The 144,179-nt window shown below is 43.3% G+C and overlaps 2 protein-coding genes across 2 annotated transcripts; one reads left to right on the top strand and one right to left on the bottom strand.

The window, feature by feature from the left end:
• Nucleotides 1-37,952: 37,952 nt before the first annotated feature.
• On the bottom strand, nt 37,953-72,489 carry LOC311223755 (uncharacterized protein; the record flags this gene model as incomplete). Its single annotated transcript, XM_084308524.1, has 5 exons — nt 72,240-72,489; nt 65,779-66,000; nt 61,460-61,681; nt 45,484-45,922; nt 37,953-38,004 (listed from the first exon to the last, which is right to left on the bottom strand). The coding sequence occupies exons 1-5, from the start codon at nt 72,349-72,351 to the stop codon at nt 37,953-37,955; spliced, it is 1,047 nt and encodes a 348-aa protein (XP_084164650.1). The 5' UTR covers nt 72,352-72,489.
• A 370-nt stretch (nt 72,490-72,859) lies between these two features.
• On the top strand, nt 72,860-95,121 carry LOC311223131 (uncharacterized protein). The gene is made up of 3 exons (XM_084307881.1): nt 72,860-73,101; nt 89,083-89,304; nt 94,702-95,121. Exons 1-3 carry the CDS (start codon nt 72,990-72,992, stop codon nt 94,968-94,970), a joined length of 603 nt encoding a protein of 200 aa, XP_084164007.1. The 5' UTR covers nt 72,860-72,989; the 3' UTR covers nt 94,971-95,121.
• Nucleotides 95,122-144,179: the final 49,058 nt, after the last annotated feature.

Here is a 144,179-nt window from a genome sequence, read left to right as displayed (position 1 = left end):
GAGTGTGGTTCATTCAGGCCGATAAGTGTTCTCAACCAAGATTATAAGCTCTTTACGCATATACTGGCAAAGCGAATAGAGGGACTTTTACCACAAATCATCAGCCTAGATCAGACAGGTTTTGTCCGCGAAAGACAAACGCAAGACAACATCAGACGGACCTTACATGTAATTAATCATATAAAAGAGCATAATCTAGAGGCAGTGTTGGTGGGGCTGGACGCCGAAAAAGCCTTTGACTGTGTGAATTGGTCATTTTTATACAGGGTTTTGGATACATTTGGCTTCCATAGCAGTTTTATTAAAACAATACAGGCTCTTTATGATAAACCAAGAGCAAGAATTAAGATAAATGGGACAGTGTCTAGTTCCTTCGGACTAGAACGCGGGACTAGGCAGGGTTGCCCAATTAGTCCTTTATTGTTCGCAATTTTTATTGAACCCCTGAGTCAGTGGATTATACAGAATACAAATATTAAAGGGATAGATATGAAGGGGGGAGAACAAAAAATTTCCTTATTTGCGGACGATGTATTAGTGTATTTATCAAGCCCAGAACATTCACTTAAACAGTTATTTTTGCTTTTAGAACAATATGGGTCATTCTCAGGGTATAAATTGAATGTAACGAAAACGCAAATTCTTAGTTTTAAATATAGCCCTTCAAGAAATATAAAGACGAAATTTAAATTACAATGGGAAGCAGAATCCATGAGATATTTGGGAGTAAATATACCAAAAGATTTGTCAAATTTGTTCACCATTAACTTCCTCCCCCTGAATCAAAAGATTAAAGAAGACATAAGGAGATGGGATGCAATACCTCTTCTGAATTTTGGATCGCGAATTGAATCGGTAAAAATGAATATTTTGCCGAGATTACTCTATCTGTTCCAGGCCCTCCCTCTAGACCTACCTGACCAAAAATTTCAGGAATGGGATAAACTTATTTCAAGGTACATCTGGCAAGGGCGGAGACCTAGAATTAGATACAAGAGTCTACAACTAGCAAAGAGCAGGGGAGGGGTTGCACTTCCATGTTTGAAGGACTATTATATTGCAGCTCAATTAAGACCAATGATGTGTTGGTGTAGTCCAGAATATTTTGCCAGGTGGAAGGAGATTGAGATGGCGGTAACAGCAGAGTATCCAATTCAAGCAGCAATTGGGGATAAGGCTTTGATGAATGATTTAAGGGAGATGGGAAATCCATGGATTAGTTTACCACTTAAGTTGTGGAGTAAGGTAACAGCCCCAAAAAATTTAAAAGAAGCCATAAAAGTTTTGAGATGGTGTGCGTATGACCCAGAGTTCGTACCCAAAAGAATGGACGTACGGTTTAAAGGGTGGGAGACTCTAGGCCTAACAGCATATTGTACCTTTTTACATCAGGGGTCAATGAAGAGCTTTCAAGATCTGAAGTTGCAGCATGGTTTGAAAAATGAAGATTTTTACAGATATCTTCAGGTTCGGCACCATATTGAGCAACTACTGAAGCAAAGTAAACAAACACTTTCTGAAAATATTTTATTAAAAGTCTTCAGAGGGGCTTATGTCTCGAACTCGAACCAAAAAACCATCTCAAGACTCTATAAGGGATTACAACAGACGAAAGGTAATTCATTGTATGTAAAACAGAAGTGGGAAAGGGAGGGAAACCTAAATATAACAGAAGAGGAATGGGAGGATTTATGTGAAATACAATGGAAAACATCAAGTTCACCAGTATGGAGAGAATTTTGTTGGAAATCCCTGATTAGGTTCTTTAGTACTCCAGCTCAAGGGAGCCACCATACCAAATCTTCCAACTGCTGGAGACAGTGTGGCCTCTCAGAGGCAAATCATTACCACATATTCTGGTCATGTCCCTTGGGGATGCCTTTCTGGAGGGAGGTCCATACAATCTTTGAAAAAGTATTCCAGGGGGACATCCCATTTAAATTGGAAAGCCTATACTTCGGCGCCAGGCCATTAGAAAATGGGGATAGATATATATTTCAGATATTAAGTGCGGCCAGCAGGAAAGCCATCACTAGAAAGTGGTTAAGAACAGAAATTCCTACAGTGGATGATTGGATTGATATTATTTATGATATTTTTAAGATGGAAAGAATTACTTTTTCTCTTAGGTTGCAACAGGATAAGTTTAGGAAGAAATGGGAAAGATGGATAATGTACATTACACCGTTACGACCTTCATTTGTTTAAGGTGTATAGAAATGATCATTCGGGATAATTGTTAAGTGAAACTTGTGTAAATGGAGGAGAGTATCAGGAAGATGCACCCCAACATATTATTTGGTTATTTGTTTACTTTATGGTAAATGCAGATATATTGGAGAGGTACCATAACATATAATTTTGTCTTGTTGCGTTTTGTTATTTATTATTTTTTGTTATCGTTTTTGTTTGTCTAGAAAAAAAAAGTATAGGATGTTATTGACTGTATGGGTCCTCACGCACGTAATGATACTTCTGCACTGCAACTTTTAAGATAAGTAATAATTATTAACAATTGATGCAATTTGTACAGCAGAAGGCGAAATCAAGATATTGTTTGTATGGACCATGGTGAAAATCAATAAAAAGATAATTAAAAAAAAAAATAACTGCCCCTTCAGTTATCAGGATGGGTTATACCCATGTTACTCCGACTAACACTTTAGCCCCGTCTGCTAGCGTAGCACGGACAGCTAGCAGGTCTCGGAGGGCTAGCAAGGCTAAGGAGACTAGCATGGTCTCAGCCGCTAGAGTAGCCCCATCAGCTAGTTCAGCCCAGGCTACTTGCACAGCCCCCACTGCTAGCTCAGCCCCTGCTAGCTTACTCCGGAATGCTAATGTAGCCTCTGCTGCTAGCTCCTCAGCCTCGTTTGCTAGAGCCCCTGCTGTTAGCATCTCTGTCTCGTCTGCTAGAGCCCCTGCTGCTAGCATCTCTGTCTCGTCTGCTAGAGCCCCTGCTGCTAGCACCCCAGTCTCGTTTGCTAGAGCCCCTGCTGCTAGCATCTCTGTCTCGTCTGCTAGAGCCCCTGCTGCTAGCTTTTCTGTCGCGTCCGCTAGAGCCCCTGCTGCTGGCACCTTAGCCTCGCCGGCTAGTGTAGCACCTACAGCTAGCACCCGAACCCTCTCGGCTAGTGCACCCTCCGCAGCTTGTACAGGCCCTGCAGCTAGCACTGCCAGGGCAGCTAACCCAACCGCTACTGCCAGCCTAGCCCCCGCTAGTGTAGCCCTAGCAGCTAGCTTTACCCAGGTAGCTAACCCAGTCTCTACTGCCAGTTTAGCCCCTGCTAGAGCAGCTCTAGCTGCCCCTGTTCCTCCGGCTCCCGGGAAGACCCTGACGTCTAGTCCGGGTCGTGCTCCTGTCCCCGGGGAGTCTCCTGGTCCCGGCTCCTCGTCTGGTCCAGCCCTGCCCCGTGGTCCACGCCGTGGTCTACGCCGTGGTCTGCACCGAGGTCGATCTGCACCTGGAGAGTCGTCTGGTCCAGCCCTGCACCGTGATCAACGCCGAGGTCTGCACCGAGGTCGATCTGCACCTGGAGACTCATCTGGTCCCGTCTCCTTGTCTGGTCCCGTCTCCTCGTCTGCTCCCGTCTCCTCATCTGGTCCCGTTTCCTCATCTGGTCCCGTTTCCTCGTCTGGTCCCGTCTCCTCGTCTGGTCCCGTCTCCTCGTCTGGTCCCGTCTCCTCGTCTGGTCCCGTCTCCTCGTCTGGTCCCGTCTCCTCGTTTGGTCCCGGCTCCTCGTCTGGTCCCGGCTCGTCGTCTGGTCCCGGCTCGTCATCTGGTCCCGGCTCGTCGTCTGGTCCCGGCTCTTCATCTGGTCCCGACTCCTCTTCTGGTCCAGTCCGACTCCGTGGTCTACGCCGTGGTTGTCGTCTGCAGAGACCCCCATCCGGGGTTCTGCGCCCGGTCCCGAGGTCTGCGCCTCGGGTGGTCCCTGTCCGGGGTCCTACTCCGGGTCTGTCACCCTCGCCCCTTTGCTCCATTAGGTATCAGGGCCACTACCACAACAGCGATAGTGGGTCGGCCCCTGTCGAACACGACCACCGATACCGATCTGTCAAAATTAGACTGCAAACCAAAATCAACCTGAGAACTGCGCTCAACAGAACAGAACACAGCACAACAAAAACCATAGATCACTGATACCACCACCGCACCCATATCCATCCCACCTGGCACTGGCAGTTCAGGATACTGCAAACCGTGAACATCCAGAGTAGGATGTACCGCCTCAGGTACAGCCCCAGTGTACCGGGAACATGGCAGTACGACAGTCACAATAACGTCTGGAACACCATCTAAAATGGCGTCACCCAAAATAACATTGTCCTGATCAAAATCAAAATGGCTGCCACTCAACAGACCAGGTTGCGAAGGCGGCTCCTGCTCCACAGGACACAGGTAACTAGGTTGACCATCACACCTAGTGCATGGCAGAGAATCAGTGTGGACATGTGGATCAATGTCAGAATCATCAACTGACATACTGGGACCATCCCTGCCCACAAGTTAAACATTAGGGACAATAGAGCTACTGTGGGAAGGCTGGCAGCCTAAGTCAGGCTTAGTAGCCTCTCCAACTAGAACGGTGTCACATGAAACAACAGCACCTCTCATAGCATCCTTCCCACACTCATCCTCCAATTCGTTCGTGGCCTCAGCCACCGTACAGGCTGGGAAGACCTTGAGACACTGCGCTGCCATATCATCTCCCGTCACATGCTTCTCCGGCACGCATGTCAACTCTGGTTTCACCACCGGGCCTAACACAAAGCCACAATCAAGAGAATCATTATGCAGAGGTACATCCACAGTGTGCTTTCCAAAATTCTCAACAGGTACACATTTGAATTCAACAAAGAATGTGTCACTAAGTGTAATGTCCCAAGTCGAAGTATCAACAACATCATTTTTGTCCTTTGACATTTCTCGTGCCACAGCACACACAGGAAACACTCCTGGATGTTTCTGTGCCAGCTCATTAGAGACCTCAGAAACCACAGGAATGGGAGTTACAACCGGAGTAGCCAACACTTTGTCACCAGCCAAATCATTCCCTAGAATGAAGGACACCCCCTTTATGGGAATGTGAGAACATACCCCCACAACAACATTGCCTGATACTAAGGGAGAATTGAGCGTGACCTCATGCAAAGGTGCATCCACAAATCCACCCCCAAAGCCCCGAACAACGACACCGGAATGCAAAGAAGAGTTTTCTGAAAACGGCAAAACCCCCTCCAGAATGAGGGACTGAAAAGCACCGGTATCTCTCCAAATTGTTATAGCCTGTTTGGACTCTAGTGCATTAGTCAGGGAAACAAATCCATTCATCATAAACCTTGAGGAACCCTCGAGCTCTTTGTCCACACGTTTGATACTTCCCCCATCCCCATCTAACGTTGGCATAGGCGTTCTGCATATGGTTTCTACCAGAGCCACGGTTCTGACATTTTTCTGCTCAAGCACCGGGCACCCAGCAACGATATGACCAGGTTCTTTACAGTAGAAACAGATAATCCCTTCTGGGAATGCACCAGCAGAACCACTCCGCCTAGGAGGTGAAGTTAACTGACCAGCAGACACAGGTTTTGGGAAACGCCCCCCCTGAACAGGACGCCTATCCCCGGACTCAACACGGTAGTCCTCCAAAAACACGGACTTGTGTGTCAACACAAACTCATCAGCGAAGACAGCGGCGTCGCCTATCTTCGATACCTTACGCTCATTTAGATGTGTGGAAACGGTATCAGGAACACATCTTTTAAATTCCTCTAGGATAATCAACTGCCTAAGCTGCTCTCTTGACTCTGCCTTCTGAGAAGTGCACCACCTGTCAAACAGGTTCTCCTTCTCCCTTCCAAATTCAACATAAGACTGCCCCTCCGACCTGCGATAACCTCTAAAACGCTGACGATAGGCCTCGGGGACCAACTCATAAGCCCTCAAAATGGAAGCTTTAACCAGCTCATAATCAGCGCTTTGTTCAAGGGACAGAGCAGTGTAGGCTTCTTGTGCCCTACCAACTAAAACACATTGCAGCAGCAGTGTCCAGGCGGTATCAGGCCACTTCAATGTGGTTGCCACCCGTTCAAAAAGGGGAAAATATCTTTCCACGTCTTTCTCAAAAAATGGTGGCACCATCCTAATATTCCTGCCTACATCAAACCCGGAACGTGACTCTGGATGCAGAGCACCCGCCTGCAAGGCAGCATGCTTATATTCAAGCTCCTTCTGTGCACGCTCGTGCTCCAGCAACATTTGTTTCTCCTTAAACTCACGCTCCTCACGCTTAAACTCACGCTCCTCACGCTCACGCTCACGCACCTCTTTCCTCTCTCTCTCCTTAAGCTCACGCTCCTCTCTCCTCTCCTCACGCTCTCGCTCTAGCTGCCTTTCCTTAAACTCCAACTCCCTTATCCTCCAGTCACCCTCTACACCAGGTAATAGCGGAGATGCGCCAGACGAAGGAGGCTCCTCCACCCTCTCCTCAAGCACCTGCTCCCTAACGAGTAACACCCTTAATGCACTCAAGGCAGACGGCTTCAAACGTTTTTCCCCTGCAGAAAGCTCTACCCTGTAGTGTACAGCAAGTTCTAGCAGTTGTTCCTTGGAAAACTTCTCTAACAAGTCATGAGACGGGCGATCAACAAAGTCCCTGATGGAAGCCATTGTCACTGAACCAGCCACCCCAAGCTACACACCCTACCTCACAGTCACGAAGAACCACTAACGAACCACGAAGACCCCCCCAACGAACCACTGAAGAACCACGAAGAACCACTGAAGAACCATGAATAATGCTAAATGCCAATAATAACAACCAGAAGGGAACGCGGTGGAAATGTGAGCTCTACGGAGCGCACCTTTCTAGGTTGCAAAAAAAACAAAAATAATAATAAAAAAAAACACACCCACCCTAAATAGTCGTGTCATACACGCAGGGTGTTAGGTGCTACCAGGTATGCTCACCAAACACTCAAACAAACAAAATAAATCCAACAAACAATTCCAAACAGGTGCGCCTTCTAACCTGATATGACTACATATGCTTCTACGTCTAAACTGCAGTCAAAACCGGCCCACCACATGTCTACCCTAAGAAACTCTAAATCAAGCCCTACCACACTACCTGTGTTTTCTGGCCGCCCTAATCTACCTACCCTTAAACTAATGCCCTGTAGACCTAACTTTCTTCAACCACACCTGCTACCAGTCAAAGATCATATACCAATCATTTCATTGACCGCCCCAGGAGTACGTGGTGCACAGGACGCTAACCAACAACCAGAAAATAATGTCCCTATCTACATGTGGTGCCCACTAAACTATATATTTTAACAGCATAAGTAGTCACATCAAATTACAAACAAATACGGCCTACTCACCTGTTTGACGAAATGGCTCGAACCCCCACGTTACACCATATGTAACGAACACCACCCAAACCATAACACCATGACACCCCGTGTAACACAAAAAAAACCACCAAACAAAGTTCTAGGGGTAAAAGATCCCGGACGAGCGCCCAACTGTTACGACCCTGGCTCATGGGTACGCAACCTATGTGCAAACCAACACCAAAACCCTGTGCTCTAACTCAAAGTGCTACTATCTCAAGGAACTATTAAGGTAAATGTAAACTAAGGTACTAATGGAAACCCAACGGACAAGGACTGGAAGAACCTGACAGCTCTTCCTCTCAGCACAGACCCTGCATGTGTGTTACTAGGTCTGCCTTTAAAGCTCCCAGCAGGTAACCAATCAGCACTAATTGGCTAATTGGCAGCCCTCACCTGCATGCACAGTGACACAGAAGTGATCAGCTCCTGGTACATAACAATCCCGTGCCCCGTTCTCCCCTCTCCAGCCCCCTCTCCGGCCCCGTTCCTCTGCCCCGTTTCTCCTGTGCCCCTCCTGGGTTTCTGTCGCTCGTCCCGGCCTTGTCCGTCCTGACTTTTTTCCCCGGACTCTCCCTGTGTTCTCCCGGCCCCCTGTCCTGCCCGTTCCCAGACGGTCCCTTTTGACGTCTGGGAGCCGTCCCTGGAGGGGGGGGGTACTGTGAGGGTTCGCCTGTCCCTGGACCTTTTTTCCCTGTCTCCTCTCCTCAACAGCCCCCACCCTTGCGAGGACTTTTCTCCTCTACTCTTCACCAGCCCCCACCTTTGGACATTCTTGTACTCTTGGCGTTTGTATTGTCTCCTGTGTGTTTTAACTGTGTTCTGTCTTTAGTCTCGTTCCCTTTGTAATTGTTTTATTTGTCCCTTGTATGGTGTTCTCTCTGTAATTCTAATTTTGATTCTAGTCTAGTTTATTCCCCAGTGTGTTTGGCCTTTTGTTTTCCTTACCCCTGTGTGTTAGTTCAGCTTTCCCCATCAGGTGTGTCTCATTCCCAATTACCCTCTTGTGTCAATCAGTGTGTGTATATCTGCCTCGTTTGCCATTCTCTCTTTGTCGGTTCATTGTTTGGATTCCCTACTAGTGTTTGCTGTCTAGTTCCTCTGTTCCTGTGATCCTGTTACTCCTTCCAGTATTTTTGTAGTAAGTGTTCCTAGTGTTTATTTTGTTTGTTCCTCCCTTCGTTGTTTTTCGTGGAGTGTTCATTTTGTTTGTTAGGGTTTTAATTTGTAGTCAGTTGTTCATGTTTTTCCTAGCCTGCCTTGCAGTGTTTTGTTTGTGCCTTTTGGACTTGCTCTCTTTATGAGATTATTATTTGTTATTCGTATTTAGCCCTCTGCCAGTTCTTCAGCTGTGCTATTCTTTGTTTTTGTATTTTTGCTTCTGCCTTTGGATGTATTTTTGTAAATATCTTTGTTGCTGCCCTCTGTTTAAATTGGATTATTTTGTTACACTTCACCCCTGGCTCGAAGTGTTCAAGATTAAAGGAGCAGTGCTCACTTTTGACAATCCATATCTACCTCTCCCTCGTATCTGTTTGCGCCTGGGCCCTCTGCTAACACATCCGTAACAGAATGCATTTAGTGATTATTATCACGACGACGATTGCGATAGCTGCTTTGCATTTCCTTGATAACGGACATAGGACCCGTGATGTCACATGAATGCGACTGCTCTGGAAATGCGTTGGAAAATCTGTTGGTAAAAGTAATGACGCCTGCCGCGGACGTTAAGTTGGTGAAGTTTCTATAATAACTTTACGAAACGTGTGATCGATTTCTTTTTTAGTTCATGTTATTAGATTAGGCAATTATTGTATACACATGAAGCACTAGATAGACTATTTGTTTAGTTAAATAGTTGCAGGGCTGTACGTTAACCTTTTTTGCACATAGCACTGGTGCTACAGAGGTTGATAGTTTTGTAGCACAGGCCAAAATCTTGTAGCACAAGTATAAAACGTGTTATATTTGTAACAGTCACAAATATGCCTATTGTATTTGTGTTATTTACTTTTAGTTGCAATTGTTTTATGTTTCATGATGATCATACATACATTTATTATGTATTGTATTTTTTATGTTTAAATATCAACATCATCTGTCTGTCCACCCTTAGTACATTGACTATCAATATAATATACTCGTCTGACTTCATATCTTTTCAAACGCACACACACAGAGGGAGAATGCCTGCCCCCCCCCCCCTCCTTCCCAGTCCTCCTTCCCAGTCCTCACTCTGCTGTTCTGTTGCTCTGAACAGGGCTTTAGCTTGTTGTTAGCGTATGCTAACGGGACGTTAGTTCCGGTCTTAAACACGACGTGGTCATAAAGGAATGGCAAGGATTGCAAAGCATGTTATATGCATTTGACCCGTTGCGTAATAAAACAGCAGGGATTTGTTTTGGGTCGCGAAAACACTATCCTTGCTCTGAGTCTGTTGCAATGTCCGCGTTCCAGACGCTACTGCTACTACTGAGAGTGAGACGCTACTGCTGTGTGGAGATGCATCGTATTGGCTGTGTGCTGTAGAGCGGATATGAGTCACGACACCACGGATTTTCAAAATAAGAGTATCATAATGAACTGAATGTTGCTAGCTGTCGGAGCCTAGTTATTATAGTTGGAGCTGCGCTTGGGCAGAAATGAGACCCGCTACAGGATTTTCAAAATAAGACTGTTGTCATTCTATATTTTTAAAGAAACATTCCCAGGCATCTCGCGGCACCCCTGGCAGCTGAACCGCTGTTCTAGACACCCCAGTAGCGAAGACATTATCGCTGTATTTCCTCGAAAATAGTGAGAGAGAAAACAAAGATATTGTCGTATCCTCTAATGGACTTGTCTCATGAAGTATAGTATTATCTTAACAGTACAGTACTCTGCTGTTGTTCTGTATCTAAGTTGCTTGTTGCGTTACCCATAAGAGAATAGTGAGGTGATGGAAGAATCATCAGGCAGAATGCAGAGCTCTCATCTAAAGTTGTTGCATTTATTGCATATAAAACACAATGTATTTCTATATTAAAAGGTTTGAAATGTCCCACAAAGTTGAGTCTTTGTTGAAAAGAGTCTATATCCAAATAAATGTTGTTCAAAACAGCGTTAAATCTATCTAGCTAACTCGAGTTCTTTGTTGTCTGGAGAATCCAGGAAGTTCTTTGTCCGATCTCTTTTGTTGTTGTTTGATTCGTTGCTATGGTGATGAGTTCCTCCGTCTGTTCTCGTTTGCCGTCTAGCCGCTGGGGTGGTGTGTTTCTGTTCTTCCTGTGTTCCCAGCGCTCCCTTTTATCAATGAGAAAGACACGTCTGTGTGACGTCATCAAAGGCCGTCCCCTAGACGTTTTCCACCAATCACAAGTGTTCACAGTTTGAATCTCAAAGGGGGTTGTACTTTGTCCAACTGCTCCGTTTTTCATTGTTTCAAATCAGAGTAATAGAATTAGTCAAAAATAGGCTTATTACTTCTGGTATTAAGCCTCAAGATAGTTATAGTTGAATTCTGATTGATTCCCTAAACACAGACATATTATTCTTGACTCAAAAGCTTTTAGGTTTCAGATAAGAGTCAGTCTTTTACCATCAAGCCCAGTTTTATAGTGTTCTAATTATTTCTTTTAACTTATTCAATCTTCTATGCTAACAGTTCTTCTTAGTTATCATTTTAAGTATGTCCAACTTGGTTCAAACAAGGCTTGATTATAAAACTCAATGACTCCTTCTCCTAACCACAGCATTTTTCATATCCTCACGTTCAAGATTACAAGTACAATATACCAGGAAATATCTACAACTTGTTTGGAGCTTAAATTAAGGACTTAAACATACATTTAGTTACTGCAATAGTGAAACTTAAACTCCTCCTCACAAAGAGACTCCACAGCATTCTAACAGCGGTATGTGATGTGCCCAGCTCTATTGTTCTAGCTGTTGCCAACACTTGTATGTAAATTTACTCAGTGGTCACATTCCAAACCCCCTAACCCACACACTATTCTGAGAACAAAGTCTTTAATCACATCATGTTTCTAGTATTCTTGCTGTGTCAATTATTAATCATTAACTTTTATAGACTAAAAGTGTATTGCATTCATTTTGCCCATAGTAAAGCTTACTTTAATTAAATGACTATCTATTGCAAAGTACCTTTATCAGCCATCTGTTTTGTTCTAGCACGGTAGAAACCACCCTCCAGGCTTTTTCGACACCCTGTGGTGTATGACTGAAGAGACATCTGTTCTGACCAAATCCTATTTAAAACCTTCTTTAAGGAAATTTTTCCAACACATGTGTACATGTTTTATGAGCTATAATTAGCATAATTTACGACAATATAATGTCAACGTAGCACCTTCATCGTAGCTCCTATTCCTTTCTCCAATATTTCAGCAATCTCAAAGTGGTGTATACAGGCACTTGCCGTGGTGAAAACTAGGAAGGAGCTGATAGTATGGCCACACCCCTGCTTATGTAGAGGAGCGGATGGGGGTGTGGCCAGGCAGATGAGGTATGTAAAGGTGCAGGTGAAAATGTATTCAGTGCTTAGGCTGATATGGAAGTATATTCCAGTATGACGCAGAGCAGAGCTATGCGATGTATAACTATGTCAAACTCTCCAAACAAACATTGATTTAATTGCCATATAAATCACATAAAAAGATCTAACTATTACTCCTCTCAGAACATGAATATAAACCAAGAAGGTGATCTATTAACTGTGTAAACCTTATGCAATATTCATCATTGATATTTGAATACTTGAAATCTGTATGAACTGAGTAGTTAGTATCAAATGAAATAAGATGGAACAGCTCCATGCATTCATTGAATAAATAACTATTTGCTCATTACCAGTATGGTATTGTTTAAATTGTACAGCTTTTTGCACATCTTTGTCAGGGAATTCCAACAATTCTGGACCTGAATGTACCAGTTAATTGTAATCATCTCTCTCCTTATGCCTAGTCAAGCCAGGTTGTGGAGGAGAGAGACAGGGATGAACAGGCTATAGACTACTTTGCCCATCCTGAGCCTGCTATGATGCAGGACTTTTTACATCACCACCCAAAACAAGATTCAGCCAGTGAGTACACTGGTCCACTTGTCCATGGCACTTACTACCCAGCTTTGTAGTGGGTTGGGGGAATAGTACATTAGGTACGCATATTTAAGAGGACCGCAAGAATGGTGTACTGGTGGGCGGTGTCCGACCGATTATAGTGGGCCGGTCTGGGCCAAAAAAATAAATGGACCTCCCTAATTTCTAAACCCTGGCTACGGCCCTGCCTCCAATCACAGTTGATTGTGGGCGGGCGGTGGCAGATCAAATTTCGTACACGTCACAGATCGAGTTTATTGTCTCAGCTGAACTGCAGAAACTGCACTTTGTACAGATTTAACATTTTGTCAGTGTTGGTACAACCCCACATTGCTTGAAAACAATGTGGGGTTGTACCAACACTGACAAAATGTTAAATCTGTACCAAGTGCTGTATAGGGGACCTTTAAAGTGAGTGTGTGAATGTTGTGTTCAACTACAATTCAGTCCAATTGCAGCCAACTTGAGTGCCCATGAAAACTAGGGATTGATACCGACCCTGATACCGGTCTGATACCAGGCAAAAGAAGGCCATCGGTATTGGAGAATGTCCGATACCAAGAACAGTGTGTCACCTGCCAGAAGTCAAAGCAAAGTGACGGGATTGGCTGCCTTATTCCGACACATAGAAGCATGTTGGATCTCTCTGATGGAGAAGACGTTTATTATATCTAAATACAACTTTGTCCATTGACCCCAAACTGATGGTCTACATCTGCATTGATCAGTAAAGGAAATGCATCTGTACTCTATCTGCCAATAGGGCCAGAGGGCATCATGTGACAGTGTACAGTACTCAAAGCCATGCCCCTTGTTTCCATTTTACATTTACATTTAGTCATTTAACGCTTTTATCCAAAGCGACTTACAAGTTCTGTACAACAGGTCAGCAGGAAGGGCACAACTCTTTTCAGCTGAGTAACGATGTTCATCAAACGGTGTTGAAACTTGGGTGCTTCAGTGTTGAGTGCGTAGTAGTAGAGACATATTAGTATAGTAGGTAGTAATATAGGCAAGGAAGATTACCAAAGAGTGCATGATAGTAGAAGACGGTAGTCGACGGTGAAAGATTGGTCGTGTTGCGGCTGTCCTAACTGTGGTGGGAAGTTCGGAGGGGTCTTGAGGGTGTGTAGTTGGAGACCATTGACTGGAGGGAGCCGTTCCCTTCGCTGCACGATATGCCAGGTCTAGGACGTTGGAGCTGATCCGTGCAGCGATGAGGAGCCAGTGCAGGTCCCTAAGAAGTGGGGTAACATGGGCTGACTTTGGTAGGTTGGAGATCAGGTGGGCAGCTGTGTTCTGAATGAGTTGAAGTGGCTTGGTGGTGGTAGTTCATACTTCTTATTGATTGATTGATTTATTGATTGGTGTCTTTATTTATGCAATAAAACAAGGACTGCGCAATACATTACAAATAATATTGATCAAAAGGGTAAATACACAATAAAGCCCTAGAGCTTGTTTCCATTATGATCCTTTAAAAGTGAAGTGAATGTAAGTGTGCATATGTGAGCGTGTGTGTGCGCAGGGAACATAAAACAAGATACAATATGAATGACTTCATACAAAAAACAATACTTCACACAGTGTTTCCCATTAATTACCTAGACTGTGGCGGCCCGGTCTAATTAGTCCCGCCACAGTTTTATAATGAACCAAAAAAGAAATAGTATTTAATAAAAATAAAAGATTTTTTGAATTTTTTTTTATATATTTTTAAATATAATGTTTGCCAATAGGGATTTATCAGTAGTATTGGCAGTGGTAGTAGTCGTAATAGTAATCCAGTATATTTTCTAAAAAATAAACCAGTTCAACACAGGTAACCACTTTTGCTTCATTTCTTTGATGGCTCAAATGTATGCTCTAGTCCAGTGGTTCCCAAACCTCTCCTCGAGACACCCCAGCCGTTCCATGTATTTGTTAAATTCCACCACCAGCACACCTAATTCAACTAATAAAGGGCTAGTTAAGTTGAATCAGGTGTGCTGCTGGTAGAATTTAACAAATACATTGAATGGCTGGGGTGCTTCGAGGAGAGGATTGGGAAGCACTAGTCTAGTAAATTTTGTGTTTTGAGCACAAAGTTCATCATAGATCTAGCCTCTTTATTTTGCTCTCAAATTGCACCAGATTGATGCATTTAACTTTAAAATGTACAGACAAATAATAGTTCCGGGGGGGGCAAGCCCCCGGACCCCCCTAGAGGGCCTGAGGTTCACACCACAGTCTCACAAAATCCTGTGGGAAACACTGCTTCACATCAATAGAGACCTCAACAAATAACAATGGGTCTCATTCACCAACATTGCCATAAGATTTCTCTTGCGACAACCACCTTGGAACCACCTAAGACAAACTCACAGACAATTAGACCCGGATTCACCAACGCGTGGAGAGCCTGTCTTAAGTGGCCAAAACGATCCCAGCTGCGATGCCCACAATGAGAAACGTCACTCAGTGACAAACCTGACCGCGCGTTCCCGTTTACCTAATTTGCATACAGACACGCCTCCAGCAGCTCCTTATAAAGCCAGCCAACAGAGCCGTGTGCAAATGAAATCCCAAAAGTTATGAGTTCGAAGAGAAGAGTTAGAGGCGCACCTGCAGGAAAATGTAGAGCTAATTACAGCAATGCGGAGATGGAAGTATTCCTGCTGGGAGAGGAAAGGAGGACATTAATATTATTTAGTAGCGTCAGCACACACACACGCACGTACTCAAGGCCAGATTAAGACTTCAGAGGCCCCTGGGCCAGATTCTTGTGGAGGCCCCCCCACACACACGTGCACGCACGCACAGTGGCGTTTTTATATGTCACTTTAAAAAATATATAGAATACCGTAATTCCTCTAATAGTAACCCCGGCTTGTATTTGTTTCAACTGTAGTGGATACCAGGCTTGTATTAGGAGGAGGCATGTATAAGAGAGAGGCCTATATTTCTAATTTTCGTATCTCTTTTAATTTTTTTTACTGAATGAATGAATGAATGAATGAAAACTTTATTTAACAGATTGCAGAATGGGTACAATACAGTACGGCTCAATACACACAATTGTTAAGGCAGGGGATGCAGACCTGAGAAAGACGTTTGTCTTGTTTACATCAGGGTCCCCCATTTTCAATTCATATAGACATTTATGACATACACAACATACATGACATTTATGGCATAGGGACATATAGGTATTTAGTACTAGTACTAGTGTGTAGTGTGGAGGCCCCTAGTCGCGTTATTTCTAAACCTAGCCGCATTTCTGGCAAGACGCTCTCTGATTGGCCGATGCCTGTTTCTACACTGGTTAAGCTTAGGCACTCTTTCGAAGTTGGTTAAGGTTAGAGTTTGTCTTAGAGCGTGATGGGCTGACGGCAAGTTCTTTCGACGGTTAAGCTTAGGCACTCTTTCGAAGTTGGTTAAGGTTAGAGTTTGTCTTAGAGCATGGCGATAGAACGCCAGGTAGTTTGCAGGCTGTTTGACGAGGAAATGGGCAAAGACACAGCTCGTCACGCGATTGGGCAAACATGTCAGTGGCCAATCAGAGAGCGTCAGTCAGTGCCAATCATTCAGTGTCACAGTATGACATCGATCTCCAAAATAAGAAGAAAAAAAATTAAATAAAATGTGGGGCCTCTAGTGACGAGGGGCCTCCAAAAATGTTTAAAATAAAAGTAAAAAAAAAATAAACAAATATTTGGGGCCTCTAGTGACGAGGGGCCTCCAAAAGAAAATAAAATAAAAGTAAAAAAAATAATAATAATAATTTGGGGCCTCTAGTGACGAGGGGCCTCCAAAAGGCCTCGAGTGACGAGCGGCCTCCAAAAAAATAAAAAATAAAAGTTAAAAAAAAATTAAAATAAATTTGGGGCCTCTTGTGACAAGGGGCCTCCAAAAGGCCTCTAGTGATGAGTGGCCTCAAAAAAAAAAAATTAAAGTTAAAAAAAAAAAAAATAAAAAAAAAATTGGGGCCTCTAGTGACGAGGGGCCTCCAAAAAAAATATATATTATATTATATTAATATTCTAATGACATCTCCAGAGTCGGGCCTGAGCGGACCAGACTCCACAGTGTTGCACCGGTGTCCCACAAAAGGGTGCTTGTTGGTTGACATCGACCTGCATTAGTCCAGTCTTAGCTGCTTTACACTGGCTTCCTGTAACATTTAGAATTGATTTTAAGGTCCTTCTCCTTACATACAAAGCTCTAAATGGACAGGGACCTAGCTACATCACCAACACTCTAATAAATTACACACCAGCAAGAACACTGCGATCATCAGCTGCTGGACTACTAGAGGCTCCCAGAAACAGTCAAAAGAGGATCGGTAATGCAGCCGTTATCAACTATGCCCCAAAACTGTGGAACAAACTACCCCAAAACATCAGAGAAGCCAACTTGCTAGACATCTTTAAAAGACAGCTTAAATCTCTTTGCTCAGGCATTTCACTGTGGGGTAATGCAGGCAAATATTTGATGCTCTGTTGTGAGGAGAAGATGACTTTTTACCTAAATCTTATCAAAGTTGTTTAACATTCCAGTTAGGTACATCGTGAACATCACCGCCTAGCCAAGGTTGATTCTCCTAACTGGGCCATTTTCATCTGATTGAACAATCTTATCACACTGTAACCTTGCTATTTAAATTTTAATTTTTTATGCTCGCTTATGCCTGTATTTTTTACTGTTGTTGTATGTCCGTTCTATTTTATAATTTTTAGAAACTTAATCATTTTAAACTATTTTATTATTTGTATTACTGAATGAAACTGTAAACAGCCTATTGGGATGCTAGATCCTAATATGAAACACTGTGATTTACCATACCTTGCTATGCTCGCTCATGCCTGTATTTTTTACTGTTGTGAAGCACTTTGAACTGCAACCTCTGTATGAAAAGTGCTATACAAATAAAGTTATTATATTATTATTATTATTAAATGTAGTAAACTGCCATGAGAAATGTAAGACATTTGTACGCGGTGGTAAGCTTGACTGAAACCTCAAACGATTGCGGACATGCCGTGCAGAGTCTGGTCCGCTCACGCCCGACTCTGTGGAGATGTTACGCTAAGATGTGTACTGTACGTACTGTACTACTAAGATAAGATGATCCTTTATTGATCCGGGTGTCAAAGCAGCATGGGGGAGGGGGAGGGGATACAGTACAGTCCTATATACACTATACTATAGGTACACTTAAAGTATAGATACAAATACAATATAATATAAAAAAAGTACAAACACAAGATAGTCCAGTGATGAGAGTCCAGTGATATCCAGAGATAGATTAGATATTAGTGCAAAATACAAGATGGTCAGTACGGTGATGTGAGTCTCTAGTTCTCAAGTCCCGAGTTGTGACAGTTCTGGCAGCAGATCCGGCCGCCCAAGCTACTGTACTATAGGGCAGCGCAGTATCTGTGATCTCCTAATAAAACAAGTCATTCGAATAATATAAGCCTACTGTTCATTCATTCCGCAGGTAGACTATACAGTACGTGCGCGCGTGTGTGTGCGTGCGCTGAACAGGTGGCCAGGCAGGAGCGAACAAGAAGGTATAAATATGGAATGTTAATAGTCTATTCCACTATAGATATATCCATGCGATTAGCTTTAGTTCTTATTTATCCACTGTCATTTCAATGCCATAGAATGCCGTCTTCACCCGGACATACCGGTAAGATGAGCAGTGGAATGTTTATCCACTGGCTCTTACAATGTATACAATAAGCAATGTCCAAAAATATAAATAAGAACAACAATAAATAATAACATTTATCTGATTTATTTATTTATTCAAAGTAATTTGCAGTGTTTGTGTAGTGCTATTATTTATTTTTCCGACATCAAATGCATAATTTATCGTACAAATATTGTCATATTTATTTAAATTGTGATTAATTAATTCCAAGGATGCCTGTAGAGTTGACATGAAGGAATCACTATGATTCCTCCCAAATAAAGCCCTTAACCCTTTGGAGGCCAAACCCGAGATAAGTCGGGTTAACTCGCCATGCTCTGGGCGCCAAACCCGAGAAATGCCGTGCATCAATCTAAGAAGTCCGGTCCAGGTTTTCCTTCTCGGGCATGCAGTATCGTTATAACACATTGATTGGGGACACTCGGAGCAGCGTGGATTATGTGTTTTGGACATATAACGTTGGATCAATAAACACAATCAATATTTGGATTGGCGATCAGGAATTGGATTAATCTTTTTGCAGGACATCAGATGTGAGGTAAGGACTTTATTTTACGAATCTTGGGTTAATCCGATGTTCCTTTCACCGCCATCGGAGCGTGTGTGTGTGTGTGTGTGAGGTTCGCGCCGACCAAAGTACGGAGAAGCGATTTTTCAGAACATGTTTCTGTTCGCCCATGATGACACATATAATATCGATAATCTAGCGTTAGAAATAACACTCTAGAAATATATTCATATTCATCACGGTATAAAACGGAAATGTATGTATGTATCTGTTTCGTGTATGTTGACTGGAACCAACTCACTGACGATCACCGTGTTATTTAGTTCTATTGCTATTATATTTGATATATTTTAAGCACTCGCAAATAAGTCGTATCCTACATTGGATAAAGCACTGGCGCTGAAGGGCCATCAGCGCCCTCTGCTGTTGGCGCCGGAAGTGTTAAGAATACGGCACACACCAGTCTGTCAACTTACGACTGCTATTCAGCGATCCTAAATCCTGCTCTTAGTTAGGGCCGAAGCCAAGACAAGGGACTGTTGGTGAATCCCAAAATCCGCCCCGAAAATGTCTTAATGTCTTAAGCGTTAATGTTAATGTTAACACATTCAGCGCCAGAGCTATATGGCGAATATAGGTCTAGATGGTTGCCGCTTTAATCAATGGGAGGACGGGGAAATTTGCGAGTGCCTAAAATACATCTTAAATTATGGCTATGGGTCTAATACACCCCTCGCTTATCAATGAGTTGCTTGCAGTCAACATGTACAAAACGGATTGTTTTTTCATCTGTACATTTCCGTTTTATACCGTTTTGATTACGAGTATAGTTTTGGTGATTTCTAGTAATCCCAGAGAAAGATGCAATAATAGCCCTTTAGTGGAATACACAAAACACGTTTTCAAATAAACGCTAGATTATCGATAGTATATGTGTCCTCATGCACGATACAGAAGCTGGCTGAAAAATCGCTTATCCGTGTCTTGGGTCGGTGCCAACGGCACGCACACACACACACACACACACACAGACACATTGTGATCGCTGTGAATGAAACATCTGATTAACCCAAGATTGGTAACATAGAGTCCTTACCTCACATCTGATGTCCTGCAAAAAGATTAATCCAATTCCTGATCGCCATTCCAAATATCGATCGCATTTATTGATCCAACGCTGGGTACTGGAAACACACATTCTCCGCTGTTCTTGTGGTGGGCAATGACTTCGATTGTCTCCGGTTACTTGTCTGACAAGTAAAATGTGGAAGCAGGACTTTTTTTCTCCATGCGTTTCATTCAATCCAATCCAAAGGGGTGCAGTACCATCCGGAGAGACGATAGGGGGCGGTATTTTACCTGTTAGAGTTCAGACAGATCCCCACTGGTAACGTGAGGCTAGATTGATGAAAAATGAATGGAAATCGATTAAAAAAAAATAACAATTAAAAACGAGATCTCTCGTCGGCTGGCACTCAACGACGAGAAATCTCGTCGTTGGCACTGAAAGTGTTAAGAACCGTTTTGCAGCCATTTTTAAGGAGGTTTTGAAGGTAAACCTGGAAGTAAGTAGCTTTATATTTTCAGGTAGTCTGTTCCATAAAATTGCTGCAGAATATAAAAAGGTACATTTGCGCATTAAAGATTTAAATTTGAAGGGTACAATGTTGGTGGAGCTTCCTCTGGTGGAGTAGCCGTGACGTCACTGACTTTACAGAAATAGTCAGTGAGGTAGCGTGGAGCCTCCTGTTTAAAAATGTTATCATGTTATCAGGATGCTCAATGACAATGACACTATGTAACAACCCATCATCATTCTACACTCACTGCACACATCCACATGTACACACTCACTTTAAACAAACACTCACCTTACCACTCACTTTACTCACTTTAACACACTTTATATTTATCTATTATTAAAGAGATTTGCACTACATTCATACCTCATTTGCACCCTACTCTCCTCATCTCATTTCTGCATTGTACCTCACTGTTACTCATTTTACTCTTTATTGTATGTATATTGATTGACTCTGAATTTAAATTATTATTATTATTTTTTTACTTACTTTCTTTTTACTGTATCTAGCACACTCTCAGGGGCTCATACAGAAACAAGCATTTCATCAAAGTATTCTGCTCTGGCATCACTGGTGGTGAGGAGGAAACCAGCGGTGGCTGTAAGCAAACCTGGTCCCGTGGCGCCCCCTGCTGCCAGCAGCTCAGGTGACACGTTCACTACTCTGAAATGATAATAACATTCAATCGCCTCATTCTCCACTTGCACAACCTGAAAGTAGGCACTTCCGGCTGACTTCCGGTTGCCAATGGTACTTCCTGTCCCATCCAAATACATTGGTTTTAGCTACTTTTCTCCCCTTATTTAAACAACTTTGTCGTCACAGAGAGGCAATGAAACGTTTGTATTATTATAGTATAGAATGTATTTAATAAGCAAACGTTTGTCAGCAGGGTTTTTGGGCTGTATTTCATGTAAAAACGTTTACTGTTAGTTTCCTTGCTCAGCCAGCATTAGCCTTCATTAGCTAACAGAAGCTAGTGGTTAAACAGGCCGGATTAGCTTTGAGCTAACTATCTTTCCCGACCCATGTATTCATTCCATTCTAAACATAACGTTAGTTTACAAAACATGACCTGTCTATATAACGTTGAGGAACAAATTATAAGTGTGTGGGTGTGTGTTTTGGTGAACATTGGACTGCAAACAGAAAATGCATCACAGTTACAGACAGTAGCTACTGTTAGCTGCACTCAGGCTGGCTGCACTCAGGCGGCGCGATCAGCCTGTTGGACAGGGAATGAAGATCTCCAGCGAACACTTCATTGCCTCGGATTATGTTGTTGGGGGTGGAAGGTTTGTCCAGAAGACCACTAATCAGCTGAAGCCTGATGCGGTTCCCTCGGTCTTCGACAGACAGACCGGCGCAGGCTCCCGGGAGCGATGGCTAGCTAGTTAGCACCAGCCGAGGACCGGCGTTAGCTGCCGGGAGCGATGGCTAGCTAGTTAGCACCAGCCGGGGACCTGGAGCGATGGCTAGCTAGTTAGCACCAGTCGGGGACCGGCGTTAGCTGCCGGGAGCGATGGCTAGCTAGTTAGCACCAGCCGGGGACCGGCGTCAGCTACCGGGAGCGATGGCTAGCTAGTTAGCACCAGCCGAGGACCGGCGTTAGCTGCCGGGAGCGATGGCTAGCTAGTTAGCACCAGCCGGGGACCTGGAGCGATGGCTAGCTAGTTAGCACCAGTCGGGGACCGGCGTTAGCTGCCGGGAGCGATGGCTAGCTAGTTAGCACCAGCCGGGGACCGGCGTCAGCTCCCGGGAGCGATGGCTAGCTAGTTAGCACCAGTCGGTTGGTCCCCGGCTGGTGCTAACTAGCTAGCCATCGCTCCCGGCAGCTAACGCCGGTCCCCGACTGGTGCTAACTAGCTAGCCATCGCTCCCGGCAGCTAACGCCGGTCCCCGACTGGTGCTAACTAGCTAGCCATCGCTCCCGGCAGCTGACGCCGGTCCCCGACTGGTGCTAACTAGCTAGCCATCGCTCCCGGTCCCCGGCTGGTGCTAACTAGCTAGCCATCGCTCCCAGCAGCTAACGCCGGTCCCCGACTGGTGCTAACTAGCTAGCCATCGCTCCAGGTCCCCGGCTGGTGCTAACTAGCTAGCCATCGCTCCCGGCAGCTAACGCCGGTCCCCGACTGGTGCTAACTAGCTAGCCATCGCTCCAGGTCCCCGGCTGGTGCTAACTAGCTAGCCATCGCTCCCGGCAGCTAACGCCGGTCCTCGGCTGGTGCTAACTAGCTAGCCATCGCTCCCGGGAGCCTGCGCCGGTCTGTCTGTCGAAGACCGAAGGAACCGCATCAAGCTTCAGCTGATTAGTGGTCTTCTGGACAAACCTTCCACCCCCAACAACATAATCCGAGGCAATGAAGTGTTCGCTGGAGATCTTCATTCCCTGTCCAACAGGCTGATCGCGCCGCCTGAGTGCAGCCAGCCTGAGTGCAGCCAGCCTGAGTGCAGCTAACAGTAGCTACTGTCTGTAACTGTGATGCATTTTCTGTTTGCAGTCCAATGTTCACCAAAACACACACCCACACACTTATAATTTGTTCCTCAACGTTATATAGACAGGTCATGTTTTGTAAACTAACGTTATGTTTAGAATGGAATGAATACATGGGTCGGGAAAGATAGTTAGCTCAAAGCTAATCCGGCCTGTTTAACCACTAGCTTCTGTTAGCTAATGAAGGCTAATGCTGGCTGAGCAAGGAAACTAACAGTAAACGTTTTTACATGAAATACAGCCCAAAAACCCTGCTGACAAACGTTTGCTTATTAAATACATTCTATACTATAATAATACAAACGTTTCATTGCCTCTCTGTGACGACAAAGTTGTTTAAATAAGGGGAGAAAAGTAGCTAAAACCAATGTATTTGGATGGGACAGGAAGTACCATTGGCAACCGGAAGTCAGCCGGAAGTGCCTACTTTCAGGTTGTGCAAGTGGAGAATTGGCTCCTGGCAGTTCTGTGTAGATAACCTACATGAACTTATAATAAAAGATAATTATCATGTAGATAACCTACATGAACTTATAATAAAATATAGTAATCATGTAGATAACCTACATGAACTTGTAATACAAGATAATCATTTTTGTTAGACTTTATATTTATTTTCTTTGAGCTTATTTTTCACCTCTGTGAAGAAGGGATCCATCTAGGTTAGTAGAGCTCTAAAGCGAAACAAACTACAAACGTTTGATGTCTTGCTGGGTAATAATCCAAGACAAATCAAACCTTAATAAAACTGTCCACAAAGCAATGAGCATGACCCAAGCAACTTACCAGTCTAGCAGTGGCGCTGCATTCGATTTATTTCCAATGTAGAGGAGTGGCATTTCTACCAAAGGTAGCCGCATTTCTGGCAGACGCTCTCTGATTGGCAGACGCCAGTTTCTACACTGGTTAAGCTTAGGCAATCTTCGAAGTTGGTTAAGGTTAGGCAAGTTCTTTCGACGGTTAAGCTTAGGCACTCTTTCGAAGTTGGTTAAGGAGGAGTGTACTGTAGCAGCCACAAAGTGCACCATGGGAAGGGAGCAGGGGCCGAGCTTCCTACAGGTAATATAGGCGGTTGCCTAGGGCGCCACCCAGAGGGGGGCGCCAAAAAAAAAAAGAAAACATTAAATCTTTTTATTTTTAGTATAATTTTTTTCACTTGGCACAGTTTTGGCGCCCCCCCCCCCCCTCTCTATATCTGCAACCATTATTTTTACATTAAAAAAAATTCTAACATAAGGGAAAATGAGCCAAATATCTAAAACGGTCAGTCGGTCTGAGCCTCAGCTTTAGGTGTTCACAGTCAGAACATGCTAGGCTAGAGTGCTGTGCATTGATGGGTATCGGTCAAGTGTTCATAGAATTGAGGGTCGAGGAAAGAAAGACTAATGTTAGAGAACTATGAAGAGACAAAAGCCATCCGGGTTGCAGTATAAAAAGAGAATAAAAGAAGAAGAAGAGAAACATGCCAAGGTGAAAGGTATGCAATTTTGTATAACTTCCAAGACCTGCCACACCAAGAGCTGATGAAGCAAGCAGAGGCACTTGTACACACCTTAAACCATGGAGGGCAATCTGATTTGGATGGGAAGGAGCTGGCTCAGGAGTTGGAAAATGTACCTGACTTGCCATCAAAGAGAATGACAACTCTTGAGTTGTTGAAATTCATACACACAAAGCAGCTCACAGAAATATATCCCAACTTGTGTATTGCTCTGCGGATCAGTGCAACGCTACCAGTAACAGTAGCTTCAGCCGAGAGTTTTTCCAAATTAAAACTTTTTTTTATCCACTTTTTCTCCTCCTATTTTTCTTGTATTTTCCTCCCATCCCAATTTAGTCGTTATGCCAATTCCCCCCTCCCCTTCCTGGTCGTTGCGCGCATTTGCCCACTACTTGCCGGTCTAGGGGGCCCTGAAGTCTATCAGATGCTTCCTCCGATACATAGGAGACAGCCAGCAGCCTCTTTTCACCTGGCAGCGAGGACTCTCATTGGGTGAGTGTAACGCGTGGGAGGGCACACTACCTCACCCAGATCCCTTCCTCGCTGTGCAGGCGCCCTGACCGACCTGTAGGAGTCGCTGTTTACAACGACCAGATTACCACCCACCGGCTTCCCTCCCGCTGACACTGCCAATTGTGTCAGTATGACGACCGGCCAAGCCGTAGACACCGCTGACAGCTGGATTCGATATCAGTGTCTCTGCGGTGGTAGACAGACGCTTAGTCCGCTGCGCTACCCGGCCGCAAATTAAAACTCTTGAAAACATACCTGAGGTCAACCATGGCTCAAGAACGCCTCAGTGGTCTGGCTGTAATCAGTATTAACCATGAGGTTGGTGGTCAGATTTCATATGATGATGTGATTGATGACTTTGCTGCGAGGAAGGCCAGAAGGATTGCACTGTAAATGGAAACCAGTAGGAGCTACAGGCTAACCTTGAAGTGTGATGATAGGGAGTGGAATGTAAATAGTTCTTTAGACAAAGTGAATTTGTAATTTTTATTTATTTGTTTGTTTATTTAGCATATTCTATTTTGATTATATATGTGTAACCAGTGTTGGGCAGTAGCTAGCTACAAGTAGCGACGCTACATAGCTTAACTACAATTCTCAGTAGCGTGATGGTAGCGTCGCTACTTTTGAACCAAGTAGCGCTCTATGTAGTGTAGCTATTTTTAGACCCAAGTAGTGAGTAGCGTGGGGAAATGCTACACGCTACTGTCCGGAGAACTGGACTGCTGAATAAAGATTTGTGGGGAAAAAACTCCCCGGAGAAAACCCACTATGATTGGTTGGTTGGTTTAGATATGAGTATGACGACTCACGATTGGGTAAGGTTACCAAAACATTACGGGTAGGCCAATCAGAGGCAGGATAGGGTGGGGCATGCCACTCCAAGGCTCCGCAAAGCAGGAGGTGAAAATCAAAACACAGACCACATGAACCAGTCCGCGCAAAATAGCAGAGGCAGAGGGATTCGATGTTTCCAGGGCTGATGGCATTGATGAAGATGTCAATAACAACAAAAAGCCAGACAGAGGGCTTGTTTCAGTTTTATAATAAACAATCAAATTAAGAATTTTTTTTGTCTGCCTATTTGTTTGGTGGAAACTTGATCATGAAGTAAAAAAAAAAAAAAAAAAAAGTAGTGCCGATGTAGCTAGCTATTTTTGCCATGTTCTTGTAGTGTAGCTTGCTACATTTCTCTGGGGATAGCTTCCATTGTAGTTGAGCTATATTTAATCGAGAGTAACTAGTGTAGCTTACTACATTTTCCAAGTAGCTTGCCCATCACTGTGTGTAACATATTTTACAATACATAATTTTCTTTTAAAGCAAATTTGCATGTTATTTTATTGTTTGTTATTGTTATTATTATTATTATTATTATTATTATTATTATTATTATTATTATTATTATTATTATTATTATTATTATTATTATTATTATTATTATTATTATTATTATTATTATTATTATTATTATTATTATTATTATTATTATTATTATTATTATTATTATTGATTGTTAGCTAAGTTGTTTGTTTTAATTCTTTAGTGTGCACTTTACATTTCTTCTTAATTTTCTTTGAAAGCAAATTTGCACATTATTTTATTGTTTGTCATTGTTATTATTGTGTGTTAGCTAAGTTGTTTATTTGTTTTAATTCTTTAGTGTGCACTTTACATTTATTCTTAGCTCTTGTTCTTGCCTGTAACAAATAAAGGTGCAGTACTTTACTGTATAACTCTTAACCCTTTCACTGCCACACGACAGAGGGTTAACCCTTTACTATCACACAACCGACGGTCGTGAAAAGGTTAACCTTCTGTGTATATTTAGCAGTGAAAAGGGTTAACCGTTTGGTAGCGCGGCAGTGAAAGGGTTAAGATGTTTTGATTTGGGGGGGGGGGGGGGGGCAGTGGTGAAGCTCGCCTAGGGCGCCAAATGTGCTAGGTCCGCCCCTGGGTAGAGTAGCCACGTCTAGGAAGGAGAGGGTAGGGCGTATATGTTAGTTTCTTGATAGTAGATGTAGAAGTGAAATACAGGTTAATGTTTTATGGGGTTGTTATATGTTTTATTAGGATGCTCTGTTTTTATTATGTGGATCTATGTTTTATTATGATGCTCTATGTTTTATTATGATGCTCTGTTTTATTATGATGCTCTATGTTTTATGATGTCTGTCCATGTCCAAAATCAGGGACCATGATGGAAATAAGTGCTTGCACTTTCTCATGTTTTTATCCCTTGGATGCGGTCTTTTACTCCACAATAAAAATCAATCAATCAATCAATCAATCAATCAATCAATCAATCAGACGCTGCAAACAGCCAGTGGAACGGGTCCAGCACGCGTTGAATAACATGTATCCCCTCCCTACTTCCCATTTCCCCATGTGGAATGCACCTGATTGGATAAGTGACGTGCTGGTGCTCTAGTGCGACATCTAGTGGCTGAATGTTATCTATAGCACCTATAATGGTCTGGCACCGTTCTACCTCTGCGACTGCCTACATAGATATGTTCCAAACCGCCCCCTCAGGTCCTCTAGTGCGGACCTGCTCGAAGTGCCTACAATGAAATATAAAAAATATGGCGAAGCAGCTTTTTGTTTCTATGGGCCGACGGCGTGGAATAATATCCCACTACATATAAAACAGGCAGCCTCTGTGGATAGCTTTAAAGCACAGCTCAAGACCTATTTTTATACTCTTGCTTTTAGCTGATTTTAAAATCCCAATTTAAACATTTTAATTTGTTTCCGTGACTCTGACATGCTGCACGGTCGAGTTTCTCAAGCCAGCACTGTCACTCACCTACAAGGAAACAACCCCTCAAAACGTACAGAAGACCTCTCATATCTGGGCCCTATTCCCCGTACCTGGTTCAACTAAGTCGATCAAGATGTCATTATCCAGCTTCAGTTAACCCGATGTTTGAAGCCGGGATTTTCCTGTTCCTCGAAGGTGGATTCAGTCTCGTTAACTCAAACCAGGCTTGAGAATCAGGATAAATGCGCGCGGCCGCTTCAGTTGAAAAGCCAGCACGTATCGATAGCAGAGAATCTGATTCTCTAGCGGAATTGATTGATTAATTGATTTAAAACTTTAGTAACATATTGCAGTACGGCTCAATCGCCTCGCCGACAAGTTAAATGCGTTATCTATAGGCTAATTTTAAGTCCCTCATTACCTCAATCAATCAGATTATATTTCTTTAAACTTGCCTGCTGGATTGAATAATCAAATGAGATCTTGCTAGCGAAAATAATTAGTAAAACTGTTATACAGAATAACGATACGGCTCCCTTACCCATTGATTGATGTATGGTCGATCTTTTACTTATCTTCTCTGTGGTGTAACGGGTTAGTCTTTTGACTTTCACGCAGACGACCGGGGTTCGAAACCTAGTAGTTTCCTTCTTTTTGCAATATAGGAATAATTCAATTTGGTGCACGTTGAGAGCTATATAAAGAATGACATCCTCAATGCATGTAGATTTATAATATTTTAACTCAAAACTAGGCTACTTTGGCGTATAATCATTAATATTATATTCCAAAAGATTATATTGGAAACACAGGGATTCGAACACCGGTCGCTGGGTTGGCAGGTTTGAGCACTACCGCTGCACCACTGTTCCAGATGGGATAAATTCATTGTTTATACATTAATGAACGAGAGACCCGTGTTTAGAATATTCTTTGTTTTGAATGAAGTTTTATCTCTTTATCCTCATTCATTAATGTGACGTCAACGGCTCATTAAATTTCTCAAATCCGTCAAACAGCGCATCTCATCAGACATCTTAATCCCAGTTACAATTAAAATAACCACATAATGTGTACATCGCACGAGCGAGCGCCACGGTATATATAACGTGCATTATTTAGGACAAAGTGAATTTAGTATCAGCATTTTGGGTCTATTTTACATTTCAAAAGCCCCCTCTGGAAGAATGGAGCACAAAAACGTAATTCAGAATGGTATAATGCAGATCGTAGACTGTGGGAATAATTTCAGGAAACGGGCTGTCACTTCTTTGCGGGGGCGTGGCGATGGTTCAGGCTAACTTGAACTTAAACTCTGCTTTCGACCAGGCTCAAACTTTTGGATCTGTTGTCATGGTGATTTGGAAAATCCAGGTACGGGGAATCGGAAAGTCCGGCTTAAGTCAGACTTACCCGAAAGTTATCCGGCTAACTCAGTTATCCAGGTACGGGGAACGGGGCCCTGTACTCTCTGTCCCTGACATGCTGCGCGGTCAGTCTCATCGGGCCAGCAGTGTCACTCACCTACAAGGAGGCAACTCCTCAAAACTGACTGTTCTATTTTATTCACATAATATGCTTACTTCATATATGCCTACCACATCTATTGCTATGTTCGCCCATCACCATCACAATCACGGGTGCAGTCTAACGCCTGTCCCGTCTCCCTGTGAGTGGCTGTCCCGGAGTGATGACCGGAGTGCTGGACGTCCCGTGATGACACCCACCCAGGATGCGACCCCCTCTGCGTGCCCACTGTCTCCCTATCTCCGGCTGTCTCGCAGTGATGACCAGAGTGTTCGACGTCCCATGATGACCGGGAGGATGCGACCCTCTCTGCGTTGCCCCCTGCAGGGCTGTACTGGAGTGTTGACCGGAGTGTTGGACGTCCCGTGATGAAGGCCGGGAGATTGCGACCCCTCTGCGTGCCCCCCTGTCTCCGGAGGTCTCGTAGTGGTGACCGGAGTGCCAGATGTCCCGCGATGATGTTGGGGAGTTCGCGACCCTCTCTGCGCCACCCCCTATCTCCCTGTCTCCGGCTGTCCCTGAGCAACGACCGGAGTGTTGAATGTCCCGTGACTAAGACGGGGAGGACGTGACCCTCTTTGCGCCGCCCCTGTGCCTCAAATAGATCCGCTATCAACTCTATCTTTAATCTTTCAAAATGTTCAGTTGCTATCGCTATTAGCTCTATCTTTAATCTTTCAAAATGTACAGTTGCTATTGCATGCACTCATCTGTGTTTCACCACACACATGAGTGCATGCTTACCAACTGTCCGTCTGCAACACTACTATCACCAACATCTAAGAAGGGAGATCCCCCCTTGAATGGCCCTTCTAAGGTTTCTCTCCTCCACACTGCCTGTGGAGCTTTTTTCCCTATTGTTAGGTTTTAGTGAGTTTTTCCTTACCTTCGCGTGGGGTATGTCTGGGAGTGCTTGCATTCTTTCATTTATTTGCATTCATCTAAAAATGTTTGGACCTTATGGTGTTCTTGTTCTGTTCTTGACTTATTGTTATGTTTTCTTCTTGACTTGTTTAAAGAAGACCTGTACGGCCCATGGGGACATTAACGTGTGTTGTCGGGCCCTATAAATAAATTTGATTTGATTTGATTTACACTGCGACGAGATTATCGCAAATTGCCCCTTAATTTGGCCCGTGCGAGTGGAAAATAATATTTGGGGGCAACCTTGCGAGTAGTGATTTCAACCCTTCATTCGCATTTCACTCCTAAATTAATCCATTGTAGTGATTGTTAATTGTACATAATTCACCCACGGAACTATTGTTAGGAACAAGAGTTCCGCCCGAGCATTATATGAGGTGGCACTACCTGCCACCACAAGGGAGTCGACTGCAAGCATCGTAGCAGTAGCATGTTGTGTTTGTCTCACAAATAAATGCTGTTCGCTCTACCTCGAGCTACCGTCTCCGACTCCCATCTCTCGGCACTACACTGGTGACCCCGACATTGGTCTCGCTGAAGTATCAGGGACCGAACCGAACATGGCAAACGATGCCGTTATTCTTCGATTGCCGGAGTTTTGGGAGCATTCTGCGGCGGCGTGGTTCGCTCAAACAGAGGCGCAGTTCGCCCTACGAGGGGTTGACGACGACGCCGCGAGATATTACCACGTCGTCTCGAGCCTCGGGAGCACTACAGCGGCGAGGACGGTAGGCTTCATAACAGCTCCGCCTGCCCGGAATAAATATGAGGCGTTTAAGACGCACCTACTCAGAATATTCGAGTTGTCACAGTCAGAGCGGGCCCGACGCTTGCTGGCTATACGAGGCTTGGGGGACAGCAAACCTTCGGAGCACATGGAGATGATGTTAAACCTGCTGGGTGCAGAACGGCCTGATTTCCTGTTTATCGAACTGTTTCTCAGGCACATGCCGCCACACGTGCAGACGGCACTTGCCAATACAGCGACTACTGATCCCCGTGCTTTGGCAGAAGAGGCAGACCGCTTCTACCTGGCCACTCGACACTTTGCCCCAGGGCTAATAGCCTCGACTCGTGGTTACACGCCGCAGGGGGGAGGGGCGAGGAAGAACAGGAGCAGCGCTGCCGCAGGCCTGTGTTATTACCACGCGCGTTTCGGCGCGAGGGCGACAAGATGCCGTTCCCCTTGCACTTTCGTCATAACGCATAAACGCAGACACCTGCGCCCAGTAGCAGCGGTGAGCGCAGGTATGTCGAACCGGCTGCTTTTCATTAGAGACACACTCTCCGGTTGCAAATTCCTCTGCGACACCGGAGCTCAGAGGAGCGTCCTGCCAGCTACAAAAGAGGACACCGCCGGCGATGATAGAGGTCCACGCCTGACGACCGCCAGCGATACCCCTATCCGCACCTACGGTACAAGGACCGTGGAACTGTGTTTTGGGGGCCAGCGGTTCACGTGGGACTGCATCACGGCCGACATTTCGTTCCCACTACTCGGGGCAGATTTCCTGGGTGCACACGGTCTCCTCGTGGACATTAGACATGGCCGCCTAATAAACGCACAGACACAGGCTTCGTTGGCATGTGTCCGCGATGAGGCGACATACGGCGGCCTTCTTACAGCTTTCACCGACCACAAACCCCTCACGTTTTCTGGGTCAAAGGTAGCGGAGCCATGGTCGGCACGACAACAGCTCACGTACGATTCCGAGTGCGCCGCGAGACACGTCGCCGAGAAGCCCAACGTTGTCATCGGAGCTGTACAGCCGGACCTCGACTACGTCAACAGGGGCTCGGAACAGGCCTCCGACCACGACATCCAGGCCCTCGGGACTGCAGATTCCAGTCTACGCCTGGAGGACGTCGCGATTGGTCACTCGGGTCCGACGCTGCTGAATGACCTATCCACCGGACACCCTAGCCCACAGGCCCCTGAGGACTCGCCTTTGAGGTGGGGTACAACCACCACAAGATTGAACCCGCCCACGTAGACATTTCCCAGCCCTTAGAGCTGGCCCTCTCCCCCCGCCGAGGCCGTCCGCCGCTACCCCGGGACCCGCCAACGACGGAGCCGCCGTTGGCCTCGTCGACGTCTGTGCCCCCGGGTGTCGGGGAGGACGCGGGCGCTTGCGCCGCCCCTACCTCCCCGCCCCTGGCTTTCCGCACTCACCGTGGCCGGTTCATGCCCCCGGGCGCCGTGGAGGGCGCAATCGCTTGCACCGCGCCCCCGGTTGTCCGCTCACGCCGCGGCCGGGTCGTTGTCTCTCCCCGCCGTGGAGATTTTGACCATGGATGAATTCTGGGGGGGCTTGTGTAGTGATTGTTAATTGTACATAATTCACCCACGGAACTATTGTTAGGAACAAGAGTTCCGCCCGAGCATTATATGAGGTGGCACTACCTGCCACCACAAGGGAGTCGACTGCAAGCAACGTAGCAGTAGCATGTTGTGTTTGTCTCACAAATAAATGCTGTTCGCTCTACCTCGAGCTACCGTCTCCGACTCCCATCTCTCGGCACTACACCATACAAATTGGATAAAAAATATAGTAAAACATTAGCCTACAACCAGGGCTGTACAGTGCTCGCGGTGCTATGAAAAAATCTGTCTGCGATGAATGAACTTACTGCGATAGCCTGTGTGGAAAAAAAGATTTGCGTGTGAAGTGAATCTGGGCCATGCAACTTGGTAGTTGTAGTCTATCGTGCGATTAAATACCATGTCCCGCCTGCGTAGAGTCCATACATCCAACACCAAATCCCATAATTCCTAGCGAACCATCTAATCGAAACTGAATGTTGCATATTCCTTTCAATAATAATATGGGCTATTGCATCGCCAAAGAAGAACTTCCTTTCAATAAGTTTAAGCTGCTAATTTTGCTCTGCAAGAAGAACGGAGCAGATATCAGTCCATCTTATGACAACCACGTCCGATGTGGAGAGATGATAAGAGACCATAGCCGATTAAATTAAGTCTGATCTGGCAGTGATGATTACAATGACGGGGACACGGACACTTCTAACGTTCAGTTCAGCCATGCATTAGGTGAGTCGCCCACAGGATGTTTTTCAATACTTAAATACTGTCTACTTAAATTTCCCTCCGGGGATCAATAAAGTATCAACCTATCTATTTTTATAATGAGACAATATGCAAATAAGATAATACTAATAATTGTCACGGTCCCCGTATATAAAATGAAAGTGGCTTGCAACTTACTGCTGGTAAAATCACTGTTTATTTCTCGTTCTGCATAGTATTACATTCCTCTTCTATAAACAATCAAAGAGCCTCATACGGGTCAATTAAAGCTTTTTGATTAGCGTCTTTCCTTCAAGCTAAGTTGAACTGAACATTTCACTGTCAAAAGCGCAAATGTAAACAAGGTTGCGTCGCAACACGGTTTTCAAAATAAAGGTCACATATACACGTACCATAGTAGGCCTCTCAATTCTTATAAAAAAAAGTCCCGGATATACATGAACATTAATTGGCATAGATCTCTATAAACGGCCCAACACATTGATCACTTTAGGCACACCCTGAAACCAGTAACATCACAAATATGAAGCAGGTAATTACCCATAAAAATAATAAACCTTTCATGGGGTTATTTACAATAATAATAATTCATTTTATTTATAAAGCACTTTTCATTGTGAAACAAAGGTATGCAGAGTTTATTGTCCTACTGATTAATGCAATGGTGTGTGTGTGTTGTGGTGAGCGCACGCACACACACACACACACAGTTTGTTGTTTTTGTTCTATTAGTGATTTACACACTTTCTCAGTTGGTTCATTATAAAAGATACAAACCTGAAAACAAATGCACTTAAATGTTAAATAAAATGACCACAGTAATGAGGCAGGAGGAACATATTTTTTTGCACTATAATGGTCAAATAGTTATTTAAAAATGTGCCCCTAAAGAATATTCTTTGCCCCTAAATTTCTCATTTAGGGGCAAGTGTGCCCCTAGTGAAAAAGCTTAGCGTACAGCCCTGGCCCTGTCTCCCTGTCTTTGGCTGTCTCGGAGTGATGACCAGAGTGTAGAGCGTCCCGGGAGGACGCACCCCTGTGCCTCAACTAGATCCGCTATCAGTTGGCTTAGAGTAGACGACAGAGTACAGCAACTTGCAATGGGCCTGGTCTACAAGATACACTACGCGACCAAGGTACCCATGTACATGTCAAAATACTTCCCAAAGGTCAGTGAATACCACGATCACAACACCAGAGGGAGCTCCACAAATCATGTAAAACCCAGATTCGGATCAAACAAGGGACTAAACACGTTTCGCAATTATGCCACATCAATGTGGAACGCCCTGCCTAAAGCTGTAAAGGAATGTGAATCACTACCCACCTTCAAAAACACTCTCAAAAAACACCTACGTGAGACTGCAATTCGAAACTGGCCCCTACAAATGTCCTAACCTAGTTGTACAGTAAATGACCAAGTAAGGCTTTGTCAGTATTCTAATGTACAGTGTAAAATGTGTGTGTGTCCCCTTCCCAACCCCCCCCCCCCCCCCCCCCCCACCTCCAATGTACAGCCCTCACCCAACCCACCCAACCCCACCCCACCAACCTCCCCCAATGTACAGTTTCTATGCCAAATGTATATACACTCCTTTTCTGGACACTTTTGTATCACAAACAGTACTGTATTTGCAAATCTGATATGTCATAAATGTATAGATGTAGCAGTACTGTCTATCTGTATGTCATGTATGTCATATATGTTATGATGAATTGAAAATGGGGGACCCTGATGTAAACAAGTCGAAAGTCTTTCTCTGGTCTGCATCCCCTTAACAATTGTATGTATTGAGCTGTACTGTACTGTACCCATTCTGCAATCTGTTAATAAACTTTTCAATCAATCAATCAATCTATCTTATAAAATGTTCAGTTGTTATCACTATCAGCTCTATATTAAATTTTTCTAAATGTTCAGTTGCTATCGCATGCACTCATCTGTGTTTCACTACACACATGGGTGCATGCTTACCAACTGTTCGCCGGTTTTTAATGCAACATGCAACACTAATATCACCGACATCTAAGAAGGGAGATCCCCCCCCTCCACATTGCCTGTGGTGCATTTTTTCCTATTGTTAGGTTTTAGTGAGTTTTTTCTTACCTTCGCGTGGGGTATGTCTGGGAGTGTTGCATGCATGCATGCATGCATTAATTTATTTATTTTGAGTATTATAATTTTTTGGACCTTATGGTATTCTTGTTTTTTCTTGACTTATTGTGTTGTTTCTTCTTGACTTGTTTAAAGAAGACGTGTCTCTGTTAAGCACTTTGAGTTGCACTCCGTGTATGAAAGGTGCTATAGAAATGAAGATGATTTTTTTTTTTTTTATCTACTTTTTCTCCCATCCCAATTTCGTATTATCCAATTCTACCCTCCCCTGTCTCGAACGTTGTTAGACCATGCCTCCCACTGGTCGGCTGCAATGTGGACGAAGCCTTGCATCACGTGTCCCCTCCGGTACACGAGGAGGCGAGCGCCTTGCCCACTGCGCCACTTAGCCGCCCTCAAATGAAGATTATTATTATTATAAGTTGTAGTAGCTGGTCAAGATAAAGCCTGGGACATTTTCATTTAATTTAATTTCAAACCTTTATTTAAACTCTAAAGGAAACAGAGGTTTCCCTAATTTATAGTCATGTCGAGTGTACATATAGAGGCAAAAAAAACGTATAAAATCACACGCCATATAAAATCATAACAATAAGACAAGTAAGGATAACAATCAATTAAAACAACTTGATTGACAAAGGTTGGAGATCAAGGGTTTAAACTCTGCAACAGAGGAGAGAATCTCAAGCTTTAAGGACTGTTGGAGTTCATTCCATGAGCTAGAGGGGCATCATAGCAAAATGCAGATTTACTCTGTTCCGTAGACACTTACAAGTACAGGTCAGGGAAACGGGGTCATTCAGGCGTTTCGGCCTCAAGTTCGCCTGCCTCATCAAATACTTAGTCCTCTAACTGCATTATATGACCCTGTAAATCTCACGTAGATATTCCCGCTTCTCTTCTAGATTCCAGCGTGGTGGCGGCTAACTCTGCCAAACCCATCGTCCCACAGAAGGCGTCGTCTCTCAGCCTCCTCGGGGCGTATTCGGACAGCGACAGCAACGACAGCGAATGAGATGGAAGAATCCGCTTACGCTTCGACGAAGAAAAGAGCTTTGCTCGCAGACTCGCCCCTACGACGGACATACCACTATATGGACGAGATGTGATTCCTCGTGACACACACCGAAGAGTAATCAAAATGACATCCAAGCGAACTCTGTGTTTTGCCTGTGTGGTGATGAGCAGGTACAACACTCGTTGAAACGAGACCAACGCAGAGTCTCACAGACCAACGTGTTCAAGTCCCACATCCTATAACGTTGTGGGTTTATAGTCGAGAGAAACGATAACGCCTGCATCTTTGGTGTGCAAATAAGATTTGTAAAAGAAAATCGATGCATTAAGTATTTTTTTGTTCCATTAAAGTCTGTTTTATTCCTTCTCTTCTTGAATTGTGTTATGTAGACTTAAATGTGTATAAATGTGGATGTCACGTTTCAGTTCTCAGGAGTTTGGAGAAAAATTTTCAAATTATGTATAGGCAGAGTATCTCTTAGTGAGAGGTACTGTAATTACCTGTACATTTATAATAATCCCCTATAAATCCCATGTTGTCTCACACCTGTGTATCCCATGATTATTATAAGTTCATGTCTACATGATTATAAGCAGGGAACAAAATAAGCACACGCCATTCGCAGACCCGGCGCCATGGGCGGGCATTAGGGGGCCGGCCCGCCCACTGAGTCACCTGTGCCCACCCTGGTAAATTTTTTTTTTTTTTTTTTGTCAATCAAAGTCGACTATCTAAATCCTTAGTCGGGGACAGCCCTAGTGGGCACTGATGTCAACAACAACACTACTGAAGCTAGCACGGCACTCTGTGAGAATTTGTTTTCTACCCTCAAGAACGTCTTTACAGAACATCGCCTTAGTATGCTTCATCGACGCAAGGCCAATTTAATTCAGTTGGCATTTGAGAAGGACTTAACAAAAAAGTTCAGGAATGAGTGGAGGGGCAGTGTTTTAAGAAGATTTCACTGTCCCCAAACGCTGCTTGCCACTCTACTAATGAGTAGCCTGTGGAGGAATTTTGTTTGCTTTTTTATGCACCTTATTTTTGTCAGTTCAGTTCAGTTTGTCAGTGAATTCAGAAGTGTTGAATAAATGGAGACTTTTCAAAGATATAGAATAGAATAGAAATGTATTATCCTGAGGGAAATTTGACACTGCAAATCACTCAACATTAAACATTTAGACAGAACAAGTCACAAATAACAAAACAAATGGCCTAAGAATAGAATAAAATGAAATAGAATAAAAGATACAGTAAATAAATACAGTAAAAATATACTGAAGTCTACAGTAGGTGTAATATTACACAGTGCTGTTTAAAAAGTAAGAGTCCAGGAAGATGGTAACTGTCACTCTGTGCTCAGTGATGCAGTGAGGCACAGTGATGCATTGTATAGTCTGATGGCTGTCGGAATGAAGGACTTCCTGTGCCGTTCAGTGCTGCATTTAGGTAGTGTGAGCCTCAGCCTATAACATGCTCCTCCTGTCAGCCAAGTCTGTGTATAGTGGGTGGGAGGGGTTTTCCCTGATGGCCTGGAGCTTAGCAAGGTTCCTCCTCTCCGCCACCCTCGCTACAGTCCAGCTCCACCCCAACCACGCTACTGGCCTTCCTGACCATCTTATGCAGCCTGTTTGTGTCCCCTGCTCTCAGTTCGCTGCCCCAGCAGGTCTGTTATATATATCCGTTCAGTCTGTTTTTGTATAAGTGAATGTTCTTAAGATGGGGAGAAATTTGATTTTTCAATTGCCTCTCTGCTGTTTAGTTCAGCACCGTGGGCAGCACCAAGCAAGCCACGGCGCTGTTGTCCCATCTGAAACGTATAAAAGGGAACCTGTGTTGAAAAACCATTGTGCCCCCCCGAGAAAATGTTATGCCCCCCCACTAATTTGTTTCTGCAGCCTGGTCTGGCCATTCGCCAATGGCTTGTAAATTTAATGTTTGGCGACTAGAAATTAAGATCTGCCCGCCACCTGGCGGCTAACAAAATCCACTGCATCAGCGGGAGCTTGGTGCTGGATTTTGCGAGAAGCATGCAGCTGCAGAGCCACAGAGCAGCAGTGTTTTCAGCTCCGGTCTGGGGACCGCTCAGCAGCGCCCCCCACCCAACAGCTGAATTGCTAATGGCTGAATTAGAGTACTGCACCGTGCGGGCACCGCTGGTGGCGTGTAGCTTAATCCCAGCGGAAGAGTGCCAGAACGCTTCCGCATTCTTCGCCGCACGCCAGTACGGTAATGCGCATTTCCTTTTCCTTCGCCCAGGTGCTGAAATGGAAATGCATGTAGTACATTGCAACACAACGCAGCATTTCCGCGTACATTGCAACGTAACACAACGCAAGCTGTCAACTGTACTTTACATATTATCCAAACGAGGACCACATAATGTTATTTCCCTGTACATTGTAACATTAACACAACGCAAGCTGTCAACTGTACTTTACATATTATCCAAACGAGGACCACATAATGTTATTTCCCTGTACATTGTAACATTAACACAACGCAGCTGTCAACTGTACTTTACATATTATGGAATACATGTATATTATCGCGACGCGTCGTCACAGACTAAACAGTGTTCTGGATTTTCCTACAATGGATTATTGATTGTAAATTGAACCCTTGCACTGAAGAACCATTATGAATCTGTGTTAGAAAATGTTTTGGATCTAAATCACTTGGAGTTTGAAAGTGATATCAGAAGAAACTACTCAACCTCGGCTGTCTTTAACTATGAGTGAACACAACACTCTAACTTACCATGTTTAGATAATGAAGTACTCAACCTCTACTGTATTTAACTATGAGTGAACACAACACTCTAACTTACCATGTTTAGATAATGAAGTACTCAACCTCTACTGTATTTAACTATGAGTGAACACAACACTCTAACTTACCATGTTTAGATAATGAAGTACTCAACCTCTACTGTATTTAACTATGAGTGAACACAACACTCTAACTTACCATGTTTAGATAATAAAGCACTCAACCTCTACTTGTCTACTGTCTGACTGAACACAACACTCTAACTTACCATCTTTAGATAATGAAGTACTCAACCTCTACTGTATTTAACTATGAGTGAACACAGCACTCTAACTTACCATGTTTAGATAATGAAGTACTCAACCTCTACTGTATTTAACTATGAGTGAACACAACACTCTAACTTACCATGTTTAGATAATAAAGCACTTAACCTCTACTTGTCTACTGTCTGACTGAACACAACACTCTAACTTACCATCTTTCAGTAGTTATCAATCAATCAATCATGTACCTCGGCGCGGCTGAATAACAGTAGCAGTGATCGCCTGCTGCGTCCATCGCGTGTATGTGATTAATATGAACCAAAGCGTGTTAATTATGAACCAAAGCATGATTAATATGAACCAAAGCGTGTTAATGTGTCGAACCAAGCGGGGATCTCATGCGCATGCGCGCGCGAGCACCTCGCGGGCACCTCGCGAGCACCTGGGCGAATGAAAAGGAAATGCGCATTACCGTACTGGCGTGCGGCGAAGAATGCGGAAGCGTTCTGGCACTCTTCCGCTGGGATTAAGCTACACGTCCGCTGGTGGGTTCTGTGGCTCTGCAGCTGGATGCTTCTCGCAAAATCCAGCACCAAGCTCCCGCTGACAACATCGTTGTCATTATTAGACCTACTTGGTGAAGCAACGATGAAACAAATATAATGATTGTTTCGTTCATCGCATAGGCTATTTAATTTTAGCCTATTTTAATACAATTCAAATAATCAAATTGTACTTAGAGGGAATTATTTTCACCGGACATTATGACCAGAGAGATTTAAATGTTCGGACTTCAACAGACTTCAACTTTTTTCTCACAACGGGTCAAGTGCATCTAACATGCTTTGCACCGTCGCCATTCCTTTATGCCCACATCGCCCGAAATTAACGTTACGTTATCAGAGGCAGAGCAGAGCCATAGAGAACAGTGTGGACTGAGGAAAGGGAAATGGGGGGGGGGGGGGGGGGTGCGTGCGTTTGGAAAGACGATGAAGTCAGTCAGGAGTATATTATAGTAAACTGAGGATTACTGAGGATGGACATATAATGTTGATATTCAAATATAAAAAAGTTTCGAGAGGAGTGGAAGTTTGAAGACAGACTAGACTACAATATGATGCGGGGGTGGTGAGTTGAAACAGTGTGTGTGATTGATTGAAAAGTTTATTAACAGATTGCAGAATGGGTACAGTACAGTACAGCTCAATACATACAATTGTTAAGGGGATGCAGACCAGAGAAAGACTTGTCTTGTTTACATCAGGGTCCCCCATTTTCAATTCATCATAACATAATATGATGTGTCCCGACCCCACTTCTATGTTTCAATAAATTATTTGCATTTAAAACTATTAACACTGACTCATTCCTTCAGTCCACTCAAAATTATGCTAATATTCCTTATGTTGTTTATGATATTAATTAAAAATAGCATATGAGAGTATTATAGTAATAATAACACATGGCGATATACTAAAAAGCTATTTATAATTTTTGGCTAGTAAAAATTCTGCCTGGCTGGTCGTTTTTTAAATCTACCAGCCAAATGTTTCTATTCTTACCTCCATCTCGAAAGTCATGGAGAAAATAGTCTACGAACAGGTCGAAAAGTACCTGGCAGAAAGAAATCTAATCTACGAATTCCAATCTGGCTGCAGCACATCCCACTCCACTGACACATGCCTTCTCTATTTGAACGACCACATCAAACAAGAGGTGGACGCGGGCAGTAGTGTAGGATACACTCAGTAACACACACTGTTCTACACAGTAGTGTAGGATACACTCAGTAACACACACTGTTCTACACAGTAGTGTAGGATACACTCAGTAACACACACTGTTCTACACAGTAGTGTAGGATACACTCAGTAACACACAATGTTCCACACAGTAGTGTAGGATACACTCAGTAACACACACTGTTCCACACAGTAGTGTAGGATACACTCAGTAACACACACTGTTCTACACAGTAGTGTAGGATACACTCAGTAACACACACTGTTCTACACAGTAGTGTAGGATACACTCAGTAACACACACTGTTCTACACAGTAGTGTAGGATACACTCAGTAACACACACTGTTCTACACAGTAGTGTAGGATACACTCAGTAACACACACTGTTCTACACAGTAGTGTAGGATACACTCAGTAACACACACTGTTCTACACAGTAGTGTAGGATACACTCAGTAACACACACTGTTCCACACGGTAGTGTAGGATACACTCAGTAACACACACTGTTCTACACAGTAGTGTAGGATACACTCAGTAACACACACTGTTCTACACAGTAGTGTAGGATACACTCAGTAACACACACTGTTCCACACGGTAGTGTAGGATACACTCAGTAAGTCACACAACACACAACACAGAGAAGGTGCAAACTGAATGTGCTTTGTGTATGAAAAACTGCAAAATAAAGGCTTTGTCTGCAGTTCATCACGAAACTCTCACCCAAACAAACACCATCCCAATCAGACTGTGGGAACAGTGATGCTGAGGGTCTAAGCTCACTGCCTCCGATACTGTTGAAGTTTAATGAGACCACAAGTGGAGGGAGAAATCCCCTAGTAGCTGTAAGACCACAGTAGCTGCTGCTTTGTCATGTTATAACTACTTGCAGCATACACTGTATTGCTGCAACAATTACCAATGTGTTTTACACAAATGAGTCATGTTATAACTACTGCTGTCATGTTAAAACTACTGCTGTCATGTTATAACTACTTAACTACTGCTGGCATGTTATAACTACTGCTGTCATGTTATAACTACTTAACTACTGCTGGCATGTTATAACTACTGCTGTCATGTTATAACTACTGCTGTCATGTTATAACTACTGCTGTCATGTTATAACTACTGCTGTCATGTTATAACTACTGCTATGTTATAACTACTGCTGTCATGTTAAAACTACTGCTGTCATGTTAAAACTACTGCTGTCATGTTATAACTACTGCTGTCATGTTAAAACTACTGCTGTCATGTTAAAACTACTGCTGGCATGTTATAACTACTGCTGTCATGTTAAAACTACTGCTGTCATGTTTGTTATAACTACTGCTGTCATGTTATAACTACTGCTGGCATGTTATAACTACTGCTTTCATGTTATAACTACTGCTTTCATGTTATAACTACTGCTGGCATGTTATAACTACTGCTTTCATGTTATAACTACTGCTGGCATGTTATAACTACTGCTGTCATGTTATAACTACTGCTGTCATGTTAAAACAACTGCTGTCATGTTAAAACTACTGCTGTGTCATGTGTTACGAACTGGCTTAGGCAACATGAAAATGTGACTCCCCTCTGCCCAGCTCCCAAGAACCACAAACAAGGGTGTTGAAGCCCTTCAGAAGGTTTATTTAGGATTTCAGGGTGAGCAAACAGCAAAATAATTAACAATAAAAAAAAACTAAAGCTAAACAAGCTAAGATGAACTACACAAACAGAAAGAAAGACCCTAAACTCCTGGCTAACAAAAACATGCTGAACATGCTGACTTGTAGGCTGGTTGGAAGTGCAGAGGAGACACACAGGAGCTAGGGGGAAGCTAGCTGCTACACCCAAACTCTGTGTGCTCAACCGCATAGTATGAGGTTGGGTGAAAATACCATCGTCCAGAAAACAAATGCTCACCAATTGGGCGTGACGTAATGTAAAGACGTGAAATAACTTTGTTGGCTTTGTTATTAAACTACCTTGGTCAAGCCGATAGCGCAAAGTTGCAATATTCAGTTGATCGTTTGGAAAATATAATGTTTATTATCATTTCCTCAAACTGATAGTACTGTACATTAGTACACTGCATAGTATTGTGTATTGTATATTATATGGTAACTCAGAACATTGTACATATGTCTATACCGAACACTGTGACCTCATTTTCTTCTTCTAAATTCATGCTATATTATGTTATTATGTTATTTGATACTATCTTGTCTAGCACAGTCTCTGGAGCGTAACAGTAAGAAGCATTTTGTATGAAAGTATTCTGTACTTCTGTATGACAACTATTAAAGAACTTGAACTTGAGCTAAACAATCTGATCACCCAACCCCCTCCAATGTACAGTTTCTTCCCCTTCGGATGTTATTTTCATCCATATTTTGGGGGTATACCAGCTAGTGAGGAAGAAAGAAAGAGAGATGTCAACAACACAATCACAGAGGGGGGTTAAAAGACAATTCAAATACACACAAATACTGTATTGTTCCCACAAACTACAGCAAGACATGTTAAAACTGCAGAGATGTAGAAAATTAAAGAGAACTTGTGACTTCCTCTAATAATAATAATAATTAGCATAAATCAAACATGGGCGACTATGAGCGTCAAGTAGCCTCTACCAGTGGGTTCTCAACGTGGGTCTGGGGTTTCATTTTACTATTTGATTCACTACAAGTCAACTCACTGAGTGAATATAGTGACTGTTTAAACATATTCGTATTCATGACCTGTCATATGTAACTTCTGATCCAACTCATTGTGTATTCTTAGCCGACATGAACCACTCTATGGTCTCTCTCCAGTATGAATCTTCATGTGCACCTTTAAGTGTGAGGTTTGAGTAAACCCTTTCCCACAAACACTGCAGTTGTATGGTCTCTCTCCAGTATGAGTCCTCATGTGCACCTTTAAGTCTGAGGTTTGAGTAAACCCTTTCCCACAAACACTGCAGCTGTGTGGTCTCACTCCGGTATGAGTCTGCATGTGCACCTTTAAGGTTGAGGAGCGAGTAAACCCTTTCCCACAAACAATGCAGCTGTATGGTCTCACTCCAGTATGAGTCCTCATGTGCACCTTTAAGTCTGAGGTTTGAGTAAACCCTTTCCCACAAACACTGCAGCTGTATGGTTTCTCTCCAGTATGAATCTTCACGTGCACCTTTAAGCGTGAGGCTTGAATAAACATTTTCCCACAAACACTGCAGTTGTATGGTCTCTCTCCAGTATGAGTCCTCATGTGCATCTTTAAGTCTGAGGTTTGAGTAAACCCTTTCCCACAAACACTGCAGCTGTATGGTCTCTCTCCAGTATGAATCTTCATGTGCACCTTTAAGTGTGAGGCTTGAATAAACATTTTCCCACAAACACTGCAGCTGTGTGGTCTCACTCCGGTATGAGTCTTCATGTGCACCTTTAAGGTTGAGGAGTGAGTAAACTCTTTCCCACAAACACTGCAGCTGTGTGGTCTCACTCCGGTATGAGTCTTCATGTGCACCTTTAAGGTTGAGGTTTGAGTAAACCCTTTCCCACAAACACTGCAGCTGTATGGTCTCTCTCCAGTATGAGTCCTCATGTGCACCTTTAATTCTGAGGTTTGAGTAAACCCGTTCCCACAAACACTGCAGCTGTATGGTCTCTCTCCAGTATGAGTCCTCATGTGCACCTTTAAGGTTGAGGAGTGAATAAACCCTTTCCCACAAACACTGCAGCTGTATGGTCTCTCTGCAGTATGAGTCCTCATGTGCACCTTTAAGTCTGAGCTTTGAGTAAACCCTTTCCCACAAACACTGCAGGTGTATGGTCTCTCTCCAGTATGAGTCCTCATGTGCACCTTTAAATCTGAGGTTTGAGTACACCCTTTCCCACAAACACTGCAGCTGCATGGTCTCTCTCCAGTATGAGACTTCATGTGCACCTTTAAATTTGAGGAGTGAGTAAACCCTTTCCCACAAACACTGCAGCTGTATGGTCTCTCTCCAGTGTGAATTCTCATGTGCACCTTTAAGTCTGAGGTTTGAGTAAACCCGTTGCCACAAACACTGCAGCTGTATGGTCTCTCTGCAGTATGAGTCCTCATGTGCATAGAAAGATGAGAATTGGATGTGAATCTTTTACCACAGTCAATACAGCCATGTGGTTTCTCTCCTGTGTGGAGTCCCATGTGCATAGAAAGATGATAATTGGATGTGAATCCTTTGTGGCAAATACTGCAAATGTTTTCTTTGGTTTTGTGGGAATTCAAGTGATCCACCAAACTCTCTGTGGACTCAACATGTTTTCCACACACACCACAGACACATGGTGCATCTTCAGCATGTGTTTTAACATGTTTCATAAAACTGGCATAATAGGTGAAAGTCTTTCCACACACTTTACAGCAAGCAGCATCCCTACTGGCTGATTTCAGATGGGATGACTCCATGGATCTCTTGCCTTTAGAACTGATACCAGAACTCTGTCTTTTCACACTCTGTGGTTTTGTTGTTTTTAAACCTGACTGCGGTCGTCCACTCTCCATCCTATCCTCATCCCCGTCAGTGTCTCCACACTCAGCTACAGAGCGGTCTGAAGAGAGGGACTGACGGTCACTGCTTGGTTCTGATGCTCCACAGTCCTCTCCATCAGCTCCTGTTTCCATCTGTTCAGTGGAGGTGCTGGGTAGAGACTCCCCCTCTCTGCTTCCTACAGTCTGGTTAAGATGTGGGGACTGACCCTGCTGTTGATCATGGAGGCTTCTCACACAGCTTATAGTGAATATGGAGTCTTTGGTATCAGCCTCCTCCAGGCCTTGAAGCTGCTCTCCCTCCTGACTGGTCCAGGTTCCCTCCTGTTCCTCTTTAATCTGTGAGGGCTCTGGCTCCTCCTGGTCCAGACTGAGGCTCCTCTCCTGCTGCTCAGGGGGAACCTCCTCTTTACAGACAGAGAGCTGTGGGTGGTCTGGAGGGAAGAACAGAGAACACAGACTTCTTAACAACACAAGTTTAGAATTAGCAGACAAATCAACCTGAACCTGCATCATAGAAAGATGTTAGCAGTGTTGGTCAAACATAATCCAGTCAGGAAAACGGATTTGCTCAAATGTAATCTAAATGGCCTTGAGTGGTTATCCTTGGTTTCTCTTCAAAATATAGAAGATGGTTGGTCAACATGAAGATCAACTTAATATTTTAAGCAGCGCTGAGCACCGACAACCAGAGCTGGGGACACGAGACTTACCAATCTTTAAAAAACATTCTCACGCCTCTCCTACTCATTTAAATTGGCCCATGTTTCAGCCCATTTTGTTTCAAAAGTCTATCATCTAATGAATTACTTACAAGAAGGGTAAATAGCCTAAATATGAAATGTGTGGCTGTTTTGCAAAAGGATGAATCATCAAACCTTTATTTATTCTCGAAAAGACAATTGAGGTCACCCTCATTTTCAACGTCGTCGAGTAGGGGTGTAACGATGCATCGATCCTAATGTGACGATTCAACTGCATCGATTTGAAAATGTTAGAATCGATAATTAATTATTATTATTTTTTTAATACAAATCTTTTTTGTGTGTGTGTGTATTGTTTTTATTGACCTATAGTCCATTCATGCTGAGTGAATCAGTTCCCCCAGCCACATTTGTGTATTCAAATTTTTTTGGGGAATTAACTGATAGAAAATTAATCGAATCGAATCATGGTCAAATGAAGAGATTTCATGATGCATTGAATCGTTGCCTGAAGAATCGTAATCGAATTTAATCGTTGTGAGGTTGCATCGTTACACCCCTATTGTCGAGACTTTACAGACATTTCAATGCACAGATTTCTACAATATAACAATAATAAATATGAATAACTATCTATATAGTTATAGAATGAGGAGCGGATACCACCCTGGTTCCCGTAACGTAGTTCTCCGTGTCCGATAGTTAAACTGACATGACCATCGTGTCCACCTTCAAAATACACTTAGGGCGGGATCCACAAAGAATGGATTGCACGGTGCTAATTGCACCCTTACTTACAATTCATTATGAATTGAAAATGGGGGACCCTGATGTAAACAAAACGAAAGTATTTCTCTGGTCTACATCCCCTTAACAATTCTGTGTATTGAGCCGTACTGTATTGTACCCATTCTGCAATCTGTTAATAAAATGTTCAATCAATCAATCACCTGCATGGGGCCACATTGGCCTTACAGTTAGTACAATTACTCAGTACAATTAAAGTAAAGTACAATTAAGTACTGAGTAAATATTATAGTAGTAGTAATTTCAAACAGCAGAAAGCCAGTTATGTGCTTTTCTGTGCAAGTACAAGAAATTTGCAGTAGATGTGTACTGAGATGCAGTGGCATGAATGTATATTTTACAGAGCTTAAAAAATTGCCATATGTACTGAGTAAGGTCAATAAGGCTCCATAGTAGACAGTACATATCGGCATCAATCAGAAATATTGAACCTATAATTATGTCATTTTACAAACGTTCTTTACCACAAGGTCCAAGTCAAGCTATAGGACATGTGTTGAAAAAGGTCAAGAGTGCATGGCATCTCGATTAGAACATCTGTTCTAGGAAGCTGCACCATAGTATGACAGAGAACCTGATGTGATGTTAGGTCATTATGTTTAGTACCGCAAAGCCTTATTTGGAGTGCCTTTGATTTCTTTAGAGTGCCAGGGGTGATTGTAAACTTGGTGAAAGCATATTTTCAAGATATTCTAATGAGTTCTAGTACTACAGATTTTACAGAGGCAGAGACTAGAGATAAGCATTAGGGATGCACCGAAATTTTGGCCACAGAAAGTTTTCGGCCGAAAATGGCAAAAAATGGCCTTTCGGCTTTCGGCCGAAAGAGTTTTTTCACCGAAAATATATCACCGAAACAGAAACAACCTGTAACCTAACGCATGTTGTTGTGATGATGTCGCGCTGTCGGGAGTCGCGCTGTTTCTATGTAAACTCTGCGCGCAATGCGTCCAATAAATGCGTCTTTAACATGCTTTTATATCCTTATTTACTATATGCCCGTCGCGGTTAATCACTGAGTGATCTAATATGCATATTATTCAGAGCGAGAGGGGGGGGGGATTGTGTTTCTCACATTGACGCTGTCTGTCTGTCGCGCGTCTACTGTGCCGAGTCAAGAGAGCACATTCATCTCGGGACTAGAAAGGTGCGCTCAGTAGAGCACAGATGTCCGCTGCGGCAGCCAGAGAAAAGATGGAATGAATGTACTGTATGCATTCAGAAGTGCTGAATAAATGTTTTATGGACCCATAATAGTGATTATTTATTATTTAAGTTAAGTTTTGCCATAATCATATATTTTTCCATAATCATAATGTTCCACAACATTGGTAAACAAATATTCTATTCTATGAATCATTTTCGGCCTTTCGGCATTCGGTTTTCGGCCGAACTGTTTTCTATTTTCGGTATCGGTTTCGGCCAAGAATTTCCCATTCGGTGCATCCCTAATAAGCATTATGGCAGAGTGTACTATTTCCCCACTAGCATTCACAATGGAAGTAATAATTAGAGCCTCAAAATGGGTGGTAGGTGGGGAGAGATGGCATGGCGGGCTACACCTCCCACCAATTAGGGCTTACATGGATGACATTAGTGACCAGGACAGTGCCTTGTACAAAAAGGTTACTAAAGAAGTTAAATTATATCAAGTCTGCTAATTGTCTCCATCTGCTGGATGCTGTTTATCATGGCGCGCTGAGATTTATTACTGGCTGTAAACCCCTTACACATCACTGTTTGCTGTATTCCTTAGTTAATTGGTCATCTATCTCCATGGGCAGAACCTTGCACTGGCATACTTTCATTTACAAATCCATCCTAGGTCTGCTTCCCACTTATTTATCTGTTTATCTACTTAGCAAACAGACCCGTTATAGCAGGGTTCGAAATTAACGGGGGCTTGGGGCAAAAATGCCCTCGAAAATTTACCAAATGCCCTCGAAAATCAGTTAAGGGGGGCAAGAAAAGCCCCCGACAGTTTACTAATTATATAATTATATATATGCTCTACAGTGCGAGCATTTCCCTCGTATTTGCCCCTAATAATATGTGTGTGCGCGAACCGGAAAAATCATTTACTTGCAGTGTGCGAGATGAGTGAAGATTACAAAACAGCTCCGCTGTTAATAGTTCAGAAACTGGACTGAAATTCAGTTTTTGGGTGGAATGCAAGGAGGGAGGGAAGCGGGGCCCGCTGCGTGTTACAGGGTGCTTGAGAGGTGCGAACGCAGACAGACAGAGAGCTCTGCTCTGCTTTCATCAAGCATGCATAGTGTAACTTAAGTTACACTGCTATCTTAACGTTAGCAAGCTAAGCATCTGCATAGCGCGACCTGTGTAACGTTAAGTAACTTGTGTTCGGCGGGGAAAGACCGTTCCATTTGTAACACAACTTCAAAGACAAACTTTTGTTGTTCCAGGAGAGATAATTAGCACTAACTTGAGGCCTGAGCTAGTATTATGGTCTCGTGGTTCGTTTATTTTATAGAATTGACCGTGCCTTGGGAGGATTCAGTGGAGGAGGCAGCCAACGTAAACAAAGGGTAAGAGTATTCCTTTTCTTCTCTATTGTTGCCGTTTCATGTGTGATATTGGTATGATATGGACATTTTATTTTTGACATAGGATAACATAGGGAGGTTCGGCTTGTGGATATCAGAGCATGGGGGGGGGGGGGTTCTGGGACATTGGAACTAACTGTTGAGCCTTCCTGAGGTGTCGTGGGCCTAACTTGACGAAACACCAGTGAGGGGAGGTGCTGGCTCTCACTACCTATGTATTCACACATTAGATTGTGGGGGCCATTGGGGGCCATGTGGTAGGGTACGTAGCATTGGCATTGTTAATACCTGGAGCTCTCATTCTAACCATTTCCTTCTGCACCCACACCCCTTACCATAAACCGGGTTTATATCCTACTGCCTAATCAACATTATCTGGCCATCCTCAGTAAATACTATCAAACTCCTCTGACCTCATCCGCGCACACACACACACACACACACACACACAGCCTTATAGCAGACTTAATGATTTTAGAATATTTCATCTAATGAAGTTAAATGTTTTTTTATCATCAACTATCCAGCAGTGTTAATTTCATCAGCTATTTTTAATTTTAGTTTTAGTCTTAGTCATGTCTCAAATGCTGTTTTTCGTTTATCATATTTAGTCACCTTTATCTATATTTCATTTAGTCAAGTTTTAGTCAACTACAGGTCTGAGCATTTTCGTTTTCTTTTTTTGTTTAGTTTCGATTTAGTCTTTTTTGTTTAGTCTCGCCACTCAGTTACAGCCTCATAAGTTGGCGTGAGCTTTTTCGGAAAAAAAAAGCTAACGTTAGTGCTAGCTGGTTAGACTCATGTAAGCTATTTAATGTGTTCTATTGTCGTGGATCAACATAATGTAGCGATCCGTCATGCAGTAATGTAGGGAAGAAAGAGTTTCCTTTTCTGTATGGTGCTTTATTTCCAGCTCAATATGGGGTTTTACAGGTTGATACTTCCCTTCTCATACACAACACAGCTACCTGCTAATACGCTAGCTTCAGAACAACAACATCCCGTCCATGAATGAATGAATGAATGAAAACTTTATTTAACAGATTGCAGAATGGGTACAATACAGTACGGCTCAATACATACAATTGTTAAGGGGATGCAGACCTGAGAAAGACGTTTGTCTTGTTTCCATCAGGGTCCCCCATTTTCAATTCATATAGACATATATGACATACATGACATACAGATAGTCAGTACTGCTACATCTATACATTTATGACATACCAGATTTGCAAATACAGTACTGTTTGTGATACAGAAGGAGTCAAGAAAAGGGAGTATATACATTTGACGTAGAAACTGTACATTGGAGGAGGTTGGGTGGGGGGGGTTGGGTACATTGGGATATTGACAACCATACTGGGTAATTTACATTGGAGGTGGTTGGGGGGGGGGGGGGCGGGGGGCACACTGTATAAACAAGTAACACTGTACATTGAGGGGGGGGGGGAGGAGACACTGTACAAACAAACACAATTGTACATTGAACTATTGACAAAACCATACTAGGTAAATGACTGTACATTGGAGGGGGTTGGGTTAGGATATTTACAGGGGCCAGTGTTGAATTGCAGTCTCCCGTAGGTGTCCCTTGAGAGAGGTTTTGAAAGTGGGTAGTGATCCACATTCCTTTACAGCTTTGGGTAGGGCGTTCCACATTGATGTGGCATAATTGCGAAACGTGTTTAGTCCCTTATTTGAGCCGAATCTGGGTTTAACATGATTTGTGGAGCTCCCTCTGGTGTTGTGATCGTGGTATTCACTGACCTTTGGGAAGTATTTTGACATGTACATGGGTACCTTGGTCGTGTAGTGTATCTTGTAGACCAGGCCCATTGCAAGTTGTTGTACTCTGTCGTCTACTCTAAGCCATCCTAGGTTGTCAAAGTGGGCAGGGGTGAGGTGGGTTCTAGGAGTAAGGTCAAGCAGTAGTCTGACCAGTTTGTTTTGAGATGTTTGTAATTTTGTTTTTAGCGCCTTTGAGGTGCTTTGGTACCATGAGGTGCAAGCATAGTCGTAGTACCCCTGAATGAGTGCTCCTGCCAGAGTCTTCAGGGTGTTCTTGTTTACCAGAGAGGAGATCCGGTACAAGAATCGAGTTCGTTGGTTGACTTTTTTTATTACATTGGATGCCATTTTGTCACAGGAGAGATTAGCCTCTAGGATGGAACCCAGGTAGGTAATTTCATCTTTCCTTGTGACAATATTGTCACCCACTGTAACTGAGAAGCCGTCGGTCTTGCTGAGTTTGTTATTTGAACCGAAGAGAATGGACTCTGTTTTGCCCATGTGTAATGATAGTTTGTTATCAGCGAGCCATATGCAGATTCTGCCTAGTTCCGAGCTGAGGGTTTTTTCAACCTGTAACTTGTTCTTGTCAGAGACCAGCAGGGCTGAGTCGTCCGCAAACAGGAACAAGTTGCAGTCACAAGCTGACGACATGTCATTTGCATAAATTAGGAACAGTAGCGGTCCTAGTATGCTTCCTTGTGGAACACCACAGCTCACTGTGAGGGGGGGGGATAGGGTACCGTTTACCTCCACCATCTGTTCCCTCCCCTCAAGGTAGGATTGCATCCAGCTCACTGATAGACTATCAAAACCAATTGCTTTTAGCTTGTCAATCAGAATGGAGTGATTGACCGTGTCAAAGGCCTTTTGTAGGTCCAGCATGACCATGCCGCAGTATTTGCCTGCGTCCACCTCTTGTTTGATGTGGTCATTCAAATAGAGAAGGCATGTGTCAGTGGAGTGGGATGTTCTGAAGCCAGATTGGAATTCGTAGATTAGATTTTTTTCCGCTAGGTACTTTTCGACCTGTTCGTAGACTATTTTTTCCATGACTTTCGAGATGGAGGTGAGAATAGAAACAGGGCGGTAGTTGCCTGGGTCTAATTTGCTGCCCTTTTTGTGCAGAGGGGTCACCCTCGCAATTTTGAAGTCCTTGGGGACGTGTCCCTGTTTTATGGAGAGGTTTATTATGTGTGTGATGATTGGTGTGATGGCGGCTGCTGAGTCTCTGAGGAATTTGGAGGGGATGTTGTCATGGCCAGTGGCCTTGTTAGGTTGGAGGGCGCTCAGTTTATTGAGTACCTCATCTGTTGTTACCATTTCCAGCTTGAAGTCGTCCTTGCGGACCCCTAGGTTTTTGTAGTAAGCTACTATGTGTTCTACCCCATAAAGCCCTGAGTGGGAGGGTAGTTTGTTTACCAGTGTTGTGGCTATGTTTGTGAAGAAAATGTTTAAGTAATTGGCTACATCCAGCTTGTCTGTGATGAGCGTGTTGTCAGTTTTTATGTTTATGTTTGAGAATCTGGTTTTAAGTTTTTTACTGCATCCTAGTTGATTATTGAGTAATTTCCAAAGTTCACGTGGTTTGTTTTTGTTTTCCTCAGTTTTGTCATTGATGAAATTCTTTTTTGCAGTTTTGATCATGGAGTTTACGTCGTTTCTTAGTCTGTTTCTTTCTAGTTTGAGTTCAGTCACGTGGGCTTGGAGTTCACTGCTCGTGCTTTTAGTAAGCTTTGACTGACTTTTACGAAACTCAGAGCATTTTTTGTCTCTGGTTTTCATAGCGGCCAGTATTTCGGAGTGCATCCACGGCTCAGCGCGATTTTTTACCCTGGTGGTTCTTAGGGGGGCCATGTCGTTTAGTATTGCTGAGAATTTGGTTTTGAAACCAAGCCATGTTTCGTCAACCAGTGTACCATTGAGTTCATCTGACCAGTCCAGACTCTCCAGTTCAAGGTTGAAGGCCTCGCTAGAGTAGGTTTTGAGGTCTCTAGATGTGACTGTTTTGTGGCAGCCAGCCTTTTGTTTTAGTTTTTTTCGGGTACAGAATATCATATAATGATCACTTAACCCACATGCTATAACCCCTTTATTTGAGATCTTGGACTTGTCGGAGGTCAGAATGAGGTCAATGGTAGTCTGAGTTGATTCACATACACGTGTGGGTTGGGTGATTAGCTGGCTGAGGCCATGCAGATCACAAAACCTACTGAAGGCCTTGAAGACGGGTGCATCTTTTCGTTGCATATCCGTGTTCCAGTCTCCAATAAGAATTTTGTCTACATCCTCAACTCCAGCTAAACACCCATCCAGTGTATCATAAAAGCCACTATGATCTGGCGGCCTGTAGACTGTGCCAACCAGTAGGGATTTCGCCCTTTCGAATAGGATTTCCACCCATACAGTTTCAATTGATTTATGATTCAGGTCATTTCTGTTGATGAATTTGGTGTCCTTGTGTATGTACATACAGACACCACCTCCATGTTTGTTCCTATCATTCCTGATTATTGAGTAGTTCTCAATCTCTATCTCTGGATCTTTTACAGAATCGTCGAGCTTAGTTTCTGAGAAGCACAGTATGTTTGCCTTACCATTTATGAATATTTGTTTGATTTCATCCAATTTGTTTTTTAAGCTGTTAATGTTAATGTGAAAAATGTTCAGTCCATTGGCGTTGGTTATTTCATTGATGTTGGCAGGTTCGAAGTATTGTCCGTTTGTGATCTGTTCCTCTGTGTTGTTGTGGGTGGGAAGGGGGGAGGGGGGGGTCGGGTCCCGCGCCGTGCTGGAACAACAAAGAAGGGGGGAGGGGGGGGTCGGGTCCCGCGCCGTGCTGGAACAACAAAGGACTCGTTCCTGGTTGTTTTCGTTGTTAGCTCTGCTAGCTAGCCGGCTATCGGGCGTCGAGATGTTTACATCCCGCGTCGAGATGGTCGTCATGGTTTCGACCCTCGGTTCACCTCCTCTCGTCACTGCCTCACGTGTGCTCGTCTGCTGTGGCGTCATTGGGGGAGCTTCGCCGCCCGCGCTGTGGATGTAGCCACAGGTTGCGTTGTTGATGCTGTTGGTCGCGATGGGAACCTCCATCGCTTCTTGCTGTAGTCTCTGGTTCCGTGTCATTACGGGACCAGGGTTCTGATGTATGTCACCCGACATGAGCAGATATAATAAAAACATTGATCTCTTATTACACTTGCCTGCCGGGGGTAATTTCTTTCGTTCCGGATTTGCAGTAAGTACTGCGTGGATCGCCGTGGCTCCGAAGGCTGGATGTTTCCTCTCCGTGCCCGTTAACAAGTAGAAGTCGCAATGGGACTGTTGATTTACGTTTTCGCTACCCTCCACTTCTGTCTGGAGTTGCTGCTTGAGTTGTGAATTCAGGTACAAATCCATAATCCACAGGAGGGAAAGTAGAAAATGCGCAAAGTACTTTTTTGTTGTTGCTCTGTTGCGTTGGCTGTTGCGTTGGTTACGGGAGCTACGTAAAATGCGACCGTCCATGTTGAAGCCGGATGTCTTTTTCTCCCGGGTGGAAACAACACCGCCAGCATAACAGTGGTGCCCCTAAGACCATACAACTAGAGCGACACACAAAACCCCAGAACATTACAATAATTCACCCACAGAACAATGTGTTGGGGATAAGGGTTCCGCAGACAATTGTGACCACGCATGGCAGTATCTGCCACTACTCAGCCGGCTGTATTTCTGTATTTTTTTACAATTTTGAATGTATGTTTACTATAAAAGCGAACAGTTATAATATCTATAATAGTAACAATTCTTTGTTTAAAAAAGGCTGTTTCAGTGTGATTTAGTCCATTGCATGGGGGCGTAATTAAATTTGCATGTGAATCAAGACAAGCGCTTTCGTTGGCATTGGGGGAGTGAGAGGGCGACGCCCATACACACACACATGGGCCTCTGTTGATACACTTTCCATGGGATTAATGAACGTGTCTCGAGTCGTCACGATGGATGCACTCAACAAGTTATCTGGATCAGGAAGAGCAATTGATGAATCGGATCTAATGAACGAGTACATATTAGACTTTGTTAATCGAGTCGACCCAGTCTCTGCACCGGTGAGCTCCTCAGATGACGAAGATTCTGATGAAGACTTGGATTTTGGTCCGATACTGCCGTGCGCAGCTGAGCCTGAAGGGGATTTCGAGGAGGACGATTCGATTCACAGCGGGACCGTCACACCGGGCTATTCAACGGAATTAACGATCAGATCGGTCGAAGATAATATGGCTGTTTTAACGGTGGACAGTGACATCAATGAAGAATTGGAAAAAATAAAAAGGTATGATTGCAAATGCTATCAAGGGCGAAAAGAGAATTCCAAACGGCAGGCATTGTCGTGTACAACGAAACTGTCGGAAAAATGTATATACAAAAGCAGGCTGGACATGGCCTCATTGACACCTAAAGAGAGGGACATGTGTCTGCTATCGGTTATACAAACATGCATCAATGATTCCGAAGTCACGCAAAACACCAAGAGAGTAAACGCCATTCGCAAAGCTTCACGGACAACATACATATTTCATGACACTGTGGTCTGTCGTGGAACATTCTGCTTTCTTTATGGGTAAGTTGACGTACTTATTTTATGTTTGTGTGTGGTAGTGTGGGTGTATGACTGATCCCTGGCCAGTCTGAGTGTGTATCATCATAGAGAATAACCTGTAGTCGCTCATGCCATTATAGCTCCAGTACAGTAGGCTACAGTGTAACAATAACATTATCATTAGCTCTAGGAGGGATATGAGGACTGTGTGTATGTGTAACTAGGAGGGATAATATGAGGACTGTGTATGTGTAACTAGGAGGGATAATATGAGGACTGTGTATGTGTAACTAGGAGGGATAATATGAGGACTGTGTATGTGTAACTAGGAGGGATATGAGGACTGTGTGTGTTGTTTATTTACCTTCCTGTGATTTAGACAGTATTCTATATTCATATTTCAAATTTAATAACCAGTATGACTGATCCCTGGCCAGTCTGAGTGTGTATCATCATAGAGAATAACCTGTAGGCTGAACCTAACAGTCTCTCATGCCATTATAGCTCCAGTACAGTAGGCTACAGTGTAAAAATAATATTATCATTAACTCTAGGAGGGATATGAAATATGAGGACTGTGTGTATGTGTAACTAGGAGGGATATGAGGACTGTATGTGTAACTAGGAGGGATATGAGGACTGTATGTGTAACTAGGAGGGATATGAGGACTGTGTGTAACTAGGAGGGATATGAGGACTGTGTGTATGTGTAACTAGGAGGGATATGACATATGAGGACTGTGTGTATGTGTAACTAGGAGGGATATGACATGAGGACTGTGTATGTGTAACTAGGAGGGAGGACTGTGTGTATGTGTAACTAGGAGGGATATGAGGACTGTGTGTATGTGTAACTAGGAGGGATAATATGAGGACTGTGTGTATGTGTAACTAGGAGGGATAATATGAGGACTGTGTATGTGTAACTAGGAGGGATATGAGGACTGTGTGTGTTGTTTATTTACCTTCCTGTGATTTAGACAGTATTCTATATTCATATTTCAAATTTAATAACCAGTATGACTGATCCCTGGCCAGTCTGAGTGTGTATCATCATAGAGAATAACCTGTAGGCTGAACCTAACAGTCTCTCATGCCATTATAGCTCCAGTACAGTAGGCTACAGTGTAAAAATAATATTATCATTAACTCTAGGAGGGATATGACATATGAGGACTGTGTGTATGTGTAACTAGGAGGGATATGAGGACTGTATGTGTAACTAGGAGGGATATGAGGACTGTATGTGTAACTAGGAGGGATATGAGGACTGTGTGTAACTAGGAGGGATATGAGGACTGTATGTGTAACTAGGAGGGATATGAGGACTGTGTGTAACTAGGAGGGATATGAGGACTGTGTGTATGTGTAACTAGGAGGGATATGACATATGAGGACTGTGTGTATGTGTAACTAGGAGGGATATGACATGAGGACTGTGTATGTGTAACTAGGAGGGAGGACTGTGTGTATGTGTAACTAGGAGGGATATGAGGACTGTGTGTATGTGTAACTAGGAGGGATATGAGGACTGTGTGTAACTAGGAGGGATATGAGGACTGTGTGATTATAGTTAGTGCTCTCACCACTATGTAACTATGATTATAGTTAGTGCTCTCACCAGTATATCACTATGATTATAGTTATCTACTGTATAATGTCATGTAGGGTAGGTTATCTAGGTTATCAGCTGCACTGTTGAGCTATATAATGCTGTATGTATAATGACAATAAAGACTCTAAATATTCTATTCCATTTCATTTTAATTAGTGTTTCAAGTTTCAAGTTTCTTTAATAGTTGTCATACAGAAGTACAGAATACTTTTGTACAAAATGCTTCTTACTGTTGCGCTCCAGAGACTGTGCATGACAAGATAAGTATGAAATAAAAACATAGTAAAAATTAGAAGAAAAAAAGAGGTCACAGTGTTCAGTTTAGACATATGTACAATGTTCGTAGACGTAGTTACCATACAATATACAATACTGTGCAGTGTACTAATATACAATACTATATAGTGCAAGGCATAAATGGACGAGGTGCAGTTTAGGTACAATTCACAGTAGGTGTACGAGTTGTAGTGCAAATCCTTTATCAATAAATATAAAGTGTAAGTGTGTTTGTGTGATCTAAAGTGTGGAGAGTGGGTGCTGCAGTGTGTTGTTTGTTTGAGTGAGTGTGTGTGTGCGTGTGGGTGTGTGTGCTGTGTGCATTTGATGGTTGTTGCATAGTGATTATTGTTCGTTTAGCGATTATTGTTCGTTTAGCAGCCTGATGGCCTGGGGATAGAAGCTCCTTCTGAGTCTTTCTGTGCTCGCCATAAGACTCCGGTATCGCTTGCCTGACGGCAGCAGTTCAAAGAGGCAGTTGTTCGGGTGGCTCGAGTCCTTAATAATTCTCTTAGCCTTCCCCTTGCACCGCTTGTTGTAAATGTTCTGGAGGGTGGGAAGCCCCCCTCTAATTGTGCGTTCGGCTGAACGTGTCACTCTTTGTAGTCTGCTACGGTCTTGTGCAGTGCTATTCCCAAACCAGGAGGTGATGTTGCCGGTCAGGATGCTCTCTATTGTACATGAGTAGAAGTTCCTAAGGATCTTCTGACTGACTTGGAACTTCCTTAGGCGCCTGAGGAAGTAGAGGCGTTGTCGTGCCTTCTTCACAACACTGTCAATGTGTGTGGTCCATGTCAAGTCCTCGGATATGTGGGCTCCGAGGTACTTGAAACGGTTCACTCTCTCAACTGGTGCCCCGTCGATGCTGAGGGGGCTGTAGTGGTGGGACTCGATTAAACATTTTAATCAAATTAATTAGAGACTTTATAGTTAATTAATCGAAATTAATCACATTTTAATCGCATATTTGATGCGAAAAGCAACATTTTTCAATTCAAATAAATTTTGGTATACGAGTGAATCAATGAATATACATTATGATTATACATACATTTAAGCAGCAAAATCCTGTATTAGCTACTACACAGACCAATGCAATTTTTCTTTTTTTTTAGATTTATTTTTTAGCGTTTATCACTTTATTTCTACTGGGCAGTCCAGTAGAGAGAGAGAGAGAGAGAGAGAGAGAGGAGGAATGGGAGACAGAGTGGGGGGAAGACATTTGGCAAATAACGACGGGTTCGGGAATCGAACCCGGGTCGCCCATGCCGTGGTTCGCCACTGGGGCGGCCCGATCAATGCAATTTTTAACAAAGTGCAGCAATTTTAGGAATAATATATATAGCGCAAATTACCTTTTGTAAACTCAAGCACTTTCGAGGTAAAAGTAAAACGCAGTACTTTCAAGTACATTCCAGAACAGTTGACCATTTGGGAAAAAAAACTCTTGATTGATCTCAATTTCTTTTATTTAAATGTTTTCTTTTTAACAAACCAGACAACAAACAACGAGAACAAAGAGAACAAAGAGAAAAAGTAATTTGCGATTTATTATACGTTATGGTTATACTTAGGGCCCTTTCTCACTCACGTTTGGAGATCGAATCACTGATCCCGAGAACGGGGGGGGGGAGTGTTCTCACTCACCCCTTTTGCGATGCGAAACAGCGCCGATTCGTTTCACCCCCCCCCGGGGGCGTGACACACACAACGTCGTTACTGTCATGCTTGCTTGAATTTTGGGCAGATAACACCACACACAGCAACAACTGGAGAATACCCACAAAAACGATATTTATGGGCAATTTGAGAGTTCAGACCTCAACCAAAAACAAGTGGATGAAAACATGAAGTTATTGTTATAAGGACCCCAGTCCAAGCTACAACAGTCTGCATTCCCTTAACAATTGTTTGTATTGAGCCGTATTGTATTGTACCCATATGCAATATGTTAAATAAAGTTTACATCCATTCATTGTGCTAGCATTACCGATTCGGCGATTGCATGAGCAGCTGGCTAACGTTAGCTATCAGACGGACCCTGCTAGCTCAGAGCTCCTCTTTCAATCTTAACAAGCATTAAACAAATGGCCCAGTCATCTATTCACCGTTGTTTAATACACACGGTGTTGTCTCTAATGTTATCTAGCTACTGATGGCTCCCGATATCATCAGTTTGGTGCTGGCTAACTAGCGTGAGCTAACGTTAGCTTCTAGCCACAATGCTATACTGTTATAATGGCATCTTCCATTCACGTTAGCATGCAGCTAACAATGTCGCTAACAAAAGTCACCGATCTTTTTTGAGACTAAACTATCCGCTCTTGGTGGTCACTTGTGTTGATGTTAGTTTTGTTTCATCAACAAATGACAGGCAGAACACACAGTGAATGTATCCGTTTTGTTTATTGCACGTTCTTTGCTGAAAAGAAAGTGCTACAGGCTATACTAGACTAGGCTAAGCTAACTAGCGTTAACCGTTAGCTTAGCGTTAGCCCTGGGAAACGCTCAAAAGCGAACTCTACAACACCATCCATTCGTGATAAAATGGGGTGGGTTATATTGACAAGGCTTGACAACAGAGGTTCAAATATAACTTCATATTTATTGCTTATTTATTCATTTTATATCAGCATTCAGTCTCCAGCGCCATGTTAACACTTCCTGTGTTTACATTTTCGAACGTGACATCATCACCTACGGCAAGCGTACACGCTCAAAAAGGCAAACCGTAAACAGAACCCGGAACGAAACAAGACTGCAGTGTGTACGCAAACTAGAGGGGGGAGAGGGGGGGAGTTCGCATCAGATCTCAGAATGGACTAGAACGAAATGGAATGGAACCGAATAGGTGAGTGAGAAAGGGCCCTTATAGCACATGCATGAGTCTGGTCTCCTTTTTTTATCCACTTTTTCTCCTCCTGTTTTTCTGTGTTTTTCTCCCATCCCAATTTAGTCATGCCAATTCCCGCCTCCCCTTCCTGGTCGTTGCTCGCATGTGCCCCCCACTGGTCGGTCTAGGGAGGGTTGAAGAATCTATCGCATGTCCCCTCCGATACATGCGGAGTCAGCCAGCCACTTTTTTTCACCTGCCAGCGCAGACTCTCATTGGTGAGGTGTAACGCGTGGGAGGTCACACTACCCTCACCATCTCCCTCCCTCGCTGTGCAGGCGCCCTGACCGACCTGTAGGAGTCGCTGTTTACAATGACCAGAATACCACCCCACCGGCTTCCACCCGCTGACTCTGCCAATTGAGCCAGTATGACGGCCGGCCAAGCTTTTCGCATCAAATATTGATATGTGATTAATTTAGATTAATTAACTATAAAGTCTCGAATTCATACGATTAACATTTTTTATTGAGTCCCACCACTAAGTAAAATGAAATAGAATAGAATATTTAGAGTCTTTATTGTCATTATACAGACAGCATTATATAGCTCAACAGTGCAGCTGATGTCTCCATAGCTATAATATAGAATATAGATATAGCTCTACAAACAAGGTGACGCACTCCTATCTTTAAAGCGTGGCATAGCTACAACGGGACCCGGCTAATGGCTGGTGCTGAATGAGTTAATAAACATTAATATTTGTAGTTGTCTACAGTCTGGTTAAGATGTGGGGACTGACCCTGCTGTTGATCATGGAGGCTTCTCACACAGCTTATAGTGAATATGGAGTCTTTGGTATCAGCCTCCTCCAGGCCTTGAAGCTGCTCTCCCTCCTGACTGGTCCAGGTTTCCTCCTGTTCCTCTTTAATCTGTGAGGGCTCTGGGTCCTCCTGGTCCAGACCGGGGCCCCCCTCCTGCTGCTCAGGGGGAACCTCCTTACAGACTGACAGCTGTGGGGGGTCTGGAGGGAAGAACAGATAATTGAAGAACATAAACGGTCAACCAGAATTATCTTTGCTAGTCCGATGCCACACTGTATGTAAGTGCTGTATTTCTCTCAACTCATACTATGCACCACCTAGCATACATCAGTGACTATCACAACCATTATTAATGGTAAAGCTATCACAAATGCTCCACATAGATTCCCTTTATAACTTTATAAGCGTACATGGTAGAAACATGGGGTTTTGATTAGTGTTTTACTACAGTTCTAATGTATCCAGTAAACCCTCCAATGTACAGTCCCCCCCCCCCACCCCACATACCCAACCTCCTCCAATGTACAGTTTCTTCCCCCTCAAATGTATATACTCTCTTTTTAGACTATTTTTGTACTCAAACACTAAACAGTACTGTATATTTGTAGATCTGGTATGTCATAAATGTCTACATGTAACAGTACTGTCTATCTGTATGTCATGTATGTCATATATGTTATGATGAAGTGAAAATGGGGGACCCTGATATAAACAAGACGAAAGTCTTTCTCTGGTCTGCATCCCCTTAACAATTGTGTGTATTGAGGTGTACACTGTATTGTACCCAGGGAACAAAATAACTGCACGCCATTCGCCAAATGCGTGTAGATTTACCGTCTGGCGGCTAAAAATAATTGTCTGCCCGCCAGCTGGCGTGTAGTTCATATCGATACTCTTATTTTGAAAATCCTGTGCGGGTCTCATTGCCGCCCCAAGCGCAGCTCCAGTCATAATATCTTTTGTTTTTGATCCACTTTTTCTCCCATTTTTTCTATATTTTCTCCCATCCCAATTTCGTATCATCCAATTCAACCCTCCCCTGTCACGAACGCTGTTTCTTGCCTCCCACAAGCCGGCTGCAATGTGGACTAAGTCATACATAGCACAAGTCCCCTCCGGTACTTGAGGTAACAGCAGTCGCATCTTTTCACCTGCGCAGCTCGACCTCTCAGTGTCGAGGAGTAACGCGTGGGAGGCTCACGCTGCCCCCGACACTTCCTGATTCTACTGCGCAGGCGCACCAACCGACTTGTAGGAGTCGCTTGTTCACAACGTTCGATCCCCACCCTTCAGTTTTCCCTCCCCGTAATACGGCCAATGTGTATTACTGCGGACGACCAGCCAAACTGAAAAACAATGTGGAGAGCTGGATTCGAACACGCGAATCCTAGCGTCTCCACACTGGTGGCGAGTGCCTTAGACCACTACACCACCTAGCCGCCCCTCCAGTCATAATATCTGAGCTCCGGCAGCTAGCAACGTTCAGGTTCATATGATACTCTTATTTTGAAAAACCCTCTAGCAACTCCGCAAGTCATATGATATCCGCTCACTCCGTGTTGGTGTTTCACTTTCTTGAAAACAGAGCAGCAGCGTCAACACAGCAGCGTTAACACAGCAGTGCGCCTACAGACGCGAAATAAGTCTGTGATGTTTTTTTTCTTCTCACAACGAGTCCAATGCAGCTACATGCTTTGCACCGTCGCCATTCCTTTATGCCCACATCGCCCGAAATGAACGTTTATGTACCAATCACTACAACGTTAACGTAAGCTAACAAGCTAATCCTGATGATCAGACGAGGCAGAGCCACAGTGAACAGCACTGAGGAAAGGGAAATGGGGGGGGGGGGGGCACTCTCCCCTTCCCTGTGTGTGTGTGTGTGCGTGCGTGCATTTGGAAAGACGACAGAGTCACTAGTCAGGACTCAGGACAGGAGTATATTATAGTAAACTGAGGATTACTGAGGATGGACAGATAATGTTGATATTCAAATATTAAAAAAGTTTCGAGAGGAGTGGAAGTTTGAAGACAGACTCTTATGATGCAGGGGTGGTGAGTTGAAACACAGTGCGTGTGTGTGTCCCAACCCCACTTCTATGTTTCAATAAATTATTTGCATTTAAAACTATTAACGCTGACTCATTCCTTCAGTCCACTCAAAATTATGCTAATATTCCTTATGTTGTTTATGAAATTAATTGAAAATAGCATATGAGAGTATTATATGTAATAATAACACATGGCGATATAATAAAAAGCTATTTATAATTTTTGGCTAGTAAAAGATCTGCCCGGCTGGTACTTTTAAAAATCTACCAGCCAAATGGCTGGTAAGTCAAAAAGTTAAGTTTGTTCCCTGGAAGCAGGTAACGCACAGCACCGTTAAATATCAGAAACTAGCAGCGGGTGTTTTACTCACATATAATCCTTTCGCCAAATATCAATAAAATAGGTTTGATTGATTGAGTGACAATTTTATTAACAGATTGCAGAATGGGTACAATCAGGGAACAAACTTAACTGTGTATGTGTAACTAGGAGGGAGGACTGTGTGTATGTGTAACTAGGAGGGATATGAGGACTGTGTGTATGTGTAACTAGGAGGGATATGAGGACTGTGTGTAACTAGGAGGGATATGAGGACTGTGTGATTATAGTTAGTGCTCTCACCACTATGTAACTATGATTATAGTTAGTGCTCTCACCAGTATATCACTATGATTATAGTTATCTACTGTATAATGTCATGTAGGGTAGGTTATCTAGGTTATCAGCTGCACTGTTGAGCTATATAATGCTGTATGTATAATGACAATAAAGACTCTAAATATTCTATTCTATTTCATTTTAATTAGTGGTGGGACTCGATTAAACATTTTAATCGAATTAATTAGAGACTTTATAGTTAATTAATCGAAATTAATCACATTTTAATCGCATATTTGATGCGAAAAGCAAAGATTTTCAATTCAAATAAATTTTGGTATACGAGTGAATCAATGAATATACATTATGATTATACATACATTTAAGCAGCAAAATGCTGTATTAGCTACTACACAGACCAATGCAATTTTCTTTTTTTTTAGATTTTTTTTTTTAGCGTTTATCACTTTATTTCTACTGGGCAGTCCAGTAGAGAGAGAGAGAGAGAGAGAGAGGAGGAATGGGAGACAGAGTGGGGGGAAGACATTTGGCAAATAACGACGGGTTCGGGAATCGAACCCGGGTCGGCCATGCCGTGGTTCGCCACTGGGGCGGCCCGATCAATGCAATTTTTAACAAAGTGCAGCAATTTTAGGAATACTATATATATATAGCGCAAAGGACCTTTTGTAAACTCAAGCACTTTCGAGGTAAAAGTAAAACGCAGTACTTTCAAGTACATTCCAGAACAGTTGACCATTTGGGGAAAAAAACTCTTGATTGATCTCAATTTCTTTTATTTAAATGTTTTCTTTTTAACAAACCAGACAACAAACAACGAGAACAAAGAGAAAAAGTAATTTGCGATTTATTATACGTTATACTTATAGCACATGCATGAGTCTGGTCTCCTTTTTTTATCCACTTTTTCTCCTCCTGTTTTTCTGTGTTTTTCTCCCATCCCAATTTAGTCATGCCAATTCCCGCCTCCCCTTCCTGGTCGTTGCTCGCATGTGCCCCCCACTGGTCGGTCTAGGGAGGGTTGAAGAATCTATCGCATGTCCCCTCCGATACATGCGGAGTCAGCCAGCCACTTTTTTTCACCTGCCAGCGCAGACTCTCATTGGTGAGGTGTAACGCGTGGGAGGTCACACTACCCTCACCATCTCCCTCCCTCGCTGTGCTGGCGCCCTGACCGACCTGTAGGAGTCGCTGTTTACAATGACCAGAATACCACCCCACCGGCTTCCACCCGCTGACTGCCAATTGAGCCAGTATGACGGCCGGCCAAGCTTTTCGCATCAAATATTGATATGTGATTAATTTAGATTAATTAACTATAAAGTCTTGAATTCATTCGATTAACATTTTTTATTGAGTCCCACCACTAATTAAAATGAAATAGAATAGAATATTTAGAGTCTTTATTGTCATTATACAGACAGCATTATATAGCTCAACAGTGCAGCTGATGTCGCCATAGCTATAATATAGAATATAGATATAGCTCTACAAACAAGGTGACGCACTCCTATCTTTAAAGCGTGGCATAGCTACAACGGGACCCGGCTAATGGCTGGTGCTGAATGAGTTAATAAACATTAATATTTGTAGTTGTCTACAGTTTGGTTAAGATGTGGGGACTGACCCTGCTGTTGATCATGGAGGCTTCTCACACAGCTTATAGTGAATATGGAGTCTTTGGTATCAGCCTCCTCCAGGCCTTGAAGCTGCTCTCCCTCCTGACTGGTCCAGGTTTCCTCCTGTTCTTCTTTAATCTGTGAGGGCTCTGGGTCCTCCTGGTCCAGACCGGGGCCCCCCTCCTGCTGCTCAGGGGGAACCTCCTTACAGACTGACAGCTGTGGGGGGTCTGGAGGGAAGAACAGATAATTGAAGAACATAAACGGTCAACCAGAATTATCTTTGCTAGTCCGATGCCACACTGTATGTAAGTGCTGTATTTCTCTCAACTCATACTATGCACCACCTAGCAATGCATACATCAGTGACTATCACGACCATTATTAATGGTAAAGCTATCACAAATGCTCCACATAGATTCCCTTTATAACTTTATAAGCGTACATGGTAGAAACATGGGGTTTTGATTAGTGTTTTACTACAGTTCTAATGTATCCAGTAAACCCTCCAATGTACAGTCCCCCCCCCCCCACCCCACATACCCAACCTCCTCCAATGTACAGTTTCTTCCCCCTCAAATGTATATACTCTCTTTTTAGACTATTTTTGTACTCATAAACACTAAACAGTACTGTATATTTGTAGATCTGGTATGTCATAAATGTCTACATGTAACAGTACTGTCTATCTGTATGTCATGTATGTCATATATGTTATGATGAAGTGAAAATGGGGGACCCTGATATAAACAAGACGAAAGTCTTTCTCTGGTCCGCATCCCCTTAACAATTGAGTGTATTGAGGTGTACACTGTATTGTACCCAGGGAACAAAATAACTGCACGCCATTCGCCAAATGCGTGTAGATTTACCGTTTGGCGGCTAAAAATAATTGTCTGCCCGCCAGCTGGCGTGTAGTTCATATCGATACTCTTATTTTGAAAATCCTGTGCGGGTCTCATTGCCGCCCTAAGCGCAGCTCCAGTCATAATATCTGAGCTCCGGCAGCTAGCAACGTTCAGGTTCATATGATACTCTTATTTTGAAAAACCCTCTAGCAACTCCGCAAGTCATATGATATCCGCCCACTCCGTGTTGGTGTTTCACTTTCTTGAAAACAGAGCAGCAGCGTCAACACAGCAGCGTTAACACAGCAGTGAGCCTACAGACGCAAAATAAGTCTGTGATGTTTTTTTTCTTCTCACAACGAGTCCAATGCAGCTACATGCTTTGCACCGTCGCCATTCCTTTATGCCCACATCGCCCGAAATGAACGTTTATGTAGGGGTGGACGGTATGGTCTAAAATTTATATCACGGTATAATTTGAAGCATAGACGGTAACGGTATATATCACGGTATCAGTGTTTCCGTTAGAATAATCTTTTTTGCCTGATAGGCAGGCTATATAAAGAATGACATCCTCAAGGCATGTAGATTTATAATATTTTAACTTAAAACTAGGTTACTTTTGCGTATAACTCATTATATTCCAAATAAAATAAGTCCCGAGTCCGTGCTGCTCCCATTGCAAACAGCGGGCTGGATGCTGGATTTTGCTAGAAGCATATGTAGCTGCAGAGCCGCAGAGCCAGCGGCGCTTTCAGGTCTGGTCACAGCTTTCAGCTGTTGGGTGGGGGGGCGCTGTTGAGCGGGCCTGTGAGACCTGAAAGCGCCGCTGGCTCTGCGGCTCTGCAGCTGCATGCTATTCGCAAATCCACTGCTGCCGCCGTCCTCCCGTCCTCTCGTTATCATAACACTACACGCATATCATAATGTTTACAGCAAACTGTAGTTGATCACCAGGTATGTTTTATTAACGTAGAATAATTCATATAAGAAAAACGATAGGGACATCTCTTACCTTTCTCCACTGGTTAAAAATGCCAGGAACTGAAATTGAAACTTGCTGTGCGCCGCGGTGATGCGTTTATTATGAAATGACAATTGCGTGTTGACAAGCCCACTGCGCGAAGCCTCCTAAATAACTTTTTCCAGTTTGCACATATCTATTATCTATGACTAATTCTATCTATTTTTAGGGGCAAATGCGATTGAAATAGTCACGCTGTGGTTACATGACGTCATTGCTATTTTAGAGCTGCACTACCGGTTACACGGTATAGTCAAAATCCATACCGTAGAGCAAATTAATACCGTTTATACCGTATACCGCTTATACCGTCCACCCCTACGTTTATGTACCAATCACTACAGCGTTAACGTAAGCTAAAATAGCATATGAGAGTATTATATGTAATAATAACACATGGCAATATACTAAAAAGCTATTTATAATTTTTGGCTAGTAAAAAATCTGCCCAGCTGGTACTTTTAAAATCTACCAGCCAAATGGCTGGTAAGTCAAAAAGTTACGTTTGTTCCCTGGAAGCAGGTAACGCACAGCACCGTTAAATATCAGAAACTAGCAGCGGGTGTTTTACTCACATATAATCCTTTCGCCAAATATCAATAAAATAGGTTTGATTGATTGAGTGACAATTTTATTAACAGATTGCAGAATGGGTACAATCAGGGAACAAACTTAACTTTTTGACTTACCAGCCATTTGGCTGGTAGATTTTTAAAAGTACCAGCCGGGCAGATTTTTTACTAGCCAAAAATTATAAATAGCTTTTTAGTATATCGCCATGTGTTATTATTACATATAATACTCTCATATGCTATTTTCAATTAATATCATAAACAACATAAGGAATATTGGCATAATTTTGAGTGGACTGAAGGAATGAGTCAGCGTTAATAGTTTTAAATGCAAATAATTTATTGAAACATAGAAGTGGGGTCGGGACACACACACACTGTGTTTCAACTCACCGCCCCTGCATCATATTGTAGTCTGTCTTCAAACTTCCACTCCTCTCGAAACTTTTTTTATATTTGAATATCAACATTATCTGTCCATCCTCAGTAATCCTCAGTTTACTATAATATACTCCTGTCCTGAGTCCTGACTAGTGACTCCGTCGTCTTTCCAAACGCACGCACACACACACAGGGAAGGGGAGAGTGCCCCCCCCCCCCCCCATTTCCCTTTCCTCAGTGCTGTTCACTGTGGCTCTGCCTCGTCTGATCATCAGGATTAGCTTGTTAGCTTACGTTAACGTTGTAGTGATTGGTACATAAACGTTCATTTCGGGCGATGTGGGCATAAAGGAATGGCGACGGTGCAAAGCATGTAGCTGCATTGGACTCGTGAGAAGAAAAAAAACATCACAGACTTATTTCGCGTCTGTAGGCGCACTGCTGTGTTAGCGCTTCTGTGTTGACGCTGCTGCTCTGTTTTCAAGAAAGTGAAACACCAACACGGAGTGGGCGGATATCATATGACTCGCGGAGTTGCTAGAGGGTTTTTCAAAATAAGAGTATCATATGAACCTGAACGTTGCTAGCTGCCGGAGCCCAGATATTATGACTGGAGCTGCGCTTGCGGCAATGAGACCCGCACAGGATTTTCAAAATAAGAGTATCGATATGAACTACACAGCAGCTGGCGGGCAGACTATTATTTTTATCCGCCAGACGGTAAATCTACACGCATTTGGCGAATGGCGTGCAGTTATTTTGTTCCCTGCCCGCAGACATATAATGTTTAATAAAAGTTCCCGCAGTACTGGCCAACCCGTGGACATATATAATGTTTAATAAAAGTTTGCGCAGTACTGGCCAACCCCCGGACATATAGAATGTTTAATAAAAGTCCAGCGGTACTGGCCATCAGTCAAGGGATAACGTTAAACACAGAAGATGGAAAACAGACAGACTGACCAACGGGGAACTGCATCCAACCCTAGTACAACCCTCGAGTATAAGTTACTAGTAAGGACACATTAAATCACAGAGGTGTAATGTCACTATTGAAACTGTATACAGTGGTTAGCTTCTAGTTAGCGTTTTAGCTATAGCTGCTTGCTAGCTAACGTTAGCCCCGTGTGCGCGTGTGCTCAAAGAAAGCCAGCCCCATGTTAGCTAGGTGTAGCTGTCATGACTATAATGTTTCCAAAAAAGCACCGGACTATGACGTAAGGTTAGACATTTTATTTCATGCTCAAAAGCCCCTGGCTTGCACATTGCAGTCACGAAAGGGACTAGGTCAACCAGTGCACAACAGCACACCAACCCAACTGACGTTACCACAACACATGACAGTACTTCACAGCACTGTCGTAAGACCACCGTGCTGTCTTAAAGGAACACCGACCCAGATACATACACAACATTGACGCGGCTTGACAACCGAGGTTCAAAGTTAACTTGATTGATTGATTGAAAACTTTATTAACAGATTGCAGAATGGGTACAATACAGTACGGCTCAATACACACAATTGTTAAGGGAATTCAGACCAGAGAAAGACTTTCATCTTGTTTACATCAGGGTCCCCCATTTTCAATTCATCATAACATATGACATACAGATAGACAGTACTGCTACATCTATACACTTCACAACATACTTCGTTTTTTTTCTTTCACTGCCCAACCCAGTCCAACCCAGCATCTTTCACTGCCCAGTTCAGCCCAACCCAGTCCAGAATAGATCCCTCTTTCATGTTAATATGTTTTATGCTAATATTGTGAAGAGTAGAGACACTGTTATTAATGTTTTATGCTAATAAATATTTTAAAGAGTAGAGAGACGGTGTGATTATTACTATGATTGAAAATCAATTTAGACGAAGACATACAAAGAAGTAATTATCACAATTAGGGATTTTTTTTGGCTGGTAAAAAATCTGTTTGGTTGGTAAAAAAAATCTGATACTCGCCAGTTGGCTGGTAAGCCAAAAAGTTAGTTTCCTCCCCTGTTGACAAGCTAAAAGCAATTGGTTTTGATAGTTTATCAGTGAGCTGGATGCAATCCTACCTTGAGGGGAGAGAACAGATGGTGGAGGTAAACGGTACTCTATCCCCCCCACTCACAGTGAGCTGTGGTGTTCCACAAGGAAGCATACTAGGACCGCTACTGTTCCTAATTTATGCAAATGACATGTCGTCAGCTTGTGACAGCAACTTGTTCTTGTTCACGGATGACTCAGCCCTGCTGGTCTCTGACAAGAACAAGTTACAGGTTGTAAAAACCCTCAGCTCAGAACTCGGCAGAATCTGCACCTGGCTCGCTGATAACAAACTATCATTACACCTGGGTAAAACAGAGTCCATTCTCTTCGGATCAAATAACAAACTCAGCAAGACCGACGGCTTCTCAGTTACAGTGGGTGACAATATTGTCACAACAAGGAAAGATGAAATTACATACCTAGGTTCCATCCTAGCTCAGCAAATCTTTCTTGTGACAAAATGGCATCCAAGGTAATAAAAAAAAGTCAACCAACGAACTAGATTCTTGTACCGGATCTCCTCTCTGGTAAACAAGAATACCCGGAAGACTCTGGCAGGAGCACTCCTTCAAGGGTACTACGACTATGCTTGCACCTCATGGTACCAAAGCACCTCAAAGGCGCTAAAAACAAGATTACAAACATCACAAAACAAACTGGTCAGACTTCTACTTGACCTTACCCCTAGAACCCACCTCACCCCTGCCCACTTTGACTACCTAGGATGGCTTAGAGTAGACGACAGAGTACAGCAACTTGCAATGGGCCTGGTCTACAAGATACACTACACAACCAAGGCACCCATGTACATGTCAAAATACTTCCCAAAGGTCAGTGAATACCACGACCACAACACCAGAGGAAGCGCAACAAATCATGTTAAACCCAGATTCGGCTCAAACAAGGGACTAAACACGTTTTGCAATTATGCCACATCAATGTGGAACGCCCTACCCAAAGCTGTAAAGGAATGTGAATCCCTACCCACATTCAAAACCGCTCTTAAAGAGCACCTACAGGAGGCTGCAATTCGAAACTGGCCACCGTAAATGTCCATACCCCCCCACCCCCTCCTAATAGTCAGTCTCCTCCCCACATTATCTCCCCACCGCGAATGTATAATTCTCTCCCACCCACCCCCTCCTAATGTACAGTCCCCTCCACATTATTATACTGTCAGGGTCTATGGGTAACAGTACTGTATATTTGCATATCGTCACAGATGTAACAGTACTATATACCTGTATGTCATGTATGTCCCTATGCCATAAATGTCATGATGTCATATATGTTGTGTATGTCATAAATGTCACTATGAATTGAAAATGGGGGACCCTGATGTAAACAAGACAAACGTCTTTCTCTGGTCTGCATACCCTTAACAATTGTGTGTATTGAGCCGTACTGTATTGTACCCAGATTCTGCAATCTGTTAAATAAAGTTCATTCATTGTTTTACTACAGTTCTTGTATTGATATTTGGCGAAAGGATACATATGCGAGTAAAACACCCGTTGCTAGTTTCTGATATTTAACGGTGCTGTGCGTTACCTGCTTCGTTCCGCCATAACCTGTAAAATCATCTGCAAAACAGATAGAAAACACAAACCTGCTCTTTGTAACTTTATATCTTGGGTTTCAGAAGGATGTCCAGCAGCTTGTTTTGACGCTCGGTCTGCCATTTTGACCGGGAATCCTTCTCCTAATTCATCGTTAATCATATTTTCAATGATATCCTCAACAGCTGTTTTAGTCGCTCTTTAACAAGAGCCTCCATCTGTTCTATTTGAGACATTTCTAAATGTGAAATTAAAACTCCATTCCTTCCTGATGCTCTAGCTCGCCCTACCTCGCCTCGCCTCGGCCTTTCTCACTTCCTGTATTTTGTCACGTGGGCAACACAAGGTGCGTCATTGGCGGGTTTACTCCTCCTATCCACAGGCAAGGAAACTATATAAGGAAGAGTCATTAGGCTTGGTCGAGATGGATTTCGGTTTGCCTCAACTAGTAGACGAGAGGCGTCTCTACAAATCGTAGCTCCAGTTCTGCAGACCCCTCTCTGATAGTTGAGGCAAACCGAAATCCATCTCGACCAAGCCTAATGACTCTTCCTTATTGTATAGTTTCCTTGCCTGTGGATAGGAGGAGTAAACCCGCCAATGACGCACCTTGTGTTGCCCACGTGACAAAATACAGGAAGTGAGAAAGGCCGAGGCGACTGGCGAGGCGAGGTAGGGCGAGCTAGAGCATCAGGAAGGAATGGAGTTTTAATTTCACATTTAGAAATGTCTCAAATAGAACAGATGGAGGCTCTTGTTAAAGAGCGACTAAAACAGCTGTTGAGGATATCATTGAAAATATGATTAACGATGAATTAGGAGAAGGATTCCCGGTCAAAATGGCAGACCGAGCGTCAAAACAAGCTGCTGGACATCCTTCTGAAACCCAAGATATAAAGTTACAAAGAGCAGGTTTGTGTTTTCTATCTGTTTTGCAGATGATTTTACAGGTTATGGCGGAACGAAGCAGGTAACGCACAGCACCGTTAAATATCAGAAACTAGCAACGGGTGTTTTACTCGCATATGTATCCTTTCGCCAAATATCAATACAAGAACTGTAGTAAAACAATGAATTAACTTTATTTAACAGATTGCAGAATCTGGGTACAATACAGTACGGCTCAATACACACAATTGTTAAGGGTATGCAGACCAGAGAAAGACGTTTGTCTTGTTTACATCAGGGTCCCCCATTTTCAATTCATAGTGACATTTATGACATACACAACATATATGACATCATGACATTTATGGCATAGGGACATACATGACATACAGGTATATAGTACTGTTACATCTGTGACGATATGCAAATATACAGTACTGTTACCCATAGACCCTGACAGTATAATAATGTGGAGGGGACTGTACATTAGGAGGGGGTGGGTGGGAGAGAATTATACATTCGCGGTGGGGAGATAATGTGGGGAGGAGACTGACTATTAGGAGGGGGTGGGGGGGTATGGACATTTACGGTGGCCAGTTTCGAATTGCAGCCTCCTGTAGGTGCTCTTTAAGAGCGGTTTTGAATGTGGGTAGGGATTCACATTCCTTTACAGCTTTGGGTAGGGCGTTCCACATTGATGTGGCATAATTGCAAAACGTGTTTAGTCCCTTGTTTGAGCCGAATCTGGGTTTAACATGATTTGTTGCGCTTCCTTTGGTGTTGTGGTCGTGGTATTCACTGACCTTTGGGAAGTATTTTGACATGTACATGGGTGCCTTGGTTGTGTAGTGTATCTTGTAGACCAGGCCCATTGCAAGTTGCTGTACTCTGTCGTCTACTCTAAGCCATCCTAGGTAGTCAAAGTGGGCAGGGGTGAGGTGGGTTCTAGGGGTAAGGTCAAGTAGAAGTCTGACCAGTTTGTTTTGTGATGTTTGTAATCTTGTTTTTAGCGCCTTTGAGGTGCTTTGGTACCATGAGGTGCAAGCATAGTCGTAGTACCCTTGAATGAGTGCTCCTGCCAGAGTCTTCAGGGTATTCTTGTTTACCAGGGAGGAGATCCGGTACAAGAATCTAGTTCGTTGGTTGACTTTTTTTTATTACCTTGGATGCCATTTTGTCACAAGAAAGATTTGCTGAGCTAGGATGGAACCTAGGTATGTAATTTCATCTTTCCTTGTTGTGACAATATTGTCACCCACTGTAACTGAGAAGCCGTCGGTCTTGCTGAGTTTGTTATTTGATCCGAAGAGAATGGACTCTGTTTTACCCAGGTGTAATGATAGTTTGTTATCAGCGAGCCAGGTGCAGATTCTGCCGAGTTCTGAGCTGAGGGTTTTTACAACCTGTAACTTGTTCTTGTCAGAGACCAGCAGGGCTGAGTCATCCGTGAACAAGAACAAGTTGCTGTCACAAGCTGACGACATGTCATTTGCATAAATTAGGAACAGTAGCGGTCCTAGTATGCTTCCTTGTGGAACACCACAGCTCACTGTGAGTGGGGGGGATAGAGTACCGTTTACCTCCACCATCTGTTCTCTCCCCTCAAGGTAGGATTGCATCCAGCTCACTGATAAACTATCAAAACCAATTGCTTTTAGCTTGTCAACAGGGGAGGAAACTAACTTTTTGGCTTACCAGCCAACTGGCGAGTATCAGATTTTTTTTACCAGCCAAACAGAAGATTTTTTACCAGCCAAAAAAAATCCCTAATTGTGATAATTACTTCTTTGTATGTCTTCGTCTAAATTGATTTTCAATCATAGTAATAATCACACTGTCTCTCTACTCTTTAAAATATTTATTAGCATAAAACATTAATAACAGTGTCTCTACTCTTCACAATATTAGCATAAAACATATTAACATGAAAGAGGGATCTATTCTGGACTGGGTTGGGCTGAACTGGGCAGTGAAAGATGCTGGGTTGGACTGGGTTGGGCAGTGAAAGAAAAAAACCGAAGTATGTTGTGAAGTGTATAGATGTAGCAGTACTGTCTATCTGTATGTCATATGTTATGATGAATTGAAAATGGGGGACCCTGATGTAAACAAGATGAAAGTCTTTCTCTGGTCTGAATTCCCTTAACAATTGTGTGTATTGAGCCGTACTGTATTGTACCCATTCTGCAATCTGTTAATAAAGTTTTCAATCAATCAATCAAGTTAACTTTGAACCTCGGTTGTCAAGCCGCGTCAATGTTGTGTATGTATCTGGGTCGGTGTTCCTTTAAGACAGCACGGTGGTCTTACGACAGTGCTGTGAAGTACTGTCATGTAGGGCTGCAACGATTAGTCGACATAATCGACGACGTCGATTATAAAAAATCGTTGACGAGAAATTGTTGCGTCGATTAGTCATTAAAAAAATATATATAAAAAAAAAAAATTAAATTTTTTTTTTTTATTTTTTTTTTTTTTTTGGTGCACTACCTATCTTTGTGAGAGTGGCTTCTCAGGGTTCCAGACAACATCATAACATGCTGATCCCATAGCAAATTTTGGACATTGAAAACATTGTTCCCCTGCAGGAGATGATGATCAGACTAGACACACAATACATTACACACGCACTCCTCTCACTCACACACAGCGATCAGAGTAAGACACACACATACACACTCCTCTCACTCACACACAGCGATCAGAGTAAGACACACACATTCACACTCCTCTCTCTCACACACAGCGATCAGAGTAAGACACACACACATTCACACTCCTCTCACTCACACACAGCGATCAGAGTAAGACACACACACACACACATACACGAATTACACAGTACACACCTCTCACTCACACAGCGATCAGAGTAAGACACACACACAAATTACACAGTACACACACTCCTCTCACTCACACAGCGATCAGAGTAAGACACACACACATACACACACACACGGACTCCTCTCACACACAGCAAACAAAAGTTATTTAAAGTACACTTCCACTTTAATTTGTATTATTTAATTTATTTATCTTGTTATGAGTGATTGCTGTATTGTTCTTCAAATAAATGTTCATTTAAAGTGGCTTAAAGATCCAAATTCAAATGTTTCATGAGTCATTATTTTAATTTGCTATGGGATCATTATGTTATGATGTTGTTGTTTGGTCCTGACAAGAGTCTCAAAGTCTGGGGTGATGGTAGACAAGCAACTCTGAGGTCATGCTCAATGTCCAATCTGTTCCTCTGCTCTGTCTTCAGCTGGACCAGAGCTGAGAAGCCACTTTCACAAAGATAGGTAATAAAAAAAAAAAAAAAAAAAAAAATCATTTTTTTTGTTGTTGTTTACATTGGTTTTCGATTAGTCGACTAATCGGAAAAATAATCGGCAGATTAGTCGACTACCAAATTAGTCATTAGTTGCAGCCCTACTGTCATGTGTTGTGGTAACGTCAGTTGGGTTGGTGTGCTGTTGTGCACTGGTTGACCTAGTCCCTTTCGTGACTGCAATGTGCAAGCCAGGGGCTTTTGAGCATGAAATAAAATGTCTAACCTTACGTCGTAGTCCGGTGCTTTTTTGGAAACATTATAGTCATAACAGCTACACCTAGCTAACATGGGGCTGGCTTTCTTTGAGCACACGCGCACACGGGGCTAACGTTAGCTAGCAAGCAGCTATAGCTAAAACGCTAACTAGAAGCTAACCACTGTATACAGTTTCAATAGTGACATTACACCTAGGGATGCCCCGATCACGTTTTTTGCCACCGATACCGATCACCGATCGTCGTGAGCCATATCGGCCGATACCGATCCGATACCGATTGTTTTTGATTAAAAAGAAATTAAAAATTATTTTATATAAAAAGTTTTTTTTTTTTTTTTTTTTTATAAAATATATATATTATATAACATTTACATTTACATTTAGTCATTTAGCTGACGCTTTTATCCAAAGCGACTTACAAGTTCTGTACGACAAGCCATCAGGAAGGGCACAACTCTATCAGCTGAGCAACAATGTTCATCAAAGTGTTGAGTGCTACAGTGTAGGTTAGTTTATTAGGACAAGTGCATGACAGTACGGTTAGTTAGGGTTAGATTTTTTTTTTTTTTTTTTTTTTTATTCAGATAATGGTTGAAGAAGTGCGTCTTTAGTCGACGGCGAAAGATTGGACGTGATTCGGCTGTCCTAACTGGGGTGGGTAGTTCATTCCACCATTGTGGGGCAAGGACTGAGAATAGGCGACTTCTCTTTGATGACCCTCCCGGAGCTTGGATAGGAGTAGGTCTGAGGCGGCCAGAAGATGCAGAGCGTAGGGGTCTTGAGGGTGTGTAGTTAGAGACCATTGACCGGAGGTAGGCGGGAGCGGTTCCCTTTGCCGCACGGTATGCTAGGTCGAGGGCCTTGAAGCGGATTCGTGCAGCAATGGGGAGCCAGTGCAGGTCCCTAAGAAGTGGGGTGACATGGGCCGACTTCGGTAGGTTTGAGATCAGGCGGGCCGCTGCGTTCTGAATGAGTTGAAGAGGCTTAGTGGCAGTGGCCGGGAGGCCAGCGAGCAGTGCATTGCAGTAGTCGAGGCGGGAGATGACTGTTGATTGGACGAGGAGTTGGGTGGCTTCTTTTGTCAGGAAGGGGCGTATCCTTCTGACGTTGCTCAGGAGGAATCGGCAGGTTCTGGTCGTCGCTGCGATGTGAGCAGAGAAGTTCAACTGGTCGTCGAGGACAACACCAAGGTTCTTGGCGGTCGGGGACGCAGTCACAGCTGCATTCTCGACTGTGATTGAAAGGTCGGTTAGGGGGGAGGATTTGGCCGGCAGGTGGAGCAATTCTGTTTTGCTTAGGTTCAGTTTGAGGTGGTTGGACGTCATCCAGGCTGAGATGTCGGACAGACAGGCCGAGATCCGCACAGAGACGTGGATATCTGAGGGAGGGAAGGAGAGGAAGAGTTGAGTATCGTCGGCATAACAATGGTAGGAGAAGCCATGAGACGTGATAATGTTACCCAGTGATTTAGTGTAGAGGGAGAAGAGAAGGGGTCCTAAAACCGAGCCCTGGGGGACACCCGTCCGCAGGGGGCGGGTGGCCGACAGGGTCCCTCTCCATGACACTTGGTAGGAGCGGTCATTGAGGTATGATGACAGCCATGTCAGCGCAGAGCCAGCCACTCCCATTCCTGCGAGGGCCGCAAGGAGGATCTGGTGGTTGACTGTGTCGAAGGCTGCAGATAGATCTAGGAGAATCAGGACAGAGGAGAGGCCTTTCGCTTTTGCTAAGTGAAGTGCCTCTGTGACCGCAATGAGGGCTGTCTCTGTGGAGTGACCAGTCCTGAAGCCTGACTGATTAGGGTCTAGGAGGTCATTCTGTAAGAGATAAGTAGTAAGTTGGTTGGATACAGCACGTTCAAGTGTTTTAGAAAGGAAGGAGAGAAGAGAGACAGGACGGTAGTTGCCTATGACGGTAGGGTTCAGGGTTGGTTTTTTTATGAGCGGCGTGACTCTGGCTTGTTTTAGGGAGGTGGGGACCACCCCCGAGTTGAGTGAGGAGTTGATGGTTGCAGTTAGGAATGGGAGGATGTCTGGTGCTATGGTCTGGAGGAGTGGGGAGGGTAGCTGGTCCAGCTGGCAAGTAGTCGGACGGTTTGACGTTACCAGTGTCAGGGTCTCTGCTTCTGTAATGGGAGAGAAAGATGACAGAGTGAAGGATGAGGTTCTCGATTCAGCATTTGGAATGGGTGGGGGTTGGGAGAAGGAGCTGCGGATGTTCTCCACTTTTTCCTCAAAGAAGATCGCAAAGTCTTCGGCAGAGAAAGATGAGGGAGGGGGGGGTGGGGGGGGAGTGAGGAGGGAGGACATGGTAGCATGCAGTTTGCGAAGATTCTTGGCAGAGGCCTCGATCCTATGGTGGAAGAAAGAAGCTTTGGCATTAGTGATGGTTTTGGAGAATGTTAACAAGAGGTTGTGATATGTGTCGATGTCAGCAGTGAGGCGTGACTTTCTATACTTCCTTTCAGCTGCTCTCAGGACCTGTCTTTGTTCTCTCACTGGATCTGTCAGCCATGGACTGGGTGGGGAACGGCGGGCAGGTTTCTCAACGAGGGGACAGAGCTTGTCGAAGGAGGTTGCAAGGGCTGAAAGGAGGGTGGAGGTTGCCATCTCTGTGGAGAGAGCAGAGAAGGTGTCACTCAAAGGTAGAGCGGATAGTATGTCAGAGGAGAGGGTGGAGGGGGATAGGGAGGGCAGGTTGCGTCTGAGTGAGACTGTTTGAGTTGGGGTGAAGACCTTTCGGTTAAGCATGAGAGTTAGTGAGAAGGATATGAAGGAATGGTCAGATACATGTAGGGGAGTTACCGTGGTGTTAATGATGCTGGAGTTACGGGAAAATATGAGATCCAAGGAGTTGCCTGCTTTGTGGGTGGGAGGCATGGCAGTGGGAGTCAGGTCAAACGATTGTAGGAGGGAGACTACTATGACTGACTGAGATGAGTCAGGCAGGTTGAAGTCGCCCAGTAGAAGGAGAGGGGTACCATCTTCCGGTAATTAGACTTGTACTTGTATTATCTGCGACTGCGAGACATCGCCACCACGCAACAAGTCAAAATGCTCACTATCTGCAAACAGCTCCACTGTCTGTGTGTACTCTAGTAGCCCAGCTCCAAAAAGGATTCTCCGGCGCTGCAGCGGGACCCCATTGGTAACGTTAAGTGCTTTGGTCATTTCACATTCAGCAAGCCCTCAGCTCGAATACGCATTAAATCAATGTTATAAGACATTGATATCAAGAGCTATCTGTAGCTACTGCTAGCCGGCTAGATGACGTTAAGACAGAACTTTAGTTCAATGGGACATTTCGTTTTGAACAGTAAACGAACGTCAGCTAACGCAAGCTAACTGAGGTATGAACATGAACTACTAGACTTTCTGGATCATTTGTTGATATCAGGAGCTATCGGTAGCTAGCCGGCTAAATACCGTTAGACAATGCCTACTAAACGTGAATAGTTGACTGGGTAATTTTGTTTAAACAGTAACGATAGCTAGGTAGCTAACGTTAGCGCAGGTCGAATGCAGTGCACTACAGACTCGAGCAGAGGAGCCGCACCTCTTTGTTTACAAACTCTACACGGGGGCGGGCGGGGCTAGGGAGGAGGAGCAGCGGCAGTTTGCAGGTCGTGTGTGTCTGAGACAGACAGCGAGTGAGAGCTTCGCTTGATCGGTTTCCGCTATCGGCGAATATAACTAATTATCGGAATTCACAGATTGCATATTTATACTGAGTATCGGCCGATAACGATCGGTGGCCGATCGATCGGGGCATCCCTAATTACACCTCTGTGATTTAATGTGTCCTTACTAGTAACTTATACTCGAGGGTTGTACTAGGGTTGGATGCAGTTCCCCGTTGGTCAGTCTGTCTGTTTTCCATCTTCTGTGTTTAACGTTATCCCTTGACTGATGGCCAGTACCGCTGGACTTTTATTAAACATTCTATATGTCCGGGGGTTGGCCAGTACTGCGCAAACTTTTATTAAACATTATATATGTCCACGGGTTGGCCAGTACTGCGGGAACTTTTATTAAACATTATATGTCTGCGGGCAGGGAACAAAATAACTGCACGCCATTCGCCAAATGCGTGTAGATTTACCGTCTGGCGGCTAAAAATAATAGTCTGCCCGCCAGCTGCCCGAAAATCCTGTGCGGGTCTCATTGCCGCCCCAAGCGCAGCTCCAGTCATAATATCTGGGCTCCGGCAGCTAGCAACGTTCAGGTTCATATGATACTCTTATTTTGAAAAACCCTCTAGCAACTCCGCGAGTCATATGATATCTGCCCACTCCGTGTTGGTGTTTCACTTTCTTGAAAACAGAGCAGCAGCGTCAACACAGAAGCGCTAACACAGCAGTGCGCCTACAGACGCGAAATAAGTCTGTGATGTTTTTTTTCTTCTCACGAGTCCAATGCAGCTACATGCTTTGCACCGTCGCCATTCCTTTATGCCCACATCGCCCGAAATGAACGTTTATGTACCAATCACTACAACGTTAACGTAAGCTAACAAGCTAATCCTGATGATCAGACGAGGCAGAGCCACAGTGAACAGCACTGAGGAAAGGGAAATGGGGGGGGGGGGCACTCTCCCCTTCCCTGTGTGTGTGTGCGTGCGTTTGGAAAGACGACGGAGTCACTAGTCAGGACTCAGGACAGGAGTATATTATAGTAAACTGAGGATTACTGAGGATGGACAGATAATGTTGATATTCAAATTAGGGCTGTCAGTTTATCGCGTTAATTAGATTAATTAATTACACAGCAAATTATCGCGTTATGAAAATTGACGCAAAATTAATTACAGCCGACCTATATTTACTTTAGACAAGTGGCAAATCGGTGCGCTTTTATTTTGAAATCCACGCTTGAGTTGGGCGTATTAAACTTGGCCCATTGAATGACCCGTAGCCTACTTGATCGTCACTTCACACATGCGTCGTCTATCAAACAAAACAAACACACAAAGGAATTAGCTCAGCTGGAACAAGATGTCAGCATCACCCGAGGCGATACTCCTGGGACCTATGAACGGCAAGTTCAATTTCAAAAAGAATATAGATGGGACAGTAAACAAGACCATTGTAATATGTAGCTTATGTCAAAAAGAATTTGCGTATCACCGAAGCTGCTCTAGTCTAACGTATCACATGAACGCTAAACATGTCCAGGCAAGTTGTTCGAGCAGCTCCAGTGTAGCTAACGTTAGCTCCAGAGCAACTCGCACGCTTCGTCAAACCACTCTTGGAGAATTACCGTTAGGCAAACGGTTGAGTAAATCCACCACAGACAAACTAACCAACAGCGTCGCGAAGTGGATAGCAAAATATTGTAGGCCAATAGCTATAGTGGAAGATAAGGGTTTAGCGGAGTCATTTCGAATAGCGTCGTCTGACCCAAATTACAAGCTACCCTCGAGAGCTACAGTGATGAAAAGGATCCACAACATGTATGACACAGAGAGGGAGGCGAGGGAAGAAGTGTTGGCACGGGCTGGCCCAATGGCCCTAACGGGTGATCACTGGACGTCGGTGGGCAATCATAATTATTTGGGTGTCACAGTGCACTTGATCGATACTGAGTGGAAACTGCAATCATTTGCATTAACGGTGACCAAAACTGTGGGCCGCCATTTCGCCGATGCGTGTGCTGAACAGTTCAACACCGTAATAGAGGAGTGGAATATAAAAGATAAAGTCACATCTATTGGGACTGATTCCGCCCGTAATATGATAGCAGCAGCGCGCTATATGCCGTTCCAGCACATGCCATGTGCTGCACACGTGCTGCAAAGAACCATCACAGTCTCCCTTGAGGACAGAAGCCTTGACACCACCCTGGCAAAGTGCCGCAAGATTGTAGGCCACTTCAAGCACAGCCCTGCCAGTACAGAAGAACTGCAGCAGCAGCAGACTGCCCTCGGACAAGCAAAAGAGCCCATGATACAAGATGTATCCACAAGGTGAGACTGTTTAACTACCTGTTGTATGCTTAGGGTAAATTTAGTGTGTGTGTGTGTTTATTTCTTTGTATTCTGTACAATTGCATCATGCTGCATTAACAACCCCCAGTGGGACTAATAGTTATTTTATTGAATTGGAAGGTGGAATTCGACACTGGCCATGATCTCACGGTACCTGAGGAACCAGGAGGCTGTGACTGCCACTTTGGCCCAACAGAACCACAAGCTGTCCATGCTGACCCCCACAGAGTGTGACAAACTGAAGAAGCTGGAGCTTGTACTTGAGCCCTGCAGGTAAGTGTCTCTCCCTCTCTCTCTCCCCCCATACACCCCCCTCCTCTCTCTCTCTCCCCCATACACACACCTCACACCCCACTCTCTCTCTCCCATACACACACCTCACCCCCCAATCTCCCCCATACACACACCTATCTCTCTCCCATACACACACCTCACCCCCCCCTCTCTCCCCCATACACACACCTATCTCTCCCATACACACACCTCACCCCCCCTCTCTCCCCCATACACACACCTATCTCTCTCCCATACACACACCTCACCCCCCCCCTCTCTCCCCCATACACACACCTATCTCTCCCATACACACACCTCACCCCCCCCTCTCTCCCCAATACACACACATATCTCTCTCCCATACACACACCTCACCCCCCCCCTCTCTCCCCCATACACACACCTCACCCCTCTCTCTCCCATACACACACCTCACCCCCCCCCCTCTCTCCCCCATACACACACCTATCTCTCTCCCATACACACACCTCACCCCCCCTCTCTCCCCCATACACACACCTATCTCCCTCTCATACACACACCTTCACCTCTTTCTCTCTCGCTCTCTTGTTTCACTGCAGGTATGTGACTGAGCTCCTTGGAGGGGAAACCTACGTCTCATGCTCTGTGGTGCTCCCCGCACTCTGCCACCTAAACCGCATCATGGACCTCAACGAGGAGGATCCGGGCTACATTTACATTTACATTTACATTTAGTCATTTAGCTGACGCTTTTATCCAAAGCGACTTACAAGTTCTGTGCGACAAGACAGCAAGAAGGGTATAACTCTATCAGCTGAGTAACAATGTTCATCAAAGTGTTGCGTGTTACAGTGTAGGTTAGTTTATTAGGACAAGTGCATGACATTAAGGTTAGTCGGGGTTAGATTTTTTTTTTTTTTTTTTTTTTTTTTTTTTTTTTTTCATTTCAGATAATGGTTGAAGAAGTGAGTCTTTAGTCGACGGCGAAAGATTGGACGGGATTCGGCTGTCCTAACTGGGATGGGTAGTTCATTCCACCATTGTGGGGCAAGGACTGAGAATAGGCGGCTTCTCTTTGATGACCCTCCGGGAGCTTGGATAGGAGTAGATCTGAGGCGGCCAGAAGACGCAGAGCGTAGGGGTCTTGAGGGTGTGTAGTTAGAGACCATTGACCGGAGGTAGGCGGGAGCGGTTCCCTTTGCCGCACGGTATGCTAGGTCGAGGGCCTTGAAGCGGATACGTGCAGCAATGGGGAGCCAGTGCAGGTCCCTACATGGTAAAGTTCAAGGCCAGCTTCACGAAGGACCTGGACGCACGCAAAGCGACCCTCAACAACAGATGGCTGAAGCTGGCTACAGCCCTCGACCCGCGATTCAAGGACTTGAAGAGCGTACCAAAGGACGAGAGGGATGAGGTGTGTGTGTGAATGAGAAGACCAGTGTTAAGTCCTTAGGCTGTCATGAAAAGTCCTATGCAACTAATTAATTGTCCCTCTTATTAGGTGTGGACCTGGCTTAAAGAGATGCTGCCAGGACCAGAAGCAGACAAAGCTGCTCCACAAGCCACAGAGGACGAGCCACCAGCGAAGAGGACCCTCCTCCTGCTGTCTTCAGACTCTGATTCAGATGAAGTCAGGGTACTGTCAGGACAATTAGACCTCTACAAAGCTGAGCCCAGCATCGGAATGAATGACTGTCCACTGGAGTGGTGGGCAGCTCACGCAAAAGCCTATGGACAGCTGTCTCCTCTTGCTCGCAAATATCTGGCTACTCCTGCTACCTCTGTGCCATGTGAGAGGCTATTTTCACTTGCAGGTCACATAGTCCAAAAGAAGAGGGCAGCCTTACTCTCAGACAATGTAAACAAGCTTGTTTGTCTTAGCAATTGGCTCAAGGAATAGATTTGTCATGCATACAGTAGACCCTGCACTAGACCCTGCACTAGACCCTGCAGTCATGCCCCAGACCCTGTAGTAGACCCTGTAGTCATGCCCCCAGAAACTGTAGTAGACCCTGTAGTCATGCCCCCAGACACTGTAGTAGACCCTGTAGTCATGCCCCCAGACACTGTAGTAGACCCTGTAGTCATGCCCCCAGACACTGTAGTAGACCATGCCCCCAGACACTGTACTAGACCCTGTAGTCATGCCCCCAGACACTGTACTAGACCCTGTAGTCATGCCCCCAGACCCTGTAGTCATGCCCCCAGACACTGTAGTAGACCATGCCCCCAGACACTGTACTAGACCCTGTAGTCATGCCCCCAGACACTGTAGTAGACCCTGTAGTCATGCCCCCAGACACTGTAGTAGACCATGCCCCCAGACACTGTACTAGACCCTGTAGTCATGCCCCCAGACCCTGTAGTCATGCCCCCAGACACTGTAGTAGACCATGCCCCCAGACACTGTACTAGACCCTGTAGTCATGCCCCCAGACACTGTAGTAGACACTGTAGTCATGCCCCCAGACACTGTAGTAGACACTGTAGTCATGCCCCCAGACACTGTAGTAGACACTGTAGTCATGCCCCCAGACACTGTAGTAGACCCTGTAGTCATGCCCCCAGACACTGTACTAGACCCTGTAGTCATGCCCCCAGACACTGTACTAGACCCTGTAGTCATGCCCCCAGACACTGTACTAGACCCTGTAGTCATGCCCCCAGACACTGTACTAGACCCTGTAGTCATGCCCCCAGACACTGTACTAGACCCTGTAGTCATGCCCCCAGACACTGTAGTAGACCCTGTAGTCATGCCCCCAGACACTGTACTAGACCCTGTAGTCATGCCCCCAGACACTGTAGTAGACACTGTACTAGACCCTGTAGTCATGCCCCCAGACACTGTAGTAGACACTGTACTAGACCCTGTAGTCATGCCCCCAGACACTGTAGTAGACACTGTACTAGACCCTGTAGTCATGCCCCCAGACACTGTAGTAGACACTGTACTAGACCCTGTAGTCATGCCCCTAGACCCTGTAGTCATGCCCCCAGACACTGTACTAGACCCTGTAGTCATGCCCCCAGACACTGTAGTAGACCCTGTAGTCATGCCCCCAGACACTGTAGTAGACACTGTACTAGACCCTGTAGTCAGTATATTAATATTTGAATAGTCATATTTGGCACTATATCGTCGAGTTGGACGTAGTCTATTAAGCTAATAATAGTCTGTTAATATATAGTGCTTCGTGCGGTGAGAATACTACCGTAGTCAGTACCCCATCGTTTCGGGCAGAGAACTGGCTGCTTATCCAGGGTGGTTGACCCCACGTGAAGCTGCACCCGAGGAGCCCCAGAGCCGACGAGCGAGTGGACCTGTATACCGGATTATTCTGCCGACGACAGCCCGCCTTCCCAGGCACGGATTATGCTTTGTATACTTTGATTATTCCATGGATAAAGACCCCCGACACTGTAGTCATGCCCCCAGACACTGTAGTAGACACTGTACTAGACCCTGTAGTCATGCCCCCAGACACTGTAGTAGACACTGTACTAGACCCTGTAGTCATGCCCCCAGACACTGTAGTAGACACTGTACTAGACCCTGTAGTCATGCCCCCAGACACTAGCTTGCTGTGGGCTGTTTTGATTTTTGAGGATACTGTAGCTTAGTGTAAACTGTTATTGGCTGTATCAGCAACAAATGTTACCTTATTGAGAGGTATGTTTTCATTCATTTTATTTTATTCAATTTAATAAAATTGATTTCTAAAGCATTCTTCACTTGCAGGTCACATAGTCCAAAAGAAGAGGGCAGCCTTACACACAGACAATGTAAACAAGCTGAAGCTTGTTTGTCTTAGCAATTGGCTCAAGGAATAGATGTCATGCATACAGTAGACCCTGTAGTAAACCCTGCACTAGACCCTGATTTTTGAGGATACTGTAGCTTAGTGTAAACTGTTATTGGCTGTATCGGCAACAAATGTTACCTTATTGAGAGGTATGTTTTCATTCATTTTATTTATTTATTTATTCAATTTAATAGAATTGATTTCTAAAGCATTCTTCACTTGCAGGTCACATAGTCCAAAAGAAGAGGGCAGCCTTACACTCAGACAATGTAAACAAGCTGAGGAATAGATGTCATGCATACAGTAGACCCTGTAGTAGACCCTGCACTAGATCCTGCAGTAGACCCTGCAGTAGACCCTGATTTGAGGATACTGTAGCTTAGTGTAAACTGTTAGCTGTATCAGCAACAAATGTTACCTTATTGAGAGGTATGTTTTCATTTTATTTATTTTATTTATTTAATAAAATTGATTTCTAAAGCATTCTTCTTGGTGTATTTAATTGATCAGTCACCTGCTACAATAATGTAATGTCCTTGAATTTTAAATATTTATATGAATATGAAATATAAATATGCGATTAAAATGCGATTAATTAGATTAATTAATTACAAAACCTGTAATTAATTAGATTAAAAATTTTAATCGCCTGACAGCACTAATTCAAATATAAAAAAAGTTTCGAAAGGAGTGGAAGTTTGAAGACAGACTACAATATGATGCAGGGGTGGTGAGTTGAAACACAGTGTGTCCCGACCCCACTTCTATGTTTCAATAAATTATTTGCATTTAAAACTATTAACGCTGACTCATTCCTTCAGTCCACTCAAAATTATGCCAATATTCCTTATGTTGTTTATGATATTAATTGAAAATAGCATATGAGAGTATTATATGTAATAATAACACATGGCGATATACTAAAAAGCTATTTATAATTTTTGGCTAGTAAAAAATCTGCCCGGCTGGTACTTTTAAAAATCTACCAGCCAAATGGCTGGTAAGTCAAAAAGTTAAGTTTGTTCCCTGATTGTACCCATTCTGCAATCTGTTAATAAAATTGTCACTCAATCAATCAAACCTATTTTATTGATATTTGGCGAAAGGATTATGTGAGTAAAACACCCGCTGCTAGTTTCTGATATTTAACGGTGCTGTGCGTTACCTGCTTCCAGGGAACAAACTTAACTTTTTGACTTACCAGCCATTTGGCTGGTAGATTTTAAAAGTACCAGCTGGGCAGATTTTTTACTAGCCAAAAATTATAAATAGCTTTTTAGTATATCGCCATGTGTTATTATTACATATAATACTCTCATATGCTATTTTAGCTTACGTTAACGCTGTAGTGATTGGTACATAAACGTTCATTTCGGGCGATGTGGGCATAAAGGAATGGCGACGGTGCAAAGCATGTAGCTGCATTGGACTCGTTGTGAGAAGAAAAAAAACATCACAGACTTATTTTGCGTCTGTAGGCTCACTGCTGTGTTAACGCTGCTGTGTTGACGCTGCTGCTCTGTTTTCAAGAAAGTGAAACACCAACACGGAGTGGGCGGATATCATATGACTTGCGGAGTTGCTAGAGGGTTTTTCAAAATAAGAGTATCATATGAACCTGAACGTTGCTAGCTGCCGGAGCTCAGATATTATGACTGGAGCTGCGTTTGGGGCGGCAATGAGACCCGCACAGGATTTTCAAAATAAGAGTATCGATATGAACTACACGCCAGCTGGCGGGCAGACAATTATTTTTAGCCGCCAAACGGTAAATCTACACGCATTTGGCGAATGGCGTGCAGTTATTTTGTTCCCTGGGTACAATACAGTGTACACCTCAATACACACAATTGTTAAGGGGATGCAGACCAGAGAAAGACTTTCGTCTTGTTTATATCAGGGTCCCCCATTTTCACTTCATCATAACATATATGACATACATGACATACAGATAGACAGTACTGTTACATGTAGACATTTATGACATACCAGATCTACAAATATACAGTACTGTTTAGTGTTTATGAGTACAAAAATAGTCTAAAAAGAGAGTATATACATTTGAGGGGGAAGAAACTACATTGGAGGAGGTTGGGTATGTGGGGTGGGGGGGGGGGACTGTACATTGGAGGGTTTACTGGATACATTAGAACTGTAGTAAAACACTAATCAAAACCCCATGTTTCTACCATGTACGCTTATAAAGTTATAAAGGGAATCTATGTGGAGCATTTGTGATAGCTTTACCATTAATAATGGTCGTGATAGTCACTGATGTATGCTAGGTGGTGCATAGTATGAGTTGAGAGAAATACAGCACTTACATACAGTGTGGCATCGGACTAGCAAAGATAATTCTGGTTGACCGTTTATGTTCTTCAATTATCTGTTCTTCCCTCCAGACCCCCCACAGCTGTCAGTCTGTAAGGAGGTTCCCCCTGAGCAGCAGGAGGGGGGCCCCGGTCTGGACCAGGAGGACCCAGAGCCCTCACAGATTAAAGAGGAACAGGAGGAAACCTGGACCAGTCAGGAGGGAGAGCAGCTTCAAGGCCTGGAGGAGGCTGATACCAAAGACTCCATATTCACTATAAGCTGTGTGAGAAGCCTCCATGATCAACAGCAGGGTCAGTCCCCACATCTTAACCAGACTGTAGACAACTACAAATATTAATGTTTATTAACTCATTCAGCACCAGCCATTAGCCGGGTCCCGTTGTAGCTATGCCACGCTTTAAAGATAGGAGTGCGTCACCTTGTTTGTAGAGCTATATCTATATTCTATATTATAGCTATGGCGACATCAGCTGCACTGTTGAGCTATATAATGCTGTCTGTATAATGACAATAAAGACTCTAAATATTCTATTCTATTTCATTTTAATTAGTGGTGGGACTCAATAAAAAATGTTAATCGAATGAATTCGAGACTTTATAGTTAATTAATCTAAATTAATCACATATCAATATTTGATGCGAAAAGCTTGGCCGGCCGTCATACTGGCTCAATTGGCAGAGTCAGCGGGTGGAAGCCGGTGGGGTGGTATTCTGGTCATTGTAAACAGCGACTCCTACAGGTCGGTCAGGGCGCCTGCACAGCGAGGGAGGGAGATGGTGAGGGTAGTGTGACCTCCCACGCGTTACACCTCACCAATGAGAGTCTGCGCTGGCAGGTGAAAAAAAGTGGCTGGCTGACTCCGCATGTATCGGAGGGGACATGCAATAGATTCTTCAACCCTCCCTAGACCGACCAGTGGGGGGGCACATGCGAGCAACGACCAGGAAGGGGAGGCGGGAATTGGCATGACTAAATTGGGATGGGAGAAAAACACAGAAAAACAGGAGGAGAAAAAGTGGATAAAAAAAGGAGACCAGACTCATGCATGTGCTATAAGTATAACGTATAATAAATCGCAAATTACTTTTTCTCTTTGTTCTCTTTGTTCTCGTTGTTTGTTGTCTGGTTTGTTAAAAAGAAAACATTTAAATAAAAGAAATTGAGATCAATCAAGAGTTTTTTTCCCCAAATGGTCAACTGTTCTGGAATGTACTTGAAAGTACTGCGTTTTACTTTTACCTCGAAAGTGCTTGAGTTTACAAAAGGTCCTTTGCGCTATATATATTTATACAACGGCATGCACATTTCTCGATTCTGATTGGCCGTTTACACGTCTTTATTGGCAACAATCCACGGTCCTGGGCTCAGGACCCGCCCACAACCGAATCACATATCACTCCCCGGCTCACTCCGGGAGAAAACAAGATCGCGGACAACAAATGGTTATGTTGAAAGCACCATAACGACTAAATATGAAGCGATTCTGTCAAGGGGAATGTGTTAGTCCTTTAAACAATGTTGGATGATGTAATTGATGGGTCTTGAGTCAATCTAGAACAAAAGAAAAATCGCGGATTGATTGATTGATTAATTGATTGATTTAAATTTCTTCCTTCCTACTTTCTACTGACTGCAGCGTTCTCTCTCACACTGTCCGACGCTGGCGTACCCACAAACACACACACACACATACACACACACACACACACACACACACACACACACACACACACTGTGACACACACACACACGCACACACACACACAAGTATGGTCTTGTCAATAATCCAATGTACAGTGTTGTTTGTACAGTTGTACAGTGTCCCCCACCCACCCCTCCTACCCAACCCCCCCCCCCCCTACCCAACCCCTAACCCCCCCCACTCCTAACGAACCCCCCCCCCCCCCCCCCCCCCCCCCCCACTCCTAACCACCCCCCCCCCCCCCCCCCCCCCACCCAACCACCTCCAATGCACAGTCCCCCCCCCACCCCCACCTACCCAATCCAATGTACAGTTTCCACGCCTAATGTATATACTCTTTTCTTTCTGGACTCTTTTTGTATCACAAACAGTACTGTAATTGCAAATCTGGTATGTCATAAATGTATAGATGGAGCAGTACTGTCTATCTGTATGTCATGTATGTCATATATGTTACGATGAATTGAAAATGGGGGACCCTGATGTAAACAAGACGAAAGTCTTTCTCTGGTCTGCATCCCCTTAACAATTGTATGTATTGAGCTGTACTGTACTGTACCCATTCTGCAATCTGTTAATAAAGTTTTCATTCATTCATTCATTCACACACACACACACTCCTGTCTGCAACAGCGGGGGAGTCAGACTGAGAGAGAAGCAGCGCTGTTTTAAGTGAGCATGGTCTATTGAATTGATTGATTGGTTGATTGCTAATTTTATTACTGTACCCCTGGTTTCCAACTGGTTAAGTTTAGGCTAAAAGAAATAAATAAAAAAATAGGGCGAAGAAAACGTTTTTTTCCTATAGGGCAAAGAAAACGTTTTAATTTGTTTTACCTACTTTATATAGAAGCATCTAAGAATGAAGTTCTATGGAAAGTAGGTCTGCATTCCCTTAACAATTGTGTGTATTGAGCCGTACTGTATTGTACCCATTCTGCATCTGGTAATACAATTTTCAATCAATCATTCCAATAATACACAGTTGGATGTGTTAGTTGGTTGGATGCACTTCAAGCTGCTTCCACATGAGGCAACTTCTCTCAATCATTCCAATAATACACAGTTGGATGTGTTAGTTTGGTTGGATGCACTTCAAGCTGCTTCCACATGGAGGCAACTTGTCTTTTTTGTAGTTGTGGGAACTACTTTTTCTGGCGGATGGTTTTTTCAATAAATCTTCGATTAATGTGTGTTTATTGTATAGAAATAAGGTTGGATGAATCTGGCAGTTGTATAAAAGCTTTACACCACTTGTAGTCGTGATTTGTGACCAATAAACCATGCCTAGGGGGGTCTAACGACCCTCGGCTGCGCCTCGGGCCTAACGACCACCCCTAGGCATGGTTTATTGGTCACAAACCACTCCTGCGCGTGATGTAATGCTTAAATATATTATTCCTAAAATCGCTGCACTTTGTTAAAAATTGCATTGATCGGGCCGCCCCAGTGGCGAACCACGGCATGGCCGACCCGGGTTCGATTCCCGAACCCGTCGTTATTTGCCAAATGTCTTCCCCCCACTCTGTCTCCCATTCCTCCTCTCTCTCTCTCTCTACTGGACTGCCCAGTAGAAATAAAGTGATAAACGCTAAAAAAATAAATCTAAAAAAAAAATTTGCATTGGTCTGTGTAGTAGCTAATACAGGATTTTGCTGCTTAAATGTATGTATAATCATAATGTATATTCATTGATTCACTCGTATACCAACATTTATTTGAATTGAAAATTCGTGCTTTTCGCATCAAATATGCGATTAAAATGTGATTAATTTCGATTAATTAACTATAAAGTCTCTAATTAATTCGATTAAAATGTTTAATCGAGTCCCACCACTAATTAAAATGAAATAGAATAGAATATTTAGAGTCTTTATTGTCATTATACATACAGCATTATATAGCTCAACAGTGCAGCTGATAACCTAGATAACCTACCCTACATGACATTATACAGTAGATAACTATAATCATAGTGATATACTGGTGAGAGCACTAACTATAATCATAGTTACATAGTGGTGAGAGCACTAACTATAATCACACAGTCCTCATATCCCTCCTAGTTACACACAGTCCTCATATCCCTCCTAGTTACACATACACACAGTCCTCATATCCCTCCTAGTTACACATACACACAGTCCTCCCTCCTAGTTACACATACACAGTTAAGTTTGTTCCCTGATTGTACCCATTCTGCAATCTGTTAATAAAATTGTCACTCAATCAATCAAACCTATTTTATTGATATTTGGCGAAAGGATTATATGTGAGTAAAACACCCGCTGCTAGTTTCTGATATTTAACGGTGCTGTGCGTTACCTGCTTCCAGGGAACAAACGTAACTTTTTGACTTACCAGCCATTTGGCTGGTAGATTTTTAAAAGTACCAGCCGGGCAGATCTTTTACTAGCCAAAAATTATAAATAGCTTTTTAGTATATCGCCATGTGTTCTTATTACATATAATACTCTCATATGCTATTTTCAATTAATATCATAAACAACATAAGGAATATTAGCATAATTTTGAGTGGACTGAAGGAATGAGTCAGCGTTAATAGTTTTAAATGCAAATAATTTATTGAAACATAGAAGTGGGGTTGGGACACACACACACACACTGTGTTTCAACTCACCACCCCTGCATCATATTGTAGTCTGTCTTCAAACTTCCACTCCTCTCGAAACTTTTTTAATATTTGAATATCAACATTATCTGTCCATCCTCAGTAATCCTCAGTTTACTATAATATACTCCTGTCCTGAGTCCTGACTAGTGACTCCGTCGTCTTTCCAAACGCACGCGCACACACACACACAGGGAAGGGGAGAGTGCCCCCCCCCCCCCATTTCCCTTTCCTCAGTGCTGTTCACTGTGGCTCTGCCTCGTCTGATCATCAGGATTAGCTTGTTAGCTTACGCTAACGTTGTAGTGATTGGTACATAAACGTTCATTTCGGGCGATGTGGGCATAAAGGAATGGCGACGGTGCAAAGCATGTAGCTGCATTGGACTCGTTGTGAGAAGAAAAAAAACACCACAGACTTATTTCGCGTCTGTAGGCGCACTGCTGTGTTAACGCTGCTGTGTTGACGCTGCTGCTCTGTTTTCAAGAAAGTGAAACACCAACACGGAGTGGGCGGATATCATATGACTTGCAGAGTTGCTAGAGGGTTTTTCAAAATAAGAGTATCATATGAACCTGAACGTTGCTAGCTGCCGGAGCTCAGATATTATGACTGGAGCTGCGCTTGGGGCAGCAATGAGACCCGCACAGGATTTTCAAAATAAGAGTATCGATATGAACTACACGCCAGCTGGCGGGCAGACAATTATTTTTAGCCGCCAGACGGTAAATCTACACGCATTTGGCGAATGGCGTGCAGTTATTTTGTTCCCTGGGTACAATACAGTGTACACCTCAATACACACAATTGTTAAGGGGATGCAGACCAGAGAAAGACTTTCGTCTTGTTTATATCAGGGTCCCCCATTTTCACTTCATCATAACATATATGACATACAGATAGACAGTACTGTTACATGTAGACATTTATGACATACCAGATCTACAAATATACAGTACCGTTTAGTGTTTATGAGTACAAAAATAGTCTAAAAAGAGAGTATATACATTTGAGGGGGAAGAAACTGTACATTGGAGGAGGTTGGGTATGTGGGGTGGGGGGGGGGGGCTGTACATTGGAGGGTTTACTGGATACATTAGAACTGTAGTAAAACACTAATCAAAACCCCATGTTTTTACCATGTACGCTTATAAAGTTATAAAGGGAATCTATGTGGAGCATTTGTGATAGCTTTACCATTAATAATGGTCGTGATAGTCACAGATGTATGCTAGGTGGTGCATAGTATGAGTTGAGAGAAATACAGCACTTACATACAGTGTGGCATCGGACTAGCAAAGATAATTCTGGTTGACCGTTTATGTTCTTCAATTATCTGTTCTTCCCTCCAGACCCCCCACAGCTGTCAGTCTGTAAGGAGGTTCCCCCTGAGCAGCAGGAGGGGGGCCCCGGTCTGGACCAGGAGGACCCAGAGCCCTCACAGATTAAAGAGGAACAGGAGGAAACCTGGACCAGTCAGGAGGGAGAGCAGCTTCAAGGCCTGGAGGAGGCTGATACCAAAGACTCCATATTCACTATAAGCTGTGTGAGAAGCCTCCATGATCAACAGCAGGGTCAGTCCCCACATCTTAACCAGACTGTAGACAACTACAAATATTAATGTTTATTAACTCATTCAGCACCAGCCATTAGCCGGGTCCCGTTGTAGCTATGCCACGCTTTAAAGATAGGAGTGCGTCACCTTGTTTGTAGAGCTATATCTATATTCTATATTATAGCTATGGAGACATCAGCTGCACTGTTGAGCTATATAATGCTGTCTGTATAATGACAATAAAGACTCTAAATATTCTATTCTATTTCATTTTAATTAGTGGTGGGACTCAATAAAAAATGTTAATCAAATGAATTCGAGACTTTATAGTTAATTAATCTAAATTAATCACATATCAATATTTGATGCGAAAAGCTTGGCCGGCCGTCATACTGGCTCAATTGGCAGAGTCAGCGGGTGGAAGCCGGTGGGGTGGTATTCTGGTCATTGTAAACAGCGACTCCTACAGGTCGGTCAGGGCGCCTGCACAGCGAGGGAGGGAGATGGTGAGGGTAGTGTGACCTCCCACGCGTTACACCTCACCAATGAGAGTCTGCGCTGGCAGGTGAAAAAAAGTGGCTGGCTGACTCCGCATGTATCGGAGGGGACATGCGATAGATTCTTCAACCCTCCCTAGACCGACCAGTGGGGGGCACATGCGAGCAACGACCAGGAAGGGGAGGCGGGAATTGGCATGACTAAATTGGGATGGGAGAAAAACACAGAAAAACAGGAGGAGAAAAAGTGGATAAAAAAAGGAGACCAGACTCATGCATGTGCTATAAGGGCCCTTTCTCACTCACCTATTCGGTTCCATTCCATTTCGTTCTAGTCCATTCTGAGATCTGATGCGAACTCCCCCCCCCCCCCTCTCCCCCCTCTAGTTTGCGTACACACTGCAGTCTTGTTTCGTTCCGGGTTCTGTTTACGGTTTGCCTTTTTGAGCGTTTACGCTTGCCGTAGGTGATGATGTCACGTTCGAAAATGTAAACACAGGAAGTGTTAACATGGCGCTGGAGACTGAATGCTGATATAAAATGAATAAATAAGCAATAAATATGAAGTTATATTTGAACCTCTGTTGTCAAGCCTTGTCAATATAACCCACCCCATTTTATCACGAATGGATGGTGTTGTAGAGTTCGCTTTTGAGCGTTTCCCAGGGCTAACGCTAAGCTAACAGTTAACGCTAGTTAGCTTAGCCTAGTCTAGTATAGCCTGTAGCACTTTCTTTTCAGCAAAGAACATGCAATAAACAAAACGGATACATTCACTGTGTGTTCTGCCTGTCATTTGTTGATGAAACAAAACTAACATCAACACAAGTGACCACCAAGAGCGGATAGTTTAGTCTCAAAAAAGATCGGTGACTTTTGTTAGCTACATTGTTAGCTGCATGCTAACGTGAATGGAAGATGCCATTATAACGATATAGCATTGTGGCTAGAAGCTAACGTTAGCTCACGCTAGTTAGCCAGCACCAAACTGATGATATCGGGAGCCATCAGTAGCTAGATAACATTAGAGACAACACTGTGTGTATTAAACAACGGTGAATAGATGACTGGGCCATTTGTTTAATGCTTGTTAAGATTGAAAGAGGAGCTCTGAGCTAGCAGGGTCCGTCTGATAGCTAACGTTAGCCAGCTGCTCATGCAATCGCCGAATCGGTAATGCTAGCACAATGAATGGATGTAAACTTTATTTAACATATTGCATACACAATAACACAATACGGCTCAATACAAACAATTGTTAAGGGAATGCAGACTGTTGTAGCTTGGACTGGGGTCCTTATAACAATAACTTCATGTTTTCATCCACTTTTTTTTGGTTGAGGTCTGAACTCTCAAATTGCCCATAAATATCGTTTTTGTGGGTATTCTCCAGTTGTTGCTGTGTGTGGTGTTATCTGCCCAAAATTCAAGCAAGCATGACAGTAACGACGTTGTGTGTGTCACGCCCCCCGCACCCGCACGGCGCGATTCCGAGACCACCTAATCCAACTGATCCCGTTCAGCGGGGGGTGAAACGAATCGGCGCCGTTTCGCATCGCAAAAGGGGTGAGTGAGAACACTCCCCCCCCGTTCTCGGGAGCAGTGATTCGATCTCCAAACGTGAGTGAGAAAGGGCCCTAAGTATAACGTATAATAAATCGCAAATTACTTTTTCTCTTTGTTCTCTTTGTTCTCGTTGTTTGTTGTCTGGTTTGTTAAAAAGAAAACATTTAAATAAAAGAAATTGAGATCAATCAAAAGTTTTTTTTCCCAAATGGTCAACTGTTCTGGAATGTACTTGAAAGTACTGCGTTTTACTTTTACCTCGAAAGTGCTTGAGTTTACAAAAGGTCCTTTGCGCTATATATATATTATTCCTAAAATTGCTGCACTTTGTTAAAAATTGCATTGATCGGGCCGCCCCAGTGGCGAACCACGGCATGGGCGACCCGGGTTCGATTCCCGAACCCGTCGTTATTTGCCAAATGTCTTCCCCCCACTCTGTCTCCCATTCCTCCTCTCTCTCTCTCTATACTGGACTGCCCAGTAGAAATAAAGTGATAAACGCTAAAAAAAAATCTAAAAAAAAAAAAATTGCATTGGTCTGTGTAGTAGCTAATACAGGATTTTGCTGCTTAAATGTATGTATAATCATAATGTATATTCATTGATTCACTCGTATACCAAAATTTATTTGAATTGAACATTTTTGCTTTTCGCATCAAATATGCGATTAAAATGTGATTAATTTCGATTAATTAACTATAAAGTCTCTAATTAATTCGATTAAAATGTTTAATCGAGTCCCACCACTAATTAAAATGAAATGGAATAGAATATTTAGAGTCTTTATTGTCATTATACATACAGCATTATATAGCTCAACAGTGCAGCTGATAACCTAGATAACCTACCCTACATGACATTATACAGTAGATAACTATAATCATAGTGATATACTGGTGAGAGCACTAACTATAATCATAGTTACATAGTGGTGAGAGCACTAACTATAATCACACAGTCCTCATATCCCTCCTAGTTACACACAGTCCTCATATCCCTCCTAGTTACACATACACACAGTCCTCATATCCCTCCTAGTTACACATACACACAGTCCTCCCTCCTAGTTACACATACACAGTCCTCATGTCATATCCCTCCTAGTTACACATACACACAGTCCTCATATGTCATATCCCTCCTAGTTACACATACACACAGTCCTCATATCCCTCCTAGTTACACACAGTCCTCATATCCCTCCTAGTTACACATACAGTCCTCATATCCCTCCTAGTTACACATACACACAGTCCTCATATCCCTCCTAGTTACACACAGTCCTCATATCCCTCCTAGTTACACACAGTCCTCATATCCCTCCTAGTTACACACAGTCCTCATATCCCTCCTAGTTACACATACAGTCCTCATATCCCTCCTAGAAGACCACCCGCATTTCATTGTATACTTGTATGCTGTGACAATTAAAACTCTTGACTCTTGACTTGACTAGTTACACATACAGTCCTCATATCCCTCCTAGTTACACATACACACAGTCCTCATATGGCATATCCCTCCTAGAGTTAATGATAATATTATTTTTACACTGTAGCCTACTGTACTGGAGCTATAATGGCATGAGAGACTGTTAGGTTCAGCCTACAGGTTATTCTCTATGATGATACACACTCAGACTGGCCAGGGATCAGTCATACACCCACACTACCACACACAAACATAAAATAAGTACGTCAACTTACCCATAAAGAAAGCAGAATGTGGGGTGCTCCAGTAGCACACCATGTTACCGCGCTGCGTCGCGGGACTCCGTGCTGCGTCACGGATCTGGTTGACTCCGAGTTCGATTCCCGGACTCGCCGTCATTTGCCGAATGTCTCCCCCTGCTCTCTCTCCCGTTTCACCCTACAACTGTCGGTCATGCTTGACCAGAAAAGCGATAAACGCTAAAAAATTAAGTAAAAAAAAAAAAAAAAAAAAAGCAGAATGTTCCACGACAGACCACAGTGTCATGAAATATGTATGTTGTCCGTGAAGCTTTGCGAATGGCGTTTACTCTCTTGGTGTTTTGCGTGACTTCGGAATCATTGATGCATGTTTGTGTAACCGATAGCAGACACATGTCCCTCTCTTTAGGTGTCAATGAGGCCATGTCCAGCCTGCTTTTGTATATAAATTTTTCCGACAGTTTCGTTGTACACGACAATGCCTGCCGTTTGGAATTCTCTTTTCGCCCTTGATAGCATTTGCAATCATACCTTTTTATTTTTTCCAATTCTTCATTGATGTCACTGTCCACCGTTAAAACAGCCATATTATCTTCGACCGATCTGATCGTTAATTCCGTTGAATAGCCCGGTGTGACGGTCCCGCTGTGAACAGAATCGTCCTCCTCGAAATCCCCTTCAGGCTCAGCTGCGCACGGCAGTATCGGACCAAAATCCAAGTCTTCATCAGAATCTTCGTCATCTGAGGAGCTCACCGGTTGACTCGATTAACAAAGTCTAATATATACTCGTTCATTAGATCCGATTCATCAATTGCTCTTCCTGATCCAGATAACTTGTTGAGTGCATCCATCGTGACGACTCGAGACACGTTCATTAATCCCATGGTAAGTGTATCAACAGAGGGCGTCGCCCTCTCACTCCCCCAATGCCAACGAAAGCGCTTGTCTTGATTCACATGCACATTTAATTACGCCCCCATGCAATGGACTAAATCACACTCACGCCAACTTATGAGGCTGTAACTGAGTGGCGAGACTAAACAAAAAAGACTAAATCGAAACTAAACAAAAAAAGACAAACGAAAATGCTCAGACCTGTAGTTGACTAAAACTTGACTAAATGAAATATAGATAAAGGTGACTAAATATGATAAACGAAAAACAGCATTTGAGACATGACTAAGACTAAAATTAAAAATAGCTGATGAAATTAACACTGCTGGATAGTTGATGATAAAAAAACATTTAACTTCATTAGATGAAATATTCTAAAATCATTAAGTCTGCTATAAGACTGTGTGTGTGTGTGTGCACGGATGAGGTCAGAGGAGTTTGATAGTATTTACTGAGGATGGCCAGATAATGTTGATTAGGCAGTAGGATATAAACCCGGTTTAGGGTAAGGGGTGTGGGTGCAGGAGGAAATGGTTAGAATGAGAGCTCCAGGTATTGACAATGCCAATTCAAGTTTCTTTAATAGTTGTCATACAGAAGTACAGAATACTTTCATACAAAATGCTTCTTACTGTTACGCTCCAGAGACTGTGCTAGACAAGATAGTATCAAATAACATAGTATAGCATGTAATTTAGAAGTAGAAAATGAGGTCACAGTGTTCAGTATAGACATATGTACAATGTTCGATGCAGAATAGACGTAACTGAGTTACCATATAATATACAATACTATGCAGTGTACTAATGTACAGTACTATATAGTGCAAAGCAGAAATGGGATGAGGTACAATTTAGGTACAATTTACAGTAAGGTGTACGAGTTGTAGTGCAATCCTTCATCAATAAATATAAAGTGTGGGGAGTGGGTGCTACAGTGTGTTTGTTTAAAGTGGGTGTGTGCTATAAAGTGTGTGGAGTGGGTGCTACAGTGTGTTTGTTTAAAGTGAGTGTGTGCGTGTGGATGTGTGTGCTATGTGCGTTTGATGGTTGTTGTTGTGTAGTGTTCATTGTTCGTTTAGCAGCCTGATGGCCTGGGGATAGAAGCTTCTTCTGAGTCTTTCTGTGCTCGCCTTGAGACTCCGGTATCGTTTGCCTGACCGCAGCAGTTCAAAGAGGCAGTTGTTTGGGTGACTGGAGTCTTTAATGATTCTCTTAGCCTTGCCCTTGCAACGCTTGTTGTAAATGTTCTGGAGGGTGGGGAGCCCCCCTCCAATTGTGCGTTCGGCTGAACGTGTCACTCTTTGTAGTCTGCTTCGGTCTTGTGCAGTGCTATTCCCAAACCAGGAGGTGATGTTGCCAGTCAAGATGCTCTCTATTGTACATGAGTAGAAGTTCTTAAGGATCTTCTGACTGACTTGGAACTTCCTTAGGCGCCTGAGGAAGTAGAGGCGTTGTCGTGCCTTCTTCACAACACTGTCAATGTGTGTGGTCCATGTCAAGTCCTCGGATATGTAGGCTCCGAGGTACTTAAAGCTGTTGACTCTCTCAACCGGTGCCCCGTCGATGCTGAGGGGGCTGTAGTCCTTGACCCCTGACCTCCTGAAGTCCACAATCATCTCCTTTGTTTTGCTGACGTTCAGGGAGAGGCTGTTTTCCTGGCACCATCCCGCCAGGACCTTGACCTCTTCCAGGTAGGCCCTCTCGTCGTTGGCAGAGATCAGGCCCACCACCACTGTGTCGTCAGCAAATTTGATGATTGTATTGCTACTCCGCTGAGCCACACAGTCGTGTGTGTACAGGGAGTAGAGGAGGGGACTCAGAACACAGCCCTGGGGGGCCCCTATGTTGAGGGTGATGGATGAGGAGGTGCAGTTGCCTGCTCTCACCACCTGGGGTCTGCCCGTCAGGAAGTCCAAGACCCACTGGCAGAGGTCATAGTTCAAGCCCAGGTCCCTGAGCTTGGCTATGAGTATGGAGGGGACTATGGTATTGAATGCCGAGCTGTAGTCGATGAATAGCATTCTCACATAGTTCCCCTTCCTCTTGTCCAGGTGTGATGCTGCTGTGTGCAGCACATGGGCTATGGCGTCCTCCGTGGACCTGTTGGGGCGGTATGCAAATTGCAGGGGGTCCATGTTGATGGGGAGGGAGGAGCAGATGTAGCCCTTTACTAGCTTCTCAAAGCACTTCATGGCTATGGAGGTGAGAGCTACAGGGCGGTAGTCGTTGAGGCAAGCAGGCTTGGATTTTTTGGGTACAGGGATAATAGTGGACTTCTTCAGGCAGGTGGGGATGACAGCCTGTTCTAAGGACAGGTTAAATATGTCAGTGAATACCGGGGCCAGTTGGTCGGCACAGACTTTTAGGACGCGGCCGGGGATGCCGTCCGGACCTGCTGCCTTCCTGATATTCACTTTTTTAAAGGTCCGCCTCACCTCATGCTCTGTTACCCTGAACACTGAGTCTCCATCAGCAGCAGACCGCCCCCCCCCCCCATTGCCGTGGCTTGTGGGCTGGTGTTGTTATTACCAGCATCAAACCTCGCGTACCCTACCACATGGCCCCCAATGGCCCCCACAATCTAATGTGTGAATACATAGGCAGTGAGAGCCAGCACCTCCCCTCACTGGTGTTTCGTCAAGTTAGGCCCACGACACCTCAGGAAGGCTCAACAGTTAGTTCCAGTGTCCCAGAACCCCCCCCCCCCCCATGCTCTGATATCCACAAGCCGAACCTCCCTATGTTATCCTATGTCAAAAATAAAATGTCTATCATACCAATATCACACATGAAACGGCAACAATAGAGAAGAAAAGGAATACTCTTACCCTTTGTTTACGTTTGCTGCCAAATCTGCATATCTAAGCGTTTTCCTTTTGTACGCCTCCTCCACTGAATCCTCCCAAGGCACGGTCAATTCTATAAAATAAACTAACCACGAGACCATAATACTAGCTCAGGCCTCAAGTTAGTGCTAACTATCTCTCCTGGAACAACAAATCGTCCTCTCAAATCTACCTGCATCTCCCAATCAGTAGCTCCATTTAGGTGGCTTCTACGACCTCTACATTTCTCTTCCTCCCAGACAAATTGAATGGCTGCACCCTCCATCCGATTACATCCTGAATTCACTTGTACTCTTCTACTTTCAATTCCTGCCGCTAAGCTCCTCAAAACCGGGTTATGTCGCCATGTATACCTTGAGAAAGGCTAGTCGTACATTACAGCCTGACATAATATGGTTGTATAAGTTGTTCTGCCCTCCTGACTGAGTACTGCTAACCGATTTCTTAGCTTTTCTTGCAAAACAATAATTCCCTCTTTCTCATCTACTGACGCCTTTCTCCACTGCTTTTTTAGCTGTCTCCTCTCCTTCACTAATTTCTCTATTTCTTTGTGCCGTCTGGACCTAACTGACCGCAATCTTTCCACCCTCTTTTACTGGTAGCTGGAGAATGCCTTTCCCATACAATGCGACACTACTAATACACAAGGAACTCCTAGCCATTTCCTAATGTACAAATTAACTAATCTCTCAAGCCTTTCTATCTTTTGGTATTGGCTCTTCATATATTGACAATGGCCACATCAACTTAGGGAATAAACCAAACTGTAAACACCATAACTTCACCTTGCCTGGAAGCCCTGACTTCTCTATCCTTCCTATCAACATCTTTCCTAAGCTGCTCTATCTGTTCACTATCATTCAACTCCTCATTATACAACCTAGTACCCAAACATTTCACTGGCTTTTCCCCTATAGATGGAATTTACTCCTCATCTACATAAAACCTTCGCTCTACTACTACCATCCCTCTGGTCAATGAAATGCTTCTCGATTTACTAGGCTTAATCTTCATACTAGCCCACTTTCTTTTTATTTAAACGGGTAAAATCACATTGAGACCGATGTCTCATTTACAAGTGTGACCTGTTCAGACAGCAGCCCATACGACAGTTACACATGTAAACAGCAACAGTACACTCACCAGTCAACACACAATAAATTACAACATAACATAAAGTGCCAAAGAGGGGGCGGAGAAAAAAATTCTGCCTTAAAAACAAGAGCAGAGCATAGAAGCTCTCTCCAAGACACCCAACATCAATTTAAAACTTGCTAGGGGGACTAAGCTGGCCAGCTTCAGACTCTGCTGTAGCGTGTTCCAGGTGGTGGGGGCAGAGTAGGAGAACGCCTTCTTACCATGCTCAGTACGGACTGAGGGGATGGAATAAGTGATGATATTCTGAATGCGTAAGCTATAACGGGTCTGTTTGCTAAGTAGATAGACAGATAAATAAGTGGGAAGCAGACCTAGGATGGATTTGTAAATGAAAGTATGCCAGTGCAAGGTTCTGCGCATGGAGATAGATGACCAATTAACTAAGGAATACAGCAAAACGTGATGTGTAAGGGGTTTACAGCCAGTAATAAATCTCAGCACGCCATGATAAACAGCATCCAGCAGATGGAGACAATTAGCAGACTTGATATAATTTAACTTCTTTAGTAACCTTTTTGTACAAGGCACTGTCCTGGTCACTAATGTCATCCATGTAAGCCCTAATTGGTGGGAGGCGCAGCCCGCCATGCCATCTCTCCCCACCTACCACCCATTTTGAGGCTCTAATTATTACTTCCATTGTGAATGCTAGTGGGGAAATAGTACACTCTGCCATAATGCTTATCTCTAGTCTCTGCCTCTGTAAAATCTGTAGTACTAGAACTCATTAGAATATCTTGAAAATATGCTTTCACCAAGTTGCACCCCTGGCACTCTAAAGAAATCAAAGGCACTCCAAATAAGGCTTTGCGGTACCAAACATAATGACCTAACATCACGTCAGGTTCTCTGTCATACTATGGTGCAGCTTCCTAGAACAGATGTTCTAATCGAGATGCCATGCACTCTTGACCTTTTTCAACACATTTCCTATAGCTTGACTTGGACCTTGTGGTAAAGAACGTTTGTAAAATGACATAATTATAGGTTCAATATTTCTGATTGATGCCGATATGTACTGTCTACTATGGAGCCTTATTGACCTTACTCAGTACATATGGCAATTTTTAAAGCTCTGTAAAATATACATTCATGCCACTGCATCTCAGTACACATCTACTGCAAATTTCTTGTACTTGCACAGAAAAGCACATAACTGTGGCTTTCTGCTGTTTGAAATTACTACTACTATAATATTTACTCAGTACTTAATTGTACTTTACTTTAATTGTACTGAGTAATTGTACTAACTGTAAGGCCAATGTGGCCCCATGCAGGTGATTGATTGATTGAACATTTTATTAACAGATTGCAGAATGGGTACAATACAGTACGGCTCAATACACACAATTGTTAAGGGGATGTAGACCAGAGAAAGACTTTCGTCTTGTTTACATCAGGGTCCCCCATTTTCAATTCATAATGAATTGTAAGTAAGGGCTCGCGTCCACCTGCCTCATATTTATGACCGCACGCGTCTTTTTTCAATGTATCCCAATGGGGAGAGAGCGTATGCGGCCGCGTGCGCCGCCTATAGTAAGTGCGCTGCAGTCGGCTTCTTTTTTCAGCTTTTTTGTGCGGCCGAAAGTTGAAACTTTTTTAACTTTTCAGAGCGATGCGCTGAGCTCATTTTCAGACAACCAATCACAGCCATTCATATCTACCACTCTGTTTGTAACCTGACACCGGAGCTGCCTGCCTGTCTTGGCTGTCTCCCACAGTAGACGGGCCATTGAGATTCGCGACAAAACACAAATACACTAATAATAATAACTACACGAATACACTACTAAAAAGCTAATAAAAAGCAAAGGGCGAACTGTGGTGTCAGGCAATAACTATATAATTAATATACAATAAAGTTATTAAAATATGCTATAATATGTGCAAAACCGCGGCATGAAAAAACGATAAAAGGATGGCTGTAGATTTCTTTCTGTCATCTACAAGATGCGCTTCATGCCAGCGCTGCCGGCGCACTATCAGTGTTTTTGTGAGCCAGGTGGACGCGGGCCCTAAGGGTGCAATTAGCACCGTGCAATCCATTCTTTGTGGATCCCGCCCTAAGTGTATTTTGAAGGTGGACACGATGGTCATGTCAGTTTAACTATCGGACACGGAGAACTACGTTACGGGAACCAGGGTGGTATCCGCTCCTCATTCTATAACTATATAGATAGTTATTCATATTTATTATTGTTATATTGTAGAAATCTGTGCATTGAAATGTCTGTAAAGTCTCGACAATAGGGGTGTAACGATGCAACCTCACAACGATTAAATTCGATTACGATTCTTCAGGCAACGATTCAATGCATCATGAAATCTCTTCATTTGACCATGATTCGATTCCATTAATTTTCTATCAGTTAATTCCCCAAAAAAATTTGAATACACAAATGTGGCTGGGGGAACTGATTCACTCGGCATGAATGGACTATAGGTCAATAAAAACAATACACACACACAAAAAAAAGATTTGTATTAAAAAAATAATAATAATTAATTATCGATTCTAACATTTTCAAATCGATGCAGTTGAATCGTCACATTAGGATCGATGCATCGTTACACCCCTACTCGACGACGTTGAAAATGAGGGTGACCTCAATTGTCTTTTCGAGAATAAATAAAGGTTTGATGATTCATCCTTTTGCAAAACAGCCACACATTTCATATTTAGGCTATTTACCCTTCTTGTAAGTAATTCATTAGATGATAGACTTTTGAAACAAAATGGGCTGAAACATGGGCCAATTTAAATGAGTAGGAGAGGCGTGAGAATGTTTTTTAAAGATTGGTAAGTCTCGTGTCCCCAGCTCTGGTTGTCGGTGCTCAGCGCTGCTTAAAATATTAAGTTGATCTTCATGTTGACCAACCATCTTCTATATTTTGAAGAGAAACCAAGGATAACCACTCAAGGCCATTTAGATTACATTTGAGCAAATCCGTTTTTCCTGACTGGATTATGTTTGACCAACACTGCTAACATCTTTCTATGATGCAGGTTCAGGTTGATTTGTCTGCTAATTCTAAGCTTGTGTTGTTAAGAAGTCTGTGTTCTCTGTTCTTCCCTCCAGACCACCCACAGCTCTCTGTCTGTAAAGAGGAGGTTCCCCCTGAGCAGCAGGAGAGGAGCCTCAGTCTGGACCAGGAGGAGCCAGAGCCCTCACAGATTAAAGAGGAACAGGAGGGAACCTGGAGCAGTCAGGAGGGAGAGCAGCTTCAAGGCCTGGAGGAGGCTGATACCAAAGACTCCATATTCACTATAAGCTGTGTGAGAAGCCTCCATGATCAACAGCAGGGTCAGTCCCCACATCTTAACCAGACTGTAGGAAGCAGAGAGGGGGAGTCTCTACCCAGCACCTCCACTGAACAGATGGAAACAGGAGCTGATGGAGAGGACTGTGGAGCATCAGAACCAAGCAGTGACCGTCAGTCCCTCTCTTCAGACCGCTCTGTAGCTGAGTGTGGAGACACTGACGGGGATGAGGATAGGATGGAGAGTGGACGACCGCAGTCAGGTTTAAAAACGACAAAACCACAGAGTGTGAAAAGACAGAGTTCTGGTATCAGTTCTAAAGGCAAGAGATCCATGGAGTCATCCCATCTGAAATCAGCCAGTAGGGATGCTGCTTGCTGTAAAGTGTGTGGAAAGACTTTCACCTATTATGCCAGTTTTATGAAACATGTTAAAACACATGCTGAAGATGCACCATGTGTCTGTGGTGTGTGTGGAAAACATGTTGAGTCCACAGAGAGTTTGGTGGATCACTTGAATTCCCACAAAACCAAAGAAAACATTTGCAGTATTTGCCACAAAGGATTCACATCCAATTATCATCTTTCTATGCACATGGGACTCCACACAGGAGAGAAACCACATGGCTGTATTGACTGTGGTAAAAGATTCACATCCAATTCTCATCTTTCTATGCACATGAGGACTCATACTGCAGAGAGACCATACAGCTGCAGTGTTTGTGGCAACAGGTTTACTCAAGCCTCAAATTTAAAGGTGCACATGAAGACTCATACTGGAGAGAGACCATGCAGCTGCAGTGTTTGTGGGAAAGGGTTTATTCACTCCTCAACCTTAAAGGTGCACATGAGGACTCATACTGGAGAGAGACCACACAGCTGCAGTGTTTGTGGGAAAATGTTTATTCAAGCCTCACACTTAAAGGTGCACATGACGATTCATACTGGAGAGAGACCACACAGCTGCAGTGTTTGTGGGAAAGGGTTTACTCAAACCTCAGAATTAAAGGTGCACATGAGGACTCATACTGGAGAGAGACCACACAGCTGCAGTGTTTGTGGGAAAATGTTTATTCAAGCCTCACACTTAAAGGTGCACATGAAGACTCATACCGGAGTGAGACCACACAGCTGCAGTGTTTGTGGGAAAGGGTTTACTCAAACCTCAGACTTAAAGATGCACATGAGGACTCATACTGGAGAGAGACCATACAACTGCAGTGTTTGTGGGAAAATGTTTATTCGAGCCTCACGCTTAAAGGTGCACGTGAAGATTCATACTGGAGAGAAACCATACAGCTGCAGTGTTTGTGGGAAAGGGTTTACTCAAACCTCAGACTTAAAGGTGCACATGAGGACTCATACTGGAGTGAGACCATACAGCTGCAGTGTTTGTGGGAAAGGGTTTACTCGATCCTCAACCTTAAAGGTGCACATGCAGACTCATACCGGAGTGAGACCACACAGCTGCAGTGTTTGTGGGAAAGGGTTTACTCAAACATCAGACTTAAAGGTGCACATGAGGACTCATACTGGAGAGAGACCATACAACTGCAGTGTTTGTGGGAAAACGTTTATTCAAGCCTCACACTTAAAGGTGCACATGAAGATTCATACTGGAGAGAGACCATAGAGTGGTTCATGTCAGCTAAGAATACACAATGAGTTGGATCAGAAGTTACATATGACAGGTCATGAATACGAATATGTTTAAACAGTCACTATATTCACTCAGTGAGTTGACTTGTAGTGAATCAAATAGTCAAATGAAACCCCAGGCCCACGTTGAGAACCCACTGGTAGAGGCTACTTGACGCTCATAGTCTCCCATGTTTGTTTTATGCTAATTATTATTAGAGGAAGTCACAAGTTCTCTTTAATTTTCTACATCTCTGCAGTTTTAACATGTCTTGCTGTAGAGTTTGTGGGAACAATACAGTATTTGTGTGTATTTGAATTGTCTTTTAACCCCCCTCTGTGATTGTGTTGTTGACATCTCTCTTTCTTTCTTCCTCACTAGCTGGTATACCCCCAAAATATGGGTGAAAATAACATCCGAAGGGGAAGAAACTGTACATTGGAGGGGGTTGGGTGATCAGATTGTTTAGCTCAGTTTGAGGAAATGATAATAAACATTATATTTTCCAAACGATCAACTGAATATTGCAACTTTGCGCTATCGGCTTGACCAAGGTAGTTTAACACTTTAAGTGCCGAAAACGTGTTTAGGCGTCTTTCCTAGCCATGCTAAAGTTGCAGAGGACGCCCTAACTCGTCTTTAATATCAATATTTCAAAAATCTGTGATGGGAATCATATTTCCCCTCTGCAGCCTTCACACACAGTTCTGAGCTCCTCTCAATCCTCTAGCGGTTCAAGAGCGCCATCTGGTGGCCGATCGGCAGAAGCGCCAAACAGGAAGTCATGTGGATGAAGTGGTGATCACCCATATTACTTCCGGGCACTCGCTATAGGTCCCGGGACTCGAGCTCGACACAATACATAGCGATCCGTTGCCAATAACCCGATAAACAACATGATTTGGACGTATATACTATTATACAACCTGGAAATGGACCGGGTATTTCGACATCCCATAATGGAAAACTGTCTACCCCACGCTGATCGCCCAACGGCCCGAGGAGACTGGGGTGAGTTTTAGCGTGTAATATTACTGTGTTCGATACTAACTGATCTGATGAACATATGACCCACATTAGATGAATGGTATAACGCTGCCCACGGAATTATAAACGCCCCCTCGCCCATCCGGTCAACATCAGATGACGTGTAGTAACTTCCAGAAGTACGTCCAGTTGGAATTTTTTATATCGCGCCGATTGCTATCAAACTGTATTTCATCATCAATATAATGCATTTGGGGCTATAAATCACGTTCTGGAGAAAGCTGCAGAAAGAGATGAAAACATACTTATACCTTAGACCATATTTTAGTATGAATATGTGAATGAAAAAGTTTAACGTTGCTACACCATGAACAATACATATAGGACCTTGAGTGGGCCCTAATAATGGCAATCTAGCAATAGAATTTAAAAAGTTATAGCCCTGCAAAGAAGGGGAACTTCTCCATGTTAAATAGAGCTGGCAACGGATGGTATATCATGAATTTAGCCTTAGGCAATCAAAGTGTTAATAACAAAGCCAACAAAGTTATTTCACGTCTTTACATTACGTCACGCCCAATTGGTGAGCATTTGTTTTCTGGACGATGGTATTTTCACCCAACCTCATACTATGCGGTTGAGCACATTAGAGTTTGGGTGTAGCAGCTAGCTTCCCCCTAGCTCCTGTGTGTCTCTCTTCTGCACTTCCAACCAGTCTACAAGTCAGCATGTTCAGCATGTTTTTGTTAGCCAGGAGTTTAGGGTCTTTCTTTCTGTTTGTGTAGTTCATCTTAGCTTGTTTAGCTTTAGTTTTTTTTATTGTTAATTATTTTGCTGTTTGCTCACCCTGAAATCCTAAATAAACCTTCTGAAGGGCTTCAACACCCTTGTTTGTGGTTCTTGGGAGCTGGGCAGAGGGGAGTCACATTTTCATGTTGCCTAAGCCAGTTCGTAACACATGACACAGCAGTAGTTTTAACATGACCGCAGTTGTTTTAACATGACAGCAGTAGTTATAACATGACAGCAGTAGTTATAACAGCAGTAGTTATAACATGACAGCAGTAGTTTTAACATGCCAGCAGTAGTTATAACATGACAGCAGTAGTTATAACATGACAGCAGTAGTTTTAACATGACAGCAGTAGTTTTAACATGCCAGCAGTAGTTATAACATGACAGCAGTAGTTATAACATGACAGCAGTAGTTTTAACATGACAGCAGTAGTTATAACATGACTCAGATTCCTTTATTGAGCCATTTGTGTAAAACACATTGGTAATTGTTGCAGCAATACAGTGTATGCTGCAAGTAGTTATAACATGACAAAGCAGCAGCTACTGTGGTCTTACAGCTACTAGGGGATTTCTCCCTCCACTTGTGATCTCATTAAACTTCAACAGTATCGGAGGCAGTGAGCTTAGACTCAGCATCACTGTTCCCACAGTCTGATTGGGATGGTGTTTGTTTGGGTGAGAGTTTCGTGATGAACTGCAGACAAAGCCTTTATTTTGCAGTTTTTCATACACAAAGCACATTCAGTTTGCACCTTCTCTGTGTTGTGTGTTGTGTTACTTACTGAGTGTATCCTACACTACCGTGTGGAACAGTGTGTGTTACTGAGTGTATCCTACACTACTGTGTAGAACAGTGTGTGTTACTGAGTGTATCCTACACTACTGTGTAGAACAGTGTGTGTTACTGAGTGTATCCTACACTACTGTGTAGAACAGTGTGTGTTACTGAGTGTATCCTACACTACTGTGTAGAACAGTGTGTGTTACTGAGTGTATCCTACACTACTGTGTGGAACAGTGTGTGTTACTGAGTGTATCCTACACTACTGTGTAGAACAGTGTGTGTTACTGAGTGTATCCTACACTACTGTAGAACAGTGTGTGTTACTGAGTGTATCCTACACTACTGTAGAACAGTGTGTGTTACTGAGTGTATCCTACACTACTGTGTAGAACAGTGTGTGTTACTGAGTGTATCCTACACTACTGTGTAGAACAGTGTGTGTTACTGAGTGTATCCTACACTACTGTGTGGAACAGTGTGTGTTACTGAGTGTATCCTACACTACTGTGTAGAACAGTGTGTGTTACTGAGTGTATCCTACACTACTGCCCGCGTCCACCTCTTGTTTGATGTGGTCGTTCAAATAGAGAAGGCATGTGTCAGTGGAGTGGGATGTGCTGCAGCCAGATTGGAATTCGTAGATTAGATTTCTTTCTGCCAGGTACTTTTCGACCTGTTCGTAGACTATTTTCTCCATGACTTTCGAGATGGAGGTAAGAATAGAAACAGGGCGGTAGTTGCCTGGGTCCAATTCGCTGCCCTCTTTGTGCAGAGGGGTCACTCTCACAATTTGAAGTCCTACATGAAGATTTTGAAGATAACCTACATGAACTTATAAAAGATAATAATCATGCAGATAACCTACATGAACTTATAATAATGTAGCCTACATGAACTTAGAATAAAATATAATAATCACTCAGATAACCTACATTAATGTATAATCATGCAGATAACCTACATTAACTTATAATCAGGGAACAAACTTAACTTTTTGACTTACCAGCCATTTGGCTGGTAGATTTTAAAAACGACCAGCCAGGCAGAATTTTTACTAGCCAAAAATTATAAATAGCTTTTTAGTATATCGCCATGTGTTATTATTACTATAATACTCTCATATGCTATTTTTAATTAATATCATAAACAACATAAGGAGTATTAGCATAATTTTGAGTGGACTGAAGGAATGAGTCAGTGTTAATAGTTTTAAATGCAAATAATTTATTGAAACATAGAAGTGGGGTCGGGACACATCATATTATGTTATGATGAATTGAAAATGGGGGACCCTGATGTAAACAAGACAAGTCTTTCTCTGGTCTGCATCCCCTTAACAATTGTATGTATTGAGCTGTACTGTACTGTACCCATTCTGCAATCTGTTAATAAACTTTTCAATCAATCACACACACTGTTTCAACTCACCACCCCCGCATCATATTGTAGTCTAGTCTGTCTTCAAACTTCCACTCCTCTCGAAACTTTTTTATATTTGAATATCAACATTATCTGTCCATCCTCAGTAATCCTCAGTTTACTATAATATACTCCTGACTGACTTCATCGTCTTTCCAAACGCACGCAACCCCCCCCCCCCCCCCCATTTCCCTTTCCTCAGTCCACACTGTTCTCTATGGCTCTGCTCTGCCTCTGATAACGTAACGTTAATTTCGGGCGATGTGGGCATAAAGGAATGGCGACGGTGCAAAGCATGTTAGATGCACTTGACCCGTTGTGAGAAAAAAGTTGAAGTCTGTTGAAGTCCGAACATTTAAATCTCTCTGGTCATAATGTCCGGTGAAAATAATTCCCTCTAAGTACAATTTGATTATTTGAATTGTATTAAAATAGGCTAAAATTAAATAGCCTATGCGATGAACGAAACAATCATTATATTTGTTTCATCGTTGCTTCACCAAGTAGGTCTAATAATGACAACGATGTTGTCAGCGGGGGCTTGGTGCTGAATTTTGCGAGAAGCATCCAGCTGCAGAGCCACAGAACCCACCAGCGGGCGTGTAGCTTAATCCCAGCGGAAGAGTGCCAGAACGCTTCCGCATTCTTCGCCGCACGCCAGTACGGTAATGCGCATTTCCTTTTCCTTCGCCCAGGTGCTCGCGAGGTGCCCGCGAGGTGCTCGCGCGCGCATGCGCATGAGATCCCCGCTTGGTTCGACACATATTAACACGCTTTGGTTCATATTAATCATGCTTTGGTTCATAATTAACACGCTTTGGTTCATATTAATCACATACACGCGATGGACGCAGCAGGCGATCACTGCTACTGTTATTCAGCCGCGCCGAGGTACATGATTGATTGATTGATTGATAACTACTGAAAGATGGTAAGTTAGAGTGTTGTGTTCAGTCAGACAGTAGACAAGTAGAGGTTGAGTGCTTTATTATCTAAACATGGTAAGTTAGAGTGTTGTGTTCACTCATAGTTAAATACAGTAGAGGTTGAGTACTTCATTATCTAAACATGGTAAGTTAGAGTGCTGTGTTCACTCATAGTTAAATACAGTAGAGGTTGAGTACTTCATTATCTAAAGATGGTAAGTTAGAGTGTTGTGTTCAGTCAGACAGTAGACAAGTAGAGGTTGAGTGCTTTATTATCTAAACATGGTAAGTTAGAGTGTTGTGTTCACTCATAGTTAAATACAGTAGAGGTTGAGTACTTCATTATCTAAACATGGTAAGTTAGAGTGTTGTGTTCACTCATAGTTAAATACAGTAGAGGTTGAGTACTTCATTATCTAAACATGGTAAGTTAGAGTGTTGTGTTCACTCATAGTTAAAGACAGCCGAGGTTGAGTAGTTTCTTCTGATATCACTTTCAAACTCCAAGTGATTTAGATCCAAAACATTTTCTAACACAGATTCATAATGGTTCTTCAGTGCAAGGGTTCAATTTACAATCAATAATCCATTGTAGGAAAATCCAGAACACTGTTTAGTCTGTGACGACGCGTCGCGATAATATACATGTATTCCATAATATGTAAAGTACAGTTGACAGCTGCGTTGTGTTAATGTTACAATGTACAGGGAAATAACATTATGTGGTCCTCGTTTGGATAATATGTAAAGTACAGTTGACAGCTTGCGTTGTGTTACGTTGCAATGTACGCGGAAATGCTGCGTTGTGTTGCAATGTACTACATGCATTTCCATTTCAGCACCTGGGCGAAGGAAAAGGAAATGCGCATTACCGTACTGGCGTGCGGCGAAGAATGCGGAAGCGTTCTGGCACTCTTCCGCTGGGATTAAGCTACACGCCACCAGCGGTGCCCGCACGGTGCAGTACTCTAATTCAGCCATTGGCAATTCAGCTGTTGGGTGGGGGGCGCTGCTGAGCGGTCCCCAGACCGGAGCTGAAAACACTGCTGCTCTGTGGCTCTGCAGCTGCATGCTTCTCGCAAAATCCAGCACCAAGCTCCCGCTGATGCAGTGGATTTTGTTAGCCGCCAGGTGGCGGGTAGAGTTGTTCCGATACCGATACTAGTATCGGAAATGCCGCCGATACTGCCTAAAATGCTAGTATCGGTATCGGCGAGTACACGTAAATTCTAGCCTCCGATCCCATGATGTAATTTATCTCCTGCCGAGTCCTGCGGAGAGTGAGGATTATAAAATGAACATGTTTTAAAGTGTGATGCTGTGTCATTTTAACAGCAGATACACTTTCTTAAATTCCATTGTCCCCGACAGTGCGGTGTGACGGGGAGCTCGGACGGGAATCGGGATGTGTTTGGCTGGTGTTATGATAGCATTAGCTGGAAAGATAGCTAGTTGGAACAACATCCGCTTTTAACGTTACATCAAATCAGATGATCGCCTGTCTTTTCTCCAGGACCTAACACTGTCCGTGACCGTCTATCAACAATAATGCACCCACGGTGAATTGTATTTAAGTTAAGTAGCTACGGACTAGCGTTAGCTGACTATTACCTATTACCAAGCCCACGTGACTGAACTCAAACTAGAAAGAAACAGACTAAGAAACGACGTAAACTCCATGATCAAAACTGCAAAAAAGAATTTCATCAATGACAAAACTGAGGAAAACAAAAACAAACCACGTGAACTTTGGAAATTACTCAATAATCAACTAGGATGCAGTAAAAAACTTAAAACCAGATTCTCAAACATAAACATAAAAACTGACAACACGCTCATCACAGACAAGCTGGATGTAGCCAATTACTTAAACATTTTCTTCACAAACATAGCCACAACACTGGTAAACAAACTACCCTCCCACTCAGGGCTTTATGGGGTAGAACACATAGTAGCTTTCTACAAAAACCTAGGGGTCCGCAAGGACAACTTCAAGCTGGAAACGGTAACAACAGATGAGGTACTCAATAAACTGAGCGCCCTCCAACCTAACAAGGCCACTGGCCATGACAACATCCCCTCCAAATTCCTCAGAGACTCAGCAGCCGCCATCACACCAATCATCACACACATAATAAACCTCTCCATAAAACAGGGACACGTCCCCAAGGACTTCAAAATTGCGAGGGTGACCCCTCTGCACAAAAAGGGCAGCAAATTAGACCCAGGCAACTACCGCCCTGTTTCTATTCTCACCTCCATCTCGAAAGTCATGGAAAAAATAGTCTACGAACAGGTCGAAAAGTACCTAGCGGAAAAAAATCTAATCTACGAATTCCAATCTGGCTTCAGAACATCCCACTCCACTGACACATGCCTTCTCTATTTGAATGACCACATCAAACAAGAGGTGGACGCAGGCAAATACTGCGGCATGGTCATGCTGGACCTACAAAAGGCCTTTGACACGGTCAATCACTCCATTCTGATTGACAAGCTAAAAGCAATTGGTTTTGATAGTCTATCAGTGAGCTGGATGCAATCCTACCTTGAGGGGAGGGAACAGATGGTGGAGGTAAACGGTACCCTATCCCCCCCCCTCACAGTGAGCTGTGGTGTTCCACAAGGAAGCATACTAGGACCGCTACTGTTCCTAATTTATGCAAATGACATGTCGTCAGCTTGTGACTGCAACTTGTTCCTGTTTGCGGACGACTCAGCCCTGCTGGTCTCTGACAAGAACAAGTTACAGGTTGAAAAAACCCTCAGCTCGGAACTAGGCAGAATCTGCATATGGCTCGCTGATAACAAACTATCATTACACATGGGCAAAACAGAGTCCATTCTCTTCGGTTCAAATAACAAACTCAGCAAGACCGACGGCTTCTCAGTTACAGTGGGTGACAATATTGTCACAAGGAAAGATGAAATTACCTACCTGGGGTCCATCCTAGAGGCTAATCTCTCCTGTGACAAAATGGCATCCAATGTAATAAAAAAAGTCAACCAACGAACTCGATTCTTGTACCGGATCTCCTCTCTGGTAAACAAGAACACCCTGAAGACTCTGGCAGGAGCACTCATTCAGGGGTACTACGACTATGCTTGCACCTCATGGTACCAAAGCACCTCAAAGGCGCTAAAAACAAAATTACAAACATCTCAAAACAAACTGGTCAGACTACTGCTTGACCTTACTCCTAGAACCCACCTCACCCCTGCCCACTTCGACAACCTAGGATGGCTTAGAGTAGACGACAGAGTACAACAACTTGCAATGGGCCTGGTCTACAAGATACACTACACGACCAAGGTACCCATGTACATGTCAAAATACTTCCCAAAGGTCAGTGAATACCACGATCACAACACCAGAGGGAGCTCCACAAATCATGTCAAACCCAGATTCGGCTCAAATAAGGGACTAAACACGTTTCGCAATTATGCCACATCAATGTGGAACGCCCTACCCAAAGCTGTAAAGGAATGTGGATCACTACCCACTTTCAAAACCTCTCTCAAGGGACACCTACGGGAGACTGCAATTCAACACTGGCCCCTGTAAATATCCTAACCCAATCATTCAAACCCCCTCCAATGTACAGTCATTTACCTAGTATGGTTTTGTCAATAGTTCAATGTACAATTGTGTTTGTTTGTACAGTGTCTCCTCCCCCCCCCCCCTCAATGTACAGTGTTACTTGTTTATACAGTATGCCCCCCGCCCCCCCCCAATGTAAATTACCCAGTATGGTTGTCAATATCCCAATGTACCCAACCCCCCCCACCCAACCTCCAATGTACAGTTTCTACGTCAAATGTATATACTCCCTTTTCTTGACTCCTTCTGTATCACAAACAGTACTGTATTTGCAAATCTGGTATGTCATAAATGTATAGATGTAGCAGTACTGACTATCTGTATGTCATGTATGTCATATATGTCTATATGAATTGAAAATGGGGGACCCTGATGGAAACAAGACAAACGTCTTTCTCAGGTCTGCATCCCCTTAACAATTGTATGTATTGAGCCGTACTGTATTGTACCCATTCTGCAATCTGTTAAATAAAGTTTTCATTCATTCATTCACTAACGTTATCTTAATGTCGATGCGGGAAGGCGAGCTAGGTCAGTTAGCTTAGCTTGATAACGTTACCGTGTCTAAAGTTGGTGCTATTCACATAATCCAGCAATAATGGCTGCAGACCTGCAAGCAAAGTACAGCAAGTGCCAAAGGATAAGAGTCTGAGGCGGAGTTTCAAAAGAGAATGTTGAATATTTATTTTGCATCAAAAATCACAACATGAACGGTCTATCTGCCACTAGCTTACAGACTGAATAGGGTATATCTGCAGAGCCACTGAGTAGCGAGTGCAACACCGTTTAATGTCCGTGTGGATCATTGGAGTAGGGTATATCTGCAGTGCTGCAGCCCATACTCATTGATTAATGATACTAATACAAATCTATACAATCACCTGTTGTTGAATAAATACCATACGTTCTAGTTATTACTAAAAAAAACAGTATAACAGTATCTAAAAAAAAAAAAAAAAAATATATATATATATAATTAAAAAAAAAAAAAAAATGTATGCACTGGTATCGGATAAATATCGGTATCGGCCGATACCCAAAGCTTAGGTATCGGAATCGGATCGGAAAGGGAAAAATGGTATCGGAACATCTCTAGTGGCGGGCAGATCTTAATTTCTAGTCGCCAAACATTAAATCTACAAGCCATTGGCGAATGGCCAGACCAGGCTGCAGAAACAAATGAGTGGGGGGGCATAAAATGTTCTCGGGGGGGCACAATGGTTTTTCAACACAGGTTCCCTTTTATACGTTTCAGCTGGGACAACAGCGCCGTGGCTTGCTTGGTGCTGCCCACGGTGCTGAACTAAACAGCAGAGAGGCAATTGAAAAATCAAATTTCTCCCTATCTTAAGAACATTCACTTATACAAAAACAGACTGAACGGATATATATAACAGACCTGCTGGGGCAGCGAACTGAGAGCAGGGGACACAAACAGGCTGCATAAGATGGTCAGGAAGGCCAGTAGCGTGGTTGGGGTGGAGCTGGACTGTAGCGAGGGTGGCGGAGAGGAGGAACCTTGCTAAGCTCCAGGCCATCAGGGAAAACCCCTCCCACCCACTATACACAGACTTGGCTGACAGGAGGAGCATGTTATAGGCTGAGGCTCACACTACCTAAATGCAGCACTGAACGGCACAGGAAGTCCTTCATTCCGACAGCCATCAGACTATACAATGCATCACTGTGCCTCACTGCATCACTGAGCACAGAGTGACAGTTACCATCTTCCTGGACTCTTACTTTTTAAACAGCACTGTGCAATATTACACCTACTGTAGACTTCAGTATATTTTTACTGTATTTATTTACTGTATCTTTTATTCTATTTCATTTTATTCTATTCTATTCTTAGGCCATTTGTTTTGTTATTCGTGACTTGTTCTGTCTAAATGTTTAATGTTGAGTGATTTGCAGTGTCAAATTTCCCTCAGGATAATACATTTCTATTCTATTCTATTCTATATCTTTGAAAAGTCTCCATTTATTCAACACTTCTGAATTCACTGACAAACTGAACTGAACTGACAAAAATAAGGTGCATAAAAAAGCAAACAAAATTCCTCCACAGGCTACTCATTAGTAGAGTGGCAAGCAGCGTTTGGGGACAGTGAAATCTTCTTAAAACACTGCCCCTCCACTCATTCCTGAACTTTTTTGTTAAGTCCTTCTCAAATGCCAACTGAATTAAATTGGCCTTGCGTCGATGAAGCATACTAAGGCGATGTTCTGTAAAGACGTTCTTGAGGGTAGAAAACAAATTCTCACAGAGTGCCGTGCTAGCTTCAGTAGTGTTGTTGTTGACATCAGTGCCCACTAGGGCTGTCCCCGACTAAGGATTTGGATAGTCGACTTTGATTGACAAAAAAAAAAAAAAAATGTACCAGGGTGGGCACAGGTGACTCAGTGGGCGGGCCCGGCCCCCTAATGCCCGCCCATGGCGCCGGGTCTGCGAATGGCGTGTGCTTATTTTGTTCCCTGCTTATAATCATGTAGATAACCTACATGAACTTATAATAATCATGGGATACACAGGTGTGAGACAACATGGGATTTATAGGGGATTATTATAAATGTACAGGTAATTACAGTACCTCTCACTAAGAGATACTCTGCCTACTTGACATAATTTGATCATTTTTCTCCCAACTCCTAAGAACTGAAACGCTACATCCACATTTATACACATTTAAGTCTACATAACACAATTCAAGAAGAGAAGGAATAAAACAGACTTTAATGGAACAAAAAAATACTTAATTGATCAATTTTCTTTTACAAATCTTATTTGCACGCCAAAGATGCAGGCGTTATCGTTTCTCTCGACTATAAACCCACAACGTTATAGGATGTGGGACTTAACACGTTGGTCTGTGAGACTCTGCGTTGGTCTCGTTTCAACGAGTGTTGTACCTGCTCACCACCACACAGGCAAAACACAGAGTTCGCTTGGATGTCATTTTGATTACTCTTCGGCGTGTGTCACGAGGAATCACATCTCGTCCATACAGTGGTATGTCCGTCGTAGGGGCGAGTCTGCGAGCAAAGCTCTTTTCTTCGTCGAAGTGTAAGCGGATTCTTCCATCTCATTCGCTGTCGTTGCTGTCGCTGTTCGAATACGCCCCAAGGAGGCTGAGAGACGACGCCTTCTGTGGGACGATGGGTTTGGCAGAGTTAGTCGCCACCACGCTGGAATCTAGAAGAGAAGCAGGAATATCTACGGTGAGATTTACAGGGTCATATAATGCAGTTAGAGGACTAAGTATTTGATGAGGCAGGCGAACTTGAGGCCGAAACGCCTGAATGACCCCGTTTCCCTGACCTGTACTGCATTTTGCTATGATGCCCCTCTAGCTCATGGAATGAACTCCAACAGTCCTTAAAGCTTGAGATTCTCTCCTCTGTTGCAGAGTTTAAACCCTTGATCTCCAACCTTTGTCAATCAAATTGTTTTAATTGATTGTTATCCTTACTTGTCTTATTGTTATGATTTTATATGGCGTGTGATTTTATACGCTTTTTTTTGCCTCTATATGTACACTCGACATGACTATAAATTAGGGAAACCTCTGTTTCCTTTAGAGTTTAAATAAAGGTTTGAAATTAAATTAAATTAAAATGTCTCAGGCTTTATCTTGACCAGCTACTACAACTTATAATAATAATAATCTTCATTTGAGGGCGGCTAAGTGGCGCAGTGGGCAAGGTGCTCGCCACTAACGCAGGAGATGCTGGGTTCGAGCCCAGCTCTCGGCATGGCTTCCGGCTTGGCTGGTCGTTCATACTAATACAATTGGCAGTATTAGAGGGCCGCCTGGGAGAAATGCGAGGCCCTGTGCGAGATTTAAACGCGAGGCCCCCCCCCCCCTAAAAGGTACAGTCAACATATTCTTAAATAATAGCGCTGCCCGAGGCTGGGCATGATACAGTCAACATATAGCAAGAGAGAGAGCTCCCGTTCTACAGTCGATATACAGTGTTATCGCTGCACAGACCCGGCAATGCCCCTGACCCTCCACCAGAGCAAGGCCAGAGAGAGAGAGATAGAGAGAGAGCATGTCTGTTTGTGTGTGTGTGTTAGAGAGAGAGCATGTATATGTGTGTTAGAAAGAGAGAGAAATATATAGAGAGAGCATGTCATTTTGTGTGTTAGAGAGAGATATAGAGCATGTCTGTGTGTTAGAAAGAGAGAGAGAGAGCATGTGTGTTTGTGTGTTAGAGAGAGAGAGCATGTCTGTGTGTGTGTGTGTTAGAGAGAGAGCATGTATGAGAGAGATAAGCAAAGATGAGCCCCTAAAGGATATTCAACTTTTAATGGAAGAACAAAACAGAAGGAAAAGATAACTTCACAAAGGCAACATGAATATACATAGAAATAAACAAAGTAGCAAGGAGCCAATGGCCGACATCAGCTAAATAGGCTAACTGCAAATAGAGTAGCCAGGTACTGACACCAGGCCACACACAGCTTTGGCCAACGCTACACAAACGACCAAGACAATTCACACACAGCACATGTCGTATCTCCAAATGTTGTGAAGTAACATATGTTTTGCCTGGAAAAAAACATCGTTATTAACAAAACATTCGGGAGGGGAAGGAAGGAAGAGTGGGGTAATGTCCAATGGACATCTTACCTGCACCAAGGAACGCAGGGCGAAAGGCCGCAACACAGGTCTCCACGTTGACGAAAGGCCTCTCGCTGGCGGGACAAAAAGAAGCTATGGCCGGAGCCTTGTCATGGTGCAGGCCCGACTACATCTTCTGTCAAAGATGATGTCGTAGTCAGAGTGCCAGGGCCTGCTATTCTCACGGCTAATGTCAATGGTCGTAGCACAAGCTAACAGCTAACTCTAGGCTAACTGATAGCATCAAGCTAACGTTCCCAGCCGAGCGAAAACGAGCAGCTAACGTTGTAGCTAAACAGCTAACTGGCTAACAGTTAGCTCAACCCGGCTATCGCTAACCACTAGCTAACGCAGAAGCAAGCTATGCGGCTACCACTGAAAAACTGTACAACGTGAGAAAAGCAATACAGGCCAACACTTCAGACAGCCGCTGTGTTTTCCTCTTCTCATCCGAAGAGGGAAGGGAAAAAGAAGGCAATACACGTCCCACTACAGAGTGGTGTTTACCATAGCGGTGCCGGCAACAAGTCCCTCGCGGACTATAGCCGACTTGAGCATGGAGATATTCTCATAATGAAACACCAAGCTCACCTCCCTCGCACCAGGTGCTGACACCAGGCCACACACCGTTAGCTACTACAACAGCTAGCCGGCCCGTTTGGCTCCCGAGAGAGAGAGAGAGATATATCCACGGCGGGAATAGAATAGAGTGCATTAAAAACTCACCAAACGTCCAAGACAGTGGCGTCGCGTGGGTAAAATAACAGGGGAAGCCAAAAAAAAATTATTAAAAAAAAAATTATTAAATATTTTTATTAATATTTTATTTTTATTTTTATTTTATTTTAAGTCAAGCAGTCACCATGTACACTACAGTATGGCTCGGTGGCCAGTCAAACTTTCTTTTTATTTATTTAACAGATTGCAGAATGGGTACAATACAGTACGGCTCAATACACATTGTATAAGGGGATGCAGACCAGAGAAAGACGTTTGTCTTGTTTACATCAGGGTCATTAATACTGCTGGAGCATTGGTTAATTTTTGGTCCGATTTTTCCTTGCACGATTTTGCGCGCCGCGTGGGAGCAAATTCGAGACACATATTCGGTTGCAAAAAGGTGTCCCACGGTCTCCTCTATGGCCGTGAATATTTTCACGCGGATCGGAATCACGGCGCGCCCGTGGGACACTTTTCCGTTTCGGCGAGTTTATTCCACGCTTTCTGTTTTCCTTTTCTAAGCATTTTAGGGGCTACATGTGAATGAGTAAAAGTTGCGGGACGCCCAGATGTTTCCACGATAGAAAGCTCGCGTGGATCCCATAATAGGCTCACTTAATACGTTTTTTAAATCACGCGACATTTTCAGGGTCGCAAGCCGACCTTTTCCCCTCGTTTTCGATGATGGAAGGGATTTAGGAAAAGCTCCGGCACGCCGAGAGGTCCCCGTGGATTTAATCTCGCGAGGATCGGGGCAATATTCGGCCCGTGGGAACAGTTACGGGTTAATACAATGTTCAGAGTGCAGAGGGGAAAATATGCTGAGTGTTTTCCTCTCAGCCCCGTTTTAAACTTTTAGGGTGTGGCAGTCAGCTCGAATCTGATTGGCTAGGATCGGATTTGGACTCTATAATGCTGGAAGCCTGGAGAAAGAGACCTACCATCTGCCTCCTCTCCTGCTGCAGTGAGCATAGTGAGGCTGACAGTGTGTTAGAGGGAGTGAGAAGGAGAAGAGGGAGACATTAAAAAAAAATATATATATATATATAACACAGATGCACAGATGAAAAAGAATGTAAACTATATTATTTTTTTTTTTTTTTTTTTTCATATTTCATATTTGATATTAATTCATATTTTAATATTAGGGAGGCATGGCTTCCGTTGGCTTCCATAAGGATTCGCCACTGGTCCAAGAGGATGGAGACAACCGCGTGGAGTTGACGAAGTTCATCTGCCGAATGACCGTCCTCTTCATCTTGGCATAACAATGCTGCACGCGCTCTCTCTAGGTTAGCTAACGCTAGTTAGCCTTTAGCTAAGCTAGCTACTAGCCGACATCATCATGGCTATCCCAACTGAACCACACGTTAGCACTCAATATTATAACGTAGCTAAAGCTAACTAGCTGTCCCTGCCTTTAGCCGGGATGGCTAGCCTGACTGAACTGTCTTAACATGCAACAACTTTCATCTTCAGTCCATCTGCCGAATGACCGTCCTCTTCGTTTTGGCTGGCATAACTAAGCATAACCTCCAAAGCTGCACGCGCGAAATAGTCAAACGCAGCTGACGCACGCCGGCATACACATGATGTAACCCCTCCCTTCTTGAAACCAATCTGCAGAGCCCCAGAGCTCCAATAGAGAATAGTGCAGAGCCGCAGAGCCAGGAACATTCTACAAACGTGTCTAATGTGAAATATATAAGCATATAAGCAAAACTAGATTTTAGGTCTGTGATGAAAAAGGGCCTCGCGGGAAGGGGGGCCTCGCAAAAGAAAATAAAAATAAAAAAAGGAATAAAAAAAAGAATAAATAAAAAATGTTTTTTTTTTTGTTTTTTTTTGTGCGAGGCCCCCCTTCCCGCGAGGCCCTGTGCGACCGCACTGCTCGCACACCCCCTGAGGTGGCCCTCTGTACATTTGAATCTGATCTAATTTTGCACACGGCCATCGCATTATAATGAGCTGGACAGGTGTGTAATGTGTGTGTGGTGACGTGAGAGCGTATCTGCCATGCGAGACTAGGCGAGAGGCTCTCGTGAAATCGGCAGTGTCCGCCTTTTTAACTCCTCCCCCGGCTTCACTCGGCTACTCTCGTCCATAGATATATAGATATCTATGCTCTCGTCTGCGTCTCTACAAATCGTAGCTCCAGTTCTGCAGACCCCTCTCTGATTGGTTGAGCTCCATTTCTGCAGCCCCCTCTTTGATTGGTTGAGCGAAGCCCCTCTCTGATTGGTTTAGCTCGTCATGCGGTAAAAGGCGGATGTAATGTTATCATCTCAAGATAAAAATAAATGTACTACCAGATTCGCGTTTATAACGCTATTTCGCGTGACTTCGCGGTTTATTCATAACGTTATGCACATTTCACAACACAGCCAGCTGTCCGAAACTGTACATTGTAACGTTATAGGTTTATTCACATAACGTTATTTCACGTGACGCGTTCAACTTGTTTACACTCCCCACTTACTGAAATTGTACCATGACGCACTCCCCACTTAATGCCTTAACTAGACAGTTACAATGTAACATTTAGATTAACACAGTTAATGCCTAACTAGACAGTTACAATATAACATTTAGATTAACACAGTTAATGCCTAACTAGACAGTTAACAATATAACATTTAGATTAATTAACCCAGTTAATGCCTTAAGAGAGAGAGGCTGGTGGTCAAGTCAAGTCAAGAGTTTTATTTGTCACAAGTTGTTTATTTGCATACAAGTTTACAATGAAATGCGGGTGGTCTTGCCCGCAACGATGTGCATAATACAATAGTAATAACATATAATAGAATCCAATAGAACGACATTGTGCAATAAAACAAGTAAACAGAGTAGGGCATATCGGTATGTGGTCAAGTCAAGAGTTTTATTTGTCACAAGTTGTTTATTTGCATACAAGTTTACAATGAAATGCGGGTGGTCTTGCCCGCAACGATGTGCATAATACAATAGTAATAACATATAATAGAATCCAATAGAACGACATTGTGCAATAAAACAAGTAAACAGAGTATGGCATATATCGGTATATGTACATAAGTTATTTACAGAGCATGGTAGGACATGCTAGGTCCTGTGATAGTGCAATACACTGTTAGCTCAGGATGAGGCACTGGGTCTTTATGTACATGCTATATTGGTGGTCAATGTCACTTCGGATTGCTACGACACATCTCTACTGCTTGTGACAGGCTGTGGTGCGTTCCAGACTTTACTTCTGTTGGGAAACTATAGCGATGGTCTGTGCTCACCACACTTTTCTTCGGCCTCCCCGCAGCGAGCCAACATAACATAACATTATATTTGCGGCATTACATTTGCGACATCTTTTTCTTTTCTTGGCGAGAGCACCTCGATAACCTTACGCACACCTCCCTCGCGTACCTTAGAGAGGGGCTTCGCTCAACCAATCAGAGAGGGGGCTGCAGAAATGGAGCTCAACCAATCAGAGAGGGGTCTGCAGAACTGGAGCTACGATTTGTAGAGACGCGTTTGTGATACGAAAATAGTCGAGAAAAAAGAGTATATACATTTGACGTAGAAACTGTACATTGGAGGAGGTTGGGTAGGTGGGGGGGGGTGGGGGGGACTGTACATTGGAGGTGGTTGGGTGGGTGGGTGGGGGGGGTTGGGTAGGAGGGGTAAGTGGGGGACACTGTACAACTGTACAAGCAAAACTGTACATTGGAATATTGACAAGACCATACTTGGTCATTTACTGTACATTGGAGGGGGTTGTGTTAGGACATTTGCAGGGGCCAGTTTCGAATTGCATTCTCCCGTAGGTGTTTTTTGAGAGTGTTTTTGAAAGTGGGTAGTGATTCACATTCCTTTACAGCTTTGGGTAGGGCGTTCCACATTGATGTGGCATAATTGCGAAACGTGTTTAGTCCCTTGTTTGAGCCGAATCTGGGTTTAACATGATTTTTGGAGCTCCCTCTGATGTTGTGATCGTGGTATTCATATTCACTGACCTTTGGGAAGTATTTTGACATGTACATGGGTACCTTGGTCGTGTAGTGTATCTTGTAGACCAGGCCCATTGCAAGTTGCTGTACTCTGTCGTCTACTCTAAGCCATCCTAGGTTGTCAAAGTGGGCAGGGGTGAGGTGGGTTCTAGGAGTAAGGTCAAGCAGTAGTCTGACCAGTTTAGTTTGTTTATTTCTAAAACATTTCGAAAAAAAATTTGTTTATGTTTATTTATTTGTATTTGTAAACATTCGAAATAAAATCATTCATTCATTCAATGGTTTTATGTGTTGTTATCTAAATATGAGTAAATTATTGGCGCAATGACGCTGTAACAATAGGATCGTTGTATTTAAGTACCGTTGTTGCACTTAGGACTGTTTCGGAGGTAACACCGGAACTCACTGCTGGTGGAAGCAACAGTAGAGACTTGATGCAGAACAACGTTCACTGTGAAGAAAGAAACTGTACAAGTAAGCAACACTGCTGTAACCGTCCATTGTGTACAGTCGGGATACAGACAGAACACAATGAAACATGGTGACAGCTGGGTACAGGTCGGGAAAGTAATTCACGCGGTAGCTAGAGAAGTAAAGAGTTTAGCTGGCGATGTGTTGCTAGCAGGCTAACACGTACCTAGGGGAGAAAACTCCTGCTAGCTGTCGGCGATTGAAGAAGAACTAGAACCCTCTGGACATCTGGTTCTGGACTCCAACAACTTGGTGATGGAAGAAGAACTAAAACCCTCTGGACATCTGGTTCTGGACTCCAACAACTTGTTGGTGGAAGAAGAACTAAAACCCCCTGGACACCTGGTTCTGGACTCCAACAACTTGGTGATGGAAGAAGGACTAGAACCCCCTGGACATCTGGTTCTGGACTCCAACAACTTGGCGAAGTCATGGAGAAGTTGGAAGGAGGAGTTCACATTGCATGTAGACCTTACCATGCCCGACGCCGAAGAGACGACAAAAGTCAAGCTGTTTAAAGATCTCCTCGGAGGAAAGGGCAGAGAACTGTGGGCAACTCTGCCGAGTCCGTCGGCGAAGACAACAGTGGCTTCAATGATCAAGCAGTTTGACGAGGCCTGCGATACAAAGGTAATGAAACAGTGGAAATATACAGATTCTTTATCAGGAACCAAGGATTGGATGAAAACGTGGACAGCTATGTAACAGACTTGAGAACATAATGAAACAGACGCCACTACATTATTATTTTTTTACTAGGGTAAATACAATTAACTAATATATATCACTATGACACTTCCCCAGTTGATTACTTATATAAGACAAGACTTTTGTATTACAAGTTTTCTGAAATGGTATGTTTAAATTATGCATTATCTACTTAAATATGCGCACATTTGCATATAATTCCAGAACAGAAATCTGAACATTGGATTAAGCCATTTTCTATATGTATAGTTTCATTTTGTTGACATATTACAGCCAAAGGTTTTTACAGAGGGGATTTTGGATATCTCTTTTTATCACTCCATAAAAATCAGAAAATTCTGTCAACAGGCATTAAACAAATCTATTATCGCTGTTTTTAGGAATAAAATGTGATATAAATCAGGCTATGAATGAGATATCAACAAACCCTTCTGCAACTACCTTCAGAATATAGATATGAATAAAACCGGAAGGTTTGTATTGTAAAATTCCATATTCCGCCATGTTTTTAGGAATAACATGTAGGCTATGAATGAGACATCAACAAACCCTTATGCAAATACCTTCATAATATAGATGTGAAAAAAACTGGAAGGTTTTGTGTATGCGAGTGCTACTGAAGTGGAGATTTCTGGCTCAGAGTATGAGGAAAAACTCATTTTGAGAAAACAGATTTGTATTGTAAAAGTAAAATTACATACATTTAAATTTTGTATTGGAAACTACTATTTACAGACACAATATCTAATCAAATACTTAGCAACAACAATAGAATATCATCTAAAACGAATACATCAACACATCAAAATTCGGTTGCAAAAGTGTGAAATGTTTATTTAAAAAATGTTAAGCACATGTATAGTCAATGGGTCCTGATGTTCAGCCTCACAATGCTATTGGATAGTACATGTGTTTATATTAGAGCTGGGCATAGATCATTTTTTTTAATCTAGATTAATCTACCTGCAATCCTGGAATTAATCTAGATTAATCTAGATTAAAATGGCTCAAAACAGGCTGCCGAAGGCATTCAAAATATGTGTGTTCTACCCAAATAATGACCAGAAGTAAGTCCTTACTTTTCCTTTCCTCCTTACTAGGGGTGCACCGATGTGTCTGGTATCGGTATCGGCCGATAAGTGCCTTGTTGACTCCAATCGGCCTATCGGCCGATAAGCTCGAATGTGCCGATGGCAGTAGCCGATAAATTCAGTCGCGTCCTGCACAATGTGGAACGCCCTACCCAAAGCTGTAAAGGAATGTGGATCACTACCCACTTTCAAAACCTCTCTCAAGGTTTTCACACACCTACGGGAGACTGCAATTCAACACTGGCCCCTGTAAATATCCGAACCCAACCCCCTTCAATGTACAGTCATTTACCTAGTATGGTTTTGTCAATAGTCCAATGTACAATTTTGTTTGTTTGCACAGTGTCCCCCCCCCCCCCCCCTCAATGTACAGTTTTGCTTGTATATACAGTGTGCCCCCCCCCCCCCCCCCAACCACCTCCAATGTAGATTACCCAGTATGGTTGTCAATATCCCAGTGTACCCAACCCCCCCCCACCCAACCTCCTCCAATGTACAGTTTCTACGTCAAATGTATATACTCCCTTTTCCTGACTCCTTCTGTATCACAAACAGTACTGTATTTGCAAATCTGGTATGTCATAAATGTATAGATGTAGCAGTACTGACTATCTGTATGTCATGTATGTCATATATGTCCTGATGAATTGAAAATGGGGGACCCTGATGTAAACAAGACGAAAGTCTTTCTCTGGTCTGCATCCCCTTAACAATTGTGTGTATTGAGCTGTACTGTATTGTACCCATTCTGCAATCTGTTAATAAAGTTTTCAATCAATCAATCAATCAACGCCGGCCCCAGTCCCCCACACACACAAGCTACTGCATCAAAGTTACTACTAAATATTCAACATTCTCTTTTGAGACTCCGCTTCAGACTCTTATCATTTGGCACTAAAAGCTAAACATTGTCACCGATATGGCTGTCCGCAACATGTCATTAATTGTGTACTCAGTGACGACGCTAACATGAGCTAGGTTAGCTAGCATGAGCTACCGGGAGATGGAAAGACTAAAGTTACTGGTGAAAATGTGATTTACGTTGGAATACTCCTTTGCCAACTTGCTGTACTTTGCTTGCAGGTCTGCAGCCATTATTGCTGGATTATGAATAGCCCCAACTTTAGCCAAGGTAACGTTATGGCTAAACCTTTAACGCTAGCTTTCGGTTAGCTGTTCAATGCTAATAACACAACCAAGCGAACCCATCACAGCTCCCCGTCAACACCCCTCTCTCGGGAAGATGGCATTTAAGGCGAGACACGGCAGGTGAAAAAGACCTTTCTTTTTTTTTGTCAATTTTGAGATTTTGTGCTATTTTGCTTCCATAACATGTCTTTTTTTCAGGCTAGGAAAACGTTCAAAATACACATTTAGATGTTTATTTTACTACACTTTGTCATGCTGCGCCTGTTGATTTTGCAGCATTCCGAATTCAGATCACCGGCATTATGAGGTACAGTTGTCGCGCGCGCTGAGGGCTGTCACAAGCACCGAGCTCTCATTGGACTGGTGCAGATTTCTGATAGCGTGATTGGTTCAGGTGCATCACATGCTCTGACATCCTGTTGTCAGCCGCGGGAGATTCATTCTGTGGTAGATTCATTCCGCGGGAGACCTGATCTGTCAAAATGCCGAAACAGCGAGTGAGGAAACTCAGCCTAAAGGGTTCCCATAAAAGACAACAACAATTGTTGGTAGCAAGAGGGTGTAAACAAAAAGAAACTTCTACTGGAGTAGAAGATGAAATGCCTTCACAAAGCGCATCGATGCGCAAGCTGTCAATTGGAAAGCAGGACAACGGGGGTGATGAACAAACACCAAGCCTCGTCACACAGCAGTGGCTGATAGTTCATGTAGCGCGGTTGAATGAACTGATCGGCGTGTTGATATGTCCTAATTGCGCGGGGACAGGGCTTCAAATTATCATCGATCCGCAGAATCGGGGGTTCTGTAGCAGTTTGATAATTGAGTGCAGTCTGTGCCAAACAGATCAGTACCGCAAAAGTGTCTATACATCCACACGTATCCACGACAACAACCAGGAACGATGTGGCGTTTGATGTGAATGTGCGCATGGTTCTCTTAGCACACGAATTAGGGTTGGGGTATGCAGCCCTCAGAAAGATCAGCAAAGTGTTGGGGATCCCTGGACTTCACGTCAAAACATACCAGAAACACAATAAAAGAGTGACAGGTATGGAAACAGCCTCTCTGAACTGAAGTCGGAGAGGGAGGGATGCGGAGCGTTTTGCGCGCGCTCCCGACTGCGCGTGTGTGTGTTGGGTGCTCCGTCTCTCTCTCTCTCTCTCTCTCTCTCTCTCTCTCTCTCTCTCTCTCTCTCTCTCTCTCTCTCTCTCTCTCTCTCTCTCTCTCTCTCTCCCCCTACCACTAAAGTAAAAAGAAAAGTTGATCAGATGTACAGTCCCTATATATTTACAAATATACCCATGGTAATTATATTGATGTGTAATATATTATTTGCATATTTTACAATATATTGTGATATGGTGGGGAAATATAATGTGCTCTAAAATAATGATTGAAAATATTTTTCATTTCTGTTAGGGGTAACTGATATGTTACATTTCATTTTAGTGGCAGAAATTGAGAGAGGCCTGGAGTCACTGCACAGGACCAGGGAGCAGGTCAGGCAGGCGTATGCAGATGTTGACCCAGATGTGGCAGAGTTGCTGAGGAAGGATCCAGATGCAGTCATAAACATAAGTGTTTCTTTTGATGGCACCTGGCAAAAAAGAGGCTTCACTTCACATTATGGAATCGGCGTGTGCATTGACCTCCTTACAGGACTGGTGATAGACTATGAGGTCCTATCATCCTACTGCCATGCGTGTGCCCTGAAGGAAAATGCCAAGCTACAGAAGAAAATAACAGAGCAGGAGTTTGACAGCTGGAGAGAGACACACAAAGACTGTGCTAAAAACTTTGCTGGTTCAAGTAAGGCAATGGAGAAGGAGTCCGCAAAAAGGATGTGGGCTAGATCTGTGAATCGCCACCAGGTGCGGTACATTGAGATGCTATCAGATGGGGATAGTACAGCATTTAGGGAGGTAGTTGCACTGAACCCATACCCTGGGCAGGAAATCATTAAATTGGAGTGTATAAATCATGCCCACAAAATAATGGGTACAGCACTAAGGAAGTGTAGTACAGAGGGTAAGTTAGGAGGGAAGGGTGTGGGGAAACTGACTGCGAAAAAATGCAAAACCTTGCAAAATTATTATAGGGGGGCAATTTTGGATAACCAGGGTTCAATCGATCAAATGAAGACAGCAATATGGGCAGGTCTCCTCCACTCCATGTCCACTGATGACAACCCTATGCACAAAAGGTGCAGTCTCTCGTGGTGCTGGTATAGGAAAGCAGAGGAGAATGGGAAAACACCGGAGAGCCACAAATGCCATGCTGGAAATTTTTTAACAAAAGAGGTGGGGAGGAAACTAATACCAGTTTATCACCGCATGTCAAGTGACAGTCTGCTGCAGCGAATGCAGCATGGAGGCACTCAAAATGCAAATGAGTGCCTCAACTCTGTTATATGGACGCGGTGTCCAAAAACAGTCTTTGTGGGGAAAAGCAGGGTTGAGGCAGCAGCCAGTATGGCCATCTCCACTTTCAACGAAGGTGCCTCTGCCATGCTGAGTGTTATGGAGAGGTTGTGGCTTCATAGCACTTATGTTACCGTGGATTCGATGATGGACACTGATATGCTCAGAATCGCAAAAGCTGAGGCCATCACAACCGCCAGTGCAAAACGTAGGCGCAAGAGTCTGAGCACAGCCAGAAAAATTCAACGACACCAGCTGGAAACTAGTGAGGGTCCTACATATGGAGCGGGCATGGACATCTAGTCAAGAGTAATAGTAACAGTGTTACTATAGTAGTTACTGGTGGCAGTGTGTGGGTGATGTGTTACTGTGGTTGCCTGGTGTGGACCCAGGAAATGACTGGTTCTGTTCAGTTGAAGGCCTTTTTTATTTATTTATAGACGATGTGCATTTACAGTCATCATTGTTACATGCAAATATGTGTGCACCAGATTTAGCAGAAGCTAATTTCCATCTGTAGTCTATCCAAAACACATGAAATACAAACGGATACAATATATATACATGTAAAATGCCAGACAAGATACACAGAACATACAGCCTAAAGAGTGCAAAATACATACACATGGAAATGCAAAATAACATGCACATACACATAGCCAAACATAATGATCTATCTAAGAGTATCTTGTGTAATCATATACACAAGGAAGTCAGACAGTACCACCTAGTGTTGGCAACATTGGTGACTCAATAGCAATTTTTTTTGTGGCAGAGCAAAAGTGATCATAGTTTATATTATTTGTTTGTTATAATTCAGTTATGAATTTTGATGTGTTGATGTATTAGTTTTAGATGATATTATATTGTTGTTGCTAAGTATTTTTATTAGATAGTGTCTGTAAATAGTGGTTTCCAATACAAATGTATGTAATTTTACAATACAAATCTTTAATACAAATCAATACAATATAAATCTGTTTTCTCAAAGTTTTTCCTCCTACTCTGAGCCAGACATCTCCACTTCAGTATGACCTTCATACACCAAACCTTCCAGTTTTATGCATATCTATATTCTGAAGGTATTTGCAGAAGGGTTTGTTGATATCTCATTCATAGCCTGATTTATATCACATTTTATTCCTAAAAACATGGCGGAATATGGAATTTTACCATACAAATCTTTAAAGGCCGTTTTCTCAAAATGAGTTTTTCCTCATACTCTGAGCCAGAAATCTCCACTTCAGTAGCACTCACAAACACCAAATCTTCCAGTTCTATTAATATCTATGTCCTGAAGGTATTTACAGAAGGGTTTGTTGATATCGCATTCATACCCTGATTTATATCACATTTTATTCCTAAAAACATGGCGAAATATGGAATTTCACCATAAAATTGGACTGTTGACAGTATTTTCTGATTTATGGAGTGATAAAAAGAGATATCCAAAATCCCCTCTGTAATAACCTTTGGCTCTAATATGTCAACAAAATGAAACTATAATTTTGAAAATGGCTTTATCCAATGTTCAGATTTCTGTCCTGGAATTATATGCAAATTAGCGCATATTTAAGTAGATACTGCCTCATTTGCATATTTAAACATACCATTTCAGAAAACTTGTAATACAAAAAAGTGTTGTCTTAATATAAGTAATCAACTGGGGAAGTTTCATTGTGATATCTATTAGTTAAATTTTTTACCCTATTCACCTGTAGTGTCTCGCCTTAAGAAAGTATCTGCTGTTAAAATGACACAAACATTCGTTTTGTGGCATTAACGTTATATAGTTAGTGTTACACGTTCAATAACATAAGCATAGTATTTACCCGAACTTCTAGCTCAGTTCCTTCCGTTGCTCATAGAGCCCTGAGAGTTGTACCCAATCCATTCTGCAATCTGTTAATAAAGTTTTCAATCAGACAAATGTATAGAAAGGCTTTGTTTTATTATAACATTTGTTGCAGTAAAATCATTATGTCTCGTTTGGTCATCCTGTGGAGCGCTGGTCGGCGGGCAGCTAACATATTAGCTACGGTAAGCTTGTTGTGGTTCTCGCAAGCAGATCAATGGCGGCATGCCCGGAAGTAGAAAATGAATAAGCGCTTGCCGATTGGTGGTAAGAACAGCAGGAGGTGGGTGCTAGCGGTGTGACGTAATTGGCAGAATCGACCGTCAATCAAAATTGTTCTATTGCATTGGTTGAGAGCTCTGGTTGAGACAATAGTATCCAGCTGCAGGCCGCCAGACCATACTGGGAGAGGGATAGTGCTACATGGCATGGTGGAATTAATACATAAACATATTTCTTGATGTTTCCTTTTTTTAAGTAAGTAAAGAGGCCTACAAATACAAACATACAAATATACAATAGTTTCATTAAAAAAAAAATTATTACAAAAATATATATAAAAAAATTACAAATATTATTTTTTTGCCACAAATATCGGTATCGGCCGATTGTGTTAGTTGAACAATCGGTATCGGTGGCAAATTTTCATATCGGTGCATCCCTACTCCTTACCTTTCTCAGGCCAGGTGGCCCATTACACCATGAGCCCATCTCCCGTTTCCAAAATGCATTACAGACTGTTTGAAAAAGCTGTTTTGCTATGATAATGAAATATCAAAATAATGTTCAATAAGATGTACTTGTGTTTAATAAATTGTTTTATTCAGAAGTTAACACAAATAAATAATATTACCAGTACAGAACAGTACACTATCTAGCACACTCTCGGGAGCAAAACAGAAAGAAGCATTTCAAACTTGAACTTGAATTTATGTGACATGGGGGGCAGCGGTGGCCTAATGGTTAGAGAAGCGGGTTTGTGACCGGAAGGTCGCCGGTTCGATCCCCGGGACCGGCAGGAAAAATCTGCAGCTGAAGTACTCTTGAGCAAGGCACTTAACCCCCAACTGCTCCAGTGGAGTTGCTCAGTGGCCAATGGTGTCAGACTGTGGTTGTACTGGGCAGCTCCCATGGGTATGAATGGAACTGTGTGAATGTGAAGCAGGGCGTAGCTGAAAAAGAGCATCTGTGCTCAGCGAACCTACCCTGGGTAAATAAAGGTTAAACAAAAACAAAACAAATGGCTTGACTCAATCAGTCCAATCTCTATTTCTCCTTCTTCCACCAGTCACTCAGGCAGACCAGCTTGTTCACGTTGGCTGGTGACAAATTAGCTCTCCTCTTCTGCACAATATGGCGTGATAAAGAGAACAGTCTCTCGCATGGGACAGTTGAGGCAGGGCTCCCCAAGTACTTCAGGGCAATGTGGGCCAGCTTACCGTAGGCGGCAGTGTGGTCTGACCACCACTTCAGTGGACACTGATCCAAGCTGGCACTTGGCTCTACCTTGTACCTCTCCACAGGATTGGGCACTGGTGAGTCGTCATCCGACTCCGACTCTGATCCCATCAGTAGTGTTTTCTTTTTAGGTGGCTCAGGGTTCTCCTCCCTCGGCGGCTGCAGAGCAGGTGATGGGAGAGAGTGGGGGCTCCCGGTATTAGTTAGTGGGGAAGAGATAGCAGTATTGGATGGGGAGAAGGCGGAGATGCTAGTCAGGACGTTTGCTAGAGTACATGGGCTTGATAATCTGTCGGAAGAGGGGATAAGGAGGCGGGAGGGAACTTTGAGTCTTCACCCGGGGGTGGTGTGTAGGAAGGAGGGGGGGTATGGTGAGTTAGATGAGCCGTTCTCCTTGGGGGAGGTGGTGAGAGCTATTAAAAGGGCTAAGCCTACCACTCCAGGTAAGGATAGGGTGTGTTATAGGATGTTGCAGAATTTGGGGTGGGGGGCTATGGGGGAGTTGTTGAGCCTTTACAATAGGGTATGGGAGGAGGGGGAGCTGCCGGGGGCATGGAAGGAAGCTGTGGTGGTGCCAGTTAGGAAGCCAGGGAAGGACCCAACGCAGCCAACGAGTTATAGGCATAACAAAAAATATTGTTTGTTTCCGGTTGCCGACCGACCCTGCCGATTTAGGTGCGACCCAATATATTATGAGTTAAACATTTTTTTTTTTTTTTAAGAATAAAGCTTCATAGAAATCTTAGTCAAACCTTTAGTATTATGGATATTAAACATGCTGGCAGAGTACATGCATCCATGTTGTTGTGAACATTTGAATTAAATAAAGAAATTCCCTATCCATAGTCGCCGTGGGAAAGAATAAAATAAAAAAATAAAATAAAATAAATTCCCTACCTACCCATGCCTTAACTGACAACCAACAGGAAACAAACACTACTTTTTTTTATGCCTAGGCCTATGCCTTGACGTCTAATATTTGCAAGGTAATGGAGAGGATGGTGGCGGATAGGCTGACGCATGTGCTTGAGAGGAGAGGGGTGTTGGAGGGATATCAGAGTGGGTTTAGGAGAGGGAGAAATACAATGGATGCAGTGCTGAGGATGGAAGATGAGGTTAGGAGGGCTCAGAGTAATAGGGAGTCAGTGGTAGGCAGCTGTATTTTTTGATATAGAGAAAGCATATGATATGATGTGGAGGGAGGGCTTATTAATAAAACTGCATTCTTTGGGGATAGGATGGAGGGTTTTTAACTGGGTGAGGAGTTTTCTTTCGGATAGGAAGATTCAGGTTAACGTGGGGGGGGTGCTGTCAAGTCAGGTCCAGGTTAGTAATGGAACCCCGCAGGGGAGTGTGATTAGCCCACTCCTTTACGTAATAATGATAAATGATGTATTTGGAGGGGTAGTGGGGGGGATAGGAAGGTCCTTGTTTGCGGATGATGGTGCTTTATGGAAGAGGAGGAGGAGTGTAGAGTATAGGGTACGCAAGGTTCAGGAAGCAATAGATGGTGTAGAGCAGTGGGGGTTAGATTGGGGGTGTAGATTTTCAGTGGAAAAGACGAAGACTATGGTCTTTACAAGGAAGAGGGTGCAGGAAGGGATCAAGCTTAGGTTGTATGGTCAGGAGCTGGAGAGGGTAGTAACTTTTAAATACCTAGGGGTTGTTTTTGACTCCCATCTCACGTGGGAGGGCCATGTGAGGAGGATGGGGGAAAGGGGGAATAAGGTGTTGAATGTAATGAAGTGTTTGGCTGGTAGGGACTGGGGAAGTAGTAGTGAGGCGTTGAGGTCAGTATATGTATCGTTAGTTAGGTCTATGATAGATTATGGGTGCTTGGCGTATGGGTCAGCGGCCCAGTCGCATTTGAGAAAGGTGGATGTGCTTCAGACGCGGGCGTTGAGGATCTGTAGTGGGGCTTTCAAGTCTACTCCAGTTCAGGCTATTCAGGTGGTGATGGGGGAGATGCCCTTGGAGATTAGGAGAAGGCAGTTAATGGCGAATTATTGGGCGAGTCTGCAGGGACATGGGGACTCTCACCCGACTAAGGGGGTTCTGAGGGATTGCTGGGAGAATGGGAAGGGTAAGAAGGAAAATTTTGGCCGGGTGGGGCAGGGAGTGGCGGTGGAGTTTGGAGTGGGGGGTCTTAATATAAGCCCCTCGGTGGTATATCCAGCCTTGGCTCCGTGGATGTTAGAGTGGCCTGAGGTGGATTGGAGGATGATGGAAGTGAAGGTCAGGGGAGAGGGTGGAGGTGGTTAGTGCTTGTGAGGGATTGATGCATGAATTGTATGGGGACTTTACAGTGGTTTATACAGATGGTTCGAAGGATCCGGAGACTGGGGTGACAGGGTTTGGAGTGGTGGTCCCAGGGAGGGGAGTGGCGGTAAGCAGGAGGACTACGAACGGTCTGGGTGTGTACACGGTTGAGATGGTAGGTGTGCTGGTGGCGCTGAGGTGGGTGGAGCAGGCTCGGGTGGGGAGGGTGGTGATATGTAGTAGGGGTGGACGGTATAAACGGTATACGGTATAAACGGTATGAATTTGCTCTACGGTATGGATTTTGACTATACCTTGTAACCGGTAGAGCAGCTCTAAAATAGCAATGACGTCATGTAACCACAGCGCGACTATTTCACTCGCATTTGCCCCTAAAAATAGATAGAATTAGTCATAGATAATAGATATGTGCAAACTGGAAAAAGTTATTTAGGAGGCTTCGAGCAGTGGGCGTGTCAACACGCAATTGTCATTTCATAATAATCACAGCGGCGCAGAGCAAGTTTCAATTTCAGTTCCTGGCATTTTTAACCAGTGGAGAAAGGTAAGAGATTTCCCTATCGTTTTTCTTATATGAATTATTCTACGTTAATAAAACATACCTGGTGATCAACTACAGTTTGCTGTGAACATTATGATATGTGTAGTGTTCTGACGGCTGGGCAGCGCGAGCTGGATGCTGGATTTTGCGAGAAGCATATGCAGCTGCAGAGCCGCAGAATCCACCATAACCCACCCATCTGTACCGGCACAGTGCAGTACTCCAATTCAGCCATTGGCAATTCAGCCGTTGGGTGGGGGGCGCTGTTGAGCCGGGCCTGTGACCGGACCTGAAAGCGCCCCTACTCTGCGGCTCTGCAGTTGCATACTATTGGGATTCGTTGGGAGCAGCACCGAGTCTCGACTCGGGACTTATTTTATTTGGAATATAATGACTGTATACGCAAAAGTAGCCTAGTTTTAAGTTAAAATATTATAAATCTACATGCCTTGAGGATGTCATTATTTATATAGCCTGCCTATCAGGCAAAAAAAATAATTCTAACGGAAACACTGATACCGTGATATATACCGTTACCGTCTATGCTTCAAATTATACCGTGATATACATTTTAGACCATACCGTCCACCCCTAATATGTAGTGATTCAGCGTCTGTGTTGGCTAGCCTGAGGTCTTTTCGATCCAGTAGCCGGCAGGATCTGCTGTATGAGGTTTTGATGAGTGTGACTAGGTGTGTGAGCCGAGGGAAAGAGGTGAGATTTTTGTGGGTCCCGGCGGCGTGAACATTAAAGGCAACTTGTGTTCAGCTTTTCTCTGATTGGCCACGACCCCCCACCCCCTTTTGCCGCGAGCGCGGCAAACGAGCGGCAGAGGTCCCAAATGAAATGAATGAAGCGTGGAGCTGTAATCTTTGTCCGAATCGAATCGCGCGAATACACAACGCATTTATCAAAACAACTACACGCTTCACTCGTCAGTGGAGGCTGTGGAGGCTGCTGACTGATTAACTAGAAACTGTACATTGTAACGTTATATAATGTATAATGTTATTTCGCGAGGCTGCTGACTGATTAACTAGAAACTGCACATTGTGCACAACTGCGGCGCAACAACACACAGAGCGGCAGCGCGGTCACGTGGCCGTGTGGCCAATCAGAGAAACGCTGAACGAAAGGCTGAACACAAGTTAGTTGCCTTTAATGTTCACGCGTCCCGGCGCATGTAGGAGTGAGGGGAAATGAGGATGTGGACGATTTGGCAAAGGGGGCCTTAAGGAAGGGGGCCTTAAGGAAGGGGGCGGTGGAAATGCAGGTCAGGGTCAGTAAGGCTGAGGCGAAGGGGATGATTTGGGAGAGGGCAGTTCAGATGTGGCAGGAGAGGGGGGGGGGGGTAAAAGGGCGTCACTTTTACACCATTCCAAATATCGATCGCGTTTATTGATCCAACGCTGGGTACTGGAAACGCACATTCTCCACTGTTCTGGTGGTGGGCGATAACTTTGATCGTCTCCGGTTACTTGTCTGACAAGTAAAATGTGGAAGCAGGACTTTTTCTTCTCCATGCGTTTCATTCAATCCAATCCAAAGGGGTGCAGTACCATCCGGAGAGACGATGGGGGGCGGTATTTTTCCTGTTCGAGTTCAGACAGATCCCCACTGGTAACGTGAGGCTAGATTGATGAAATATGAATGGAAATCGCGAATTAAAAAAATTACGATAAAAAAAATGGCATATCTCGTTCCTGGCACTGAACGGTTGAAATAACGAATTATGCCGTGGCTGGCCATCAAAGTGTTAAGGTGACACTCATCATCAAGTACCAGTGACAAGACATGTCTAACATAAAAAAACAACACTCAGCCAAACCTGTCAATCTACAATTACTCTGGGGAGAGTGAACGTTGTACTTTGCAAGACTCTTATTGTTACTGTTTTTTGTCTGGTATTTTTAGGCCACAGCCCCACTGATATCCAGTACAGTGGAGGAGATGGCGTCTTGCAGTCACCTCTCTCTGTTGGGACCAAAGGAACTATCTGTCTACTTGGTGGACTGCATTAAAACACCAGGACTTAAAGGAACTGTGAATGAAGGAGGAGGTAAGGCTCTAAATTATCTCTTTATTTATTTAAAAAAGAATTCACATCGAGATATTTTTTTCTTTTTTTTTTTTTTTTTACAAGAGTGCCCTAGCCAAGACAGGCAACAGCACGATTAACAGGGTTGCAGATATTTAATTTCAACCTTTATTTTATTTTAAAATCTTAAGCTTCTGAAGTTTCCCTCATTTACAGAAATGACGATTGTACAAATGTAAACGGTACATAATAAAAGCAATATTCACAGAAAATTGAGTAATAATAATAAAAAAATCTAAAATAATTTATAAATCTAAATAAATAAATACCAGTTTTTTTGCACCTTTCTGCAAGAGAAGGCCAACCCACCCTATCATACAGGACACAATGGTGAGTATCATATCTGTCACCATTAATAAACCTAAGAGCTGAGTGATATGCAGAATCCAGATGTTTAAGAGCTGATGCCCCAGCATGCCTATAAATCACATCACCATATTCCAAAACTGATAAGAACAACAATTATTTTCCTACTAATTAGAGGAAAGTTGGATCTGTTTCTGTACAGGAAACCAATTTTCTGTGGCAGTTTAGAGGCAAGATTATCCACATGCAACTTAAATGTAAATTTCCCGTCGAGCCACAGGCCAAGATATTTATACTCAGTGACGCTCTCTATACAAGAGCCACTGACAGTAGATACCAGCACATTATCAAAGTCAATATTTCTGGCTCTTGAAAACAACATAAATATTGTGTTACTAGCATTAAGAACTAATTCAAGATTAACAAGGGCCTCCTGAAGAGCATCAAAATAAATCTGCAATTTGGGTTACACATTTGGGTGGAACAGAATCAGCAATACAGTACACAATTGTATCATCAGAATACAAATGGAAATTATATCCGTACAAAGAAGAAACAATATGATTGATGTAGATCGTAAAAAGGACTGTATTCGAACATTCAACATTCGAATAAATATATATATATTTTTTTATGATTTTTATTTTATATATAAATCTTTTTTGTATAAAAACCAATGGGGTTTTTCTTCACAGTTGCAGATAAAGTTTAGGCTACACTAATATTATAATATTATACTATAAGACGTCACCATCATTTTTTTATGGAATCAAAATATATATATTTTTTTACAGACATTCAAAGCTTTGTTCGAATACTTCAATAGAAGCTTCGAATGTAAAAAAAAAAATTACATTCGATATAGCCCTACTTAGAAAATAGAGAATCCCGAAACCAGACACAGACATGTTTACACAGTGTGCTTGTAATGCCGCGCGCCATGGTAATAATAAGCCGTGTTTTTTTCTTCTTCCTTCTACCCAAGATGCACAGTTAGATAGATAGATAGATAGATAGATGCAGTGTGCTGCGTGCGGTATTAATAATAATAATAAGCTGCGGTGTTCCTTCTACACAAGATGCCTGACTGACTACGTTTGGTCCGCGTTTGGTCCAATGAAGGCGAACCGAGACCTATGTTTTTTGGAGGACCGAGTTCGCGTGTTTGGTCCGTGGACCGAGTTCGACTGCGCATTCACACAAACCCGAAAAACCGACTTCTGGTCCGATAGTCCGGACCAAACAGCCCCTGTGTGAAAGCGACCTAACGCAGTCTAAACAGTCATAAAACTTCAGCCCTGATCATAACTATTTTATTTTTTTAGATTTCTATGTTTTTTGTAATGTCAGATTAAAAATGAAGTACTCCCACTTTTCTGAAAAGAGTTGTTAAATCTGACATTACAAAAAATCCATCAAAATCTGTGTTGTTGCTAATCATTATGAGCAGTTTACCAGCTGTTTTCAACCAATATTCCTGCTGCAAAGTCATCCTCTTAATGACAACACTGGAATAAAAATAGACATTTAACGTTAGACTAGACCAGGGGTGGCCAACCCGCGGCTCGCGAGCCGCATGCGGCTCTTTGCCCGTCAATGTGCGGCTCTTCCACACATAAAAAAAAAATAAAAACATTTTTTTTTTTTTTTTTTTTTTTACTTTTTTTTTTTTAAATTTTTTTTTTATGTCACTCATTCCATAAGGACGTAGAATAAACATTTACAATTTTTTTTTAAATGGTCCATTTGCATATTCTTGGTATCTGAATCTAGGGACATATATGGATCAGTGTCAGAAATAGTGTGTCTGTTACTAGGCTTGAGTAAATTGTAATGAACCAAAGGAGAATATCAATTCTATTTAAAAAAAAAATTATCTTTGACTGTAAATAACACCATGCTAAAATTGACCAGACCTGAAAAATCTAAGCAAATGAATAAAGGGAAGATGATTAAACAGAAGGTTTTGTAGATATAGTACTGAATTCTGCCATCTTTTTTATAATGTAAATTTCTCCACAATTTTTCATCATATTGCAACACCGTTTTTTGCAAGACGTTCACAGAAAGGTAGAGAAACTAACTGCGTTCTGTTTTATGGCAATAACGTTCAGGTTTGTGGGAGATAATCCCAAAAAATAAGAGAAATTAAAAAGTAAATCCAGAAGTCAGATGATTGACAGGGGCTGGTGTGAGCTGGGTAGGGTAGTTTTTCGAAATTTGAAAGCCCTGAGTCTCTTCCTTCAAAAGACTACACTCACTTTTGGCTGTGCCACTTCCTCCTGTCAATATGCGCCGGTTTCCGACTCAATGCCCTGAGATTTCTATAATCTTATATTTCACTAATAACAGTTAAAATAATTGGTAAACAAACATAATGCTGAAAATATACACTTTTACTGTATATCTCGGGCTTAAGAGGTTAACCCTGTGAGGCCCAAATTAAAAAGAAATTAGCAACTTCAGAGGCCAGAGGGTGGGACATATAAACACATTTACTATCAAATAGCATTGTGAGGCTGAACAACAGGACCAATTGACTATACATGTGCTTAAAGGGGAACTATCTTATAAATGGCTTTTTTCAGTGTTTACCATTGTTTCTTAGCTATGTGAACTTATATTAATATGATATATGTCTCTAATTCTCATATTGGCGAATTCTTCCAATTCTCCTCTCACAATATTCACCCTCACTGAACTGAGTCATCTGAAAATGTGCATATCTGTGATGTCAGAGATTTCTCAGCTGCATAATAATGTGGCAGTTGATGTGGCAGTTGGCACCAGGCCACACAGTGGTTGGAGCCCAGCCTCAAAACGGCTTAAGATCTTGAGGTAGAAAAATGCGGTTTTTAGTACTTGATTAGAAATACAAAACAATGCATTTTTTTTGAAAAAAACCTAGGTGTTCCATAGACTCACAGGAATTGTGTAAAAGTGCCCAAATAGTGAAAGAAATAGTAAAATAGTTCTCCTTTAACATTTTTTAAATAAACATTATTTTTTTAAATGGCTAAAAGTGATTTTGTAATTTTGCAACCGTGGGTCTCACAGGGTACTTTTAACCCTGTGAGGCCCAAATAAAAAAGACATTAGCAACTTCAGAGGCCAGAGGGTGAGACCTATAAACACATGAAGGGTGCCGTGACTGAAAAAAAAGGTTGAGAAACGCTGGTATATGGTGTGGCTCTTTGTGGTACCACAGTCATTTTTTTGTGGCTCTTAGTCTCTGACTGGTTGGCCACCCCTGGACTAGACGCTATAAAGAATAGACTACTACAGAAATAAATGCATTCGAAAAGTTTATTTAGGAACCAATTATTTTAAAAAGTAAATAAAGGTACGACTGAAGACTAGATATTGGGTCCTCCTCTACTAGTCAATGAAAGCAGGTGGATTTTATTCAACAAAAACAGGATGCAGGTGCAGATAACTCTCTGCGTTTGCTTAAAGGCCAACTTGCAGGTTAAACCCTACTCTTCAATTATGGGTA

Source organism: Notolepis coatsorum, assembly GCF_963971535.1.
Source record: "Notolepis coatsorum genome assembly, chromosome: 2".
Classification (NCBI taxonomy): Eukaryota; Metazoa; Chordata; class Actinopteri; order Aulopiformes; family Paralepididae; genus Notolepis; species Notolepis coatsorum.
This window is presented reverse-complemented; position numbering and strand designations above follow the sequence as displayed.

Bases quoted from the DNA above. Each gene is read 5' to 3' on its own strand.
- LOC311223131 (XM_084307881.1), top strand. From the start codon at position 72,990: ATGATTAACGATGAATTAGGAGAAGGATTCCCGGTCAAAATGGCAGAC. The intron at 73,102-89,082 runs GTTTGTGTTTTC...TCTTCCCTCCAG, and splicing joins TATAAAGTTACAAAGAGCAG to ACCCCCCACAGCTGTCAGTC. The intron at 89,305-94,701 runs GTCAGTCCCCAC...TCTTCCCTCCAG, and splicing joins CCTCCATGATCAACAGCAGG to ACCCCCCACAGCTGTCAGTC.